The sequence below is a fragment of the Electrophorus electricus genome, chromosome 7 (assembly GCF_041902795.1).
Source record: "Electrophorus electricus isolate QZ-2024a chromosome 7, ASM4190279v1, whole genome shotgun sequence".
Classification (NCBI taxonomy): Eukaryota; Metazoa; Chordata; class Actinopteri; order Gymnotiformes; family Gymnotidae; genus Electrophorus; species Electrophorus electricus.
In genome coordinates, this window is record NC_137503.1 from 4,966,239 (window position 1) to 5,110,417 (window position 144,179).

Sequence of the window (144,179 nt, forward strand, 5' to 3'; positions counted from 1 at the left end):
CTAACCGGGAAATGTGCTTTCGCAGGTCATCTGAAAGATACTGGATACTGACACCGGGACCGTTCGGGCGCAGAAGCCGACAGTGAAGGAGCAGGCGGGAGAATGGTATGGCTCCGGCCCCAAGTCCTTGGCAGCGGGGCCAGATTCACCAGGCATAGCTCACACAGCCATGTCAATAACAAACTTCAGATGGAAAATGAGAAACAGACTCTGTAGCTTGAATCCGCACAAACTTCTGCACAACGCTTCAGCACCTCATGGCTTAGGGTGCTGTCACAAACAGCCATGATTCATTGTTATCATCTTATAATAATTTCTGAACTCCAGAACCCGGCGACTCCAATAATCCTCATCCAAACCCTACTCAGAATGAGCAGAATGAAATTAAGAAACCCAGACAAATGGGGGCACCAACAGATCAGGTGCCATATGAGACTTGCATCATCAGACTCTACAGACTCAAAAGTTAAAGTCAGACGATATTTGCTATCCCCAGTCGTGGTTCTATCTGCAGTCCTTAACTGAGTGAATAGCCATAAAAACCATATCAGGTTTAGTTTCACCTGCACCCAGAGTGATGTTGCTCACTGAGCTTCCTGTTAGTCTGTCCTTGCCGAAACATTTTTTGAACTTTCCAAAACTGTCAAAATGAGAACGGCAGCTGTTCACAAAGTGAGTTAAGAATGTGGGGAGCAATTTAGGGGAGAACTTTGAAGTTTCGCTAGCAATGTGCTATCAGACAGCTCACAAGATCTGTGCCACCATCACCCACTTCTCACACACACACACACACACACACACACACACACACACACACACACTCTTTAATCTTACAGAATCCTTTGTGAAGCTCCTGCCTACATTCTTTTCCTCTAACAGTGCTGTGGAATACAAATACAAAAGGTCTTCTAAACATGTAAGGGTCAGAGCAGATCTGACTCGAATGCCAGTCAGGTTTGAGCTCCGGATGTGCCAAGACGTGTGTGTGTGTGTGTGTGTGTGTGTGTGTGTGTGTGTGTGTGTGTGTGTGTGTGTGTGTGTAAAACAGAGAAACACTAACAGACACCTGCCCCAAAAAGACTGATACATGGCTGTAATACAGGTCTGAAATATGCGAATGAGCGTGCTTGTGTTTCGCATGTATCTGTAGCCTAAAGAGCACACTCACAGTGCCTAAAGACCATCTCCGCTCTGAGCGCGAGACCTTTAGCTGGACAGAGTGCTCACACTGAAACAGGGGGAGATCTGAGCCTCACTCCGGCTGAACTCTGGACTCCACCTGGGTACGTGGGGCAGGGCACAGAGAAACAGGATACATACCCCCAAACTTCCTGCGATTCTTCCAGCAAAAAAAAAGGGCCTTCCAAATGTCATTAGAGATGAAGGTGAGAGAGGAGAGGGGATCAGCGAGAAACGAGATGACTGACGGAGAGATGAAAGCGAACGCCGGGCGACGGGATGGACGGAGGAAGGGCAAAACAGAGGGGAGGTAAAGAGAGAGAGGGACCGGGGGGGGGGGGAAATCACGGCCAGAGAGAAGGAATGAAAGCGATGAGGAGAGGTGAAGGCAATGGCAAAAAAAAAAACAAAAAAAACAACTATGATAAACAAACAAACAAAAACCAAAAAAAAACACTGAAAAAAAAAAATATTACCGCCTGCAAGCTCAGACGAAACGTGACACGTATTTTGTATGTGTGTGTGGCTTTAGAACAGAATTGCTATACACAAATTTTCCGTTGTTTGTGCCGCCACCAGAGCGCGAGTGTGCATGGCCCAGCAGGCGACAGCATGTGACCAGTGGCTGAAAGGGCGCTACTCACTCCATCATGGAGGGTGGGATGGAGCAGCAGTCCTGGATGTCTGTGAGCGGGGAGGTCAGGTGGGCCGTGTATGAGGCCTCCACCACCTGCTTGTTGCGGTTCACCACGTCCAGGTAACGATTGAACTTCTCCCGGATCTTCTTTGCTAGCTGAAAGGCAGAACGCAAGGGAGCAGAGGGTTATTCAAACAGCACGACGGCTGGTGAACACACACACACACACACACACCCCAGAATATTATGGTCACCTGGGTTTGGAATGAACTCGGTGCGGGACGTCACGGATGCCACGTGACGGTGTTTACTGCGTGTATACACAAGCGGGCGCACCAGTCAGTTGTAACAGAGTGCAAAGCCAATGTCTTGGGCAAAGGATGTGATTTCACTGACGTCCAAAAGAGCATGACAGGGTAATTTGGCAACGGGTGCTAAGTGCTAACTTTGTGGGATGTTCTAGAGCTGCTGTAGTGAAGGTGTAGCGAGGAAGGGCTTCTGGCACACAGATCATCTCCCAGCGGCATAACATTGGTACGGAGCATTGGAGGCACCGCAGTGGAACAGTTAACCTCTGGAATAACAACATAGGAGCGACGAGGGAGGTGTCAGGGATCACAGTTGAGGGAACACTTACGTCTGGCCCGGTGAAGCAGATTTGTGGTTAAGGCGCTAATGTTAATCAAGGTTCATCGTCTTCGTATGCAGTTTGCACAGGAGTACCACTAGAGGATTGGAAATACGTTGCCTTCTCGCACGAATCCAGGTGTGTGTGCTACATAAAGGGGACAGGCGGTGGCATGTACACGGGCAAATCCACGTGAAGCATCTCCAAGAGACAACTGAGAGCCCAACGCAGGGTGGAGGTGGTGTACATGTCTGGGGGAGGTTTTCCTGGCATGATCTTGGACCACTAATACCACTGCACAAGTCTCTGAATGCTAGCAGGTACTTGGCAACCCTAGCAGATCACGTGCACCCCTACATGTTCACCTTCTTCCCCGACGGTAATGGTACCCATCAAAAGCACAACGCCTGACCTAATGTGAGGGTTGTGCATGAGGGGTTTCACGAGAACGACAGTGGCTTTGGTGTCCTTCCCTGGTCCGGTCTCACCTGCTGACTCACCACGCGGACCCACAACCACACAACGTGAGGGGCATCAGTGCTCTGCTGCAGTTGGAACGGGCACAACTGCATCCGGATACCTTCCGTCACCGTGGCTAGTGTCAACCGAGAGCACGCACACACGCGCGCACGTACACGTACGTACGTACGTACACACACACACACACTTATGTGGATAACTCACAGGCACAAGTTTCTTTGCAAGCTATTATGGATTCAAAGAAACCCTTCTCGCTTACCAACTTGAGATTTCTGTGCATTTATATTTAAAACCTTTTGCAAATAATAAAAGCTTGTTAAAAACTGTCCTGCGAGGCCCAGACATGGAGCATGAGCATTTCAAGCCGGTTTCGAGACGAACGCTAATTACGCACAGACCGTGAATATTCAAAAGGATGTTGAAATTCATTTATGAAGCGTAACTAATCCAGAGCAGCACGCTGGCAGGTTGTTCTGTATGCCCCTATTTCATTAAAGCTGTAGGTGAAGGGTGTGATTAATGCTCTTTCCCAGACCTCTTCCTTCCTACACATCAAAGAGAGCTTGAGCCCACCTCAGGGACTGACGTTCGATCAACATTAGACGCGCCCTGCCTCTTTCAGCCACGCTCCACGCAACAGCCTGAGCCAGACAGAGAGACCTGGGGCCAAGGGGTCGCTTTAGGCTGGCGCGGCCTCTGCTGGGGCCCCTGCGTGCATCGTATCTACGGGGGTAACGGCGGAGTAACTGCGCTTCCATACTCTCTGGTTTATTTATTAAGTAAGGAGTTCCCTGAGGGAAATTAACAACTGGAGAAGCACAAGCTCAGCAGTGCTCAGCGCCCCCCCCCCCCGCAGTTTCATTTAGTGGAGCAGCAAATCGCAATAACGCTGTCAGGAGTCCAACTCGCACATCATTGACATTACAAACTCGCACGCGACACTGCAAACTTGCAGAGAGTCGAAATGAATACTTTCGGCTGCAGCACAATCACCCGCAGCCGAGCTCGACGCAGCCTCGCGGCGCACACACAAAAGCACGCGCTTAGCAGCGCGAGACGAAGATTAAAGCAGCACATTTGTACAAGGAGGAAGGGAAGAGAAGCAGACAGAAAACAGACTGCCACAATTGAGAGGGGGCGCCAAACCCACGCGGCCTGTTGGGGACCGACGAAATTGGCCATGACCCATCGGCTGCATGCGTCTAATCACCCACACGGTACGGGCGTTACAGCCAAACCCGTCTCGCCGCAAGCCAGTGTGAGGGATAAATCCGTCTTGCGTAGCGAGATCTAAACGGATCAAAGTGCGACGAAGCAGGGTGGTGTCAGGTATCTTAGGAGTGAAAGGAAGTACTGCTGAAAATCTCCACCCTGCAATGGAGGTCTGCAGGAAACAACGCTCCCACGCAAATGAACAGGCAACACCCGGGTAATGGCGTGCACACACATGCCCTCTCAGAGTTCCCTCCAAATAATCCAGGCGGGGGCTGGGAAGACCGCGGAAGCATGGTGGATTGCAGGCTCGCTGGGCAGTCAGAAGGAAAGGCAATAAAGCAATAAAAAATGACATTAAAATATTGGACTATTGCAACTGTATAACCAAATTCAGATGCATTCTAGCAGCTGGTGATTTGTGTCCGTAAGTGTTAGTGGTGGTTTCAGGTTTAATGAGCTCTTAGCGCCTGCTGTGATCTAATCGCAATGCTCTAATCTAATAATCTAATCTAATCGTAGCTAATATAATCTCAATGCCCAGTGGGCAGCGCCCAGGTGCCAGTGATGTGGCACAATTGGCACACTGTTTTCCAAACAGTGATTGGTTGTGTGGACAGGAAGGAACAGTCTTTGCTGCATGTTTTTAGGCACTTCTCATCCTTTCTATGTCATTGACGTTATCGTCCCAAGCTGCTTGCTTTTCTACTGGCGGTCAAATGCCATGACCTACTTGCTTTGGCAAATGTTTGACTTCATATGCGCGGATAATGACTCAAAACATGAATAGGCTTTGTTATCACCACGACACTTTTAAAAACAGCAGGGATTGGTTTTTATTTCTAAATTAACAAGAGGCAAGAGATGTCTAGCACCACAGCCTGTGCTGGAAACCTACCCAATTACGATGGCACTTTAAGAGGTTTATCCAACAATAAGAAAGAGACAAATGTGTATCCAGTTCAGCTCCATTTAACAGAATCAGAATAAAATGTACATTGATATGACATTGGCTATAGCGAGGGAAAGGGCTAACTATTGCAAATGTTACGTGGAAAGCCATTTTCAGGGTTCCTCAGATCAGGAGCGTGGCATCCTGCTCGTTCACAGCAGCGAACGTCACGCTTCAGCTCACGTTAAAGGCAAGGAGAACCACCGAAGAGCTCGGCTGTTTGGGAACGTTTTAAATTCAACTCTGACAGCACAGAGCAGCATACGCAAGTGTTTATTTGCAAGGACTGAAAAGAAATTGGTCATTTGTTGTAATGTGTGCTGCTGTTATTAGAATTGTGCCTTCTTGTTGGATTTTTTTAAAGATTGTTCAGTTACTTTACATTTTTTATTTAAAATATCCTTCATTGTGTCAGCATTTGTTAAAAATTTTTTTTTTTATTTCTGAATAATTTCTGACTTCTTTGACAAACATACATTTCATTGTTATGACTACTAAAGGTATTGCTGAAGTAAGAAATATTTGTGTTTTGTGTCTGAGTCTTGTTAGGTTGAGATTGTAAAATGGTACAGATGTAGATGCACGGGAGCTAGTGCACGGGGGCTAGTGCACGGGGGCTAGTGCACAAGGTGTCAAATACGCAGGGCAAATTGTGTTTCAGTTTATGCAACTTAAATTTGTTGGAACTTGTATGCTATATTTGACCTTCTGTGCTTCTGTTTCACAGCACCTTGGATTTTGGGAAAACACATTAAAAAAAATATTGAAAAATGTAACTAATGTTTAACAACACACAGCAGCAGTGTAGAGTAACAGAAATCTCACATTAGTGCCTTAATTGTTATTCATTGTTAATTGTTGATATATCAATAAGTTAAAATTAACACTCACTTTTTGAATATTTTGAACATTTATTCCTCCATAACACCACATCTTGTAAAATATACGTACAAAACCTATATAATAAACCATACAAATGATCAAGAATTGTAGAATTTCCATCCAAGTTCATTTGCTAAAAAAAAAAAAATCACATGTAATTCTCAATTATATCCAGGCAAATAATCTCCAGGCCAGACTGGAAGAAGTGGCGGAGCACAGAGCCAGCTGGTTTCCTTCTCACTGCCCCATGACCCGGAAATGGACCAGGCACAGATGATGGGTGGATGAATGGATGAATGAATGAGGGTTTTTAGTGTGCATTAAGCATTCTGGTGTTCATGGTGAAATTAAACTGACCGCCTACAGCAGAAAGAAGGCTATCATTTTAATGCACAGCCTGAATGCAAGACAGACTGCAAGACATCGACGCACAAGGTTTGAAAATCTCGACTGCCGCGGAATACGCCATTTAGTTCCCTCGCAGGTTCCACGCAGACGGTGCTTTGCATTCCAGTAGGAGGTCCTGAACACTACACAACGAGAAGGTGAGTGTTGATAAACACAGTTCCAAACCACCGGAACTGACCTGAAGCGTGCTACAGACCTGATTTCACGGAGGGGGAAAAACACGTTCATGTTGGATGTCCCGTTTCACGAGTAGATTTGATCCAGGCTTGTACAGTGCATAAGAGCACAGCTGAATATGAAAATCAACACCGTCGTGCAATAACTTAACCTTTCAGATCTGTGTTGCCTCGGCAGGCAAAATTATTTATCAGGATCTGCTCGCAAAACCCAGCGCTGCAATTAGCAGTCGAGGTGTCACCAGACTTGCTGCCAACAAGCCGCTTAATCTCTCATTTGCAGCCGGTAAATAGCTGCAGGTGAGGTGGGACCGCGTAGAGGAACAAGTCACTCGTGGGCTTCTTTTGGCAGGGGAACCTGAGCACAAACCAACAACCTGTCTGTTCTTGCTCTGGGCTTTTGTGACATCTGACTGGGAGAGAACGCACGCTCGCGTGCGCAAGCACAGACACATGCGCGCGAGCACAGACACACGTGCGCGTGCATGCATGCGATCACACATGCAGTTGCCAAGTCGCTTGCGGTGTACTTGAAGTTGAAAGACGCAAAGACACCGCAGAAACACAGTGAGTGGAAACTGGCTTAAGAGAGACTCAGGCAGGATAAGTGAAGGCCCATCTTATTAACACAAGCTCTTAAGCCCTCGAGTGGCCATTCAAACTGCCTATGTGAAATGTCACAGGGGAGAAGGAACACACAGCCCTTGCGCGTCTCCATCCTTGGTCTCTTTTCTGCAGAGAGGTTGGTGCAGCGCAGCGGTTCGTATGCCGCATTCTTCGGGCAGAGTCGAGGCTTTCATTGCAAGAAGATACGCTATGACTAAAGAGCGTGCACCTATTTCCACCCACTGTCCTCGTTACAGAGAGGAGTTCGATATCCAATCGGCTGAGCCCTGGAATTAGTGGTTCAGTAGTGGAGAACATGGCGAAAGCTTCAAAGGCAACCTGACAGCAAGTGCAGAATTTTAATTGGCATCCTTTTTCCCCTGTAGACTAAATACACACACACACACACACACACACACACACACACGAGAAAAAGAGAGAAAGCGTGACAGAGAAAAAAAGAAAGAAAGATAAGATTTACTCACCTGCTGTACCTCTGTCTCCCCATTTGAAGTCTTCTCCGTATACAGAAAGGACTTGAAAATTCTCTGTGAGGGGGGAGAGAGAGAGAGAGAGGGAGAGAGAGAGAGAGTGTGTGTGTGAAAAGGGCTTGCTGAAAATGTGCTGGTAAAACAAACAAGAAAACTTCAAATTAAGTCGAATGAAATGGCAAAATAAAATCCAAACTGATCTCCTTGTACAGCAAACTGCAAAACCGCATGTCATCTGCTATTGGGAACAAAGGCCAACAACACTTTTTTGCATCCTGTATAACATAATATTGGGAGCAGGAGTGTCACTGGCAATTTTTCACTTTTAAAGTGCCCATTTTAGAATGAAAGCACTATTCCTTAAAGTGTTTATCTTTGGATAAGGGGTAAAATAGCTATTATCATTATTAGACTGAATTCATTAAATTGCAGAATTTGAAAACATTTGATATCCATCTATCTTTTTTAATATTTCAGACCAAATAACCTTCTCTAAGAGTAACTTACCTGAGGCCCTGAGTGAAATGTGACGCGAGTAAAAATGAGAAATCAGGTGCTCCTCAGTAGAAACATTTCAAAGCAAATGGTCAATTTTCCCTATTTATGTCTGTTTAAGTCATTTTCCCTAATTATGGTTTTCTTTTAAAAGTAAAATCTGATGTAATTACGAACAGACAGCAAAGGTGCACAGGAGTTCTGCGCAAACACACCTCATACTCTGCTATGGTCTGGAAGCCTTCAGTCAATGCACAAACCTTTTTTTTTTTTTTTTTTTTTTTACAGCAAGTCAAATCCGACATCAACCTCTACTCTTTAAACACCTTTAAAAAAAAAAAGAAGCATCTCCTTTAAGTCTAAACTTACTCCAGAAGGTTACATCACAAAAACTGACCTACAAAAAAAACCCACATTAAATAAGCAAACTAAAAAAACCTCTCTTTTCCACTTCTAATCTTCCGCATGACTCTCAGACGTGAAATGGGTCTCGCGGGCACAGCCGTCAGCCTTAAACCACGGCTCGCCATGCCAGTTGGGATTACAGAGAGTCAACATTTCCTTAGAGCAGTCAGCAGGTGTTTCACGCCGAGCTCACGCACTCTGTCACTCTGTCACTGCGCTCTACTGCTCTGGGCCCCACGCCCATCTGAAAGGGGTGAGTGTTACCCAACATGCTTAGCAGCTAAATGCAAACAAGAACATTCAGTCAGCACTCGTATTATTACCATGGCAACGCGAACAACACACGGTGTCACAACAAACGCTAGAACCGCAGCACGGGGCGGGGGCGGGGGGTTACGGCACAGCAGAGGAAAGTTGTCATCAGCGAGAACAGGCTCCGACCAGCCAGTGTGCGACGCAAACGAGCTCCCGCGCGGCTCTTCTGTGTTTAGGAAGGGGCTGGCTTGACGCTGTAAACTTTCTGAGCCCTCTTGTAAAAGTCACACAAACAAGCACAGAGAGCGGCTGGCGCTCAGTCTCCCCTCGAGCGGCTCTGATGGCTTTCACAGTTATGGCTACGTCAGGGAGGAATTTCACAGCTTGAAACCAGAGAGCCCTGAGCAGAGCTGGGGAAAGGGCTGTGAAGAAGGTCCTTGAACTTCCAGGAGGACGTTCAGGCGGCGGGAAATGCCAGACTGGAGACCGTGCCCTATAATCCATGAATCTGGATCTGTGCAATAGATCACATGCTAAATGTTATCATAATATCAGCTGCAATCCAGCAGTAGCTTACATGGAACGCTCGCGAAGTGTTTACCCATGTAATGCCTACCAGGCACCAGAAGTACATCGTTCATATAGTTCGTATCGTCTAGTGAAACGTCACTGATATTAAGAAGCAGTTATACATGCCAAAGCCAGAATTTTTTGAAATTTGAAATTGGACCAAATCCACCTAGTTTTCCTTACATTCTAAAAACAACCACCACCACCACCACCACCACCCAACCAGCCACAAACACTAAACAAAAACAAAAATCTGTGGACTGGCGAGAGACCCACGGAGGGCTGTAGTGTCTGCAGCTGCTCTGGCTCGGTGTATGATGTCCAGGGTGCTTATTAAACTCCTCGACCCCGGGGTTAATCTGAACCGCGCCTGAGTAGATGTCTGAAATGGCTGCACCTCGCTCTGCCCTTGATCCGGGCTCGCCGAGCCTCTGCCTTCCTTTCAACGGGGGCGTGGCGGGGGAGACCCACTCAAACTAAGCCCTCTGTGGGGAGCCTTATTATGGCAAGACTGCCATCAACGTCGCCTCCAACTGCTCCCGCTTTACACCACCACCACCACCAACCCCCCCCAACCCGTCACGGAGGAACAGACGTGGCCCACCAAGGCGCAGACTTTGGGGTTCAGCAGGCGTTCAGTGGGCAGGGCTCCAATAAGGCGCAGCAAATCATCACCCATCATCACTGCAGCTCCTCTTTAGGCACGTAAAGAGAGGGCCTTGGTGTGTGTGTGTGTGTGTGTGTGTGTGTGTGTGTGTGTGTGTGTGTGTGTGTGTGTGTGAAGGGGAATTGCTTCGTGCAGCTCACAGCCCAATGCTGGGGTTCTACCTCGCCACTGCTGAACCACCCCCAAGGACGGGGATAAACCCATTAGCAATTCATCCATCTTCAAAGGCAAGAGCCCGTGCAGATAATCCTCATTAAATTGGGATTGTACGAGCAAGCGAAAGGGTTTGCACGCACAATGCAGCAGGAAAGGAAGGTGCACTAATCCTCTCTTTAGTCCACAGTGGTGGACACAGGGCTGAGCCGCTCGATGACTCCTCCCCCAGCGCTCCACGGCCCCGCCCTCCCGGTACCAGGGCTCGGGTCGTAGTGCGCACTCGCACGGCGAGTTTAAACGTGGGCCGCTGGTGTGCTCAACTTTGGAAATGCTGTCTTACTAAGAATCAACGGGGTCACAGAAGACAATATCCGACATGAAACATTTATTCCTTCAGACATAGGCAGACAGTGTTGCCTGAGAAATGGCAATGGTCGTTTTAAAAAACGGGCCACTAAGAAACGCACATACACGTGTGGTCACTTGGCCGTATATATATTTATATCTGATCGATACAATGGCATTTTTCTGTTTCTGCTGTGTCCCCGGTAAACACACGGTCTCCTAAACGGGCGTATATGCACCAACGGTATCGGTCTGCGCGGCAGGCGGCCGCCCCGTCTGGAGCCGCCTGTGTCGTCGGTGGAGAGTCACACGGCAGCGCCTTGCTGCTGGGGCAGGATTGGGCTGGCTGAGCTCACGCCGAGAACAGATGAAAGCCCAGAGAACGCAAGGCAGGAGTCCGGGCTGATGTGAAGCTGCAGGTACCCCGCCCACCAGCCATGCCCTCGTTGCACTATAAAGCCCGGAGGCCTAGAATGAAGCACCCTTTGCTTTGCCTCTGATGTGATTTTTCTATTTCTTGCCATTTCATATTCTGTCTCGCTCCCTCCCACGCACACACACACACACACACACACACGCACGCACACACACACACACACACACACACATGCACACGCTCTGTCTCTGAGCAGTAAAAAAAATTGAATTTGGCACTGCACCTGGATATGAATCCAAGTAAAGCACTGTTCGGTGTCTTTTCAATGATATCTGGACTAAACATAATGACAATATACTTTTATAACATCATAAAAGTATTTTATTTCTTTTCCATGCGGGCAGTAAATAGTTTCTCAGTCACAAAATCTCCGGCAGGAATGGTGTTGCACGTTATACAGAGACAGGGAACAGAGGAAAAAACCCCTACGTCCCCCCGCAAACCCCCCCATCCCCGACACTCACACACAGATATCAAAAACATAATCCTAAATGACATACCGTCCTTCATTTGTTGCCTGCTGAGCTTTGAGCAGTCTGTTAATTAAATGAATGCTTGATGCTGCTTGCCAAAACTTGATCTAGTTTAAAGGCAGAGAGCAGAAAATGAGTTTGCTAATCCTGCATCGTACCAAGTCATTTACTGTGCCCCCAGCAAACACAGGCAGGAGCCAAAGTCCTCTGAAGCGCGGAGCTGCAGGTCCAAGCTTACCAGCGTGTCAGCGTGGCGGGTGTGTGCTCGAGAGAGAGGGGGAGAAACCTGCACGGCACGCAGAAAGAAGAAAAACGTTTCTGCTTAAAAAGTGGAAAAAAGCGAAGCCACTATAACGTTAACGGTGCACGAGCTGTTTCAATATTTATGGTAAAAACTCCTAGTTTATCATTACCCTGGAAAAAAGAGAGGGAAAAAAAGACAAGCCTGGTACAATGAAGACTGTTTCCAAGGAAACGAGCAAGTACCACAAACAAAACAGTGTTTGAGTACATTGTGCAAAGCATTGTAAAATTTCAAGGCCCTGAACTCCGGTGCTCCTTGGCCCAGCGGCTGGCTAGGACATCTGAGAGGAAGGAGAATGCGAACGTGTAAGGCCCCGCACTAAGTGAGCCGGTCCAACTCACTGCAGCCCGAAGAAACCCGCCGGGACGGCCCGAGTGGGAGGGGAGTCCCCGCCAAGACGGGGGCCCTGCAATAACAAAACCTCTTTGTGAAAATACGGCGGGGCCCGCTGAGAGACTAGGTCACAGAGGCGGGATCTGGAGGAGATCTCCAGCTCGCGACGGCCCTGTTTTCTTTCAGTCCGGCGGACAGGATATAATGGTTTCCACATGTGAAGGGGGCCCAAATAACAATGGGCCCAGTTGAGAGGGCTGGGTGTTTTATTACCGTCACCCCCCCACACACACACACGCTCTGGCTGTGGGACTTTCGGCGCGTCTGATCCACGGCTTGGCCCGGGGAAGAAAGAAGAGAACTTGTCAGAGAGGCAAAACTATGGCTTGAATACGAGTTTGCTGGTCAGTTTCTTTGCACAGCAGGATTGTGCGTGCGATGGATGTTCGAGGGAAGAGAAATGGCACGATCGCACCTCAAACCTTCGGGTTTGTCCGCTCCTGATTTTCGGCTCGTGTAAATGGGAAAATACTCCTTTAGCAAGACCAGGTCAGCGTGTGTCCAGTGGACCCAAGTACCTCCGTGTGGAAGCCTTATCTGCAGTATGGGTATGCAGTACTGAGGCCCAGAGACGGAAGCCCTGCCAGTCTTTCATCTAAAATTAGAGCGCCGTGCACAACGGCCTCCCAGGGAAAGCCGGGGTGAATGTGGGCCCAGCTCCGTGAGGTCTACTCTGGGGGCACATGGAGATTATGGAGGTACACAGAACCTGTCTGCTGTGAGGGGGAGAGAGGAGGAGGGGGAGAGAGAGAGAGAGAGAGAGAGAGAGAGAGAGAGAGAGAGAGAGAGAGAGAGGGAGAGAGAGAGAGAGAGAGAGAGGGAGAGGGAGATGCTAGTTCACAATGCTCCCAGAGATCGTCTGTGGATCCAGGGAAATGGAGCCACTGACATTTTCACTGCTGTCTGCTCCAGCCTGGGACTAACTGGCCACTGGAGCTGCACGATACACAAGTTGTTGATCACAATACTGAGATCGGCGAGGCTGAAATATTTAAATTACCTTCCTAACAATGAAACCCCCCCCACGCTCTGAACATTCTGACCAATCTCAGACAAACCGGATAAGTGATGACAGGCAACATTTTGACAAAATTTAATTTGGGTCCAAGCGAGTGTATCTTTTGTGGTCTTTAATTATCAAACCCAAGGGTTCACCATGAGATTTAATATACTGCAGGCCAGCAATCACAGGGGTGATGGTGAAATACAGGATCATAGACCTGGCCATATACTGAACATTTTATGGATTTACTGACCGAAACCTTCCAAAGAAATTAAAACAAAACGCCCAAACTGGGACCAATGCAGCACCTCTCCGGCCCTCTCAAACAGGATCCAGTTGCCCGCAGATGGCAGGATTTGTGCCATGGAGCACCACCCACTGCGCCCGGTCACAAGCCACGGATGCGGAGCCGAACGCATCCGGAGTGGCACTTCGAGTGCGGCGCTTCTAAGCCATGTGGCGGGAACGCGGGAGATCACAGTGTGGGGGATGAAAAGGTGGGACGGGCAGGGCTCCCCCACGCCCCCAGCGCAGAGCCGGCGATGAATAGCGGCATGGATATTTCCACCAGCACCCAATGTGGATGAAGCAAAGAGCCTATATATCAAGGGAGCGCGGGGTTTACTTCAGCACACGAAGTGTGTGACTTGACTCGAACAGCTCAGGAAACGAATGTTTGAGTTTACTGGAACAAGGCGTTTGGGCTGTGTCCGAAGGCTTGTTAAGGGGCCCGTTTCAGGGCTGGCCTGCCAAGGAACACACGGGGCACTGGCGAAGGGTGGCCTTTCAATTCAGGACGAACGATTTCGCCACGTTAAGCGGCTTCTGCGCTAATCCAGTCACAACACCTGGAACATGTGGGCTCCCATAAAATCAGCCGGCGGGGCCTGAGTGGGGCCCCTTTTACCGTAAACGGAGAGTGAGGTCATTTCTAGAGTGACGTGTGTGAAGAATTTTCAAAGATCTTCATCCTGTTGTCTCTGAACAGCTAGGAGAGCAAGACTGTAGGGCAGACGAAGCCTGCAGCTTTAGATGGAAGCCTGCAAGTCCCTCAGCCGTAATGCAGATCTCTTCTCCACACCACCAAAGACAACTCTGCTCTGGATAGGTGAGGTTCTTTGTGGATCACATCTATTTACAATCACACACACACACACACACACCCTCCTTCACTGGGCTATGCCAAGCAAGGGAAGACCGGGGTCATTGAAGTTACATTGGATAAACGAGAAAAAAAGAAACGCCCGAGACTTGCCAAATGGGCTGAGCTCATTCGGCAGTGAATAAACTCTCGATGATAAGCCCCCATCATCTGCGCGAAGAAGACAGGAGCAAGGTTTGCTTGAAAGGAAGAAGGCCCGGCTTTTAGCTGGTGCCCTTGTGGTGACTAGGAAAGCATCTGGGAGAAAGTGTCCTGGCTTGGGTAGCCGAGAGCATCCGCTGTGATGGCGGTGAAGGACCAAGGCATGACTAAGTATTCTCAAGGCCTTTAAGCCCTAGAATTGTTGGCCATAAAAAATGTAATGATAAATAAAACAACAGATAAAACAAGAAAGCCTTGTTAGAAGCAGTAACAGGCGGTTCTGTGCCTGGCCCGTGAACCTGCGGGCCTGCGTAGGCGGTCTCTACGGCTCGGTCTTGCACAACCATGGCATTGATGTTCAGCGCTGGCAGAACAATGCTCCTGTTGGCAGGATGGCGTAAACCAGAATGCACGACAACTGTGTTAACATGCTCGATTCTTAGGCAAGCAAGGCACGGAGACTGATGAGGTCTTTCTCAAATCTTATTAGTCCCCGACATTTCTAGTAGGCGAAGCCCTGCTTTGATGTAAATGGGCGTGTTTTTATTAACCCAGCTCAGCGTGCTCTGTTCATTCATGTGCCCTGCACACTGCGCATCCTCCGAAGAGCCCCTCCAACGAGCCCGCTGTTAGCCGCACTGCGGGGGGGACAGAGCCCCATCGGTCCGGGGCTCGAGCGCTGGGGCGCGGCCAGGGTCCCTGCCTGCAGGCAGGAGCAGAGGGTGAGTGCAGGGGCCCACGGTGCCCTGGCACGGTTCATTCAGCACAGGCAGACCGGAAACATCAGAGGCTCTCATGCCAGAGCACTGCTTAGGCCCCCCAGGCCAAAGGACTGCAGTGATGAGGGGAAGAGGAGATCAAGAGAAATGGACCTTCCATGGAGCCTCAAGCAATCATGACGGTAAGGGTGCCTGCACACACACACACACAATCACACACACGCATGCACACACCCGCACGGTATATATATGCAGCAGTATGTAATCAATATGGGTGAGTGATGAAACAGTATATTTTCAGTTGTGAAGTAAATAATTTCACTGTATACTTTTCTGAGCATACCTCTGAACAGCACCCAAATCTTGAGGAGTTGTAGAGAGTATATAAACATTTATTTATTCATTACTTATTTTCTTTGGCATCTCCTTTTCCATCTTCGTCATCCTCGGTTTATTTTTTGTAGATTTCGAATAAAGCCATTGTACACGGTGTTACACATAGCTGTTTTTATGAGGCACTACTGCCAACCTGAGAAAACCAAAATGGTTTGCACTGTGAAAATGCGTTCAAGAATCATACCACATTTTTGCTAAATCCAACCCAAGGAGTGAAAAAAAAACAACAAAAAAAAAAAACTTCCTCCTGTTGGTGAAAAGAAAAGACTGACTGAAAAAACAAAAACAAAAACGCAAAAGGTTCTACGCAATAGCCGTGCAATATCAGGGCGTCATTACCACCCCTGCACTTTAGCCTCCGTGGCTAATTACACTTATTTGCAAACTCTGAAAAGAGAGTCAACACTTTTATTAACAGTGCCGACCCATACGGAAGCTCTGAATGAAAACTGGGCACATTAAAACTCATTTTTGTTTGTAGGCTTCTGACTGCATTTAATGCGCTTCGTGACTGTGTTAAATGCTCGGGGAGTTCTGGGGAATACTACGCGCCTCCCACTGACATGCGAGTCAAGTCTGAGGCATATTTGGTGTCAGATTTTAGCCCGTTTTCCTCTGCGGCTGCTGACGGACTGCTGACGCTTCCACACAGAAATGTGCTCGGATTCATCTCAAACTCTTTGAGACGGGAAAAAAAAAAAAAAACCTCCTCGTCTCGCATTTCAGGAATTTGACGGTTAGTTTTGGCACAGTCTTCCTGCCCCTCTGAAGGGCAGACATTCCAAACAAACAAGCAGCATCACCTGACAGAATGCGGGGAGGGCCACGGACAGAGGTTACGGGCGCGATGAGAGCAGCCGGGAAATTCTCAGTCATGCAGCGTGATAAACTAACTAGCCTAATAAAAGCACACTTGCAGACAGATCCAAACAAAAACTAATGACCTGAAACTGAAGGAGGAAAAACCCCTCTGAAGAGCGCAGTAGTACATTCCAATAAAAGTTTGGTGTGTGTGTGTGTGTGTGTACACACAATATATATAAATATATATATATATATATATATATAATCCTTGCACTATTATATACATATTTACTTGAGGAGAGGGCTGCAAGGATGCTAGGAGGGGTTTCAGTCAAGGAAATAGGGACTTATGGACCTCACCAACGTCCTGACCACTCTCATCTGGTACAGAAGTCATTTTTTGAAATGTTATGTTTTTAATTGATAATCCGATGACATATAACACTTTAATATAAGACAAAATGGTGAATACTTTACATGTTCACACACACACACACACATACATATATATATATATATATATAAAAAACACAACACACACATATACATACATACGTGTGTGTGTGTGTATATATATATATATATATATATATATATATTTTATATAAGTATTATTATTATTATTATTATTATTATTATTATTAATATAGTGAGTTGAGCCAAGCAAATATTTTCTGTGCAATAAACTAATTACACTGTTATCACATAGCAGCTTCTCAAATATATCCCCACATATCTATAGCATATTGAAGAACATGAGCGTTCTGCCACACTAAATGTCAGCTGGTCGGCAAAATTAAAATGCATGGACTATCAAGGCTGGTACAAACCCATTAATAATGCATAGCTGTAGCAGTGATGTTCCAAAGACAGCACATCACACAGGCCCGAGTTAAACCTCTCAACAGCACGCTCCGTGCTTCTCTTAGCAAGTGAAGACAGGAGCTCGAGAAAGCAATTCTGATCTTGATGTATATGTAGGAAAAATGAGCAAAGACCGTCACTCATTTAGCAGTGTGTTTTCATTAAAAGTGTAACATTTACTTTTGTGTGTCGATGAAAAATGTAGATTTTGAAGAAGAGAGAATTATAAAAGGGCTTTTATATTCTATTGCCCAAATGACCCAGTGAAATTCCCTTGACATTACACAAACTCCAAATGCCATTAAATGTCAGAATTGAAGCACGTGTGCGTCCACGGCACCACGTTGGAAAGCCCTAAATATATTCGTGTTAGGACATCCATTCAGGCAGGATGCGTGTGCTCTCGAGGCTACCTGCATTCCCACAGTGCTCTGGGGCACCATCTCTCAATCGTTCATTACACGGCTTTCCTTTGAGCGGTCGCCAGAGACCCGGCAAGCTGTCCCCAAAGCTCCTGTAAGAGACACGCTGGCACTGGACCAGTTCTCTCCTTCACACACACACACACAAACAAACACACACACACACAACACTGCAAGTGCCAAACAAGCTGCAGAAGCACGTAGTGCTATCAAAAGAATGGAGCATGTCTCTGACTTTCTTACATGTGCACAACCCTCCCCATGCACACTCATATCCCTCCACGATCACCCAACACACACAACCACACACACCAACACAACCCAAGTAAATGAGGCATTAAATCAGTGTTACTGCTCCTGTGATCCCAACCCAAGGCCAGCGAGTTTCTATAAAACCACACTCCAGCATCTCCACCATGCCTCAGGGGGATGTAAATAAACAAACATGGACATCTTTGGCAATGCTCTTCACTTTACGCGCACACGCACACACACACGGCACGGTCCAGCTACTGTCAAACAACCTTCGAGGCCACTTTCATGTTTCCACGTCAACAAGGTGAAGTGCAGCATCTGGTGGCGCCAGCCCACAGCTGCCACACCAGCGCAGGTGTTGCGTTAACGGCGAGGCGGGGCGGGGAAAAGGTCTCGCCACGGCGGGCGGCGCCCAGCGTCAACGCGGCCAGACTCAAACCCAGCTGGGGCCTGCTCCTCCTGCGCCGTCGCCGCATTCAGCCGTCGGGTTCAAAGCCTCCCGGACGCGCAATTACGCCGCCCCTTTCATCTTCCCAGCAGACAGACGGGGTCGAAGTTCGGACATCTGAGGCCATTTCCTGTTTCATGCGGGGTGGCGACTGAGCGCGCAGACTCATTAGCAAAGGGAGGGAGAAGTGGAAAAGGCGAGAGAGGAAGAACCGGGAGAAAAAGAGACGGAAAGATGGGGTTCCCGCAGGCGCGTGAGAGTAAAAAAACTGATCCCATCATACTCTTCGGAGGGGATGTGAGACTAGCAAGCAGCGGACACTCACGGCTGTGGCGTGGGGCATTCAGGAGAACACTGGGGAGCTAATGAGACAGATCCTCAGGTTGGATAGCGTCTCTTTGTGTGGCCGCCTCTTCCCAGGCAGAAAACAAAGCTCCACATCGGGAGGGAGGAATTCTCACGCTGCTATTCCCTCCCATGGTATCAGATGTACTGCTGCCAAAGGGCAAACCGGAGATCTGCTCACCGCTGCACTTCAGAGCTGAATCGCGGGGTGAGAACCATTCAATGATTCAGCCCCAATATATGCAGGAGCGTACGAGAGCACGGCGTTTGTTTTTTTTAGCAGGAGTGTTCGACAACTCAGTCCTCTGTGCGATGGGAGCCTCTCCCTTCTGCATCATCTGCCACGTCCCACTTCAGCGCTAGGACTGCCCGCGTCCCCGATCGAATCAGTCCCAAGGAAAACATGGGCTATTCAAAGAGAGGGTGTACTGAGTGGATGTTTGGGAACCCAGGTTTGGGAAGCCCGTTGTGTTTCAGTGAACGGCTGCGGGTTGCCGAGTCACAATGACAGAAATGCCCTGGTGTCTGCTGCACAGAGCTAGCTTTCCGAGAGAATTCTGGATTAATGAAGTGGGTTTATTTATTTATTCACGACAAAGAAACGGGCCTGGCTGCAAAGACCGGGGGGGGGGGCTTCGCTCGGCCGGCCGGCAGCGCGGGAGCTTTTCAAAACACAACTTTCCCAGCCCCCACAGCCTGGCTTTCAAAGGCTCCGCCCCCCAGCTGGGCCCACCGCCAGGCACATTGGGCTTCCATGGCCCTGCACTGAAGACACTCCTGCTCACACGCTCATGTGAACCAGGTCACGCCCGATCGGAACTACCAAATTATGCTGATATTACTCTTACTGGTCTGCACCATGCAGAAAACCCATGGGTGCGGCAGACGATGACCTGACCGTGGGCTTAGGGAGGTGTGGGAGAGTGGCACTGAGCCATGGAGGGGGGCTGTGGTGTTGGCCTGCCGTCCTGCAGCAGCAGGGGGAGGGGAACTCAACAAGGGAAAGACTGAAACAGAGGTATGGGCTGAACCGGCCCTCAAAACCTGCAACACACACTCGGGGACACACCCACACACTTTTTTAGCCCACCCCTGCACCGCCATACAGGCCCAGGTCAGCTCCGTACAAAGGGCTGTCAGAACACAACACAAAAGCTAGGGGCCACACATCCTGCATTCACCAGTGCGCGCGTGCGCGTGTAAGAGAAAGAGAACCTAAACGGACAAAAATCAGCCAGTTAATTACAGCTAACATTTTGGTAAAAATGCATTTTCAAAACAGGCTCATCTCCATGGGAAAGTGGTTTGCCTTTGGGAGAGTCTAGCTGCAATTCTTGCTCATAACAGCTCCTTCAGAAGTGACACAATATGGTTAATCAATAGCCTTTAAAATACTGTAAAACTTTTTTTTTTTTTTTTTTTTAAAGGTTTAAAAAATGTTTTGCCCTGTGCGTGAGAGGGCTACTGGCATCCTGACCAATCTCAAGCTCTCTGGACGAACATCAGCCGGAATAGCGGGTCAGTCTTCAACCACGTCCTCGTTGTGTGTGCCATCCCAGTCACTAGTGTCGTATGCAAGTGGCGCACTGCAACCGCTATAAAAAGCGGTATAATTGCAACATAGTGTTTTTTAACCTCGCGGAGCCCTACGCTGCACTAAGCTATCCAACTATAATATCCACACCCATAAGGGTCCCACTGTAGCAGTGGCACAGCCAACGTGCGAACATGTAGCTGCTGTCCTCCGCTGCCTTGGTCTGCTGTGAAGACCCGCCCGCGCGGCCTTCGTCACAAGCCCAGCGTTTTCGCCGGCGGATGGCGCGAAGCACTCTGTGCTATTCCGGCACGGGGGTGGGGCTGCCTGACCCAGGGTGAAGAGTGGGCACGACTGCGCCCACCGGCGTAGCAGGACACACCAGACGCTGTGAAGCTGCACCTCCTCCTCCTCCATACGTAGAGATTTGTCTACTTTAAGACTCGGAAATGCATTCATTTTAAAACATTTGTTCTTATATATATATATAATAATAATAATAATAATAAAAAGAGATCTCTGTACACTGCAATGCTGGCCAGGATGTACAGGGCACATACCAAACATCCAACAATAATTATCATGCTCGTGAACGATGAATTCAAGATCATGAGTCATTTTTCAGCTGTGACATTTAGTATAAAAATAAATCAATGTGTCAATATCTTATACCCTTTTGATATTCTGAAATGTTTTCTTGCAATACATAAAATATAAAACTTATAATTTTTAGAAAGTAGACCACACTTTGCTAAAAGATTACAATAAAAGGCCAAAGATGTTTAAACTCATAAATTAATTTGGACTTATTCACCATTAAAAATATCCCCCCCAAAAATCTAATACAAATTATTTTGCTTGCTAAAAATCGGGCCAATTTAAACCGAAATTACATCTACATTACATATCAATTGTATCACACTAATTCATACATTGTACTATACTGAATCGATCTTTAATTGAAACTGCAATCCAGAAGAGAAGTGCCTCTTCTGTATCGCAGTCTGTACGGCTACATATCGACTCAGTCAGCATGGGAGAGGTTCCCCTCATTGACACTCATTCCTTGATTCTCGTTAGGCTCCACCCTGCAAGGTCATGGAAAGGGCCATGTGACATGAAGCCAACATATTTCAAACTTTTTTTTTTTTTTTTTTTAAATCCTCCCCATCAGGAAGGTACCATGAGGAACAAAGAGAGAACAGATCAGAAGGTCCCAGCGGCCAAGTTAATGAGCAGTCACCGCACAAATACTCCACAGGTATTTAATCAAAGCGTAATGAGCATCCGCCACCAAACACAGGCCCCAGAGAAACCAGCGCTCGCTCACTGGAACCGAGTTAATCTTAAACCCGGCAGATATTAAGCCGCGTGACTGCTGGAACAGAGAGGAGGCGGAAGCCATGGAAACCCTGCCACCCAGGAAGAGCAGTGTTGGAGGAGCTGTTGATGGATGGTGCCGCCATTAGCTGCAAGGCTTTTTTTGCACTGGGATAGTCTCAATTGGCCACTTCACCCAGGATAAACTCCCCAAACCGGGACTAATTTCCACCAGTGAGTGGTGGGGGGGGGGGGGGGTCCACCCTGGCTAACCCAAAGGCTGACGCATCAGCTATGCTTGTACATATCTTTTCATCTATGAATTTTTAGGTTCTCAGTTTCTTTCATCTTTAGATAATAGATTTTCTCCGAGTCAAAAAAGGTGAAAGATGCCAAAAGATGTTTCTGTTCAATCTTGGAAGAGCGCTAGTTTGTTCTAGCATGTTGTTCCCGTGTGATGAAGTGGGTTAGCGAGCGATGTGTGCGGATGAGACCGAGAGGTGGGGAGAAATGGGGAATCCGGCTAAACGGACCGACGCCGCCGAGAGGTTCTGCACCGGTCCTGCCACTGACCAGGCGGGGGTGAAGAAATAAAAAAACAAAACAAAAACAGAGAAAATGACCGCATTATTGCGTGCTGCGGCACGGATCCGAAGCCTGAGGGCGAGTGATGAGTGGATGAACTTAACCTGATAGAGTTACTCGTACAGAATCCTGTTAAGCATCATTTTAAAGACATAAACGTGGTTATTGCAGGACATTTCACATTGTGATGTCGCAAAAGGGTTCAAAATCCAGTTTACACTAATCGTCTTTAATCAGTTTCAAATAAAGACTCAAACACATTATTTTAAGACTTGTAGGGTATTAGAAGCACTTAACCAAATATGTATATGTATACACTAAAGTCTACTATAGATATTAATAAATAGTCAGACCTACAATATTCCCCCCATTCAGATTTCGCAGAGTATACTACATTTACGGACAGGGGAAAAAAAAGTGTGGAAAAGTCAGCTTATATCTCATGTGACTTCGGAAGATCAGTAGCATTGATACAACACCCCACGGGAGAGATCAGCCTCGTTATGCGAGACTAATTCAGGTGGACCAGATGCTGGCAAAGCAACCTCACCATAACTGTTTTCCTGGGCACGGCAATATTTAACCTGGAAGCAGACAGTCCGGGTTCATGGGGAACTGGTCTGTCTAAATACACAGCTCGATTTAACACAACTGTTTGAAATTAACTTTTTTCCAGGAAAAAAAATCCAGCGGCTTTTTACAACAGTTGCAAATTCGACATTGAAACATACAAAAACAGCTGCCCAAGCATTTAAAAAAAATTGTCTAAATGATCAAACCATTTATTCGATTTATTGTAAATTATCTAAGGGGAAAACGGGAGCGTGTGCGTGCGTATGGAGACTCTGCGTACGCCTGAGCGAGAGAGAGAAATTATTAACATCTACGTGTGAAAAGGAAGCGTGAAGGCAGGGGAGTTGGCCCTTCTCACATGCTGATGTCTTCTACAGCTTTTCACAGAGATGAAAGGCCATTTGGACTGATCCCCCCCCCCACCCCGCACCTCTTTGGCCATTCACTATAAGTGCACAACCCTCCGCCGCCCATCACATTACACTCGCATAAAGTCTGCCATTTGTTTCAAAAACACACTCTGAAAACAAGCATTACCTACGATTCCTTGAGCAAGATCCAAGACTGGTGTTTTTAAGCATTGTTTACACATTAACGAGTTTTCTTCCAAAAAATGAAAAATAAATCAACCAATAACTATGAAGGTGATGACTCTTTTTGGTTGTAACGTTGCCCCTACACAACAGTCCTGATTGAGTGTAAAAATGATCCATGGTGCCCATTTTAAAAGTGCAGTCTATAAAGCCAAAGCAATTCCCCCCATTTCACTTTTGCAGAATTCAGAGGGTTTGCTTATCTACAGACCCGCTATACACCACCGAACAGACTAGATTTTTGTTTTAGAATCATCACGTATAGATTTTTTCTACTCCTTCATGCCACTATCTTTTATTTATTTATGTTCAGTACACGTTAATGAATAAATCTACAAGTACGGATATCAATGCATTGTACAGTGTCTGCATGCAGTACAAACTGAAACCCTTACATAAAAAGATTCATTGCTAGGCATAATTGTGCAAGTACTGTTTGCTTGTGTATCTAAGGTGTACGCTTATACATACGGGAAAAAGGATCGTCTGACTAGGACATGGGGCAAAATCTAAGAAGCTGTTTTCTTATCTACCAAATTACTCGATTTTTTTTTAATCAAAAGACTTCCAAAAACCCAATGAAATTTAGTATATTGCAAAAGATCTGGATTATAACATACTGCCTAAATGTAGCCCAAGAAGTGCGCATTAAACTTCAAAGCACGCGTCCTTCCCATTGCAACTAGTGTACACAGAAAGAACGCGCGAGTAAAGGAAAGCAAACACACACAACCCAGAAAAAACACACAAAAATATCCGAAGCCTTCAAAACGCGACCGCACACCACTTTTTTATACTGCAGGCAGGCGTTTGAGCCCCACGGCCACTGGGCTCCAAGCTCCATTTCAGATAGGTCGCCTATTAAACAACTCTAAGTGCTATCTGACGACCTGCGGCACGGTCCGCTGCACTGTCCGGACACTTCCCGGCTTGTGCACGCTGCAAGAACATCACCTAGAAACAAAGATCTACGAGACGGGAGCAACAACGTAAACCAAAAGTGTTTAGTTACCTGCATAGTGAAAACTCCTAATTCCTGAGCCGACAGTTTTTTCATTTGCACGGCCAAAACTTGTGCTTCTTCCATGATCGAAAACTCACTTTCAGCGCCACAGAGTCCACTGAAGAGTCCCACGAAGGCTACAAAACAGCAGCTAAAAACCTTCACATTATTAAGGTAAAGGGGAGAACGACCACTCCATGCCCAGAAGGAACTCCGAGGTAGAAGCGCGGATCCAGCCCTTGAACGTCTCGCCATGATGGCTTGATTCTCCGAGCAGTACTAGGAGCCGCTCCTGGGCCAAACTTCAGTGATCACTCCTCAACTAAGTCCGTGGAGGAAGCGCCACTCTTCTGACTTAAACGGCGCCGCTAAAATGCAGCGATGCATTGTATCATTTGCTACTTTTTTTAACAATCCGGATCCAAAAACGGCGACAGCGTTCGTTTCTTTTTCAGACACCTTCGGTACGCTCGCTCCAAGTCACCGTAAAGCGCGAGCCGGAGCATCACAATAGGGAGCGTGAAGTACGAGGCGCGCGCGAGCTAAACACCGTCATGGAGTTTTGTGCGCGGGAGGAGGGTGTGGATCTGGATCAGAGAGCAAAGGCATGCACAAATCGGACCAGAGGGTCGCCGGCAACATTTTGAAAGAGTTTGTTTTAACTTCGCGGACAGAATCACTAAACACTGTCGCAAGCATTCGCATTCGGTTTTTTTTTTGCTGAAAAAAAGTTTGTAAGCATTAAAAATAAAATAATTGTATGTGGTTTGCTTTGAATAATTTAGAATGCTATAAATTAGTCAAATTACAGGAATTAACATGCTATCGATGTAACCTAGTGGGACGATTGGCTGGAAAATGCACCGTCTCCTAAACCTGTAACGTTCCTCGTTATTATTAACATATTAACATATTATGGAGGTATTGTAGAGAGCGTACCTTGAGGCCGTGCACAGCGCTAGCCGCCGCGAGGAGCTCCAAGCCCAGCACGCATGTGTCCTGTATAGGCGCGTGCCAGAACGCAGCACTCAGCCACGGCGACCGGGAGCCGACTCGGATGCACCTGATGGAAGATAGTATAGCCTTCAGGTTATAGCCTCCGTTTTTGGTACGGGGGACACGTCTGGTTGTAACAGTGACGAGCCGGTGTGAAGGAGGGCAGTGAGCTGTTTCCCGCCTACGCCGCACATGACCCAAAGTCTGATGGCAGCCGGTCTTCATGGCTGACGGTGGTCTTTTTCCCATCTCCACCTGCGGAAGTTTGCAGCATGGACTGGCACCGTGTCCCTTTTTCCTGCGCCACCGGAACACCAGTCACTACCCGCCACTTGCTCAGGGTGAAGGAGATGATATCTTTTTGTTTTATGTTGCGATTGTATCTGACAGTTGTTTCTGTGATGCTGTTTTCTATCATGTTTACACTTCTATCATTTTTTCCCCGAATGTCTCTGTAACTCTTCCGTGCCGTGCTGACTGCCTGGGATTCGGGCATCAAGGTAAGGAGGTGATCACATGCTCTGATCTGAGGCCTCCCTGAGCTCCTCCACCCTCTCCATCTCTATCCCCCTCCCTCATCTACTCCTCCTGTCTCTCTTTGTCTGCTTAAGTTTGATCACACTTCGGTGTTGTTGAACTGCCTCCCTGATGTTAAGACTTCTTTCTGGCTAAGAAAAAAAAAAAAAAAAGGTTCCAAAGTTTCTCTGCACGAGCAACTGAACTCCTGACTCTTCACTGCCGGATTTCTTTTCGCTAAGAAATCACTGCCTTGGCTGTTGCTGCTGGGAGGTTGGTGCGGAGCCGTCTCAGCTCCTCCGGCGTGTTCGGGAGGTGTTCCAGCACTAACTCTTCCTACGTGTGCCGGGTAAGCCTGTCAAACCCACCTTCACCGCCAGCACGCTCGTCCACTCTCTCCCGGGGGCGGCTGCCTGACCGACAACGTTGCCCGCGCCTGCCCAAAACATTGCTGGAGTGCCGTGGTCAATGCTGCTAGGTCGCCACGTTGTAACGGCAGCATATCCACAAGCAGCGCGTTGCAGTGATGGCAACCATCAGGCTGCAGGGCTGGCTGGCCACCTGCAGCTGTACGGATGCTTGCTGTCACTGTCGCCAGATGCCAGCCGGACTCTGCTGCTTTCCTTCCCATCTTCCCCAGCCAGATGACTCACTTTTGGCTGGCTGGACCCTTCCAGCAGGGAGCAGAGATGACCCCTTTCCTCTGTGCTGTCTTCTTCTCTACCCACCCTCAAGTCTGTCGATGTAGACTGGTGGCCGCCTCTCACTTCTGACGCCAATGTAGCATCGGCGTGGCAAAAAAAACCCACAGAATGCCATTTCCGGTCAGGGAACAGCTCTTTATTGCAAAGTGAAGTCTTAAAAAAGATGCACACAACAAAACGAGAAAGAGCTTAATGATGGGAGAAATGGAGTAGCATAACTAAAATGCATACATAACATGAAATCCACTAATTACACATTGGTTAAACGAATAAGAACACAAACGAACCAAAACATTTAATATGGCTATTGACATTAAAATTTAAATTGCAAAACTAAAGTAAAGAAAAAGTGGTGATACATAACGTAGACCTTTTTGAATCTTTGTCATTGCCCAGCAAAACGAAACTGAGTGTTAGCCGAAAACGTCTGTGCAACATGAAATCTGACTTGTGAACCTTTAAGCAAAGAATCTTGCACCACAGAACAGAGATCAGCATTGTAAGGATGTGGCTTGCACAGTCCTTACTGAGAGGTGTATAGATGTGAAACCAGTCTGACAACCACTCATCTACCCATATATAGATGGCACTTACCAACACAAATGTGGTGAACAAATTTATACCAATACATTTGGTGATATTTTGGTATCAAATAATTTATGCCAAAATATCATAAAGTTGATATTTTGGCTTTTTAAAAACAAAGTGGAGCTCGAAAGGAGCCTTTGGTGAAGTCACTCCACAAGCAGGCAACAGGTTCCTCTGACCACCGAATAAATGAGCTGGTCGTCTCTGCCATGACAGGATTGGATAATAACACAGCAGGCTGAGAATCTGGCCAAAGTGCAGCCTTGCTCTTCAGTCTGTCATCACTCCTGCAGAAAGCTCCTGATTGTTTCACCCGCAGTGGTGCCTGAATTGAATTTTGCTCCATATTCCTTGAGTAGAAGCAATGAATAATAGGCCTGCTCTCTTTTTTGAGGGGTCGAGTTTCACTCAGACACTGTACAAGGATCCCTAGGCTTAAAAGAAGTCAGAGCTGGAAAGTTTTCAGCTTTTTTCCCTCAACATGACATGGTCTGCAGCATCTTAGGGACATGGAACATTTTACAGAATCAGCAGATTGCTGGTAATTCTGGGTTGTTCCCTATATGCTGCATTGTCTGTCTGTTCTTAAATCAAAATACTTGCAGTGGAAAACCAGTAGGCATTTTGTTCGTGATCTCTAGAGATCCCATCTGTGTACTTGCTGTGCCCTACCAGACAGACAAATGAAACATAACCAGAAACACGGCAATTTGTGCAGAGTGCTCTGATTGGGACTGGGTAATAATATTCGTCCTAATTAGACTTTACACATATGTGACTCACATATGTAAATGAGGGAATTAGGTGAATCAAACGGTTAATGTAATACTATAGTTGAGTGTCTCAGGTTTTTACAGTGAGTCAGTGTGGGGTGATCACAGAATGGTGGATGACAGCAAACCAGAGTTATCTTTATGGTAATGACACTTCCATCCAGTACCAAGTGGTTGTGCTATACATTTAGGGCCTAATCAAGGCTAAAGTCACTATTAAAAGGCTAATGGCCTCTCATTATTGTCGAACATTGTTATCATCATCACAACCAAGAGCATATTGTTTTTATTTCTGAACTCTAGTGCATATGAAAAGAATGTTAATCCCTCATTGATTAGTTCATTCAACTTAATACACAGTATTTAAAAAAAAAATCAAATTTTTAATACCAGCAATGTTATAAGCCTATCCAATCAAACGCAGCAGTATATATGTTAGTAACACTCTTCTAGTAAGAGCCAGTGCAGCTGTTTTTGTAGTTTCATATAACTAAAGATCCTTCTGTAGCCATAACCAACTGGTAAAATTAAGACCTATGTTTTACACTTGGGACTGTGTGTACAAATGTAAGATTTAACACTAAATACCCATAAAGAAGTAATAAGCTATTACTGGGTTTAAGCTAAATGCAAGTGGGTCATTCAACTCCTCATTTTCAGGCGCACAAGCCTCACTGATTGGCCAGATGGGCAAACTCTGCATGCTCTTACCATTAAAAACCCAGGAAAGGCTTCATGCCAGAGTTTGATAACATCAGGCTTTTCCCCCGCAACAAATCTGGGTAATTTCAGGCCTGCCTCCTCGTGTTCAGTCTCATCGTCAACTTGTAAATTGGCCGGCAGCAGTGCAACTGTGTGAAGAAAAGCATGGAAGGTATTCACTGCTACAAGGCAGCGTTGGCCTAGGCTACATCAGTGCCATCCACCAGTCAGCGGCTCAGAGGAAGATGAAGGGAGAGGGGTGGAGGCGTGGGGGGGTTTGTTGGTGGTGAGGAGCTCCCGCCGCACGCGCTGCTTGATCTGCAGCCAGAGGAGATGAAAGGAGCATCAGCAGATCTCGCAGCTTGCCTTCCCTTTGCTGCCGATACCCGCAGAGTCCTGCATCCCCAGACGCCTTCCCCCTGTCCTGCCGCAGCTGCGCGGCGTCGCGCGAACCTCACAGCGCCGTAGCCAGCGTGGCCGGCGAATTTGAATAATTTACAGTCCTGCGAGTGGCGTTTGCATTACCCAGGATCCAGGAGCGCAGCAGTCGAGACAATCAAGGTTGCGTGTTGTCTGATTAGAGTCAGACCAACCTTACTCCAGAGCTTCTAGTTAGAGGCTAACTGGGACACGATGTGAAAAGGCAAAGAGGAAACAAACCAAATCAACATGCATAAATCTGTATTTCGCACAGAATCCTTCAACGCTGGTTGGAATGTGCTGGTGCATCTGGCTTGTCTATTGTCTGTACCCATCCTTACACAAGACAGCTTGAATTTAGAGTGTAACCAGTGACAAGTGCTCCGTGCATGCCAGTCTTACTTTCTCTCTGCCTCATTAAACAGCCAGAGCACTGGAGGAGAGACAATCTTATTAGCACACTAATCTTACAGCATACTAGCGTCGATATAGTGAAGATAAAAGTATGTACTAGCCTGATTTAGATATTTTGACTCTTCCCAATGTTTGTGGAAGTGAATTATTTACTCAAACTCAGATCCCAAACCTTTTCAGAATGAGCACACATATACTTCTATATAATCCTTCCACAGTCTTGTGAAACATCTCCAAGTTCAGCACGGCAAAGACAAGCAATCTCTCTCTCCCTCTCTCTGTCTCTATTCTCTCTTTCTTTCTCTAAACAGTCTACTGCTTATTTCTTCTCTGCTGGATATCTAGTAAAAGAAGACCTAAATTATTGTATTAAAATGTGCTTCATCCCTGCCAGTTACGTGACATTTATTTGTGCAAATGCATAATTATACTGTGACTAGTTAGCACCTCAGGATTGGTTTGACTGGATTATTAATTTGCATAATTCTAATTAGACTGCAGTTCCACAAAGCCACCTGGTTGGGAAAGATATAAGGAGAGAGGAAAGGTGTGCTGTATGCATGCGCAGTGAAGCAACTACCTAGTCACGTTCTGAGATGCAGGCCAGGGCAAGAGCGGCTGAAATGACCAGGCATCCATTCTTTACCTGAGCGCAGTACGCACCAGGGACTTATTCCAAACGAAACATAACTGCTGCCAATTTACTCAACGCACTCGCCGAAGCCACAAATAAAAACTAAATGCAGATGCCACTTAAAACATTTTAAGCATTGAAATATTGTAAGGGTATGACAAATTTTAATAAGATGTAATAAGGTTTGGCCAGTGGCTGGAGGTCGTGCTGCCTCAGCTGGCCTTACCTGGCACGTTGGGCTTCTCTCGTGGAATGTGGGACATTTGTGAGCAGCACAGAACTGGGACAGGCTGCAAGGCTGGAGATGACTTCATTCATTACAGGCTCATTTTTCTCCATCTCTTAAAGGAAATGACATTAAAGAGAACACGCCAGGTGATGCTTTCAGATCGGTACGTCTGAACGGTTTAACGGTGATTCAAGCCGACTGGGCCTTGGCTTTTCAACAACGACCCCTGTAAAGGTTTGCATGGTTCTGCTACCTTGCCTTGAAACGGATCCTCCTTACTTATAACTCGTCCCACAACTCTGCTGTAAGCACTCCTACTAGGACAAGACCACTAGAACATCAAAGTCATCTGAAGGATGCATGGCCTCCAGATGCAGACTCGTGATTGGGGAGATGGGGGGACATTGGGAAGAAGATGGAGTGCATTTGGGGCAAGTTTTGCGGAGACAGACAGAGTTCTGAAACACAAGCGGTTCGGTAGAGTTGTGCGGCAGTGATGGCACTTGGGCCTTCTGCAGTCACTGTCCCTCAGTGTGACTCACATCCATATTTTCATTTCTTCAATTCCCGAAAGGCACCCCTGCATTGCATATCTGGTATTATAATTTGTGGCTTTGGCAAGCAGCTCCAGTGTCTGATCCCAGGCAGGCCCGGGGGGGGGGGGGGGGGGGGGGGGGGGCGTGGGGGGTGATGATAAAAAAAAAAAAAAGCTCTATATATGACACCAAGTCCTCTGGTACCTAATCGCGAAGCCACAACACTTACCTCAAAGAGGAAACTCTGGGAGGAGTCACTTTATCAGGATTTTGTTTGAGCTGTCTGCTAGGCCAGGCCTAAATAATGAGCAGATGGATCTGATTCCAACAGACATCATTAAAACCCTCCCAGCACTGGCAGACGCTACGGCGAAAGGCACAGGAAAGGGTCTGCACTAGCTGGGCCAGATTCGCACCCACAAATAAATGGTTCCATATCTCCTCGTTCTTTTTATATTCCTTTTAATGTCCTTTTTTTTTTCGAGGGGGTATTTCTTTGTGGGGTTTGGGGGCGGTTAAATGAACCCAGTTGCCATGACAACGCTGTTCCCAGCTTTTTTACAGAGCAGTGTAAGTGAATCTAGTTCTCTCCCCCTTTTATCTCCTCCCCATTTCAACATCAGTGCAGCGAGGCCGGCTTTGAGGGCTAAGCCGATTCCCAGCTGAAGCCATTTTCTATTTCTGTCTGCACCGAGGACTGACTTTCCAGCTTGTTTTGACACCACTGGAAGTGTGTAAAGCTGCACGAGCACCAACTGCTGAGAAGTGACTTAGAGTGCGATTGAGCCTCTCTAAATGTGTTACTAAATTCCCAAATGTGTCACACTAAATGCAAACAGGTAAAAAAAAAAAGTTTAACAATTCCGAAGTTTAACAATTCCATAGCACGTCTAACAAATGTATTTAACCAGGATAGTATTTTGTTTTTATATATCTATCAATAGGGATATGTTTATGTGTGTAATATTAAAATAATGTATATGGTGTAGATTATAAGTAATGGGACAGTGATGCAATTGTTATGGCAGCTGCAGTACATTAGACTTGAAATGAAACAATAACAAATAGGTCAAAGTGCAGAGCGTGTAATTCAGCAGTAGGTATGGGGATATTAAGTGAAATGTGTCTGAACTCTTTTGGCCAGGATGGTGATGGACTTTATCCAGGACAACTAAAGAAAACGAAACGAAACGAACTAAACCAAATGACCAGAAATCATGAATATTAAATACTTGTGTGCTTAGTTTCACGCGCCTGTATGCTTAATTACCTGTGTGCTTAGTTACAAGCACTTAGACATGCTCTTTGCATTTGTTATTGCAAAATGAGTTTAATTTTGACCAAAGTTGCCATATATTCATGTTTGCAAGGATCTCCTTCAGAAAAAAAAAACTTTGAAAATATGAGGCTATGTATTCCTGTTCACTCCGGTCCTAAATCAGACTTCACCAGACAAGCACAATCCTGCTCTGGAATCCTTAGTAACAAGTCCCTCCACAACAGTCATTTAAGGCTAACATATATCGCAGACATATATAAAGTGCTTTACTAGTAGCTGACTTTTTAGTCTTTTTTCCCCTCTGGGCACACTGCCATGACCATAAGAAGAATAGATTATACAGAGTGCGGCTGGACAAAAGACCTTGTGTGTCACTGGATTTAATGTTATATTGTGTGTGGTCAGTGAGTCCTGTTTTGTTCCATACATATGTGGCTTGGCAAAGTGACATCATGCTTTGAATCATGATTCTAATGGGTGTTGGATTCTGTCTACATATAAAGGAAACGGGACATTTAGGACAGATATAGATAAATGTAGATGTAGATGTAGATGTAGATATAGATATAGCTATATAATAGTGTAATGTTAGTACATGACTTGCTTATTGGGATCTGAAGTACCTTAGCAGGCAGGTTGAAAGTAACCAGAAACACTGCATTCCCAGGCTTGTGAATTTCTTTGTGAGACCCATTGCAGGATATACATAAAAGTACTGGAGTGAAGAGCCAAAATACTTCTGCAAGGAATAGGCACCACTCAGTTGTTCATGGTCCTCTGTTGTAATATGAGGATAAATCAGTCTGCAAATAAAACTATAACTATAATTGCAGCAGGGTTCAGTTATAGTATATATTATTGAGCGGGAGAAATTAAACAACGGAGCCTTGATTCTTATGCACATGGACATACTGCAACAAACAACCGTCCTTCCCACTTTAGTGCAGGGACAGTGTGGTTCACATAGCAATCATTCACTTGTAGTGAGAATTCCCTAATCCAGTTAAATGCTATTCTGGTTTGTATGCTGTGTCTTATCAAATTTGCTTAATTCAGTTTCTCAGTGAGTTTGTAGCAGAGCCAGACATCATTCTAGACTCACAACAGCCGGAATCAATTCTATACTGATTGGATTTCAATAACAAAGGAGAGATTCTGGTTATGTTGCCCCTCTTCTCAAATATGTTAATGATCCAGAAGCAATTTTGGGGAATGGTGTTGTGGACAGCGACATTGTATGGAGAATGGACTAAAGAGAATTGAGCGATTCAGTTGGGAAAAAAATGGCCCCTGATCAGGCCCCTGGCTTCTCTGTTAAATCCCAGACAGGAACCTGAGAGAGGGAGAGAGAGAGAGAGAGAGAGAGAGAGAGAGAGAGAGAGAGAGAGAGAGAGAGAGAGAGAGAGAGAGAGAGAGAGAAATAGAGAGAGAGAGAGAGAGAGAGAGAAATAGAGAGAGAGAGAGAGAGAGAGAGAGAGAGACAGAGAGAGAGAGAGAGAGAGAGAGAAATAGAGAGAGAGAGAGTGAGAGAGAGAGATAAATAGAGAGAGAGAGAGAGAGATAAATAGAGAGAGAGAGAGAGAGAGAGAGAAATAGAGAGAGAGAGATAAATAGAGAGAGAGAGCGAGAGAGAGAGAGAGAGAGAGAGAGAAATAGAGAGAGAGAGATAAATAGAGAGAGAGCGAGAGAGAGAGAGAGAGAGAGAGAAATAGAGAGAGAGAGAGAGAGAAATAGAGAGAGAGAGATAAATAGAGAGAGAGAGAGAAATAGAGAGAGAGAGAGAGAAATAGAGAGAGAGAGAGAGATAAATAGAGAGAGAGAGAGAGAGAGAGATAAATAGGGAGAGAGAGAGAGAGAGAGAGATAAATAGAGAGAGAGAGAGAGATAAATAGAGAGAGACAGAAATAGAGAGAGAGAGAGATAAATAGGGAGAGAGAGAGATAGATAGAGAGAGAGAGAGAGAGAGAGAGAGAGAGAGAGAGAGAGAGAGAGCAACAACAATGGGGTGAAGATAAGGAGAGAGGGAGGAAAGGAAGACAGGAAGGAGTGATGAGGGGGGGGGGGGGACAGAGAATGAGTGTATACATAACTGCGTACCCCTGAACCCCTAAAAACATATGGAATGCATCAGACCCTACGATGCCATTCTTCCTCTCTCTGGGGGTTGCGGGAACCGGATGGGCTGGTTGCCCTCGTCTCCAGAAGTGTGGGGCGCAGAAGAAGTTCACATACCTCTGCATCCCTCCGTCTCCAGTGGCTCCGAGTGACAGACACCTCCTCAGAACACAAGGTTACTTTTGTTTTTGTTTTTTAATGTCATCCGGCGTGTCTTTGAGTGAAAAGCCTTAATGACTGTGATGGCTTCTTCCATCTCCCTTCTTCACATCAGCCACAGCAGTAGATCGATGAAGCAGCCACGAAAGTGGGGCATGATGCCTGACTGATGATGCCAAACTGTCGTCTTTAAACCTGTGGCTCAATGGTACCAGTAATATAAAACAGAGAATGTAGATTACAATGGGCACACATTAAAAAAAGAGAAAAATCATCTTGATGCCCATTTCCTTTGGCTTCAGGGTGGCTCTCAAACATGGGATATCTCTGGACTGCTTTGTGTGAGACCCCAGAAAAGTAGAGCAGAGAACTTTATTCCATCTGGACTCCTGAGTTGCTCTTGGGCACAGCAGAAAGGGATTGTTCCCTTCCCCCTTTCTAACGCTTGTTTTGCCTTTGCATGTTCTCACGTCCTGGTGCAATTTTGAAAGAATGGCTAAATGACCAGAACACTGTGCTATGAACTCCATGTTATGTTGTGGATGTTCTGCAGTGACATTCATACACACATATGCCACCATGTTTGCTGAATCTTTAATGGTACTACTGCTACTGTTGATGCATTTTTCTAGATTACAAAAAATTATAATAATAATAATAATAATAAAAATAAATAAAGAAATATATATTTTTTAAAAATCGTTCCTACTTCGAACAAAATGCAGAGGGTCAGAGGCTGGAGCGATAAGGGCAAAGGTCGTCACCCGGACAGTGCCCTCTGTTATCCAGAGGTCAAACGCCTGTCGCCTGCACTCTAACAGCTCTTCACATAGTCACGCAGTCAGGGGTCTTTGTTGCTCTGGGGGGAAGGGTGCTATATATGGAGGGGGCTGTTTACCATGTGGGTGTACCTGGTACCTTCATCCTGTTCTTCAACTCAGCCTCTTATTCTGAACAAGAGAAATACTGTCATAAATGCTTTGACAGTGCACGTGTCTGGTAGGAGCCCTGCAGTGCTGTCTTACAAAGAATGATGTCCAGTGGTCAATGGGAATATATAACACAGTTCGCTTAAGCGTGACTGCTGAATTACTGATGAAATATAAGGGGGAAGATAAAATTGACATTTAAAGTCAATAAAAACTGAATATAGAATCTCTATATTAAATTTCTACATATATTATACAAGACATACTGTATTTGTTCACTTCGGATATTTTGTGGCAGTATTCTGTTCATTCCCCTTTCATATCAAAATTACTGTCATAGTTATGCAAAGTCACTTTCAAAATAAGTACTTTTCTGGTCTTGGAGTACATTTCAGAATGCACTTTCACTTTAAAGAAAATGTCGCACAATCCACACGCACACTTTTAGACGCAGAAACTGACTGCTTCTGCACCGACACCTTGGGTTGGCAAAATTTTCCAAGGACCACACACAACACTTGCAGTTTATTTGATTTATTTTTTTATTTTTTTAATGCTGTGTGGACATTGGAAGCCTGTATCCCGTAGATAGAGGCGATAGACATCCGGAGCCACCGCCACGGAAGGGCACAGGAACTGGGAGATGAAAGGCGGAAATCATGTCAGTCAGCGTGCTACATCTGCTTCCCCTTACGCCAATTACTCTGAGCTGTGGCCTTTCGCGAGGCGCGGAGTGTCCCCCCCAGGTCTTGCGCTCACATTGTGTCCTTGTCAGTCATAGATATCAGACACTTAAACTTAAGCTTGTTAAGACCCTGCACTCAGGTGGGCCCGGGCCGAATAAGAATTGTAAAGCTTCATCTATATTTCATCTGGGAAGGGACGCGCGGCGTGCCAAAGCTATTTGGATCTCCGCGTGATCGCCTGGAAGCGCTCAAGGAAGGCTTCACGCTCGTGCCATTCCAGACGTATGTGCAACGCAATAAGCTGCACCAGCACAAAAAAAAAGAAAAAAATAATGCAATCGGGATATTTTTGGCTTAACTTAATGCAAGTCCTTTATCTCGTGTGCTTTGAGTGAAAACTAAAATGAGGGCTTCTGTTATGCGAAGAAATAATAGATGTGCTAAAATGCTCATCTTTACATGAAGGCTTGCCTACACGTTTAAAATAAGGGTGAGGTGAGGCTCTCGACTGACTGCAGGGTTTCAACAGCTGCATGACACACTACTGGAAACAGCACTACTGACCAAACTGACTGCTCCCAATCATCTACGACAGGGCCTTGAGCGATAAGCTGCTACAGAATGTGTCGTCGTCCCCCCCCCTCTCTGGAGCCTGGCTGGCCACTTCTGGGGCTGGCCCAGATAAGAGAACGTGAAACCAGAGTGCAGAACCGATCAAAAACATTCCCAACATCAAACCCTTCTCCTCGCACAGGGCGCCCCGTACTAGCCATTCGAGGTCGTTTGTTTTTCTTCTTCTCTGAGCCCAGGCGTGTGTCCATATGTGTGTATTTAATCACCTCTGCATATGTACACCATTACTCTTCCATTCCCTTGGCAAACAGACACAACTTATGCTCATTTTTTTAAAGGCAGGCATGTGTATAAAATTGGGCTTTTGTTTATTGAAAGACAAGGAGAAACCGTTCCAGGTACCTTTGAAGTGTGAGTGAGTGAACAGCTGTATAATCTAAACCATGCACGGCGGCACACGCATTTTCTCCCTTGTCAAGGATTATAGCCTCAAGTGATTCTATATTGCCCCCCGCTGGCCAAATGAGTTAAAACAGTTGCGAAAGTCAACGAGATCAGCAGACCATTTCTCCTGTTCCTTTTCCAACCTTTCATAGTGAATATAGCACGCTATCAACAACCAACAGCCAATTTACTCCCCAAAGGACAGAAATGATACCCATAAACATCTTCACCATGACCAAACAATGTCATTTAATAATGATTTTGCCATACAAACGATTTGTGCAAAATTGTTTTTTTGTTTTTGTTTTTGTTTTTTAAGAACTGTAAAAACTCAAGGCCACATGGTTGATACGTTGAGTGTAAACTGTTTGCCATGCATTCTTAATGAAGCCTCCCCTACAGGGGGAAGAACAAAAAAACAAAACACGATTCACAGTCTTTAGAATTAAGTGGTTTTTGACGGTGTACAAACGGGTATGTTTACAAAACAAATACGTGCGTGAAACCTCAGATATTCTTGGCGCATAAGTTTAAAAGCACTCATAAATATTCAGGAGGAAGTTGAAAAATTAGTATATGATTCATCCAGATGTTAAAAACATGAGCATGTACCATAAATCTGGCCACATCACGTGGGGTTTCGGGTGCTTCACGAGCTCCTTACGTCTCCAGATGGTTGCAAGCGCAAGAATGTTGCATTGTTGCTATAAAAATCTTGATTCAAAATTATACAAAAATAAACCACTGATTCAAATATCTGATATTTCATGCATAACAAGGTTATCATCTCTGATATGCCGTAACACTTTATGACGCTGATGTTAAAAGGCTTTTTAAAGGAAACGTATAACCTTGTATCCTTAGCTGTACCCTGAATGACAGCCTGAACCTTGATTGTCTACAACATAGGAAAAGGGTGCATCTGCATTTGGTAGTTGCATAGCAACTGACTACACTAAACAGAAGGAATAGCGACTGACTAGACAAGACGTCTACTTCATGTGAACTGTATGCTAAGCTCCCATTAGCTACCAGGCTGAACAAACTGGCACATTAGGTGGAAATAAGAATATATTAATACTAGTTGGCAGATACAGTATTTATCATGAACACTATAAGGGAAAAATTAGTGAAAAAAGCTCAGTAACTTCATTTCTACAGTAACACAGGAAAACTCTGACCCCTGCTGGAACGGCTTGTACTTTACAGCCTACTGGACAGCTAGATCTGATTATTTAGACTTTCTAGCATGTGTTTTATATAAATTGTGGTTAATGAAATACAAACTCAATTACATAAATGTAATCTCGGTACTGTGATTCTGAATGGCAGTTTTTATCTATCTGACCTGGTAACAGGCACGCACATTAAATTACTACAATGACCGTAGAGACATCTGTACAGACACGTATCAGAAACAGTTCAGTTTGCATTGTAGATTGTACAAGGTTGCACTTTAGCGTGTACAATCTAGTTTGCATTGTAGAGTGTACAAACTGGTTTGGATTTACATGTAACATTCTATTAGTACATCTAGGCTAATAGTGGTACGGTCATTCGCACTTCTTACTGGGACTAAATCCTTACCACATCAACGGGACACTGAAGTCCTTTTTAATCAGTGAACTAAGCACATAATCTTGCACATGTTGACTATTAAGGCCATATGAAGAGGCAGTGTCACAGAGATGTCTTTCCTTTGGCTCCTTTTCTGACATGGTGTGTAAGACAGGATGCGTGCCATTATCCTCTATTAGAGGGCAAATGTTGTCTTGCACATAGGCAAGAAAAACTGTCTGAATCAGGTGAGCTTTAGGGTTACCTGGATCCTCTAGGGTTAGTGGAATCTTGGTCGAAAACCAACATGAAACTATAAGCCAGTAAATCAGCGTTCGACCTACCAGCTATGCGAGACAATTACAGTTGCTGAACCAAACTAAGAAACTTGATGGCAAGCTTTAGGGACAGGCTGGTCCTCGCACTGACAAGAAGTGAACACAGAAGAACGCGGACTTTCCATTCGGTCGTCCATTGATGCTGACTGACAGTCCATTCGAAAGGTCCTCGAGGCAGATGCTGAGGAAATGGTACGACTAGACGTTAATTTCACGGCTGTGATGCACCTGATGACGTGCAAAAAAAACCCAAAAGTCATTTCATTCAAACCCGCAGATAGGAAACAGGACTGCAGAAAACCAAAGATTCCCAGAGATCATCAGGTATCATACAGACATCGTCTAAAAAGAAGGTTTCCTTTGATCTTTTCTTACACTTTTCATATAAAAACACATCAGATAAATCTTTACATTCCCATTCAGGCTAATTTGTATTTACAGAGTGGAAGGACGATGCTTTAAAATATCAATAATTATAGTCATTTACAAAAAGAAAACGATGTATTTACAAGTCGGCAGTGATGACGGATTCGCTGTACATGAGTCTGTTGGTGTCAGCGAGCAGGGCTGTCTGAGAAGGGTCCAGCTGCAGGCTTTTCTGGGCCATGTGTCCGAACACGGGCACGGCACCGCCTGGCACAGCAGGCATGGCTGTGATGGCAACGCAGTGCGACAGCAGCGGCGTGTTGGCGTCGTGGTTAGAGCCTGTGGAGGGCACGCTGGTCACGTGGCCCGTGCTGGTGGAACCGCTGGCGCTACTGGGGGAGCGGCTCTTGGGCGGAGGGCAGTGCTGCACCACCCGTGCGGGCGCCTGGGCCGGGGCGAAGTGGGCAGCGGGGAAGGCGGCGTAGCCCGGCGGGATGGCGTAGCCGTTGACGGGGATGAAGCGCTGGTTCTGCGGCATGGGCGCCGCCACGAAGCCTGCGAGCTGGCCCGGCGGCAGCCCCTGGGGGGCGCCGTAGATGTAGCCCGCGTAGCGGGGGCTGCTGAGGTTGCTGACGGGGCTGGCGCTGAGCGAGGTTGTCTGGGTGGTGGCGTTGCCGCCAGACGGCGTGCTGGAGCTGGCATGGGAGGACAGGCCCTCCCAGGCCCGGAGGCGGCCGTGGAGGTCCTTGAAGCGGGGCCTCCGGGCAGGACCCTCCAGCCAGCACTCAGTCATGAGCGCGTACATGCGTGGCGGGCAGTCCTCCGGACAGGGCAGCAGCTGTCGCTTCCGTACCATCTCCATCACCTCCTGGTTGCTGAAGCCATAGAAGGGCTGCAGGCCGAAGCTGAAGATCTCCCACAGCACCACCCCGAACGCCCAGATGTCCGAGTCTGTGGTGAACTTCCCATAGGTGATGGCTTCCGGTGGCATCCAGCGAATAGGGAGCAGCATTTTGGGCTGCACGCGGTAGTAGTCGGACGCGTAGATCTCCCTCGACAGCCCCAGATCGGAAATCTTAACGTGCAGCTGCTCTCCTACCAGTATGTTCCTTGCTGCCAGGTCCTTGTGGACAAAGAAGTGGCTGGCCAGGTACTCCATCCCGGCCGCCACCTGCGTGGCCAGGTGCAGGAAGTCTCCGTGGTCCAGGCTGGATTTGACCGTGCCATCCTCGTCGCTGCTGCAGCCCACATCCGAGTGCGGGGAGCGCATGATGAGGAACTCGTGGAGGTCCCCCAGGGCCAGGAACTCGAAGAGCATGCACACGGGCTGCTCCTGGGTCACCACGCCCAGAAGGCACACCACGTTAGGGTGGTGTAGTTCAGCCAGCACCGACACCTCCTGCTGGAATTCGCCCCACTGCTGGGGGCTGGAGAAGTCCTTCAGAGTCTTGATGGCCACCAGTTGGGCATGCTCCATGCCCGGCAGGTACAGGTGGCCCTTGTAGATCTTTCCGAAGGCACACTCGCCCAGCTCCTCCATGAAGCGCACCGCTGACAGAGGCAGCTCTTTGGCCTTGCTCTGAAGGAGAGAAATGTTCAGGGTGAAATGTAGTTCACTGCCGTTCCATCATGGCTGCTTATTTTCCTGTTCTATTTTCAGCACACCTGCTTTTTTAAAATAAAACCAAAAGAAAGAAAAAAAGTATCAAGCGCCACTCGGTCGTTATGACAAAGAGCAAAAATATTATCACAGAATAAAGTTACATATTATAAAAGCATTTAGAATTATAGCTATATTGTTTGTTTTACTCATAAATCCAGAAAGGTTCGAGCGCCTTTTTTAGTTGCTTTGATGGGTTTCTCCCTGAGGTCTGGAGGACTTTAACCTCTCGCTCTGGCCATGAACTCTGTCCTCCTGTGTTCCCTGCAGTTTAACAGAGACTTGCTGTGCTAAAGATCTGAACAGGCAGTCACACATCAAAGTGTTACATCTGCAAGAATTTAACACATCATAGCTAAACAATTTGGTGAAGATTAACATTCATTTATGAGTATTTATTTTAATTTATGAGGAGGATTTGTACAAGCTAGCTCTGTTTCTGGAGGATTTGCGGCTGTAAAATCACACTTCCCGCCTGAGTGTTGCATTTTCAGAGGTGATATTTACTCCTGTCTTCTTGTACACTCAAGCAAACAGGCTTTCCTTAATTCTGCAGAGAGATTCTCCTGAATCGCTGCTTAACTCATGATGACTGGGATCCGTCGAAACGAACTAGCCTAGCAAATCTTCACATGAAATATATTCCCGAGATCCATCTTTACACAGAGCTCCCTGATATTTAATGAGGCATTCCTGTGCATACCCAGTAACCCAGAGTTGTGTTCCAAACACAGCCATACACAATAAACAAACTAAGGCTTGAGTTTTTCGCATTTCGCGTCATATACTGACATAACCCATAATGCAAAGCAAAGCAAAAGGAAGCACTCAGGAGAGGGGATAGAGAGATGCTGGGAGAAAAGAATGAAAGCCTTCATTAGCCCTTAGAGAGAAAATGAAATTCCATCCCGGGAGCGGGAGGGTGCCGAAAGGAGTGCTCTGTTGACACGGACAGCTGTTTTGGGTTAGAATCCATTCTCCCTGGATTCATCCCGCTCATCTCCAACTGAACACTGCCAATGTGAAGGCTGACCTCGCGCTGACCTCTGAGCTTTGATTCGCAGCTGGATTTTCCTAAGAGGGTTTTAAGTACAGTGTGAGAAGCTGAGCAAGCATGGGTGCCTGCTAGCCTCTCACGTAGCCACGTATGAAGCAACTTATTGCACTGCCGGCCGAGTAAAGTCTAGTGTGTGACGGTCGACACATTGTCCTGTGTTGTACCAAGAGCAGAGCGGGGAAAAAACGCTCCGCTTCTGAACCTCTCTACTGCGGTACAGCAGCACTGCGGAGGTAAGTGATAAAAAAAATCAGTAGTGACAAGATCAACGACACTTTTTGAGGTCGAATAGATTTCGATGAGATGGTAAGCCATGGGGTCACGATTACTCTGAGTGTTCATCTTCAGGCAATGTAAACAGTTTTTTTTTTAAAAAAAAGGTTGGTCAGCAAAAACCTATTCAAAACGCTCGACACACATAACTAATGAAGCAGGATTTATAACTGTGTAACTTGTTGTTTTTTTAAAAAAAATAAACACATACAGGAAAGCCAGCTTTAGCAATAAGAGCGTGGCAGTGAATTTTAAATAATGAATGGCACACTTTGTTCTGGAACTGTGTGTGAACTAAAATCATTTCATTTCTTTGCTCCTTATTTGCCTATAAATACGATCCTATTGCTTCGTAAGCAATGTTTTGCTTAAAAATGGACTCCGCCCACCTCAACCCTCCAAAGCCTGCTGCTAGCCAAGCCATTTTGATGGGACTTTTTTGTTCAGGTGCCACTTTATGTTAAGGCGAAAGAGCAAACAGATGCTCCGATCCGAATAATTTATGCAACTCCGGTACAGATCACTTATGATCACTGAATGCTTTCTCTATGCATGTTTGACAAACGTGTCTGCCACAGGGCCCCAGCTGCGCGGAGTCAAAACATTGGCTTAGTGCTGTGTGTGTGTCTGTGTGTGCGCGCACAAAGCAAACAAGGCCTCGTTTGAAGTTGCCTTGAATGTACGGAATGCGGAGAGCGCAATGAAGACGATGTGATGGCGCTCAGGTTCCGCTGGCCCTGCTTAGATCACATCCATATGCCCTCTCTCCCCACCCCTCCTGCCTGTGTTTTAATGGCAGAAAACCATTAAATTAACCATTAACCATGGTTACCAGTCCTTTGTTCTTCTCATCCTCTGTATTTTGTGTTAGAGGAAACCGCTCGAGTGCCCGGTTTTCGCCGGGCCCGCTCCTCACCTTCGGCTTGTAGGCGGGGAGCATGGACATCTCCACATTCTGTCCACGCACGGGCTTGGGCTGGCGTTGGGCGGGCGGCCGTTGCGCCTTCTGGTTGTTGCGGCAGACGCAGATGAAGAAGAAGAGCAAAGCAATGGCCAGGGGGATGGCCACGCTCGGGACCAGGATGTAGAGGATCTCCATACTGCTGCCTCCGTGGTTCTCCTTCAAGTCTGACCAGCAGAAAGAAGAGCAGCTCAAAACTTTCGAACAACGACCGAGCAAGGCCCATGTGGGTATCTACGCAAAGCTAGTCCTGAAGCCCAGCTAACCTGGACGTCTCTCACCGCATGGAGGGATGTCGCAGAGCTCCATGCGCACGCGCTCGTCCAGGGTGAAGCACCAGGGCGCCTCCTGCTTGTTGCCGGGGTTACGGCAGTAGGAGTGGCCGCCGTTGAGCTCGGGGTAGCGGACGGCGAGGTAGCTGTGGCTGTGCGGGTACTGCGAGTTCCAGGGCTGGCACTGGCGACCCGACTTAGTCACGCTGGCCGTTCCGCGGTAGTCGGCGCCACTGCCGTTGAAGCACTTGTGATCTGGGCCGGGCAGGAAACACAGGCGGCAAGACTTCAGAAAATGAGATATCTGTGCTCATCACCATCAAGGGCAGCTAACTTATCCTGGCGTAACAGTAAACACAGCAATTAGCGTAAATGACGGTAACGCGAGCTTTAATTGGCCATGCAAAAGGGAACGCAGAACGGGGGCACTCACTCTTGTTGATGGGCTCAGCCATGGGGATGCCTATCCTCATGCAGTTGACAGCCTCGGGGCTGTCTGAGGCAGCCAGGTCCTCGCAGTTGGGGAGCTTGAGCCGCTTGAGGATGAGGGGGTTGGAGCGGGCGATGATGTACTCGGTCTTGCACAGGTCGTTCTCCAGGATCTCGCATTCGTCCTTGCACAGGTCCCGCGGCTTATCGATCCCGGAGCTCCTGTCGCACGTAGGGAAGGCGAAGTGACAGAGGGAGGGGATGGCGAACTGAGAGCAGCGATCTGATAGGTGGTTGGAGGTGCCAATCATGGTAAATGCAGCTGGAGAGGAAGGGAGAAGCACGAACATGAAGCACTTCAGATGCACAGCTTCCGAAAGAGCGCGCGCGCACACACGCACACACACGCTGAAACAATACAATGTGTGTAACACAGTCAGTATATCACACTGACTAGATACTGACTTCACCTTGAATAATGAATAAACAGAAAAGCTGGAGTTTGAAGAACACACAGAACACAGCTGAAAATGTGCTGTACAGACCACGCATCTACCATACTGTGAATTAGGACCCTGACTTCCCAATGATTGTCATGTTCTGACAGGGGCTGGTCTCAGGTCAGTTCGGCTCTGTAATCCCCACGAGAGTAATAAATTAGCAGCATCGAGATGGGTTTGGCTTGTAGGCCAATATGTTTTCTAGCAGAGAGGAATGCAAATACCCTTGAGATACACGCACTGCTGAGACAGGGCTGGCAGTGGTTCTAGCATCTTTCACGTTTCTGACATTCTCCATCTGTGCAAAGGATAATGGGAAGTTACAGAAGGGCTGTGGAGTTCCTGCATCTGTGGTAACCAAGAAATATCTTTAGAGTTCTCACAGCATTACAGAGCAGGATCCACAGTCATGTTCAGTACAGAGCAATCTCCATGGTGATGGTCATAATAGGGAGGTCGCCATGGTGATGGTCATTATAGAGCAGTCTCCATGGTGATGGTCATTATAGAACAGGCTCCGTTGCGATGTTAAATATAGTGATGTTTATTACACCGTATACTCTATGGTGATGTCCCCTATATAGCAGTCTCCATGGCGACGCTCATTACAGAGCAGGCTCTCTGGCGATGCTCTCAGATGCTGTGAAACCTGCACATATTGGCTGGCGCAAGCAGAGAAGGTTATGAGGTTTGCTGTAAGTGCAACAGCAGAGGCAGGTTCTGTGTGTCCTTCGCCATGAAAGCCCAGTGGTGAAGCTCGGGACTCAGGAGGGGAAGTATGAGCTCTACCGGTTATCTGAGTTTCGATCTCCCCCTGCATCTGCAGCGAGTCTACAAAGATGCTCCGGTTGCCGATAAAGCGAGCGCATGCTATTCCTCTGTAGGGCTGGCAGAAGCCTTCCTCATCAAAGTCCTCCCTGAAAAGGGAAATACGACACAGAAATGAGAAGTCACAAGTAGGAATGCAGGACAGAGAGAATATAAAAACAACGTATGCTGGGACACTCGGATGCCAGGGACTTTGGAAACTGCAATTAATATTACATTGTTGGTAAGTTTATAAGGACTAACATGCTGGGAAAATGTGTATTTGAATACCTGCAGCTGCAACTTACAATACGTCTAAAATGACATACATGCTTTTAAGATTAGTAATGTGATGCTGTCCAAGAGAATATGTTGCGATTATTTCCTATAGCTGGAAAGCTCCTGTACCAAACAAGCACCCTGCAGTTCATAGGATAAACACTAGGGGGCAGCAAGCGCTGCAATATTCTAAAATGGTGTGGGAACTCATCCCAACCTGGTCCTGAGTACTCAGTCCTGGCACAGTGACGTCCTCTAACACATGTGGAAAACATGTTCCGACTGAATACAACATAGAGTTCAGGACATAAATATAAATGAAGAAAAGTTATTGAGCTCTGTACACATAAAAAGCATGACAGGTGGTACTTTGAACCATGTGAATGGCTGGACAGGGTCTGAGGAATCGTGAACTTATACAGAGTGATATGTATAGACACCCCCCACACACATACACACACACAGACACACACACACAAACGTGAAGTCAGTGAGGGAGCTAACAGGTTGCATTACCAATGCAGAACTCTGAAACAATCAGACATCCTAAATCCTATATGTGACAAATATATAGGCATGGGACTCAGCAGACAGACAGCAGCTAGTATGGAGCCTACACCCCACAGCACTGCAGTGTGTGTACGTCAGAGTGCACTGCTCGACGTGACTGCAGACTGGAAGCGAAATGACAAGGGATAACATATACACACACACACACACACACACACACACACACACACTCACACACATACACACACGTGTACGTGTGTCTTTAGGTGGACTTATGCTGTCTGTTCGGCTGGTTACAACTACCACTACTTAACACATCATTGCCTGCTGGAATGACAGCAAGACGTCAGCGAGTTTCATCGCTGCCACTTATGAAAGGGATCACAGGTCATAAAAAGGTCAAAGGATCATAGCACTGGATAATTAACACACGACCGACATTCGGGCAAAATGTCCACCTGTAGACACACGTGTAAATGCAAGCATTGGCACACGAATATGCGCGCGCGCGCACACACACACACACACACACACACACACATACACAGCACATATGAAGAAGTGGACTACATGAATAAGCTTTTTAGACTGCAATAGAGCAGAAAGAGCATGTCTAACGATAAGACGTTGAGCATATGGAGATGTCAGCATGCATGCCTGCTCAGCAGAGAGAATGGATTTGGCTCGTCCGTGTTAGTGCACAAGCCCCCGAGTCTAATAAAAGTCTCCCGGTTTTCCCTGCGCAAGAACGCCCTCCGCTGCACATGGAGGAATCCTCGTCTAGCTGTCTTCTAGCTTCTCTCCTTAATCACCATCCAGCATCTTAACACAGCTCTAAAATGGTTTTCAAATGTTTGTCCAGTGTTGGTCACGCAGCGGGGTGCATAGTGAAGCCCAGAGACTCACTGGAATCTGTTAAAGAATCCCAAAAGCTATCCTGTGCAGAAGTATGTTTCTGACAGTAAATCAGGTGTGATGGAACATCTGAGCTTTCTATACCGAACTGCTTGCTTCGATGAGCTAACGTTTCCGTTCTGTTGTACAAAGGTTTTGAAAGCAGCTCGCACACCCAAACACATCTTTCCATGGATACTGCTGCAGCTCTGTGAAGTGAATATGTGAGCCGTTGCTGTCAAGTGGGCTTACATGAGGACACTACCTGTATCATACCAAACAGCACAACACAGCACAGCACAGCACCACACAGCACAGCACAAAGACGCGGTGCACAGCACAGCATAGCACAAACACGCACTGCACAGCACAGAACTGCACAGCACAGCATAGCACAGCACCACACAGCACAGCACAAAGACGCGGTGCACAGCACAGCACAGCACAGCACAAAGATGCACTGCACAGCGCAGCACAGCACAAACACGCACTGCACAGCACAGAACTGCACAGCACAGCACCGCACAAAGATGCGGTGCACAGCACAGCACAGCACAGCACAAAGACGCACTGCACAGCGCAGCACAGCACAAACACGCACTGCACAGCACAGAACTGCACAGCACAGCACAGCACCACACAGCACAGCACAAAGACGCGGTGCACAGCACAGCACAGCACAGCACAGCAAAAAGACGCACTGCACAGCACAGCACAGCACAGCACAGCACAGCACCACACAGCACAGCACAAAGATGCGGTGCACAGCACAGCACAGCACAAACATGCACTGCACAACACAGAACTGCACAGCACAGCACAGCACCACACAGCACAGCACAAAGACGCGGTGCACAGCACAGCACAAAGACGCACTGCACAGCACAGAACTGCACAGCACAGCACAGCACAGCACCGCAGTGATCACGCACATCCACATGGGCATCATTCCACACCTTTAACCTTTAAGTGCCATCGATTTCTGGTACATGCGAGTTTCACAATAAAAGTATATAATGCATATATAAATCAAATAAAGCATTATTTTATACAGCATGCGTATGCATGTATAGTTTAAAGATTTACAACTAGCTATACAGCTGAATAGGTGGCAACGTATTTCTTTATGTTTCCATGGTCTCACACTGAAAATGATCCTGTAAAAACAGCCTTTCTATAAAACACTAGTGACAAACTGACAAGCAGGCTTTCATCAAGCAGTCTCGGCTTTTTGTCAGCAGAGAGATCCATACTTTGTGGGTTTCAGCTCCTCTAGACACAAACTTTATGTGCCCATATACAATTACCCAGTGGACCTTCAGCGTTTACAACATGTTTCTGAGCCCAACATTCCAGAATTTTATGTGCATACTAAAAAGAGTTGCGCGGTCGTGTTTAACGCGATCTAGATATCGGTGCGTATTTCCTTGCAGGTACATTCCTAATAAGACCATGTGACCTTTGCTGTCACTGTGAGCAGAACTCCTGTAGTTCGTAGAGACGGTCAGAGGAGCTACAGCTATAAAGCAGAGCGCCGGAGTACCAGCGGTGGGCTGGGGTGGTTTCTGCATTGACGGGCAGCTTACGCCGAAGGCACAACGCTGAGCCCGCCTAGTTTGGATAATACGCTACCACATGCAATCCTCAGTGAAGCTGAAAGCAGACAAGAATCTATTCATGAGATCTCATTCACGAGAATATTTGACTGGGGTCTGTGTGGCATCTTGGCGCTCAGGAGGCTTGTGGAAGACTATGGGCTGACTTATCCCTGGTTTTGGGGGCCTGTGGTCTGTGACCGAGGCTAGAGAGGAAGGCACAGCCGGCCACTCAGGGACTCTCATTAGTAGCGATGAAGAAAGAGAGGAAAGAGTGCTTGTGTTACACTGACACAATAGCAGCCTCTATTAGGAGAGTGGAGAACATAACCCCATAACCCTGTTATCCCAGAAAGAGAGAGAGAGAGAGAGAGAGAGAGAGAGAGAGAGAGAGAGAGAGAGAGAGAGAGAGCGAGAGAGACGGGGGGGGGGGGGGGGGTCTGGAAAGAAAAACAAAACTTTTATATCAAAAAGAAACTCCAGACACCATTTCCTATACATCAACATGGCTTTGCTTTCTATAAAAGTCATGCCACACCCCATGTGATGTGAAGAGCCAAAGAAAGCCAGCCTCTTCTTCCTCCTCCTCCTCCTCCTCTTCCTCTTCTCCAGACCATCCTCAGCTCTTTTCTCAGCCTGCAGGAGCTCGGGACATTCCTGTCCAGGGAGCTCCGTGTGTCTCTGTCCCACGCTTCCTCTCCACCAGGGGCAAACATCATGTCCCTGGTGCACAACGGCAGAGAGCGCACTAACTTCGGCGGTCAACGTCAGTCGTCTTCCTCTCGTGTTGAAGGCAGACAGCGGGTCCGAGGGGCCGTCGGGGCCTCCGCAGACTGATCAGATCGTTTGCTTGCGTCCTGCTGGACAGGGTGATTTACTAAACAAAGGGAGGGTCATGCTCAGTCTGTTCAGAGGCCATTAGCACTGAGGGGAGGCTGAGATGTACATCAGCCAGTAACAGCGCCACTTTGTTTTTCTATTCGCTGACCCGCAGCACGAACGGCTTTCTCAACAACAAACAGTACTGGCAGATTGAGGGGTGTGTGTGTGTGTGTGTTTGTCCATGTGTGTAAGTCCGTGTGTGTGCATCTGTGTGTTTCTGTTTGCGTAGCCCAAAGAACACAGTACAAAAAATTCTTCAGCGCATGAGTGTGGGTGTTGGTTTGTGTGAAAGTTGTTGATGTTATCTGGTTATCTCTTCTTGCAAAATCTATTCTCACTTGCCAACAAAGGGTTGTGGGGTTTGTACGGTGATTCTCACTGACCCAGCAGATCTGGTAAACCACAGTGAAACTGCCTACACAGCTCAGGTAATTACAAGGCAACGTGTACTACAAATTCTCTCTGCAGGAGAACTTCCTGTGACATTTTAATATGCTCAGTGTAGGTGTGTGATGTATTCCCTAGTGATTTATAAAGTCAAGGTGTATAGATCAGAATCAAGCCACAGGCACTTAGGGACAAGACTGTGCCTGTTTGACATTTCCTGAGAGGGGAGGGGATCCTCGAGTAATTCTGGCCTTTTTTCAGGTTAACATCAAGGAGAAGAAAAACACCATCACACCCTGTAACAGTGGAACATCCTTATAAATCACCTTCCTCTCTCGCTATCGCACTGTCTCTCCTCCCATTTGGTCCCTGAAACATAGGTTATGATGTCATCGCTGAGAAAAGTTGAGTCACACAGAAAACAAGCTTGCGTTTTGAGATCAAGGGAGATCAAGGGAGCAAAGCTTCTAATGTTCCAACGAAAGCCAATTTACAGGCCCCCTTGGACAGGACAGACAGCGTGGGCAGGGAGCGTGGCCGGAGAAAGGCCGCAGTCCAAGGAGCAGGACGGAATAGCAGCAGGGAAGGAGAGGTTTGGGGGTTGTTTGCAGGCTGACACATGTTGAAGGACAGTCCAGATTTTCGCACTCGCGTGTGAATTGGATCCAGTTGCTCTCTTTTTGCTAACAAAATCGCTCCCACGATGCTGCTGAGAGTCCCTGCTTTCATACACTTGACACTGAGCGAGACTAGTGTTGAAGCTCCGGCAGCGGATCCTGACCTAATCACGAATGAAACAGAAAGCTCCGAGGCTGAGTTCACGCGAAAGGAAAATAGCCCATAAGAGCAGAGGATTCTTTGGTTCTGTTTCTCACAGGAAAAGCACGCGGAGAAACAGTGGGGTCATTCATTACTCAGCTGACAAGGTTACTACTATTTAAACCTTCTCTGCCTCACTCCCAAAGCTCTAGGATATGCCTGAACAAGGTTAAATCCCCCACGAAGGGCTCAGTTATAAACATCGAAGTAGCAGGGCTTGGAAAACATGACCTGGGCTTCTGGCTGAGGGCAAGACCCAAAAGTGAAACATCAGGAGAAATGAACTTAGACCCTGAACTTGACAGGCCTATCAGTGAAATGAACCTAGACCCTAAAATTCACAGGCCTATCAATGAAATGAATCTAGACCCCAAATATGACATCAAAGAAATGAACCCAGACCCTAAACCTGACATGTCTATTAGTGAAATTAACCAAGACCTTAAACCTGACATCAGTGAAATGAACCTAGACCCTAAACTTGACATGCCTCTCAGTGAAATGAAGATATGACCCTATCAATGAAATGAACCGAGATGCTAAAAGTTGACATCAATGATATGAACAAAAACCCTAAACCTGACAGGCCTATTAATGTTATGCCTGTAATAAGTGTCTCTGAAATGTCAAATATAAAATGAGCATGTAGCAACCTCTTTTTTTGTGTGTGTGTGTGTGTGTGTATTATGTAAAATAAAGGCGGTTGTGGCACTGAGAACAAGTATTCATTTTTCTGTGTGTAAACATCATATGCAGGCTGCTAAAATAAACAATTATTTGACAGAGCAGTTATGCTGTATTGGGTAAACAGCAGTAAATAGCCTTTTATCACATATATATATATATATATATATATATATATATATACAGGCTAATGAAATAAACAAAACGACACTGTTACCCAACCGATCTGCTAAAGTAATGGCACTGTAGTGGCAGATGAATAGTTACGGGTCCACTGCGAACCACCCCAGTCTCACTGAGGGGGGCTTGAGTTTCAGACCGCATCTCCGCCGGAGACCCGAACAGGTCAAAGGGGATGTCCCCCGTGGCTCCGATCTTCAGTCAATCAACACTTAGTTATACTGGATTCACAACAAGGCAGAGACTGAACTTTTGTCTGTATTTGAATTTCGTGTGCGTGTGCATGTGTGTGTGTCTGAAAGCGAAGACATTTCAGCATTTCCAGTGAGTGCCGAGATATACATGTGCAGGCCCAATGAACATGAACTCATCAGTCATGAACAGTAAGTGACTCTAATGCTACTTTCACCCATTAGACAAAATTAATCTGAAATATTAATCTGAAAAAAAACCCTATATCCTGAACCCACAGTAAACATGACTGAGTTTCATAAATCAATTTAACACCAACCTAACATTCAAACAACTAGCATATTTGAATGACTGCATGATTAAATTAATGGCAGTTAATGGGAATGAATGTCAATGTTTTCTGAAATACCTGACATGCTATCGAAAACATGAGTCGATAACCATAAATACAGGAAAAGCTCTGCTAACCTGATGCTGAAACAGTGACCGTAACAAGTCCATCTCTCACTTGAATACCTTTCAGAAGTGTAATGGAAGTTGTTACTTAAAAGCAGGGCAGAGGGCCTCATTAAGATGTGTTCTGTCGGACTGTACCGAAGCTTCTGGGACGTTTCCAGTACCCGTGCCTTCCCGGCCAGCCCTGAAAGAACGAGGTGGTCTGGTCTTCGTTAGGAACTCCGTTCGCGCTGCTATTCAGCCAGAGATGAGGAGAGTGAGAAAAAAACAGGGTCTCCTTTTCCTCCTGTTCACTGCTTTTTTTCAGTGCAGAGAGAAAAGGTCCTCTCTCGAGCCAGGCTGGGGTAAGTTAAACAGTCCTGACAGGGCAGCGACAGTAATATTAATCTTTTCAAGCGGGCAGAAAATGGGATGCTATAAACAGTGTGGTGGAGACGTGGGGCTGTGTGATTTTTCAGGGGCATGGTATAAAGATGTCCCCGCAGATACGCTTCACTAGGAGCCAGCAGAATGGTTGCACTGTGTACACTGAGCTGTCTCTTCACAGTAAAGTCTCAGCACAGAAATCATGTCTGTTTACCCTGAACTAAGGATATTTTGATAAGGAAAACTTATGGTTTTCCTTCCCAGGTCTTCTCTCCTGTTATAAATGTCTGTCACTTTCACGTGAATGAAGCTTGAACTCCGAGCGTGACAGCAGGCCGAGGTAGAGCTGAGATATCTAACATGGCTCTGACAATTAACAATGCAGAGGATGTGTGAGAATTACCAAGGAACCAATAAAAAGAGGCAATGAGGGAATTCACTAGTGGACTTCATGGAATACCTGTGCAGACTATACCACAAGGAAAAATCTCAATTCCTCAACCACTGACCACAAAACACTCATCAGTTCATGCTGATCATCACATTCTATGAACCCCCCCCCCCCCCCCCCACCAATGGCCACCCTACGCTACACTATCCTTTGGAGAAAAAGATGCACACCTCAACCAAGTAGTCGGCTTTGGTGAATAAAAGTTTGGCATTGTCTATAAAACACTTCTGCAAGAATGCTGAACAAGGAGCTACAAGGCAGAAGTCCTTTACATTCATCTATCATTTCATCCTATCGGTGACGTTTGGACCAGAACAAAGATGTCCATTGTTCCAGTTCTGGATGCCCGGTGCCTTCCTCATGCACGGTGTTCAGTTACCTCCTCACCAGGTGGTCCCCGTAAAGTCAGCAAAAGCAAAAGCTAAAGACAAGCATGAGAAAAAAAATCCATGTTGCGTTTATTACGAGACCACGAAGGTGTGTTGTCATAAGGCTCGGTGGAGAGCAGTTGAGATGTAAAGGTTCACCAGGAGGCCAGACAGACCGGGACGTGTGCAGGTATCCTCTGCTGAGGACCGGCAGAGGAAAAGCCAAGCTGATCCCAGGGACTGACCTCTTTTTTCCACGACCTTCGGGGCTTCGGGCTAAGGAACGTAGCTAGGAAAGGATCATCTGTTCATAGCCTGCAGCGTTCATGTACACAACGTTTTTTTCAAGCTGCGACGTCATCAAACGACTGTGTTATGGAAGTTTGAGAGGGCAACAAAATTAGGAACTTGCATATTCAAAGATATTTGTCAGTGTCTGGGTACGATGAGAGTATGAAAGGACAGCCTGTTCTGGAGGAGGCGTGAGCGGGAAGCCAGGGGTGCAGGTCCTGCACACAGACTCGGCTCTCCCGACTAACACGCTCTTTAAACTATTTCACAATCTGTATTGGCGGATTCGCGGACAACTCCCCAGCCTAACTGCACTTCATTATCCTTTGTGTTTCTCCTTCTCTCCCATCATCCTCCCCCCAAGAAAGCACAGCCTGCTCACTGTCCCTCACCCAGCAGCAGGAGTGGAGTGCCGACCCAACCGCCGTCCTGTCCAGCCCTCTGCTGGATAAACAGGGCTTGGGCCGGCCCCTGGGCAGGAGGCTACGCGGGGAAGGGATTCATTAGCGTCCCCGCCACAAAACCTCCGCCGGGGATGCTCCCTCCTCTCTCGGCCCACGCCAGGTGCCTCTCTCGCTCTGCCGAGATTGACGTTTTGACACGTTCCCTGGAAAGAGACGGTAGGGGAGGAGAAAAAAAAAAAAAGCAAACGGAACGGGCGAGTCCGCCGAGGCCTCTCGCTCCTGATGAGGACTGACGGGACTCAGTCTCGGCGCTCTTTGATCGTGACACTAATGATAACCAACAGGTCACGAGGAGCCTCAAAGAGAGCCCTGTGCGCCCCTTAATGAGTACATCGTAATGACGGCAGTTAGTCCAGACTGACCGTGCCGCCCTCCAGTTGAAGCTGAGGGGCACAGAAGCGGGTTTTGTTGGCTTTAATCAATATTAATGTGAGCTGGAAGTTGGCCAGGCATGTCACAGTGTCATGGGACTGGACCTAAATGCTCATTGGCGCAGATATCTACAGTGGTGAGGGGCAAACCCCTCCCCCTGGCCCTGCTGAGAGCTACTGATGCTCCAGTCGATGATTCACAAAAACGCATTCAGAAAATTGTTCACATTACGCTCCATTTTAACCAGATGGAAAAGGTCCACAATGTACCTTATGAAACAGCTTACTGCTACCACTGCCAAAGGATCATATCAGCTATTATTGATTTTGGCATGGAAAACACTGGGAAAAACAGAAATGACTGAAGTGTGTTTAGATTTACAGTGTGTGTAATCGCTGTCGCACTCTCGCTCCCTTACTCACGCACACTCCCTTCTCTTCATCCCGGCATTTCACCCTAACACATCTGCTTCTCCACTAACAGCTAGCATTGTGGTACTGTTTAATACGGCCAGCGCCATATTAAACAGTACCACAACAGCTGCCTTTGACAGTGACGAAGGAACGGATTTAGCAGGAGAAAACACATGTTTGCTAACTGAACGAGGGCTAAAGTCACTGATTTATTGTAATAAATGTGGGTACACACACACAGTAATACTGGCTAATACTAACAGACTGATCCTTGGCTAAAAGCCAAGTGATCCTGACTGGAAAGCTATGACCATGAACAGGTGCTAGCCATGGATGACGAAGACGTCCACATGTTGCGCTACATTACGCTTTCACTGCAAACAGCATGCCTGTGCTATTGCCAAATATTTTGAGGTTTTCTCTCAAGAAAGCACTGACTTTAATTTCACACACTTCATTAAAAAGTCAATCAGAACAGTACAGGACATCTCTGAGCTGCCAATTATCTAAACGGCCTTGGACAAATGTTTTGCAGCTCTACGTTGAATTGAGAACAGCACTGTTTGCCTGATACTCACACTTCACTACAGACCGGTCGAGCAACCAAACACACGGGGAGAAAAGGTAGCAAGGACACTAGACTGAAAACACACCCACACAGGGTTTACTCAAATTCTTCTTGCTACTCTACCTCAGGGGCACACTCAGATACAAGAGAAGGGCTTCAGCCTCTGCTCAGCAGCTACTGATGTGGCGATCGACCGGTCTCTCTCTTAAGCACAGCTTTCTTTTCCTGCCTGCACCGCTGTGGTTATTGGCCAGTAATGAACCCTGGACAGGGTACATGGTAAAGAGTTTAACAAGGAACTCACGGCGAAGGCCTTCCGGGCTGGCGTGTTGGCAGCGGATCTGGGGAGGAAAGAGGAGGAATCGTTTTAGACCAGGTCAGGAAGAAGTCGCTCACAGAGGCCCAGAGCACACACAGTCGAGGTGGAAGGCTGGCACAGTGGCGCGGTTAAGAACCGTGCTGACCTCATTTCACACCGATCCAGAATGCTGCTCTCCGCCAGCGTTCGGTGCTGACATTCCAGAAGGCTTTTCTGAAAAGGGTGTCGGATTGGTGCTACTTATTTACTGACGGCACGAATGATGGCTCATTATGCAACACGTCATGCATGCGGAATGGGACCGAATCCACACCAGACGAAAATATTTGCAAATCGGCTATGAAAGATTTATGCAGCCATATTATATTTATCAGAATTTTCTGCCTTTGAACTGTGGATATTTATGTTTTGGAAATATGCAATGGGACCAAATTTTTATAAATTAGAATGTTTATAAATTATTTTACTCTGGTAAAACAAACAAACAAAAAGGCTATTTCTATTGTACCCTTTAACTCATTAATCATGTTATTGCTATCATTGTACTTATATAATGTTTGTTTTTTTTAATATACATAACATTATAAAACAAAGGAGAAAGTTGTAGGTTTTTGAGACAAATGACCATTATGAGCAAGCAAATATCCACACAGGAAAACAATCCACACTTAGGTTTACTGTTAATCACATCTGAGTGAATATATATATTTTTTCTGAAATCAAAAACGAGTTAGCACAGCATTCGCACTGCACTGGCACGGCATTCACACGGCCGACTTACCAAACTTCACAAAGAGGATTCCAGTGGTGGAGACGGTTCCGTAGCTGTTGGAGGCCACACACTGGAAGTAGCCGGTGTCGGTGGTGTCCAAGTTGCGGATGCGGAGCCGTGAGCCATAGGGCGTCTGCCTGTAGGAGATACGGCGGGCCTCGGGTGCTACAGGGGCGTCGTTCTTCAGCCAGCGCACGGCTGGCGGGGGGTTCCCCGAAACGTGACAGTGCAGCTCGGCCGTCTGGCCAAGGGAGGTGGTGATGTTGTTCATGGGAGCGTCTAGCCTAAGGAAGTGGTCTGAGGAGATTTTGGGAATTGTGGAAAACAAATGGGAGACAGTTCAGAGGTATGGACAGCATAACGTTGACGCGCAGTCATTTTAGAGGATCTCTGGTGTTAACACAAAAGGAATATCCCATACCACGGCCAAGGTTTTAAAAATTGCACGACACTGCAATTATTTGACACTTTCTAATTATCTGACACATTCTAATTCTCACGAAAATATTTTTCCTCCGGGGAATATCCTCGGTCATAAATTTTGTGCGTGTGTGTGTGTGTGTGTGTGGGGGGAAGTGTGTTTCTGTCTGTTTGTAGAACATACATTTGCTTCCATGTGTAAGAAACCTGTCTAACTGCCAGTTAGGAATCCTTTACAAGACATTTTGTGGCTGCTTCTGTGTGGTAAATCATTACTTTGTCTCATTTGGGTTGGGCCTTGCCAAAGGGGACGGCGGAAACTCTAATGTAATACAAAAGCTTCTGGAAACTTCAAGCCCCAGAAAACCCATCTTTCCAGGGCCTGGGTTGGCTTTGAGAGCAGCCCAGCATAAACATAACAACCCCCGAAACCCCGATGGTAGGAAAAGCAAAATCGGCTTGTGGTGGACTCATCAAATCTGTCTTAACAAAGACAGCAGGGGACTGATGTGGTAACACACCCTGTGGGGTTCTCCCTCATGCCGCACAGAACACTGTTAAGGAGGCCCTCAAATCTGCATCTAAATGAAAGGTATAGTGAGTGAAAACAAACAACTCTGAACTCTTTGGGGTTTCCTCGCACTGATCCGTGGGTAGGCATGCCCATGCAGACTTTTACTGCTGGGGTTCCCTGTCCTCGGCACGATGCTTGCGTGACGACCTCGGCCTTCAGGGAACGTTTCCATCTCTCAGCACGAGACTCGAGGGCTACACCTCTGCTGTAATGTAATATTTCATCTTCAAATCATCTGTCTTGCGCCATCCCGTGTTAACGCGGCCAGTTAACGTCAGCCTGGTTGGTGCACGGCGATGTCTTTGAACCTTTTCCTTCTCGTTTTTGCAGACCTTCGCCCTCGCTGAGTGGGTTCTGGCGCCATGCCAGGAATGTGACTTTGACGAGGAAATTAATAAAAACATATTGAGTGGGAGAACTTCTGGGCTGCAGACAAGGTAAGGAGTCTGGGATCTACAGCTGTGCAGAGGAAGACGCAGTACTGATCTCCCCGTGGAGGGGGCCAGATTCTTCTCACTTGTGTTCTCTTTCTAAAAACCAAACACGGGTTCAACTACATCTGACAGGAGTATTCGCCAAAATATTTCTACTATTACCAGGGATCCGTTGGTCTGTTTAAGAGGACTTTAATCATTTCCTTTTAAAAAACATGGTGTGTGAGGACAACAAATTCCTTTTTAGTACCGAGGCAGATTTGCTGGTCTAATTCTATGCTGAATTGGTTACTACTTTACACAAATATCCTAGAAGTGAAAATAACTAATAAATAACTTAGAACAAGTTTCTTTCACTAATGCTACAGAATCACAGAATATTTCTGTTTTGGTTTGCTCAGTTTCACCATATAAACGCAGCCAACCTTTAAGCATTACTTTAAAAACGGCCTGTTGTTACTTAATGTGGCATCACAGAGGCGGTCTGGTGTAGGTGACCGTCTCTCACACATGTCCATCATTATAAGGCGTCTTTCTGTCTCTCTTCCTTGGCCCTCCCTTTGCGGTCCTCCATCCTGTTCTGGCCTTTCTAGCCGAGCCCTGCTGGGAATCTCTTCAGCCCTGATCCAGACAGATTTTTGCTGAGGTTCGTGTCTTCCTAGACAGATCTCTCCTCTATCTCGCTATCTTAATCTCCTCTGTCCAAACATACGCTCTCTTAAAACAATACACAAACGCTGCCGTCCGGCGTAACGGATATTAGCCCCGAAGTCCGGCTCCGGCCCACGGCCCTGAGTCACTCGCTCAGCAGAGACACCCTCCCAGTGCCCACTAATGAAGTAAGAATGTCATGACTCCTTTTGAATTCTGGGTGAAAGGAATCACGTACTCACTCGCGCATGTGTAAATGAATACACACATAGGCACACACACACTTATATATCCACATGCACATACACACATATGCAACAATACACACACACACACGCATACACACACACACACACACACACACACACACACACACACACACACACACACACACACACAGAGGCATCATCTGAAGATGATTAGATGTTAAGCTGCATTTCAAAGAGTCAAAAGCAATTGCATTTTTTGAGTTTCTGGTCTGTGTGGATAGTGGCTCTTTGTAAGCCTGCTTATGGTCTAGATTTGGAATGATATAAAGCATGAATGACAATCAGACCTTGGTAGGACAGTCAGACCTCTGAAGGAAATCGCACCTCTGCAGGAAACTGACATTAACAAGAACACCACACGCATCAAGCGAAGGAGTGAAGCCACATGTAGCAACATGCTCACGCCTACCGTTACTGTTCACTATTACATTTCTATAGGTCCCGTTACATGAAATGCTCTTTGCAGTGAGACAACACTTCGGATTATACTGAACCAGCTCTCTCCAAATTCTCGTCTCTGCACAGAGCGTTCTGGGTCTAGACGCAGTAGCTCTTCGGAACTGATCTGTTATACACAGCAGAGGCACGGTGAACAGGGACCTCTCTCAGTTTTATGGACATCTTCTCCAATCGCAGGCGCACGCAGCGCTGAACGTGTCAATCAAGCTCCCGCATGGACGTCGCGTGCGCATCTGCAGTCTGCAGGTGCGGTGCGTGAGATGTTTGGGCAGCTGGGCGCGTGCCTTTGAACGTTAGGAAGAGCAGCGAACACACACTGGAGCAGCAGGGCTAGCCGAGCTAGCGTTCGGCTCCGAGCTTCATTGACCCGGCAATTATACAGTTGCTGGAAAACGTCTGGAAAACTTGGCGGCTGGCCTCCAGCGTCGTTCCGCAGCACAAAGGCCCAGCTTTCCAGAGTGCCGAGTGCGGGCGCTGGGCGAGTGGTAGAGAGCAGCAGAGCCCAGGAGAACGTATTAACGGGAAATGTCCGCGGAGCAGAGGGCATACAAAAGGGGAAGGAGAAAGGAGCCTGTGACACGTAAGCGCTTAATTATTTTGCGATGGCCAGTCTATGATGTCAACCATGTGAAATTTCAATGCGCAGCTTCAGAGCAATTACGCCAATAAGATTATGACTTAAAGACCCCGTTTCCTTCACGTAGTTCACACCAGCTTCATCTGCATCTCCATCTATGAAAAAATGTAACAATGCAAACATAGAGGAGGCAGTGGGCTATACGAGACCACACGACAGAGTGCAGCAATCCAGCCACCTCTGTCCGAGAGCAGAGAGACAACTACATTCATCTCACCCTTTGAATTTAATACAATGATTTTACTATGTAATTTTGACTGTAGGAGCATGGAAAACCCCATGAAAACTCCCACACAAAGCCCCATGTGCAAACACACACACACACACACACACACACACACACACACACACACACACACACACACACACACACACACACACACACTCACACACACACACACTCACACACACACACACTCACACACACACACACTCACACACACACACACACACACACACACTCACACACACACACACACACACACACACACACACACACACACACACACACACACACACACACACACACACACACTCACACACACACACACTCACACACACACACACTCACACACACACACACACACACACACACTCACACACACACACACACACACTCACACACACACACACACTCACACACACACACACACACACACACACACACACACACACACACACACACACACACACACACACACACTCACACACACACACACTCACACACACACACACTCACACACTCACACACACACACACTCACACACACACACACTCACACACACACTCACACACACACACACACACACACACACACACACACACACACACACACACTCACACACACACACACTCACACACACACACACTCACACACTCACACACACACACACTCACACACACACACACTCACACACACACACACTCACACACACACACACTCACACACACACACACACACACACACACACACACTCACACACACACACACTCACACACACACACACTCACACACACACACACTCACACACACACACACTCACACACACACACACTCACACACACACTCACACACACACACACACACACACACACACACACACACACACACACACACTCACACACACACAAACACTCACACACACACACACACACACACACACTCACACACACACACACACACACACACACACACAGCTATTGACACATACTGATATGCACCAGCTATGAATGCTGTCTCCTTTGGCAATCAAAACCAAGCATAAGCTACAGACAAAACATGCTGCAATCACTGTCTACCTGCCTCTGCCACCTTGGGTTCGCTGCCCTCTCCCCACACAGACGGGCCGAGGCAATCCAAACAAACATGTCTGCGACAGACACACTCACCTTTCTGTGCATCACTGGAAACGTTCCAGCTGGAGACAGTCACCACGTTCGGGCCGGACGGAGCTTCTGCCCCTACAGAACGAAAGAGAGGCACTTTCATTCCGGCACAGCAGTCGGAAGTGTGGATCTGACCTGGTCTAAACACCCTCACCCACTATCCAAACACGCTCTTTCATGCAGACGTGGGAGTGTCTTTCCACCGCCCTGTGTGTCCTATGAGGAGCAGGTGAAAGAGTCACTAATACATGAAGATTATAGACTTGTTACTGTACCAAGGAGATTTCATTACAGTGCAGCAACACGATATCAGCAAGTGTTGACAGGTTTGGAGTTACTGATGCTCTCCTTACAATGGGTCCTTTTGAGTCAGGGCAGGGAATATCTCATCGCTTTAGTTGTACAAGACAATAAACAATGAGTGAGTCCCTGCAGCCCGTAGGGACTCGAGCTGGAGGGCTCTCTGTTCATGACAGAGGTGCGTGGTGTTTAAGGAGTGCACAGCATTAGTTCAGTTCTCTTCGCTGTCAATCATCTTAATGTAAGCATGCTCACAGAAATCCTAAAACATTCCGAAGCAGACACACTGCACACTCAGTAAAAACAGACATGATTCCTTTTATATACCTATAGTAGGTGTGTGTGTGTGTGTGTGTGTGTGTGTGTATGTGTGTGTGTGTTTGCATATGTGTGTGCACATATGCATCCTTATGCAAAAACTGGAATGTTGCTAATGGATCATGCAGACACCCCACTGCCTGGACTCAGTCTGCAGCATAAACTGCCTGGGTGCTAACAGACCTGGAACAGCTCTGGAATGGATGATGGGGGCACAGATTCCTTCTCCTTCCTGTTACCCCAAGCTGGCAAAAACCCGGCAAAATCTGAAGGACGCAGACAGCCAGGATTTTCTACCCTTGTCCTTTAAGGTGGCCAGGGCTATTATGTATACATATGTCCAATGGCAGCTAAAACAGGACACACAGCAAGGAGACTGTGCATATGCTTACATATGAAGACCTTGTCTGGGGAAGCATAAAAATGTGTTGTGTATATAAGGTTAAGACTTTAAGGATAACGCAATATTCAGCAATGAAGGGACATCCCTGCCAAAGGCAACTATCGAAACATATATACAGAGGTTTTTAGTGTTCGTACAACAACAATGTAAGAAAAGCATGTCACTTCTTCTTTGCACATAATTTGAAAGCCTTACTTCATATTCAAATCTAAACCCTGTTAAACGGCTCCGTCCTGTAGCGTTCTGGCCGATACGCCCTGTTCTTTTCATACGCCCTGTGCAGTGTGGGGCAACGGCATACGCACACACAGCACAGACCGCCGCGCAGACAAAACACCGAGGTGTGGCTTTGTTAATTGGGTGCTAATTTACCGTTAAATACGTCAGCTTTTACACGCTTGTAATGAGCTGTTAATATATATCCCCAACTGTTACTGCCAGTTGTGGCTCTGAAGCTTGACACACACACACACACACACACACACACACACACCCTGACCAGCCTCTGCTGTAAAAGAAACTTGCAGCTGTGCGAGGGAACAGGTGATGCAATATGGTCTACAGCTACTGAGGTACACGCAAACTATGCAAAAAATGAATGTGTCCCTCTCCTCTTACTCTTAATCATTCAGTACCAAGCAATTACATCGTATGCTCTATTTATAAAGGGACTACAGTATAAAGCAATAATCTCCAAATCTACCCCTGTATCTCTGCAATGTGTGTTCTCACTTCACCTAGGAAAACAGTCTGTTTTCTTTGAAACAGTGAGCAGATGCCAGATATCAAACAACACTGCCCCAAAGCGAGCAGCGCCAGTGGACAAGGTGAAACGCCGCAGTGAGGCAAGGAGAGAGAGAGAGAGAGAGAGAGAGAGAGAGAGAGAGAGAGAGAGAGAGAGAGAGAGACAGTGAGAGAGAGAGAGAAAGAGAGAGAGACAGAGAGAAAGAAAGAGAGACAGAGAGAGAGAGAGAAAGAGAAAGAGTGAAGGAGAGAAAGTGGGAGAGAGAGAGACAGAGAGAGGGAGAGAGAGGGAGAGAGAGAGAGACAGAGAGAAAGAGAGAGACAGAGAGAGAGAAAGAGAAAGAGCGAAGGAGAGAAAGGGGGAGAGAGAGAGAGACAGTGAGAGAGAGAGAGAAAGAGAGAGAGAGAGACAGAGAAAGAAAGAGAGACAGAGAGAGAGAAAGAGAAAGAGTGAAGGAGAGAAAGTAGGAGAGAGAGAGACAGAGAGAGAGGGAGAGAGAGAGAGACAGAGAGAGACAGAGAGAAAGAGAGAGACAGAGAGACAGAGAGAGAGAGAGAGAAAGAGAAAGAGCGAAGGAGAAAAAGTGAGGGAGAGAGAGAGAGAGAGAGAGAGAGAGAGAGAGAGAGAGGGTCTGGTTTTATATCAAAATTGATGAAAGGCATTTTTACCCAAATTAGACCACATCTGCAGTATAGCCATCATTAGATAATCAAGGAATATGTGGAAAACTGCAGGGCAATTTTCAGATTAGCATACTAAGGTTTCCCAACAACAAAGGCAAGTTTGCATTAAAAATCCCTTAGTCACAGACACTATCCTGGACCCAAAAAGATGACGCCCAGATCAGAGGTTATGCTGTGGGCTGAATACCCAATTTACAGTGGTGCTACACACCTACAATATTACACCAGCTAAAGAGGTCATTTGTACACACACACACACACACACACACACATGCACAGTGTATATTTAAAACCACTGCAAACTTCTCGTGGCTGGGTGGTTCTTAGTCCAATCTTTTTAGAAACCTGGTTATGATTAAAATTACATCATCAAAAATATCTGCAAGAACTCAAGAGTAGAAATGATTTATTGATCCTTTCAACTTTGATCTAAGAATCACATGGACTTACATTAAATCACATCACTCTTCAGATTTAGGAAGCAAACTGAAAATTCCACTATTAAAGCCTTGGGATGTGTGCCATGGTTCTGGTTTCATGTGCGAATGGTAAAAACAAATATCCATGTAGTTTAATATTATTGTATGGTTTCTTTCATAACCTTGAAATTACAGCTTTTCATGTGGCATGTATTATTGATATGCGTTCTATTAAATTGTAATGCCATGGTTCTTTCATGTGCCACAGCATTTGTTGGAAAACACAATAAACTGCAGTGTATGCTAACTTAAAACTGCACTGTTACTCGAGAGGTTCCCATGAAAAACACAATAAACTGCAGTGTATGCTAACTTAAAACTGCACTGATACTTCAGAGATTCCCATTAAAAACACCATAAACTGCAGTCTATGATAAACATAAAATTGCAGTGTTCCTAGAGATTCCCGTTAAAAACGCTATAAACTGCAGCGTATGGTAAACTTAAAAAGACACTGTTCCTAGAGAGAGCTCTAATAAAAACACAATAAACTGCAGTGTATACTAAATTTAAACCTGCACTGTTACTCGAGAGATTCCCGTTGAAATCACAATAAACTGCATATATGATAAACTTGAAACTGCATTATTACTCCAGAGATTTCCATTAAAATGGGCATTGGTTATAGGACTGAAGCAAATAAGCCTCCAAATCCCAGATCTCTCTCCTCACTGGTAAGTGAAAGTCTGACAGAGTCTGTATATGAAATTTAAAAAAACTGCCATATTGACTGAAACATTTATTTTTGTTTAGAAAACAACCTGTAATTACCAGGAAATATATACACTGAAAGTTGATATAAAGAATGTTCGTCTGTTTTCCCATAAAAGTAGCTAACCATATTTTAAGTACAGAATAGAAAACATGGTGTAATATTAATGGCCTCACACTTTAAAGAATTCTGTATTCACCTTAACACCAGTGAAGATTTTTTCCAGTGAAAATAAGATCAACAGAGGCTGCAAATACGAAGTACACGTTCTCTTCTTGGACCCAGCACAGAACAGCTGCCTTAATGAGTTATTAGTGCAATTAATGCTGGGCTCCGGAATATAAACGGAAAAAGTGAAACTCGCCGGGCCCAGTGTGCCGGACAATAAAGCCGTTTGTTTACGGACGGAGAGCGAAAGAGGGAGGTGATGATGAAGGTGCTCGTAAATTCTGATGTTTGGGGATGGGCGCTGGTCCCAGCTCCAGCGCTGACGTTTGGTTTGGCTGTTTCACCTCGTCCACTGTCAGTGCCCTGTAGCAAACAGCTCTTAACCAATGGCCCTGGACCTGTGCGCAGGAGGAGTGGGAAAGGAAGAGGAGGAAAGAGGGAAAAACGGAGGGAAAAGAAGCACGGAGGAGAATCCCGACCTCGTGAGAAAGTTGGGAGTTCCGGGAGTTTGTGGTGGACAGAAGGGGGTTTCTTCACTGCCGCGTGAGCCAAGCTGGGCCGTACAAAAGGAAAACCAATAATGAACGAGGACGGAGGGAGAAGGCTCCACCTGCGTGCACCATGGGTGACAGGAACCCACCCCTCCCCAGCACCTCCTGCACGTACCTCGTAACGCGATAGGTCCGTCCGGGCTCCGGGAGGTCCCGCCTTACCCGGAACAGGCCAGCGGGGAGACGGGCCCGAGGCTGGGCAGGGAACCCGAGCGAGTGGCTGGGGCACGGTGGGTGTAACACAGGGACCTCTCCCATTCGCGTGACAGACAGCAGGCCAGGGGAAAGGGACGGCCCTTCCGGTCAGCCCGCTTCAGATGGACGGCGGCCCGGCCCAGCTGGGCGCTCCACTCCTGGGGGTTCATGGTAACGAGCGGGTTGCCGAGCCGCTCAGGAGGCTTACACGTGCGGCTGATTTGCATAGCTCTGGAGAGAGCTGATCGTGCTAGATCCTCTTAGCGAAAACGGCAGCTCGACGTCCTCTCGACCAGGTGACACACAAATGACTTTTAGCTTCTGTGCGAGGCTACTTTTCAGACCAAAGTTGTTTCATGAACTGGCATTTTTGACCCTTTTTACAGTCACCTCTGTTCAGTCAGCCTAAAGACGAATTCCGTGACTGCCATTCCCAAAATAAAGTAACTCACAGTTAAAGACAGGACTAGCACCTCAGTGATATGGGCTAGCATGGCAGACCTGATAGTGGAACCAAAAGAGAAACAAAAAGTGAACAGTCATGAGACTTAAAATTGTCATTTTAATGGCTGAGCCTTTAGCCAGTCCTCATACATGTGCTGGGAGCGAGAGCACTATCTACTGGTCCTCAGCTTGCTTCTGTATCAGGAGCTCACACACACACACACACACACACACACATATATGAAAGTGGAATTAACAGCCATGCGCCTGTTACACAGCTGCTAAACTGGCTTTAGCGGAGCCAAATCATTCGCAGTAGAGAGGAGCAGTGGGACAGATTAGCTTTTTCTTAAAAGTCTCCGAGCTATTTCAAAGGAGAGGCATCGCTCACGTTTCGGGTTAATTCCAGAAACTGAGCGCGCTGTTGGTTCAGATGCGCGACACGTCACAAATGCGATATTGATTTACCCTTTAATGAAGCGAGCACTCGCGTGCCACTGCGTCCGAATGGATCTGGTTGCAGTGGGATCACATGGGAATGCAGAGAGACGGACACAGCGTTTAGATCTGCAGCAGCGCTGCTGGAGTCCGCATGCTGCATGTGGACACTCACCATAGAATGACAGCTGGCCCGAGCAGGAGATCTGGAACAGATGGGTTTGAAGAAGCTCAGGTTAACCCGGCGGCATTTCGACATTGATACAGATCGGACGACGCGATGCGGCGGGGATTTGGCCTAAATCCACCCACTCGTCTGATCGGGATTACCCAAATGCTTCGGCGGGTCATTTCTGAGGCTCCGTGAAAGTAACGGAATATGATGCAGAACGCAGGAGAGTCAGGCATCAGTCATGAGGCATCTTGCAACATTTACCGTTGGCTACTGTCTCTGCTCGTGCGATGACTGTGGAAACTGAAAAGTCCGAGAAATGGATTGTGTGTTAATAACACTTCCTTAGGACTATCAATCATCTGAGGCCTGTGGCCTGAACAAACCTACTCATACACCATCTGGCCAACACCTGTCAGGTGCCCAGAGATGCTCCACCCTAAATATGTGATGGAAAAAAGTCTTATATAGGTTAATACCCACAAATTCTTCGAATGTAATAAATGAATCACGAATGATACACAAGAGTGTGCATAAAAAAATGCCTGCCGATTTGGTTAGCATTCCATCCAGCTGAATAACAAACAAGGCAGATTAACTGAGTTTCCACACGTTCATAACTTTTTCCTTAAGAGGTTATTTCCCTGCAAGCAAAGGTTGCTCTCCTTGAGTTATGGCTGGCTTTGCAGCTGGAAAAGGAGCTATGAAACAGGCGATGCATATTATCAACACCGTTCTAATCTGCGCCAAAGGGAAGAAGTTGCTAGGGAGTTGCTGCAATGATGCATTCCCCTAAAAACACCGCTGGGAATGAATCACTAGATGAATCCGGACACTGATCAATACATACACGTTGTCTTAAAATGGGATGCATTCCTAGCTACCTAACAGCGCGGCCCATGAGGAATGGAAACCATCTGTGAGCTTACAAGTGTCTCCCTTTCTATGCCTTTGTTACTTGACCTGATGGTGTGACAGTCACGGCACATTGCAAAGGCTTAAGAGCCAGAATAGTCCATGTGTCCGGTCAAAGACGGCCCTATTATTCCTCCTTTCGTGGTCCTCTTGTGATGTAGCCAACTAAGGAGAGGGCCAATGGGATGTCTAACGCTTGAGTAGCCTCCAACTCTCTCTGCTGCAAATCAGGAGGACACCCTGTTAATGGGGCCGGGGAAATGAGCAGCCATGTTCTGTTGGCTCAGATTAATGAGAAAAGAGAGCCACAGTGAGAGAGAGAGAGAGAGAGAGAGAGAGAGAGAGAGAGAGAGAGAGAGAGAGAGATGGAGAGTATAAGAGAAGATTATCTATAATCTATAGAGAGTATATGAGTCTATGGAACAAAAATGCAACACGGTCTAACAATGTCCCATCAAAGCTAGTGTAAAATTAGTAAAAATAGGCCAACATATATGCAAAAATCTTTCCTTGGTAGTTTGACTTTGAATGATTCACTATATTAAAGAAAGTCAGAATGCATGCTATGATATATGCGAGAGCCTGCTGAGGATTTTTCCTCCTGCAAACCACGAAGACTTCCACACGCAGACAACACAGAGAGAAGCAAGGACCAGCTGTCAGCTACAGGAACGTCTGTCGGCCCACAACATAAGCCATGCAGGGGCCCAGCAGCAGATCAGTCCAAGAAGAAAGTTTCATTAGAACAGTTCCTCTATGTACAGCTAACATCTGTGCTAGGGGGCTACGGTGATTTGTCTCCGTTTTAACACAAAATACCCCAAAGAAAGAAAGATAAAAGCTGGCCAAATTCAGGCCGACCGCTGAAGGCCACTGTTCAGTACATGGAATAGGTGTGCGTTTGCTACGTAGCGCACGCAGTCTTTATGAAGTATCGGCGCAAGACACAGAGTTTGACGCTGGTAAAAGATCTCTCTCCTGAGGTGTTCCTGGTCTGAGGATCTGCCAGTAAATTTCGAGCCCTTAATGAACTGCGCTTCTCATGTGATTTGAAAGAAAGCGGAGCAGCAGAGGAAAATACCACACTGAAAAGGGGAAGGCTAATCACTTTTTGGTGGTTATATGATAAAAAAAAATCATATAATATTGACAATTATTGAGATGAATAATGTTTACTGAATTGTACAGACTTTTACTCACTACTGAATACCTGTTAATGGCTTAAGTGAAGATTTCAATCCAACATTCAAATGCATCTCCAGGCTCTTCTATATTTGTATATTCAGGTGTTGTCACACAGATGTTGACCAAAGCAGTTTGTGCAACAGGCCATATGCTTGCGTTTCCACGGAGTGAACGCAAGTGACTAAAATCAAAACAAAGCAAGATGACGTAAAGCCAGTCTGGGTCTGCTTAGGGGCTGGGCTACAAACTGCTAGAGGGAACGCTCACGGACATGTACACAAATTAGCGCACGTTAGAGTGTGTGTGTGTGTGTGTGTGTGTGTGTGTGTGTGTGTGTGTGAGTGTGTGTGTGTGTGTGTGTGTGTGTGTGTGTGTGTGTGCGCGCACACGTGCAGGTTTGTGAGAATGTGCTTGATTCTGTGTCAGTATTTGTATATCTAGTTTAAAATTGTTTACGCTGGCAACATTTGGAAATGACACAGAAGATAGAAATGTCTTAGCATTTAACTGAACTGTACAGAGAATATTTTGATTAAAATATGAGAGAGAGAGAGAGAGAGAGAGAGAGAGACAGAGAGAGAAAGGGTGCTAGTGAGTTGGCTCTCTGCAGAGTGATGTCAGTAAAGCCTTGTAGAGCACAGGAGGATAAGGTGCTGCTAATACTGAGCAATGTGAGAGTGGTAGATTTCAGCTTGCGCTGTTCAGGGTTCAGTGTGAGGTCAAGGCTCCACCAAGGCACGCCAGTGGGTCCCAAGCTCCAGAGCGGCAGAAATCCGTGAGGGGTTTTTTCCCGAAGCACGTCATGGCTGTAGGTAGCCTTCGGTGTGCATGGCTCCCTTCGTCCTGTTGAAGTACAGTGGCGTGGTCTGCTTCCATCACCATCAAACACTCTGACGGCTTGCCTAAGCAACGCTAAAACAGCCCATCTCTCCAGCACAGGCCTGATCTCCGAGCACAGTCACACCCGAACAACTGGATGAAGCACTGGGGCAGGAGGGAGTGGCTTAGCGAAGGGTCCAGATGGCCTAGGAGGGGACGGAGGTAGAGAGAGAGAGAACTGAAGGACTGTCCTGCGTCCCAGAAATCAGTCCTGAAAGCGTGCGGGTGTAAAAAAAAAAAAAAAAAAAAAAAAAAAAAAAAAAAAAAAAAAAAAGAAGAGGAAGAAGATTCCTTTTGTATTACTTTATTTCCTGTCGCGACCGAGTTGAAAGACACCCCAGACCAAAGAGATAAAATGCATTCCTAATGCAGCACTGCTCTGGCACATCCTACTAACCCATTAAATCTTGTGCCCATTCCTGGCTTGCCAAGGAATGCGTCATGCCTGGAGAAATCTATGTGGAGATGTTTTAAATTGTTAATAATGTACAGGTAACAGGGAGAGGCCCCTAGAAAGGGGGCAGGCTTCTCCCAAACACATCCAAATCGTGGTGAAGGGGATCTGGGCCTGATTAGCAATTTTATTCCTTCTCACCCACCACCACCTCTCTCAAAGTCTGGAACCATCCATTTACATCTGGGTAATTGGGGACATACGCGGGCCTGGATTTCCCAATCACCTCATCCCACAGCTGGCTCCACCCTGCCTTGGGGTGTCCTGTCTGGCCCCGGATAAGATCCAGTACTACTCTGCAATGGAAGCCACCAGAAGCACATAGGGTTCTGTGCCTCGGGAACGCACTGGCGCCGGAGCGTGGGGCAAGCCAGCATCTGGCAGCATATGGAAGATGTTTACCGTAATGCTCAGCCCCTGAGATGTTATCACATAGCTTCATTTAGTGGATTAGCTGTTCCCTGAGCAGTGCCCCATAGCGACAAACGACCCTTTACGAACTCACTGTACACACATTCTGTGATGCTTTTACTTTAAAGAGAAATAATGTCGGCAATTTGGTAATACACACAAAAGCTTTGAACTCATTTTAAAGTAGGTTTAAAGAAGTCAGCATAAACAGTGCAAGCAGCAATGAAGTGGGATAACATTCTGAAAAGTCAAATGTGCCAGTAGCACAATGACAGAAACTAAGAAAGTGCTGCCAAACAGCAGTCGGCAACATTTGGTTTCTCCTGTGTGCTGAGGCAGCACTCATCTGGTGGAGCAGAGCATCAATTTAGACACTATTAACCATGTAATGATGACCGCCAGCCAGGCCTAGTTGGCTCGGGTTATTTCCATCAGAGAGTGCTTTGGAGTGTTTTGGAGAACGGGGAGACCTCCAACCTGAAGCAATGAGCCTCACAGACAGCATCTCGATCACACGAACATGCCCAGGACCGTGTCGCCCTAACCCATATCTTCTGCGTGTCTTCTTCCATGTCTTTGACAAATCATATGGCGTATACACTGTGGGGTTTGTTCTTAAGGGAAAAATGAACCAAGATGCATTCCCAGTGGCGTGCCGAGCTGGGGTCTGACCCGGGCCAGACGCCTTACGACTGTGGAGAGAGTGCGGAGTGTCTCTCCGGCACGCCGCAGGCCCCCAGGGCAGTCTGATTCGCCACATGTGCAGAAGCTGCCCACTGAGCGAAGGCTGTCCACATGTGCTTCCTCTGGTATGAAACGCACCGCCCAGAAGGCGGCACTCTCTGTTCCCCTGCCCCCCTGTCTTCTTTTCCCGCAAACCCGGCGGTACTGACTGGTTTATCGCCTCTCAAGAGGCTACTAACGGCGTTTAAACGGGGGTGGGGAATGGTTTGCGCATGTACAGGCTGGAAGGGGGGGGGTGGTGTGCAAAAGAGTGATGAGTCATAAAAAATGTGATAGATGATGAATAGGAAGAGAAGAGAAAAGGGTTGACAGGGAGCAGACAGGAAGAGAAGCAGCACACGGAAGCGCGCAGGGAGACCCGGGAGAAGAAAACACGAGGAGGATCCCGGGCGGAGCCCCGCGCAGCATGGCAGCGCGGTGTGCAATCAAGCTGGGCTTTGGGTGATGAATCTGCGGATTAGAGAGCTCCAGAGCTCGTCTGCACGCCGGCGATCATAAATCAGGCACGTGGAATGTCTCGCTGTCGGCCAGTCTTCTGCCTCCAGAAACAGCGTCAGCACTTCCGCCGTCGCTGCCCTGAGGATTCCTTGATTCATCTCCCACTTTCTTTCATGCTGATCTTCTTCTCTCCTTCCCTTTGAAATGAAATAGGATCCAAAAGAACATTTTGGGACGTGGAATGTGTTTTGCTGGAATGGTAAAAAAACAAACAAACAACCTTTCCTGGATTAAACAGTCAAAAGGACGACTTGTCTAACTAATGATCTTATTTTGTAAGTTAAAAAGGTCAACCCAAATTTTGCTTGTGCGACATCCATACAACATATAAAAAATGATAAAGATTCTGAAAAAAATTCCTTTAGGGGACTAAATATAAATTTTGAGGAGCTAAGTGATCGAGCAGAACAACCTTTGCAAGTTATCATAAATTATAGGAGTAATCATTTTTTTCACCAGCAGCTCTGGCTTACAACCTCATTTTGGGACACACGCAAAACTCAAACAAAACCATGTTTGCAAGCAACAGCCCAAAGCAAATGCACCTTTGTGATACAGCAGGGCCGTCAGTCATCCATCACTGCTCGACGCACTGAAATGGTGCCTTGACCCTATTTCCCCAGCGAGAGAGCCAGGTCAAGGCAGGCAAAGACGTCTGGTGACTCCCCCCGTGACTCGCAGGGCGGGGAAGGCATGGTACAGTCCGGGCGCACTAATGACTTTTGCAGCTAGGCCGCGCCGCTAGCTGCTGTCGCCCTCGAGCAGGCCTGTGATCACTTACACGAAAGGGCAGAACAAAGAGGTGCCTGGTCTACAGATTAGCGTCGGGCCGGTGTCCATGACAGGACGCTTTCCCGATCCAGTGGAAGAAAAAGGCAATCTCACACTTCATGGGTGAATTTTGCAGAGCCGATCCCAGAATATGATACCATGTCATGTATGGGACCTCGGCCGACTTACGGGAACAGGAATACCACTGATCTGCCTGGTTTTTTTTTTAACCCTCTTCTTGTAAAATTGTCTTGAAAAACAAATCAGGGCTAAAACAAAACCCATTCTGCAGCGGCAGGCTGTTTTCAGTTTCAGTTAGTATCAGGGTGGATATAGAGCTTAGTAAGTCAAGAGCGACGTCTCCAGACTGAAGGACTTATTCGGCCCAGCCTGCAGACAGCTTAAGCAGTGGCAAAAAAAAACCAAAAAAAACTGCATATGATGGATTCAGTATATGATGGTTTCCTCGTTAAGCTTTCACTGAACACACGTCAGTGAGGTTCTCCGACAGAGGTCTGCCAGTATCCTGTCCTCAGGGGCCTGCGGTCGTTTACTCTTAACAAGGTGGGAGGATACAGAGTGGAACAGTGCCAAGCAACTGTCAGCGCTTGGTGAATCTCACTGAATGCACATCCACTGATCTCACCATAAAACCCTTGTGCCTGGCCGGATCCGCTGGTATCGCGCGGGTCCATCTGTGCATGGCTGACGGCGGGCAGGAGAAGGTGTACGCTCAAACTACAAAAGCCCCTATTAAAGTCCTTGGGTCCGAGTCTCCCAGTCCCTACTGCACAAGTAATAAAGCACTACATAGTTTAGTACTATGGCAATGCACCTTACTGAGCTTGTGAGAAGTGCTTTCACTGAACTTTCTGATGAGTTGAATCAAATGTGGTAGCAAACTGTAAAATGTACTATATAATGTCTATATAAAAGTAGAATGACCTCTTCTTACTGCACAATCTCACCACCTTTGTAGAAAAGGGCTGTAGCCAGACTAGAAGTAGTCAGACTGTAGCCAGACTAGATATTCCCACCTAAACGAGAGCGTAGCATCTCTCTTTCACCCCATGTCTTTCTCTTCTCCATCACGGTTACCCTCACCTCACACACAAGCACACACACACCCCCACACATGCACGTGCGTGCACACACACACACACACACACACACACACACACACACACACACACACACACACAGATCATTTCCACCAATTCACAGCAGGTAAAGAGAAAAGCTCAGGGGTCTGCCAAAGGCAGCAAATGATGGGTCACTCCCCAGCTGAATGGACACTTGTATCTCTGCAGACACCAACATGGGAACTGCGGTGTAAGAGGGGCGCAGGCTGGAGGGAAGGGGAGGGCCCGTCCTATCTCCAGGGCCTCATTCATCAGTGGGATCTGAGGGCCGAACTTGTCGTAAAAGTCCTCGGAATGCCAAGCAGGCGGAGAGAGAGAAAACAAGGCCTTTGTTCCCTTCTCTGGGACTCATCCTCTAATTGGTCACATATGACCAGAGAGAGTGAAAAAGAAAGAAGATAGAAAAACAAACTCATCACTGAACACTCATCACTGCACCCTTTGATGTTTGCCTTTCATAATCTAAGACAAAGGGCCCGAACCGAAGAACTACAAAACAACCAAATATGATCATGCTGCCGATTTGGGATGTCTTAGTGTGCCAAGAGAAAAGGAAAAGGGGAACCGAAATGAGCATTGTGTGGGGGTCGCTCTGTAGTGTCTACGGGGCTATTTCAGTGCGGGGAGTTATTTCAGCGTTAGATGCTCCTGACTGATTTTAACCAGCGAAAACATGACAACAAAGAAAAAATGTTAAATGGCCAAGCAGAAGATTTAAGCAACTACATCATAAAAAAGAAAACTTAAGCAACACTTAGTGCAAAAAAAGCATCAGCTGCAATTCCATTGAGACTTTTAAAATAGTACTAAAGAAATTTATGTTCAGCTTGGGGTCTGGGAATATGTAATACTGGAGTTCCCTACTCATATCTCTTCACAAGGCATGTGGCAAGTCTAATGACCCGCAACCTTCTAGTAATGAGCAACTTATGAGAAAAACTTAAAGAAGTAAACAGTATTTCTTAGTACATGTTTCATTTGTGTTATCATTTCCCGGATTAAGCTTCTCTCTAAAGTCCCTCAGGTCCGACATTTTCTATTATCATACATAAAGTGGAGGCAGTTAGGAAGAGGCATCCGTTTCCTCTTTAATGTTTGGAATTGGTTAAAATGATTAAAATGAATATTTGCTCTCGGTTAAATGTTATTTCCCATTCATTTAGGAAGATAAATGCCTTGGGCATGTGGGTATGGAGTATGTGGTGTAAAACTGTGGGCCACCCGATTAAGACAAACAAAGCAAGTTGTGTGTGTGTGTGCGCGTGTGTGTGTGTGTCTGTGTGTGTGCGTGGGCGCGCGCGCGCGTTTCCGCGCACATTCCTGTGTTCCTGGAGGACACAGAACAGCCCAGTGGAGCAGCGCTGGCTCATCAGCAGATTGCCTCTGAGAACTGAGTGCAATTCCGCACAGGCACAACCACAGCACGCCGCTGTAGCCGTGCCAACCACATCTGAACGCCACGCTCCCACAGCATAGCTAACCTGACGCACGAACGGGAGGCCAAATGAATTGCTAAAACTCAATTTAACATGGCTCACTGAGAGAGTTTATTTTATCTCTTGGGCTGCGTGGAGGATATGGCTCCAAATTTGGCAAGTGCAAGGAATATGACAGTCAAAATGGCTGCCAGCATTCTGAAACAGTCCGTGGTACATTTAGATGGAATGTGATTGGTTAATGAATGGATCGTTTGCAGTGAATTGCTGAAGGAAAGCAGAGTGCACAAAGCCTAAGTACCGAAATGACAAAAACAAAAAGCAAATTCCTGAGTTCCGTTTAATATTTCTGTCCAGTTATATTAAGTGCAGCACATATTCCCACTCCTGTGCTGGTTTCAGTGCCAAACCACGTAAAATAGAGAGAGAGAATGACAGAGAGAGAGAGATGTCCTGGCCAGGAACATCGGATATGGTTAAAAGATCCCTTTAAAAACAGAAAAGAAACTTGCCATTCAGCACATTCATAAGTGAATAAAGTTTAAAAACATAACAATGAAGGCAAAGCTCCTACCACATGAAAAGAGCACGCTATATGCAGCGCCGGTACGCGGCTACACGTGCCCGCCCTGCACGCAGGCAGTCGGAGCAGTGGCAGCTGCAGCTCGCGGGAAGTTCCCGCCACACAGCGCCATCCCTGAGCCGTCCGCACCAGAGAAAGTCTGGCTGAGGTTAGGAGCTCTTAAAGTTTTACAAGCTGACATTATCCCCTGGTGCTTACAGGGTACTGCCGCGTGGAAAGGCACATGGCAGCGGGATTACACTCTTCGTCGCGCTTGGTCTAACACTGCCCAATCTCGCGAGCGGAGGTCTGCTTCGAGGGCGTGGAGCCCACGGGCTTTTCCTGCAGCTCGGTGACGAAGTCAAGAAGTTAAATGTGCAGTTTATTTTTATCTAGAACGTACTGCGCCGCAGTAAATATGTCTGGAATAGTAACAGCATGATGTAATGGCTTCTGAGAAACAGTGCACATGAGCGCCTGGATATATTTGCTGGGTATCATGTTTGTGATACTGCAGCACGTGTTCACTGGAATACGGGTGCATTGTACTGATTTCATACCAGCATGGTATTTTGAGTTGTGCTCATTGTGCGGGGTGCTTGCATTACCGTCTCTCGTTGAAGCCTGGGTGCCGATATAAGCTGTTTGGTCAATAATGCGAATGTGCTCTATCTCAGCCACACCGCATGGAAGCTACCCCGTCATGTGAATGGCCTGGGGCCAGTGGAGCTGTTTCTGAGATTTTTACTTCTCATTTCATTCTCGGTAACGTTATAGTATGACTGCATGTGTGGGTCTTAAACAGCTTCCCACTCAAATGAGGATGCCCACTTCTCCAGACCAGATTTTTTTTATCTAAATAATTTTACCCAATCACAGGCTTTTGTGAACCCACGATTTCCTCTGCATGCAGTTCTGAGCACAGCTTGCACATGCTAATGTATGGCTGGCTCTTACTCACTTTGCTTAATGATGCGTGCATCATATTCAAAATGACAACAGACAGTTACAGCACATGGACGTTCAGAGTGCTGAGAACGTAGCGTGACAAATCAGGAGCTTCTGCCACAAGGTGAACTGCTTGAATAGAGCCATGTGAACCAAAATGAAGTGAACTTGTGGTGCAGGGAGGCCAACTCTGCTCACACTGTGAAGCAGATCAACACGAAAGCCCCAATCACCTCTTTAGTTTCACACTTGCCCTGACTTTAACAAGACAAGCCTCGAATGTGTGTATCTGTGTGTGAATCTAAATCGAATCAATTTCTTCATAAGCTTATCATAAAAAAATCTTCATAAGCTTAACATAATCACAAAGCCCATCACCCCGCCACAACATTCAATTGGTACATTCACAGGTACCCTACCACGCTTCTCTGGAAGTTTACAAAAAAACATTAAAAAGCTGTTTTAAACTGCTCATATTTAGACTCCATTAATCTTACAAACTGACCATATGCTATTCCCTACATTACAGTAAATCTGATGAATGATTCCAGTATCGAATCATCTTTCAACGAAACGATATGAACCTTCTCAATGTGCTTGCAGAACCCACATAAGTCTGGGTCTGCAGATGCCGTTCCTGCTGGCTGTATGAACGCAGGAGACCCCCATCTGCTGCCACTGGTGCACTACCTGTCCCCACTGAGCCGTTCTGCACCTCTGACCGATGACTGCAGACAGAGAAAGGTGTTGGGTAAAGAGAAGTGACACCGGCCTCGGTGTGCAATGCAAAGACTGAAGAAAATCTGAAGGTGAACTCTGTGCGAGTGTGCACGTGCGTGCGTGCGAGTGTGTTGATTCTAACCAGGCCTGTTCTCAGCGAATGGCTTAATGAGGCAGGAAGTGGCCTAGAGCAAGCGGAGCGGGTCCAGTGGTGTGGTGGGCGGAGCCTCGTCCCAGTAGCCCACACAGCGAGCTGTGGAGGGCAGCAGCAGCCAGAGCTGAGGTAAGCAACAGCCACACGTCCTTACGCATAATGACTGCAGAGTGATCGAGGCTCATGCACAATGAACAGCCGTAAGTATATCGTCCTGATGCCTTCGTGGGCATCTACGGTAAGATCGACTTTAAAAAACAAAACAAAACAAAACATCACGCTAGTACTTAATATGCTATAAACAGTACGGTCAGTGAAGGAAATTAGTTCAGTTTTCTGCTCTTGACATTTTTCATGTGCATTTTTATTAGCTGCCATCTATGAGAAGGGAGGTGTGTGCAAAACTAGAGATTTTGCAGAGGATCTGAGTTCTGTGTGTGTGTGTGTGTGTGTGTGTGTGTGTCACTTCATGTGTGGCTTTGCATGTTTATGTGCTGAAGCAATTTTTGTGCTTTAGAATTTGTGATGTAGACTCGACTCTATCTATGTTCATCAAGGTCTTTGCATTTTTGTAATGAAGCAGCATACCTGTGTGTGTGTGTGTGTGTGTGTGTGGTGGGTGTGTGCACATTCTACGTCAGTTGCTGTACTGACGACTGACTCAAAGATTACCAGTTCCAGCTTGGCCCATAATCACAGTAATCGAATAATGATGGCGGGATAAGGGAAGAACTGCTCTACAGAAAACGCCCGCTGGCCTCCGGCTCCCATAAATCTCGGCATGCTCACTGGGTGTGGTGTCCAGGAGTGTGCGGGGTAGGGAATGAATGTCAAACATGATATGCTAACAGCTGTAAAGCTGCCTACGCTCTGAGACGGCTGCGCCGATCTGCATCTGACTAATGATCCCCGGCTAGCTTCCCGCAGTCGCAATGTGGAATTTATTTTGAAGAGCCGCTGCAACGTCGTGGGTTTTTGCGGAAATGTCAATAAACAGCAGATAGAAAAAGAAGAGCTCAAACGCGCAACAATTTGCTAGACTGACTCCTCAGCAACAACCCGGAGCTAGCATGTACCTGGCAAGCCCATCACGGATGTCAACAGTACGCAGAGAAGAGAGGAACACTAACCAAACCAATAATGAACAGCCTGACCCACAGGTAAACTCTGGTTTGCAAAATAAAAGGATGCTAATCTCATGTGGAGGACACCCAAGCTGTGTTCAATTAGGGCCAATCAAACTGCGGTAAACGGAGGAGCCTGGCTGGACAGCACCTGGCGTAACTGTGATCAGCTGAAATGACCACAGAGCTGGCAAAAAAAAAAGGGCGTGCAGGTTGCCGTGGCAACCGGGACCTCACAGCGCTCCATCAATCAGAGAGGTATTTATGAGGGCCCTTACTGAGACTTACTGCTCACTCTGGACTCATCAGCGGGATTTGTGGAATACCTACACTATCTCTTCCATATTCCACCTTATTATTAACAGTTTTCTCTCTTTATCCTACGTACTCTCCCTTTACATGTTACTTTCTCCCTTTTATATCTCCCTTCACTGCATATATTACAAAAAAACACTTTAAAACAGAAGTCTCGGCTGCTCCTGCTGTCTCTGATTATCTTCGTTTTGTTTAGCTAGGTAACATACACCAATGCTCTTCACCTCGCACCACCACTCCTGAACCTCACACCATTACTCCTGAACCTCACACCATTACTCCTCACCGTTGCACCATTGCTCTGGAAGCCCCCCTAAATCCAGTTCTTTTCTCCTGCTCGTTAAATGAATCCCCCAGAAGCCAATTTCCCAAGGCTCAACAAATTCTTACTTGTCTTACATCGACTTATTTAACCCCCATAGGTAATTACGTAACTGTGCTACAATGCAAATAAATCTTCACAACTGTTTAGAAATACACCAAAGCACAAAAGGTTTACAACCATGTCACACATTCTCTGGCACTCTTACTTTTTATTAATTACATTAGACCATGTTCACAGATTGTGCACATTAAACATGTCAAAGGTATAATTAATAACCCTTAAACATTCAGCTACAACACATTTTTTTTAATCACAGATGAATGCTGTAAGCCCCAACAGGTTTCCCAAAGGCAAAACCGTAATCCCCAACCAAAGTGGATGGATAACACATCTGAATCCAATCCAGTAACAACAGTACCTTAGATCCATCCGCAACACTTAAAATCAACGTTTAATAAACACACTGGTTTGTAACAGGGACCATTATAGTTGATAAATTTGGCTCCGTTAAGTGTGATGGTTGAAGTATAAGGTTAAAAATATTTGATTTTATAAAATGGAAAGACTCACGGTCTGTTCAAACAGACCTGCAAATCTGAATGCGATAATGTTCAACTTTTTTATTTATTTATTTATTTTTTTTTAATAGATGTAACCAATGCGTTAGCAGTAAACTCACAAGTCACTCTGTATGTAGGGGTATGTTGGCAGGTGCAATAACTCTGTCAGCTCAGGTGATGGGATAAGGGCTTTGGTAACATGAGTAGTGAGAATAATTAGTCAAACATTAGCTGACATGACAGGAGATTGACCAAACAACACCATTTTGACATTATACCCGTCATCTGATACAAGGTGTGACTGTGTAGGTATGGAAAGCCAGAAAGAGACAGAAAGATACAATGTTCTGAAAACTGGAATGTTCTGATAACTGCATTAACAAGCACACACACTCACACACTACCACACACACACACACACACACACACACACACACTCACACACTACCACACACACACACACACACACACACACTCACAACCACACACACACACACACACACACACACACACGCTCACACACACACACACACACACACTCACACTCACACACACACACACACACACACACACACACACACACACATATATATATATATAGAATGTACTGGTAATACAACTTCATTTTAGAGTGGTAATTGGTATTCTTGCTATCAGTCAACATGAACAAGTGGGAACGAGCAAAAGTTTCTACTGTTATATCAATCATCTGAAGTACCCGTATATTGTACCATTGAAAGCTGAGCTGCATGAGAATATCTGGTATTAATGAATGCTAAGCTTTAAAAACCGAGACATTCTTCATAGAGGATCTTCTGGACATCAGCCCAGCTCCAAGGCTGGAACAAAGGACTTAAGGGATTGCATAGATTTTGTTACGTTTTGAGTGAAGGATCACCTACTTGAGTGAAGGAGCCAATCTCCCTCAGACCCATCCAGTTATTTATGATTAGAAGTACACACAATACATATACATATGACTTGTGGATATGAAATGTGGAGCTGGTCTTCAGCTGGTTTTTTCAAACATGAAAAGCAGCTAAACATGCAGAGGCACCGCTGGGAAACCCAACGTAATATGCGCTTACCTTTAAGATGGACCCAGTGGACCACCCACACAGGTACATGCAAAATAAAGAAAGAAACACTCAAAAGTTAACACTACTGACTTTCAGGTATTCCTAGATTAGACACAGATCCACCCTAAAAACATGACCAAACCTGCTCTGACCCTGTTTTATTAAATAAGACATATTTTATGCACCGTTTCCCTCTTGATCATACATAGCCCTACCCACCCAACCTGATCTATCTCCAACGAAGCTAACTATCTTTACCAGCTAATCGCAGCCTACAGACTGTCATTAACTGGATCAGATGCGTTCGATTTGGCTTTGACTCTGCAGAAAGGCACATGCTAGGCAGAAGGGAAGGAGACCACTGGTGAAGGACCATTACAGGGAAGACAAGCAGCTGTAATTGTGGAAACTATCTATGAGAAAACCCGGAAAATCGTGGAAACTATCTATGAGAAAACCAACAGCAGTATTGTCGGAGGCAGAATTGGCAACTGAGAGGCTTATGGTAGCACAGCAGAGATCTTATGGGCTATAACGGAAATGGCACAGCCCAAAGGGTCTTTCGGTGTAAGGCTTTGCATAGCTTGATAAATGGTTAGAAGAATCCGAAAGAGAGCAACCCAATGCCTCATAAAACTGGACATATGAAATTAGCTAATACAAGTCCAGCGCACAGCTGTCAGTAGAAACGATTCTTCAATGGCCTGTCAGACTTGAAGACTGCAAGGATGACAAGCACTATGGGCTCCACTTCCACACACACATACACACTCCCACCAGTAAGCACCAGTGAGAAATGTCATGCCAACCCCAGTATCAATATCTGACTGTCTATATTTTTGTCCTTGTGAGGTCTTTACCAAAGTATTTTGGCTTTATTACACTTAAGCAAAGGAAATCTGATACTCTGTCTTTCCTATGAAAATAAACCTTATAGATCCAACTTTCTAAACACATATTAACTTAATACAAGGTGTAAAGAAACACATAAGCTTGTTAGATTGTTAGATGTTGGTTTGTTGTTCTTCTTCCTTAAAAAAAGATCTTTATTTGTTGTTTATGTTGGCTTTGTATTAAGTATACTTATGCAATGCATTATATAAATAGTGGTGGCCAAACTGTATTTACAGTAAAAAAAAAAGAAAATCCTCCCCCTTCTACTCCCCCTTCTAGTTTAAGTGCTGTTCTAAATTGCTTACAGACTGGCTAAAATGCTCCATGCCAAGTTGGGATGGCGTAGCTCTGGCTGTGTGCTTGCCGTGGGAAGGCGAGAGGCCTTGTACCACTGTCTCCCCGCATGCCAAGACCTGACGAAAGAAAAACAAGTAAAGCGCTTCACTTAATCTAATAAGAAGACAGACCTATGAGGTCATCAGCCGGGGACGAGGGATGGGCGCGCACAGTCACCCACTGTCACGCACGGTCTCGTCTTTCTGCAAGGACGCTCCAGGCGTGGTGCCCCTGCTGCTTCCAAAGTTTTTCTTTAGTCTCGATCCAGGTCTGCTTACTCCGACAGCTCAGCCTTCTGAACGGTGGAGTTCTTAGCAGCGGACGAAGAAGTCCTCAAATCATACGCTAGTTTAAAAAATTGCTTTTGAATAAATTGCGAGTGACATCAATTTATTCAGGTGAAGCAAGTCTGTAGATGTAACAAGAATTACGCAGGTTTGGTGGGTGAATGAATGCGTATATGTGTTATCTAAAACCATCTTCTTCGAGAGACAGGCCCAGACAAGGGTAAAAGGCCTGGCTGGTCTGTGCTTGGAGCTTTGCCCTCAGTAACATGTTTGCTTATTGCCTGGAGCCTGACAGTCACCCCCCACCACTCACGTGCATCTCAGCCCTGCACTGCTGGTGCGTGATCTGTCTGAAATGTGTAAAACAGGATTTTGGCCTTCAGTAATTTAACACGAGCAAAACCGCACAAAACAATCTCAGCAGCGAACATAAATAAATAAAAGCAAATCTTGGTCAAACAAGCCAAAGCAGCCACTGTTAGTCCATGTAATTTCCATACAAAAGCTCTCAAGCCTCTTGGGTCTGAGTCAGACCGACAAGCAGAAGTGGAGCTCACAGAGCACAGCTATTAAAGCTACTGAACATTTAAACCCGTCTGCTTCGTTGGGCAATCATTTTTTATTTACTGACATGAGTCCCTTGTTACCAGGAGGAACTTTTGTGCTTCATTTACCCAAACAAGATGTTCCCATTTACCTCTGTTTTCCATTGGACTACTTGTACATGCTCCACTTCTGTTTGATCAGAATAGCGCCACAACTGAAAGCGGCCTTCAAAGTGATGAAAAGTAGAGCCGCTAGTGACCGGGTTCATTGCTACCAATCTCTCTCGAAAAAGAACCATTTCCTGGCATTATTCGCATAGCTTGTCACACCCATATAGAAGCAATAAAAACACATGTGGAATGTACTTGTTTCCAATGTGCAATGTACCTTTCGTGACCAAATCTACAGACATTTAAAAGCTTTATTTTCCTATAGCATATGCTATGTAGGGCAATGACAGATATAATCAGGAACTTATCTGAACTCTTTACCTGAAGCAGGCACAGTAAGGCATGTGTGGAAAGAGAGGTGATAGTGGTTAAGCATGAAAGAATCAGCTAGCGGAGATTGAAGAAAAACAGTGAGGAGGTTGGCCGTGACAGCTATTAAGATAGGATTTTTCAGATAGGTACACTGCTGTCAATATCATGACATGTTCTTCCAGAAAGCATAAAGATGGAACCTTAAAGATAACTTCACCTTTAGTGCATGCAAAGCAGGAAGAAAAGCAAACTATGGTATTCACTACCACAAGGTTTTCACTGTTAGCTTCAACAGCACCACATGAAAGCAACCCTCACAAGAATGGCCTGAACTTCCAATTAAATGAATCCGAAAGAGGAATCAAGCAGACGTAGCTGAACCGCACACCAAGAGAGTGGCAGTAGCATACCTCTCATGTCTCACATTGACAGTGAGACTCACCCATTTGGGACAGGCCTCACGGACTCACAGCCAACCAGTCAAATCACACATCACAAAAAGCTCTGCTGTGGTAGCTGATATAGTCCTGTTTCTTTCTTTGACTGTATTTGATCTGCTGCTGTGCATAGCAAATTATATAGCAAATAAAAGCTGAAACCTGTATGACTGAACCTTCCCTCTGCATTACTGTGATAAGCAAATGAGAAACGCTAATGGTTAGATTACCACCCTGTCCTGAGTGGTATGCCATAGCATTTTTACATCAGTTGCAAAGGTTATCAACTAAATCAATAGTTATCAGGAAAGCTACTCTTCAGTTCTGCAAACAGTTAATGCTACTGTTCAGCTTGTTTGCTATGGATCAGGCTATATGTTCATACTGATGGCAGATGAGGGACAGATGAGGGACAGATGACAGACAGATGAGATAATGATCAAAATCCATCTCTTATTGGCTTTTATTTATGCTGCGGCAGGCTTGCCTTGAGACAAATCTGAGACAAACCAGAGGCGCTTTTTCCTAGCAGACACTGTCAACTAGCAGCTAATTCAAACGACTCACAGCGCGCTGATCTGTGAACCTTGGTGCAGATTAATACTATGAAGAACTGCAGGCCTTTCCGAGGGGAGACTATTGTTTGACAAAAAGGTTGTGAGGTCTGACAATCAAAGAACAGAGGGTGTCAGACAGGAATCCGGCACACATGCCGGACTGTGCGCGCACGTGTGCACTTCTGAATGCAGCACTATGGAAGTTGGTGACTAGAGGCTTGTCTTTCTGCCTCTTGCTACTCCAAAACATCTGCTGCACTCATCCCTCCTCTGAAACAGAGGCACATTATATATCTAGCGCTTATCAGTCTATCAGAGAGGAGAGGGAGAGTGTAACAGTCCGGGCATAAAAGGATGCCTTCTCCTTCCGCTGCACACAAACATGCCTGGGATTCTTGCACGCTGGCTCTTTTATCAGGCTTGAACGGGGTTTATAGTGTGGGCTCTGTAAACCTACACGCTCATAAAGAATTACTCATAAACACCCAGCAGCACCTGAAGGTACCCTTCTGCCTGTTGGGACAGAAGAACACACACACGCACACACACGCACACCAACAGAGTATTAATGCAGGCAGGTATGAGTGCACGTGCACACTTTAATATACTAATGGAAAATCTGTGAATATTATGTTGCACTTTTATATTATGCATCTAAACGTTATGCTTTATCTTGTGGAGTCCCTCAAGGTTCAATCCTGGTATCGGCATTGATCTGCATGCTTCCATTGCTATGCAGATGGTAAACAGCTGGATATGTCCCTAGCAACCAACCCTCAAAGGTCTATCTGCTCCTTGTTTGCTTGTCTACAGGACATCAAATCCTCGATGTGCCACAAATGTCTACAGCTAAACAAAGACAACACCGAATTCCTTGTTATCTGAAATGGCAAACTGAGAAATGTTGCACTGACACGCTTAAGAGTCCCTGTCTATAAAGGCTAAAAACTGTCAAAAACCTGATTGTTACCTTTCCCAGCAACCTTAGATTTAAGATTCATTTATCACAAGTAATCTTTGCAAAAAATATTCTGTCACATGATAAATAGATCCAAGGTCCATGACATTCACTCAACAGATAACAGTGAAAATCATATCCATGCTTTTTTGTCATCTTTCTTCACACTCTTTCTATGAAACAACTTCATTCCTAGCCTGCAGAGAGTGAAAGATGGTGTAGTAAGAATTTTGCCATGCAGAATAAGGGAGTATTTCACATGCTCTCAGACATTTGCACTGGCCACACACAGCATTAAGAATTGTTGTTAAGATATTCTTAGTCTTCAAATGCTTTCATGTTCTCATTCTTGACAATATAGTCACTTTTCCTAGAAGGGATAAGACCTATCTGTTCATCTTTTAATTAACCATGGGCGTCTGCACTTTCTGCTGCTTGATTATATTCTTTTATTTCGTATTATTATATGTTTTATTTTTAGCTTAATTTACTTAATTTCGTTGTATCTCTTCTCTTTAAAGCACTTTGTAAACCTTGTTTAGAAAAGTGCAATATAATAAACCTTACTGATGTATTACTATTGCACTGTAAGCCCCACCAAACCGCCCAAATACACATTATAGCTTAAATGACCAGTTTTCTAGAGAGAGATAAGGTCCGTCAGCGACTGAGATGAAAATTGGAGTTTGGGGGGGGGGGGCACCATGTTAATATTAACAGAAGCACAATAAAGAAAATGAAATAAAACAAAGACAACGTCCTACGTATGTGGCTAATACGCTGTGCGGGTGCTTAGGTCTCTTACAAAGGTCAGTAGTGAGAAGCATTGCTAGGCATGTCATCACGATGTGTTGATTTAATTGAGATTCAGTAGTAGTGGAATGGATTGGAGTACCGATGAAGGGCGAGTGCAGTGGTTTCCGGTCTCATCCCTGGAGAACGCCTGTCCCGCTTACAGCATTCAACAAATCCAGGGTGTGAGCTGGATCAGGCTGATTAGAGACAGGAGAACACGGCCCCGTAGGAAGCGTGTGGGCCTTCTGAAGAAGAGCACTCTAAACTGCAATAGTTTAAGCAGTAGGACTATGATGAGTAGGGAGAGATAGAGCCAGTTCTCTGCAAGTAAGTCCCCGGGACACTTATGTAGTTCTTTGAAGCCTCCTCTATCACTCTCATTACCTGTCAGTGTTGCCTTTTTCTTTAAGTGTGTGTGTGTGTGTGTGTGTGTGTGTGTGTGTGTGTGTGTGTGTGTGTGTGTGTGCTAGAGTCTCTCCATCATCAAGCCATCGCAAATCACCCACGAGGCCATATGGGGCGGACGGCTTGGGGGAGGCTCAGGGGCAGGTTTCCGTGACTCTGTCCAGGGGTCACTCACTCCTGGCCCTATGAAGTTGGCCTCTGGGGTCAGTGAGGTCAGAAGGTCAGAAGGGTGACCGAGCTGCAGTGGCTGATCAGTGGCCTCCCTGTTCCCATAGTCGGGACATCCGTTTCCTCTCCTCCTATCCCTGCATCTGTTTTCGGCTTCAGGGTGCATTGCTGTTCATATGCTACTATTCATCAGACCTCATCACTAAAATGAGAAAAGAATAATGGCAAAAAAAACAGGCGTTCAGTATAGCCACAGAAACGCGCTGCTCGACAGGACTGGGATGATGTTTTTGAAATGATGGGAATAGGTAGGACAAGCATTATCCCAAGTCACATTACACATTGCTTCATATTACAATACAAGTAAAGTGATTGCCATTTTGGACACACGATACTAATGCTGGGTTTCATACGAATGAGAGGGTCAGTATTGCTGAATATAACCAGAGCTGCTGCTTTGAAATGGAAATGAAATGTAAAGCAAATTAATGCTTTCAAACAACATTTTAATTGATTGGCTCCGAAGTTGGAATCAGAGCCCACACACACAGAAACATAAAACAGGAATGGACATCTCTCTCTCTCACCCTGACACACACCACACAAAGAGCTTTGGATACTGTTGCTCCCATTAGCAGTTCAGGAACATCTGCTATTGTGTATGCGTTCTGTCTGCTTCTGATCCTACCTTTGAAGTTCCAGTAAGAGTATGTGAGCATGTATTTGTATTTGTGTGTGTGTGTGTGTGTGTGTGTGTGTGTGTGTGTGTGTGTGTGTGTTTGTGTGTGTGTGTGTATGTGTGTGTGTGTGTATGTGTGTGTGTGTGTGTTTGTGTGTGTGTGTGTATGTGTGTGTGTGTGTGTGTGTGTGTGTGTGTGTGTGTGTGTGTGTGTGTGTATAGAGTGGGCTTGCTGGGTTTTGATTATACTGTTTCATCTACCCTAAAAACCAACAGATACATGCATGGAACTTCAGTACGTGATCAGAATGGCAATAAATCAAATTGCCAAAACATTCCTGCACCGTTTGTGGCCTAGCTTGTTTATGGCCATCACTGGAGTGTACAGAAACAGTGTTCATCTCAGGTTTCAGTGTCTGGAGGTATAAAGGTGAAACACTCCTCTGTAATTTACATATATTGCAGGCAGCAGGTAACCTGCACTGGACAAATGGACTAAGTGTGATTGATAAAATTTGTGAACTTTTTTAAATAGTGGATCCTAGCTATGCAACAGGGTACTATGCCTATAGGTTAGAAGATCAGGTCACATTATCCAAATCTGAGCTTTAAACACTGCCAGGCTACCTGATCTACTGACGACTATGAGACAGCAGTGCAAACTCTTCCTTCATCCATGCAGAAGGTTGTCTGCAGCGGGGCAGGTCAAGCTTGGGGGAAACACAGTTTAGTGTGTTCTCGACTGTAACACCTCATTAAACTCTTTATGGTTCGCCTGATTATGGACCCATGTGTAAGCTGAATTGGGCATGTTTAGGTAGATGAACAGTGCAGTACCATGCTCCTGGAAATCCCAGGCTGAAATGAGGCAACCCTGTCCAAACGGGCCTTTAAGAAAATCAGACACAGCCACTTACTCTCTTCCCCCCACCGTTACTCCTTAAAATGAAACAGCAACAATCCGCTGCTTGACTGAATAGCTGGTCCTTTCGTTCCCCCCTCTGTAGTATGTTTTGGGTTCTTTTGCAGGGGGGTTGAAACACAGAGTTAGGGACATTAATCACGCACCCACAGGAGGTCACAAGCAGTTCACGGATCAGTGCTAAGCAAGTGAGCGGAGGAACAAGACCCAGTGAGCCAGCACAGATAGGCTGCACCACTAAACCCCAAGCCCCCCTGAGTGGGGTTTACCAAGGAATCCTGCCCTGGTCCGGCCCTAAAACATGGCCCAGGTGGGACACATAGCAAGGGAACAGTTCCACAGGAAACCAGTTAGTCTCTGGTGGCAGTCTGCAGGAAGCAAGCATGAGAAAGTCTAAGTTACATGTCTGGCAACCATCTTGGCCTTTCACACTCTCCATTTTTAAGCTGGTAATAATACTGAGACATATGATTTGGTGTTTAAGCACAATATGCCTGTAAATCAGTTTCAAAGGGTGTGTCAGGGTGTCTGCGTAAGTGTATGCCAGTGCATGAACATGTGAGTGAGTTATCGTGAAGCCCACTAAACAAAAAAAAAAACATGATTTATGTCTGGATTTCCAGAGAAGCGGAAATTGATTGTTTATATCACGAATATAGAATCAAATGAAACAGTTTACTTCAAATAAAAGGAAGGCATTCCGGGACATGGTACACACATGCATATCACTACACTATAAAAAATGTTGCTACTGTGATCTACTCTAAACAGCATGGAAACCTTTAATACCAGTGAATGTTTATACATGACATGCACACACAAACAAACACAGAAACACATAGGATCAAGCTTAGTGACTTTAAGTGACGGTCATAGTAAAAAAAAAAGGTCTGGGGGATTTCTAAACAGGCTCTGATAAATGGTCATGATAAATGAGCAGCACCCTCTACACTCACACACTCATACACACTCACTCACTCCCTCACACACCCACACACACACACACACACACACACACACACTCACTCTCTCTCTCGCTCTCTCTCTCTCTCACACACACACACACAAACACACACATGCACACACTCAGCCATATGGCCTCAGCTCTGGATTATATTAAATTCAACACTCAGCTCTGTGCAACTAAAATAAGAATGCTTGAAAGGGAGTCTGGAAGATTATCTAAAACCATTCTGGCCATACAGGTCAGTTGTAGCAGTCTGAAAATACTTTTTGCAATGATAAATTGGTAGTGTTTCTGCATATTCATAAACTGTTTTTGTTCTTCACTTAGACAAAAGTGAGAAGTCCACTTACTTAACAGAACAAGGACAGAAAGAGACAGGATATGGAGCATAGAAAAACAAAAATAAGACAAAATAAGCAGCCAAAGTGCAGGAGGAGACACTGGAGCATTTTCACTAATACAGGTGTGTGTAGGAGGGTTAGGGGTTTCCAGACTACAAGGTAAGTACCTTAACCACTGAGCTACCACAGCCCCACCCAGATGGACATGGCCATGTTTAGAACAGATTTAGTACAGAATCCTTGGAAATATCCAGATTGTTTCGGAATGTGAAGAAGAATCACGGGAAAATGACTTATTGCTCCTTTAATGAGCTTGAAGCTTGAACTACAGATTGAACATAAAAGAAATAGTAAATGTATAAATATTAGCAATTTAATTCGCATATTTTTTGTGTAATATTAATGCAAACAAGATAAAAGTAAACTGCAAGAAGAATGTGTTCATGCAACATGTTTTTGAGGGAAGATATTTCATTTCACCTCATCACTGTTTCAGTGACTAGCGTTCTTTTATTTTCCTAATTTAAAACCCATCCGATCTCTCTTCATAACAAAGGTGGTTGGACAATTTTAGAGTTTTCCTCAGATAATATGCCCTACTTGTGTTAATAGCGTAGCAATGGAAGTTTGACATTTGGGAGTCCTTTCATAACTGAGATGTTATGATAACAGGGTGCGTGTCATGCTGTTACAGTGGCATTCATGAGGCAGCACATTTCCATACAAAACACTACAATCTTTGCATTTTTTTCTCCCACCAAGCCATGTGGGTGATTATCGTGTCAGACATCTGCATTATGTCATTCACGATCTACATCTGATTATATCGCCATAGCACCCAGGTCTAATAGATCCTTTAGTATTTGAGTCATCCACACGATCTTAATTTGCATTTAGTTTTTCTGCTAACTAAGCACAAGCACTGCAGTCTGTATATGTGTCCAACGACAGTAAAAATATTATAATTCTAATTAGAATTCTCTGGGACTTCATTATGGCAACTGTTACCAAAAGAAATGGTTTTACAATATCAAATGATAGATGTAGAATAATGAGTTAAACTTAAGTTAAAAGTCTCATTAAGAAATCAATAAACATCCATATCAGAGGTACAAGAAAACAATATGTAAAACTGTTTAATTCAGCAGCTAAGAGGTATTCATTTCATCACCAATGCCACCACTCATGAGAGAGTGAGCAGAAGCACATGCACACTGGTTAGATACTCCCAGTATTACCTTACGTTCACATTCACACCTCTTAAATAGACCCTGCAGTGTTAAGACATTTCTCTCATCTTCAAAGTGGACTTGTCATTGTGCTGGCATTAGCAAAATTCTAGATGTCTCTAATGGACTGTGTGCAGTGCGCATACTTATACACACACACACACACACACACACACACACACACACACACATGCTAGACTGTGTTTTAATCATTTCTATTAACTATTTTTCAAATCTTCACTCTGCTAACAGGCTGTGTGTTAAAGGAGTTAGGCTGGTTAATGTCCTGGCCAGGACCCTGGTGCACATTAGCCCACACTTGCAATAGCCTGTGACAGAGACAGAGGAGAGTGGGTCAGTATCCAGGTACAAGGTTCTGACCTGACCACAAAGACCCAGAAACTGTGCTCTGAAGATGTCTGTGATGACCACTTTTCTTTCAGGATTTGCTCAGGAATTTTGTCCCTCCTTTGTACTCACACACCCAAAACCAATTTTTTAAATCTGTCATGGCTTAATGAGTTTTTAATTCCTAAGCTGCATCGTCGGGGTGGAACCAATTGGCGCAAATAATGTTTCGTCATTCTCTTTCTGACTTCAAAGAGCAGCTCGCTAAACTGTTCTTGCTCTTTCCTTCCTCGTGCCTGTGAACTCAGGGACCTCTTCATACACAACCACAACTTAAGAAATCACCCTGACACTCTGTATGAGAACTGTATGAGAACTGTTCATACATTCAGAACTGTAATTACAAAGAAATTTTCATATATATTGCTGACTGGAGGTTGTATCTTCATTAAATCAGTAATTTGATCTAATTATGAGGCTATTAAATTGCTCTCGCTCTTTCTTGTGGCTAAACATGCAATGGTTTCTAAAGTACAGTATAAAACCTGACGTGTATGGCTGTGTGATCTCTCTTTTTCTCTCTCAACATCCTCATCATTCTTTCAGCAGATATAGTACTTCCACTCTTCAATCAGCACAGAAAGCCAATACTATGCTCCCTTCCTCTGGCCAATCCTGCTTGACTGCTGCAAAACAAAATACCCTTTTGGGGCTCTCAACACTAGTTAGTTTGATGGATGGAGTGATGGTATCGCAGAAGAGATGAGAAGAGAGCTGGGAAGAGAGACAATTCTTCAGGAAAACAGTGTGCTTCATTTGGGGAGGTTAAGAAGAAACATGGTATGTTTGACTAGACTGGCAAACTTGACAAACTCTCACTGTATGGCTGCCGGCTAGTTCCCTAGGGCAATAAAAGATGCACATCTGCAAGCGTAGATAAAGTAAAACTCTTCACATGCATATGCACATATTCATACACACATAAAAGGCACATATATGTTGACACTAACATGCACTAACTGCATGAGAACACGCTCTCTCACACACAGACACATACACAGACAGAACCCTCTGTGTCTTGGCTGTAGAGATTTGAGTTTCACCAGAGCACATATCAGACGAGACTCTCCTTTCACCACCTAGGCCCTCTAGCTAACAAGACTCTTTGCCCGTCATCTTCAAGCTGACGACTGCCGTTTCTAAAACTAAATCTGGCCAACATTCACAGCTGCCCCATGTATGTGTCTCCTACTTTGACCACAGCTAGAGCAGCACTATCGCACACAGGGGTTAAAGGTCCGAATATGTATTTTGTGGCCTAGCACAAGTTGGTAATGACATGCAAAAAGAAAGTTAAACCCACAACTGGCCACACAAACATATCAAACTCTTATTTGTTTGCTCATGCCATCACTCACCAGAGATCCGCCTCCCCAGTAACTGTCCTTAGACGTTTTGAGTGAATTTTGAGAGCGACACCCTTTTTATTTTTTGCATTTCACACTAGGTGAAGTCGAAGAAAATTTGTCAAGAAAATGCAACTTCACAGCAAGTGTACCATCTAATAGGAACTGAAATGCAGGACTGGAAACTAGCAATGGCTGCTTTTCACTGACATATCATGTCAGCTAACACAACAAGCTACACGAAAACATTACAAAGAATTAAATGCTCGTGGGGACTTCAAAAGGACTGTGAGCTGTCTGGAAAAACTGGTGATGGCAGAGATTCTACAAACAGGCGTAAATCGGGCAGCAGCGTACATTTAGACTCTGCTGGAATTCTGGCGCAGAGTTCCAAAACTGAGCGTAGAAGGGTGGAGCCCCAGACGACAGTCCTTGTCAACACCAGAGGTCACCAAGGCAACCACCACTGAACAACCTTGCCGTTGTTTTTAGTGAACACAAGTGACTTTCAGAGCGGTAATATGGAACCAATTAGGCTCCCTGCCATTGTTTTATTTTCCAATACCGAGCACAAATATTCTAATGATGAAGCTTCTCTTTTATGATTGTAATGAGTGTAATTAAATCAGAGAAATCTGATGCAGGAACCAGTGCCACATGCTATCTTACTTAACCCGTGGTAGTGAAGAAACCATGGAGTGGACGGTGCGGGGGGGGGTTGTTCTGGAGAATTTTAGTCGGTGGAAAGCGTCTAGTCCTCAAAGAAATCCATTTGCTGCGTTGCTGGCAATAATATACCTTTTCTTCTCTGTCCCAGATCATGTTTAAGACAGGAATCTGCTTCTTCTCAACACTACAGTGCCGATGCGCTTGGCACCACACAGCTCTCTGCATAGCTGGACTACACTTCAATTCCTTCTGATAAATACCACAACCAAGCAAAAGCCTTGAAATTAAGTGATAATTGTTAGAGGCCTGTAAAGTCACTGCAGATATTCCATGTGCTCTTATTTGGCTTAGCTCAGAGGAGAGACAAACGTCCAGACACCTACTAAATGTAGTCTGAAATCCAATGCAAAATAAAAAGCCCCTCGCTTTCGACTGGTCGATACAAACTTTGCACAAATTACTGCACTAGAGAAAGTCAGGAGAGACATATAAACAATATAGTTAGATTAGCTTGCTTAGACAATTGTATAATTACATTTTTCAATAATAACGTGATCTTGAGAAAGACTAAACTAACAGGTAATAGTGGTCATTTATGCCCTATTAGCATATCCCTAGAATGCAGAACTTCAAAGCAGATGAAAGGCTTTATTAAACTTGGAATAAAATAAGAATAAAGTCCTTATATAACTGAATAAATGAATATAATTGAATATTTATTTAAAAACGAATATACATAAATATTTATTAATGTAAATGTAAATGTATTTTTATAGATATAGTAGCCTGTAAATAGTTAACTCTCAATAAGAGCTCAGTGTTCAGTGTCCAATGTCCACCAAATACCCAAAGGTAAGATAGATTCCTCTCATTAGAATGCTATCAATCCATCCACTTTATAATCACTTCTGCACTGAGCCTGTTATTTGCATTTTCCTGCATTTTTCTACTCATACATTATTAAGTACAAACAACAAGGCTAAACACTGTGTTCAGAAAGCTCAACTCGGGGGAAACAAGTTAATTCCACGTTCAATATAAATATATATTGTATCTACTTCAGATCATTCCATTAATCATCATTCATTTAGCACCTATTTTCACAAAATGCTATTGTGAATTCTTTTGGGCAAATATCATGAGACTTGATCTCTTGACTAAGCAGAGACTGTTGGTTGACTGGAACTGGTTGCCTGGAGTTTGCCTGTTAGCTCCTACAAAATGGAGGTTCATAAACAATCATAGGAGAACATGCTGGACAGTCAGATCAATGGCTCTTTCTTGGTCCTGAAATTTGCACCAATAAATGAAGCAATAACATACTAAATGGTTCCATTGATCTGTTTAGCTCCTTAGATAGATAAGTGGTGTCCGGTAATTGAAGACTGAACTCTGGTGAACAGTGATGCCTTTAGATGTAAATCCAGCCCCTACTAAAGGAAGGAACTCAGGGAAGACTGTCAAACTCAGCTCTCTGAGTCCTGCGCACACAAACGAGGGCAAACAATGGGCACATTGCTGGAGTTTAAGGGTCTGTTTTAGTCTGCATTTAATTAGACTGAGATGGCAATTGTGCTTGACAAACAAAACAATAGGAGACATAAAAGATTCATGAAAGACTGGAGCCGCACAATCACTTATTAGACTACGTCTCAATTTCACAGAATCATCGCCTCACTTACTCATGTGCTACCCACATGTGTTCTGCAGCAGAGGAGAAAACCTCTGGAACTGTGATTTGGGAGAAGAAAAGAGGCCCCCAAAATCACTCAGGGGCAAGGGAGTTGAACAACTTTGCTTATATTACATGACGTTGCTTACATTACAAAGCTCACATTAAACAAAAGCATACCCTTCTAAATCACATATTTGCAAAATAATTTTGAATCTCTAAGCTCTAGAAATACAGTAAAATATGATCAATTGACCCCGTTAGTCAATGTGTTTATCATTTTAGGTAACTATGGATGTGGCATAGACCTGTATATTGAACTTTGATAATAGTAAAATCAAATTAGTTATAAATTTGGTTAGGTTATAATAAATGCCATCCAGTGTTCTGGACTGTGCCATCGCAAAACCACTGCATTGGAAACAGTGCCACTTCAGGAAAACTGTGGAAGGGGTTTGAGGAGGACAGTAGGATGGTAATCGATGTTTTCCTTTTGGCCCCAGTTTCAACAGTCCCAAAACTAGCGGATACTGGAGCCAGAGGCGGCTCAGTCTGTTCTGAGATGCTGTTTTCGCTTCATTGCTCCTGCTGCATCATGTTACTGTGCCTGAAAGGCAGTAGAGCATGTGAGGCCTTCCTGGTTGCCCCCGGCAGCGTGTGCTTAGCTGGAAAATCTGGGACCATGTCACGAAAGTCATGAGTCTCACATCGACATGGGAAAGACGCACCAGATGCACCAGATAAGAGGGTCTATAGCACAGCACCCCACAAGCTGGGTATGAGGTTTGGCAAAACTGTTGTGTATGATAATGCGGACATGAAAAAGAAAGGTCTGCATTACAGAAGGTGGGTGGAAGAAGCAGTAGTGAGATAGGCGGTTAAAGAACTATCCATTTAGTTACGGACGAGTTAACAGTCTGAGTAATGCTATGGCTGATTAAGAAAAAATGACCACTGGAAAATCTGAAAGAGTCCTCTGAGCTTTCTTAGACACTGGAGTTTCTCAAACGTAAACCTGCAGAGAACAAAAATGTGAAGAGATTTTACATGAAGAAACCAACCCTTTGGAAAAGTATGAGTGTCAGCAGGGAACAGATAGAGATCTACAGAAGAATGGAGACGTGACGGCTCCTCTTCTTAGTGAGCATCACTGCTCACAGATCCAGATGTTTGCAGCTGTAACTGGTCGGCTCATATAAACATCTGGACTGACTTTCACATGGAGCAGACACAGAACATATCTTTGCGGTCTTGTATGTAACCTTTCAATTCATGATTTTAAGGTATTTTTTAATTTCCAAATGAGTTTAAGCAGCCTACAGTGTCCCAGAAGGATCCAAACATTTTCCATGAGTTTATTGCTATTGCTAAGATAATTGTAGTTATTTGTACAGATTAAGCACTCACACCCTTTTAAGAAAAACAACAAATAAGAAGTCCAGAAGGAATTCTCCATTCATTATTGTGAAGACAAACTGATGGACTAAGGTACATGCTAACACATTAGCAAATAACATTGGTCTACACTAATGATGCCAAACCCCTGTGCTTTCCCTGGCCAACACACTCAGGAGGTACCTCAGAAGAGAAATGGTGAAGTGATGTAGCAGATACAGCAAATAAAACATATAGCTCAGGATTAGGAAATCCTGCCACTGGAAACACATTTAGAATTCTTGCCAACTCTGCCTGCTGGCTTCTCATAAAAAAAATTTTTTTAAAAAGCTTACAATGATTAAATCATCGGAAAATGTCAAAAGAAAAATTAGAACAGAGAGCCGAAGGGGAGAAAAAAGTAAGAAATACTTGTACACAGAGATGCATAAAAGAAGAGCACATGGAACAAAAAGATTGCTTCCACGCAAACAGAGATAAGAGAGACAAAGAGCAGGAGACAGGGCTGAGAAAAAGGGAGCACACCAGGGAGGGAGCGAGGAAGAAAGCTGCTCAAAACTAAGGAATGTTCCCTGCCTCGGAGCCATATCATCGCTACGACCTCTATAGCGGAGCCCCGTCTGCTGCCGCGGACCTTTGTAAATACAGCCATTCTTGTGAAGATCATACGCGCGGTCCAGATGAGGGCCGGTGATAAAGAAACTGTGTACCAGGGCCCTCTGCTTCACCCTCTCAGTCTCTTATCTGCAAACCATCACCCACCACCTGCATTCAGCATGCCTGCCTTTGACAGACAGCTGGCACCGCCCCCAACCTGCCTACCAGTCAGCCAACCGAGGGCCTCTTTTGTCTCTTTTGAGCTCCAGGACTGACATCCATAGATGGGGGCTGGCTGACAAGGCCAGCCCAGAGGAGGTGTTATAGAGCGGGGCAGAATGTCAACAATAAAAGCCCTCCTGCGGAGTGGAGCAGGAGTGGGAGCCACAGATGAATAACCTCGGGCTGCTGCGCTATGTAAAAAGGGCTGAAAGTTCACATATGCACATACATACGTATACAGATCTTATTTTCAAATCCAATCCATACTTATTCTTTTTTTTCCACACAGATGTCCTTCCTGGCAAAACTATCGCTCGCTAGTTTGTTCCATTTGTTTTCAATCATGGCAACCCAGAGGCAATACAAGACAAAAGTGGGTTTTTTGCCTTTTGGGAGTTTTGGTGAGGGGTATGCAGACAACCCAGACAACACAAACAGTCTCTCTCCCTAAATATGGCCCTCTCTTGACACGTCTAACCACTGCACGAGATGGAGGCTTGGCAGGCTTCTAAGGCTGACTGCTTTTTAAGAGCTATTTAAGAGTTAAAACTTGAAAGTAGGTAAGACTGATGCTGATTTTTTTTTTCTCTGTTATAAGATTACAACAGTAATGTCTATAAGAGAAGGTAGAAGATTGAACCAGCCCAAAGAAAACAGGACATATAGTGCTAGATTCAGTGCTCTGGATTTACTACTTCAAATTTTATGTGGGCAAGTTACTAATTAGAAGGCTTATGTAAATACATAAGCATTACAAGCACAGTTCAATGACTTACTCCAGAAAAACACACACACACACACACACACACACACACACACACACTCACACATACACACACACACACACACACACTCACACACACACTCACACATACACACACACACACACACACACACACACATACACACACACACACACACACACACACACACACACACTCACACACACATACACACACACACACACACACACACACACAGACATACACACACACACACACACACACACACACACACACACAGACACACACACACAGACACACACACACACACACACACACACACACACACATTACTTAAAAAGTACAAAAAAAAAGCTATTCAGTTTAAGGTCTTTGTCTTTCAGGGCTTTGCAAAGGCAGATAGTTAGGTTTGTTCATTTTTCATGTTGACTTTGTCTATCATGTCTAGCTGTCTGCTGTCTGATGGTGGAGTTACTCATGTGGCCTAAACTCAGTGCATATGCAGGACACCTCCAAAAGGCCTTTATTATAGACTGTGCTGTGGGAAATGTGAACTCGAATGTGAGTTGCTAACCGGTTCCATCCAAGTCCCAAGAAACAACTCTTTCTTTCATTTTTTACTTTTGAATACTATAGAGTTGTCACACCATGTTATTTTCAAATCCATCCTTAATCTATTCAGGATAAACCATTTACTGTTAAAAGTTCACACTAGAACAAAAGCATCATTTCGAAGGTGTTTGAAAGAGAAAAAACAGATCTAACAAAATCTCAAGAGGCTCAACCTCAAGCGCAATGCTGAGTGCACTTGGACTGCATAACCCTTCTGAAACAGCCAATCATGGCAGACTATGTGTTTGCGTCTTCATAAGGTGCGTCCTGTAAATCACAAACGTGCAATGCATCATCCTAAGCAATACAAGAAAAACTGAGATACAGTACATTGTTCAACTGTACATGTTCTCTCACCCCGCTCTCGAGAGGGTGGGCCTCGGAATGACTGCAGCTGCACTGCTGCAACTTCTCCAAAAGCATCTCGCTCCATTCAACACAAGCCCCTTTGTCAACCCTTCATAGCCAACCTAAATGTTCCAAACCCTAACAGTAGTGTATTCTAGAAGCAGCGGAGCAGGGTGTACAGTCGGAGCAGACGGCGGACCTCGGGGCTGGGTAGGCACAAGACCTGGCTGAGGGCTACGGTAGCACGAGAACCCAGTGACACGTGTCAGAGGTGAGTCACTGAGGGGGCTTGCGAACGGTGATAGTGGAAGATATGTTTTACACCAAACAGGAGTGGCAAAGACATCAATTTTAGTGCTAATTTAATAGCAAGGAAAGGATAACATATCAATATTACTGCATGTGGCAGGAAAAATGATTTACTGAGAGTTCAAAGAGGAGAAAATTAACACACACACACACACACACATATATATGGTGTATATTGGTGAGTGTAGTGAGGGAAATGAACATTTTAAATACCAAATATTTAAATACCTAAATTAACACATATACATATGTGTGTCATGACCTAAGCATGGATTGTCTATTATCAAAAGTTTCCAACATGTTTTCTTTTATGAGCTCATGGTTTACACAAGGTGGACACTTTCATTAGGCAAATGCTAGCCACCTTAATCCTTAAGCCCCCTGTGAAGATAAACAGAGAATATTCCTAGCTAACGTATATGTAGTCATGGAAAAGTCATTTATGCAGAACAATACCCAAGCCAAGTCCCCACTAAGCCACTCCAAATCTTCTTAATCCTAATTCACACATAATGCCATTAGAATTCTAGAATTTATCCTGGCATTCCAAAGTAAAATCTCACACTGAAAAAAAGATTTCAACATAATGCTGTGGATGAAAATTAAAAGTATTTTTCTGTAATTCTGTTCCCAAATTAACAAAGATGGACATTTATATAGGTGGCATGAAGTAACCTTTAAATGTAACACACCCGCTGTATGTGCGCACTCTAATCACCACTTGAGGGACTAACTGAAGAAAATCCCTTAATGCACTGGTGTAACGGGGGGGTATTTCCAGTTTAAAACAGAACACCAGCTGACAGGTCCAAATATTTAATAATAGGGGACTTACAAAACACACATATGGTGCAGCTAATGCTGTATGTGTAAAGTAAAATTTGGTTGCACAGCAAATGTACTGCAATGACGTTCATAAAAGGTCAAGGTCACGGACGTCAAAAGTTTGTTCAATTTGTTTAATTCTATTTTTTTTGTTGTTGGTGTTGTTGACTAACACCTGATATGGTGAAAAACAGGACTAACCACCAATCAGGACCCTGCGTTTTTTTCTGCCTGAAAGCTTCAACCAGCTAGCTGCACTAGCGCTGTAAGATTACTCACATAAATGTAAATAAATCAGTGAGCTCTTCAGTTCTTTTCAACAAAGAAGAACTTTCCTGTGCCTACTGTTGTTTTTAATGTGGCGAGATTGGTGATGATGATGCCTTAAATAATCAAACGGCAAATTCTGGTTCGCTACAGCTGCTTCTAGTAGTGTCTCATGCTGTATTGCACTTGTCAGTTGTCATTTTAGATGTGGATTTCATGTATTATTTTGCTTCATCCCCCCACTGAAATGAATGCCTGGCTACACTACTGCCTTAATGATAATGGTAATGTTAATCTTAATACGGACTTAAGTCCTAAGGTTAATACAAGCATACACATACACTCAAATCCACAGCCACAGAATGTCCACAACAGGACAGCATTGGTGTTTGTGTTACGCTTGCTGGGCTCTTATTCGGTCTTTCCGTTATGTTTTCCTAGTCCAGTATATTCACGAGCCATATGGTCCAACTCCATGGTAAACCTTATAGAATCATCTCTCTCACTCTACCTCCGTTTGGTTTACACACTGATAATGGAATATAGATAATATATGCCTAAATATGATGCTTACATTCTGGTAAGGAAGTAATTCAGTTACTTGAAGAAAGTCAAAATCTGCTTCTGCTCTAATGGACTCCTTGGAATACTACTGTATGCTTGAAAATATTTGTTGAACAATTTACATACCAGTACAGGTAATTTATGATAGCTGAGTACACCCAACACCTCCCTCACACCTAATCTCTTTTCAGTTCACACACACACACACACACACACACAGTTCAGTGTAAAGTTCAGTGGACCATATGCATTATTTTGATTGACTGTCTCTTATGGTAATCAATTTACCTTATCACAGAAATGAAAAACACGAGGTTTTAGCTCTCAAGTTAACAGCGTAATCTCTTTGGTATAATTTACTGGCTGTGTGGTATAGCCCTCCCCCCATTACACTAAGTCCATATTTCTACACCCTGAACCATAACCCTTTAAAGACTTAAATAATGACACTAGAATCTCTTTCTTTTGGTTCAAGCTAAGTTTTAAGCCTTTTCTCTGGAACTGCAGAAACTCTTGTCAGTTCTATTTTCAGCTAGTTTTTATCATCGGGGGTATGGACTCCTGGGGCAGTGCTAGGCCTACTTTGGGAGCATGCGTGTCAAGTGTCTTAAATGTGTATGAAGTCTTTGTTATCTATCGCACCTCCAGAGATGCAGGGATTCTTCAGTGAATCAAGCCAAGACACGGGCTTGTAAGTGGACCAAGTGCAGACACATGCATTCCTGAAGGACACATTCATCCTGACTAAGCTCCTGAAAGCGGCGTAGAGAGGGGAATCCACAGCCTTGGAGTGCAATTTAAACTAGAAATCTGAAAGCCATGAGTGTGGTGGAGGAAATGCTCCATGATCTGTATACGAAACATGCTGTGACTGGTCAAAGCCGCACTGTCAAAGTGTTGGAAATAAATCCCAATTTAAAGATTGAACCAAACTAATTCAGGATTCAGGAAGAATTCAAATAAATGTGGTAGTGATTAGGCTTCCAGTAGTCAAACTTTATGCACTTTATCCAATTATTGAATTTTGTAACACGTAAAATGTCTACAAATTTGATATTTGTAATAGTCAGTACAAGAATTTGATGAAATACTACTAAAGGGAGCAGTGCAACAAGAGAGCTTTTGTCTCATGCATGACTCACTATCTCAAGTATAAAAAGATATGAACCAGAGCAAAGCTTCCTTTGTGACGCCTTAGTCCAAAAGCTGTTAGAGATCAGAATAACATTATTCTAACTCTTAATAGCAGAAGCTGGATGGCTGACAGAAAGGCTGTAAAACACATCTCCAAAGGTCTGCCAGTGTCTTCTTTTATCGTTAACTAAAAAAGACATCTATTTACTGGTTATTGGCTGTAAAAACAGCGGGTGAAATAAGTATTGAACACGTCACCAATTTTCTTAGTAAATATATTTCTAAAGGTGCTATTGACATGAAATTCTCACCAGATGTCGGTAACAACCCATCCAATCCACACATGCAAAGAAATCAAACAATAGATGTCCACAAATTATGTGTAATAATGAGAAATGACACAGGGAAAAAGTATTGAATACATGAAGGGAGGGGTACAAAAAGCCATGGAAGTCATGACACCACCTGACATCTATCAGTCATTAGAAAGCAATCCTGCCACTTAGTGCAAATTAATATCAGATGGTTCAACTGATGGCCTATAAAAAGGTGCCACACAAGAAACATCTCATAATGTGTAAAACCTGTGAGCTTTCTCAAGACCTTTGCAACCTTATTGTTGCAAAACATACTGATGGCATTGGTTACAGAAGAACTTTTAAACTACTGAAAGTTCCAGTGAGCACTGTTGGGGCCATAATCCGGAAGTAGAAAGAACATCATTTCACTATAAACCGACCACGATCAGGTGCTTCTCGCAAGATTTCAGACAGAGGAGTGAAAAGAATTATCAGAAGAGTTGTCCGAGAGCCAAGGACCACCTGTGGAGAGCTACAGTAAGACCTGGAATCAACAGGTACGTGCACTCAACCTCCATGCACTCAACCTCCATGGCCTGTATGCACGCTCACCGTGCCAGACTCCATTGCTGACGAAAAAGCATGTTGAAGCGCGTTTCAAGTTTGCTCGAAAACATTCAGACAAGCCTGTGAAATACTGGGAGAATACAGTCTGGTCAGATGAGACCAAAATTGAACTCTTTAGATGCCATAATACACACCATTTTTATCACCCCAAAAACACCATACCAACAGTGAAGTTTGGAAGTGGGAACATCATGGTGTGGGGCTGTTTTTCAGCATACAGCACTGGCACGTTTCATATAATTGAAGGAAGGATGAATGGACAAATGTACCGAGACATTCCTTATAAAAATCTGCTGCCACCTACAAAGATGGAGATGAAAAGGGGCTGGACATTTAAGCAAGACAATGATCCCAAACACACAGCCAAGGAAACTGTCAATTGGTATCAGAGAAAGAAAATAAAGCTGCTAGAATGGCCCAGCCAATCACCTGACCTGAACCCAACTGAACATCTATGGAACGAACTAAAGCTCAGAGTTCATAGAAGGAGCCCAAGGAACCTTCAGGATTTGAAGAGTGTTTGTGTGGAAGAATGGGCCAAAATCACACCTGAGCAATGCATGCGACTAGTTTCTCCATACAGGAGGCGTCTTGAAGCTGCCATCACCAACAAAGGCTTTTGTATGAAGTATTAAATACATTTATTTAATATTTTGTTCAATATTTGTGTTCAACATTTTTCTGTGTCATTTCTCATTATTACACATAATTTATGGACATCTATAGTTTCATTTCTTTACGTGTGGATTGGATGGGTTGTTACCGACATCTGGTGACAATTTCATGTCAATAGCACCTTTAGAAATATATTTACTAAGAAAATTGGTGACGTGTTCAATACTTATTGCACCCGCTGTATATACTGAATCCTCAGTGACCAAACTAGAATGGAATACTATCTCAGCTGCCCGAGTCTAAATACTTGAACCAGTGTCAAGTCCTTCCCAGTCTGCTGTCTGTTGGTATGTAAGCCTGTCCATTCCTTGATCTGAAGCGTGGGTTAATAACTGTGAGCTTCCATGGGACGTCAATTAATTTCACAGGTGGGAAACAGGGACAGCAAAGGAAGCAAATTCCTTCCCTCTGCTCAAAGTAACACTAAACGCCTGGTTAAATCAGAAACACAGATGGAGGCCCCTCGGTGTGGAAAAGCCTGCTGGCAGACTATAGTACGTTGATGAATCAAGCAAATCAACTATTTTAAACAGTTTGGGAAGGCAGAAGTGACTGATGGGTGTCTTTTAAAGACAGTGGTAACAGACAGAGTGTGTCTGTGTCTGTGTCTGTGTGTGTGTGTGTGTGTGTGTGTGTGTGTGTGTGTGTGTGTGTGTGTGTGTGTGTGTGTGTGTGTGTGTGTGTGTGTGTGTGTGTGTGTGTGTGTGTGTGTGTGTGTGTGTGCATGTGTTTTCTGCTCTCCCAGCACCTGCCTCCTCTCAACCCTGCATGCCTCTGGCATGAGCTTCCTCTTTTCCTGGTGGTTTCAGACGCCCCATGGACCCCTGAGGTCTTTGGCCTCTGGGCCCCACCTACACCATGAAAGCAGAGGATTTGGCCCTTTGACAAACAATCCTTCATCAAAACCTCTGCTTCCTCCGCCCATCCGTCTGTAGCTCGCTCCCAGCCACCGGCCTCTTTTATTTTGAAGCAGCCCCCCTCGGCCCCGGCCCCCGTCTGCCGTCATGCCAATCAAGCGCTTCTCTGAGGTCGGGGGGGATTCTCATGGCTACGAATGGAAACATGGGGCGCCTCTTTTCAAGACCCACCACAGGATGGACCAGGCTGGTCAGGACAACTCCTCATTCCCTGAACCTTGTGAAGCGGGAGAACCCCGCCTTCTCTCATTTCCACCGCTCCATCCGTGGAAGGCTGGGCCGCTCTTCACGCGCCGCCTTTACTTGCTTGTTTGTGTGTCGTAGGTGATCAATCCGTTCGCTCTGCCGTTGGTTTGTTTTAGGCTATGGGCTATGTAATCTGTACAATGGTGGATAACTACTCCTGCATAATCTGGAATCTTTTGTCAGTATTTCCTCTCACCTTCCGTTTCAGTCCATCCGTCCCGCGGCCCTCTACAGGTTTCTCAGTGTTCCTGCACTCCGTTCCTTTGTCCATTTTTTTTTTTCCTTCCTCTTTGAAGGGTACACTGGAGAACTCCTGCTGCTTTCAGTGTTCTGTGCGTTCCCCATACCAACTGGATTATTAGATCACAGAGTTTTATAGAGCAACGCGTTTGGCAACATTTACTCACTTCGCCCAGCCACTTGAACAGCCAATCAAATGTGTGCTTGTAAGATCATTTCTGTGATATTTGATCTCTCACTGAAAGCTTATTGATTGTTTATAAATTACAATTACACAATTTCAGTCTGAATACTAACAAAGGAATCTGTCAGTGTTATTACTGAAAGAAAAAAAAAAAACTAAAATCAAGGGGGATGTCAAATAAGGTTTGTCCACCTGGGCTACGTTTCCCAAAAGCATCATAAAACAAAGATCATCTTTACACAGTAAAGTACACCGAGCACTCTCTTTCATTTAAGATTATCTTAACACTACGATTTGAGGAAACGGTGCCAAGGTCTTTCCTGGTGTAAACTGAACCATATTCGCTATAACAACACAGCAAGCCACATGCTGATAATACGTGCAAATCTGATCTGGTATGAGGGAAAACCCTCTTTTCAGATTCTAAATTTTGTTTGGGAATTGCACCCTGTAGTTTAAAATTTATATTTCTTCCATCTGTTCTGAGATATTCTGTAACTGATGTCAGTATCAGTTTCCCACTGTGTATATAAGCTCTGGTATTTTTCATCCTTAGTGAAACAAGGGAAGAAAAATGTACAAATTTATAAGTAACAAAATCACATTTAAAAGTAAGAAGAAGGAAATAAGGGGCCATTTCTGCTTGTTCTGTTAGATTAGTTCAATGTTTCCAAGCTTTGAACTTTCCAAACTACCTGTGATACAGTGATATGATTCATTTCGTTCTTAAATTGTATATTCAGTTTTGGATGCATTACTACAAGTTCTATCACAGTAATAAAAGAAACTCAAAATTAAAAATAACACTGAACTGTGCTTCAGATGAATTGTTTTTGGCCACGCTTCCCCAAGGAGGGGCGAATATAGCTGTACCTTCCGAGAAATACATCTTCACAGGCTGCAGTCTCCAGAACATTCAACCTTATTATTGTAGTCCTTTCTCCTTTCCTCGCCCTCATTGTTTTTGGACTGTTTTTCAGAATGGGAGCAGACCTACACCGAGCAATAACATTAACCATGGAGGCAAAGCCATTATAGCCACATACCTACAGTCACAGCAATTTGGTTGGATGCATAATATTTGTTCCAGAGAAGCGTCGGTCCATTGTTTCACTGTGCTGAGTGATGTCTACTGGCTGGCCACAATTCCATGGGCATATGTTAAAGCGAGGTCGAGAGATGTCTGGCCGCCTGCCCTACTCGCTCGCGCACCTCGGTGTGCCATGCACACCAAACTCCCTTGGCTGATCCTCTGGAAAGAAAAGTGGATAATGAATTAAAGGGAAGCTGAAAGACTGCGGTAGTCAGTCTACGTTCCTGGTGACACTGGCAGCCGGGAAGATTTTCCATTCTGTCTCCTGCAGCCGTTGGAGGAGCCAGGAGTCAGCCGCCTCCCACAGGCTGAGGGGAGCTGGTCCCGGCAGCTCCGGCAGCAGCGGGAGCAAAGATGGGAGAAGCCTGTACCCAGCCTCTCCAAAAATGCATGGAGATGTTATCTGGGATATTTTACAAGGTGAATCAAGAAAATACAACTGGTTCCAGAAAAAAAAAAACTTACCACAAAAATATTAAGTATCAATTACGGAATGCCTTGTCTGCGTGCCCTATTCTTTCAGTTTCTCTTTTTACTCCTATTCCCTGTCATGGTCTTGGAAATCAAACGACGCTACTGTTTTCTTAAGTCTTGGACTAGTAAGGCCAGCTCCAACATGGACTCCAATGACTCACATTCTGTTTTATTATTGCACATATCCCAGCACTCCATGAAACCACTGCTAATTGCTTTCATGTTACAAAGCACCCAGGCAATCTTGAGTTCTGTCCAAGACCACCTTGAAGATGTGAAACTTTCTAAGTCATGCACCTGATTTCCACTTTGAGGAAACCGAAAAATGCAAAAATATTGCTTAGTGTTTTGTCTTTCTTTTTCAGGGGAAATCAAATGCTCAGCACACATACTGAGTATTGACAGAAGTAAAATGAAGAGGGTGGTTCACTTCCTGTTGAGAATGGATTAGTGCCATATTTTTGAAGGAAGGAACCAATGAGTTACTTCAAGGCTAGTACACTGGATAAAAGAAAGGAATGTTTTAATCATTTTGCATGAAGTATCATCAGAAAACAATACCTAAAGGATTTCCAGAATTAGCTTTGTTCCTGCATTGCAATATGTAAATACAAATTTAATGACAAATGACTTAACTGTGCGCCCATAGAAACCCGGGGGAACCATCGGGCCCACATCAAAGCTGTCTGCATCAAAGTGCAGTTTGACCTGCCTCAAAGCAATTACCTACCAACATTTGAGAACCACCCAGTCAAATAAATGGTTAAAGCAGTACTGCACTGGTCATACCTTGCCTTGGTCCTGCCCTGCAGAGTTTCTGCCATGTTTGTTCTTTTTCCGAGTCCACTGGGGAATCCCTAAAGTCTAAAATGCTGTGAGCCCTTCAGAACAGACCATGCCCTTGACCATTAGCATAGCCTGCACATACTGCAATGCAATGTTGATAGCATTGGTTCTTTGAAATGTAGCATTTCATTATCCTGTGTGCTTCCATTTCAGTTACTATATTGCCCTAAAACTATACAGCAGACCTTGAAGATAATGGAGTAGCTGTTTCTTATTTCAGTCACTGCTCAATAGGACCTTACTTGCTTCCTTTCCATGGGTGAACAAGCACAAACCACAGAAGACAGATATAATAGCTTGGTAATGCATTCCTAAATATAATCACATAAATGCTCCATTATACATCAGAGGGAAACCTGGCGGCCACTCCAGGTAAGGGACATGTACAACAAAGTGAAGCAATGTGCATTATCACTTAAAATAAAAGAGAAAGGTTTTAGTATGTTAAGGCACAGAATAAATTGAATTTAATGGAAAAATACGCTGGTTGCTATTATCAGTAAACTCAGACTGATTACACAATCAAGGAGCCATGGTATGCATAAGCGCTCCATTCCACCACAAAAGACACAATTTCATTAAATGTATAATTGCAGCCAAACTTCCTCCAAAAAAAACAACAACTGAAAATCCAGATAATCAGACAGACTTTCATCTTGTTCTTTTCCATGGGGCTGGTGAGGACAAACAGTAAGAGAGGCCTTGTCTTGGCCTCCGAGGTGGGATGTGCTGTAATACAGCAATGAATCGGGGTGAATGTGCCTCCCATTAGAAATCATTAGACCCCCAGTGCATGTCAGAAATCAAAAACTGCTCCTAGTCCTTTCAAAGTGAAAAAGCTCAATCTGAATCTTACAGCAGGACACATATTTCACTGGAGTGTTACAAACACCCTTCTGCTACAGATGACATGTTAAAACAGAATCTCCCTGAACTAATTAAATAAACTAGCATGGCCCAATAAGACCAAAACCATAATAAAAAAGTCTGGGAGGAGGTGTGTGAAGAACAATTGAGACTTGATAGAACATTTCCAGTTTCTAAACATGGTATACTCAGGAAAGACATGGTTTTGGTCAAACGTGCTACTGAGTTTTCGGTAGGATATTAAGACCAGGGAGATAAATGGAACAAAAACAAAGCAGAATGATAATCTGTCCATGATGTTCCTGCCACGCAAGACTGGAGCGAAATAAAAAAGGCTTTTGGTAATACCACTACAAGCAGGAGCCCTGTGACATCAGCTCGTAAGTAACAGTGGTACATTCGTGTCCTCTGTATGGCTTTATCTCAGTCTGCAAATCTCTACATGAGCAACAGAAGATAGGAAGACAAGGACAATTAAAATCAAACAGCTTTTGAAATTTATAGTCTTTAAAATACACGCACTGAATTCTCCTCATGAATTATTTTAAACTGCCTGTCTGGTAAGATAACAAAAGTACAGTGCTTTAAACGTTGCGTCCAGTGTGTACACTTTCGCCTGACTCTGCTCTCCTTGGGTGTTTCCTCTGTGTGTGTAGTTAACTGCTCTCTTCTACTCCTTTTCTTTTCACTTGTCATGTGAGGGAATCACTTTCCTCTGTAAAGGGAACCAGGTCCAAGTCACTAATTCATGACAACCTCATTACCGATTGCCTTCAGTCTTCTGCCCTTGTTCTCTACTTTCTTAGCCTCTGAAACAGCGAATGTTTGGGTGAAATCGATGCTCGCAGAGAGAACAACACTGGGGCTAAAGATGCCAATAAATTAAGTTAAACTTGGGCTTTGTCCAAGGTCCATCAGGAAAAAAAAAGTATTAAAAAGCATGCCAAGCTCGACAAACATCCAAAAAGTGGAAATTAGGCTGGAAATCTGAAAGGCCTGATTCAAACAGGTAAACTGAGTTTTTCCTTCAACACTCTGAGATTTTGAGCTTCCTCTAAAAGATTCCACTAGGACTAAGAAGGCATTCCACATTCTGCCAAAGATAATTTCCATCTCAAGATGGAAGATGAGATTTCTTGTTGCTGTGAGCAAACACGCAACCTAGAAGTGCTCCATTTCATCAAGGTGAAAAAAGAATTTGGCAAGTGAACTCTGGAGTAATGGAATTCATGGCTGTTGCTTGTTGGTGGTGAGAAAACGACTGAGATAATAGAAAGAGAAGAATATCTGAAACTCTACTAACATTTCTTGCAGGCACTTAGAATGGAGACCATCTACTCTACAGAGAACACTTCCTGTAGGCAGGCTGGCAGTTAAGAGGATCAGGGTTAGTGAAAGCTTCCTCCCCTTCACTTTAAGTCTGTGTCTATAGGAAAAGGACCCAACATTGCAGGCTTTGCAGCATTGCCTTCACTTTGCACCTAGCCGGGTTCGGACCCGTTCTGTATCTGTGGCCTGCGTGGCCTCCGATCACAAAGCATTAGGAAAATTATGCTTTTCTTTTTTCAGCATTCCATGGTCAGTGCGGTTGGGTAAGCCATCGTTGCCCTGTTAGATGCGAGGGAGGCAAAAAGTCCAAGGAATGGAATGAGACATGGAGAGATGGAATGAGAACGGAAGAGTGACAAGACAAGGAAAGAGAAAAACGGAAGGTAATAAAATCCTAGAAGGAAAACAAGGAGAATTCAAGCATGCCTGCATATTCCAAATGGACTGGAAGCCTGGGAGGGTCGGGATGCTCCTTTCCCCTCGCCCTCCTTCCTCCCTGCACAGCCAGGTTCAAGCACCCCGGCAGCACACTGACATAAGCTCTCTTCCTTTCGCTCCCTGGGGAAAGGGCAGAGCAAACGGTGGCTTGTGCGCAATTGTAAGCCACTGACAGTGATAACTGCACAAAGGCCAGACCTAAACAAACAGTAGTGTGAAAGCGCCATGTTTGCATGTAGTGTGCAGAGTTAAAGCGTGTGAAGTGGCAGAGATCTCGCCCTCAGCATTGTTACTGTGACCCTTCTGCAGAAGCTGGAGCAGAGAAGATCACTGACAGGTAAACAGGTAAAACTATGAACACAACAGTCAGTTTGGTCTGCTTTGCATAAGCTGTTCTCACACAACTGAAAACATTTCAGGAAAAATAAATGAATCAATAATTATGGAACATCTATGATCTAGCCAGCAATGTGCCATGTTGTAAATCCACTACGGCTTGATACTGCATTTTGAATCATTCGAATCATGTTTTATGGTATTCTTGCATCGTTTGAAAAATGATATACACAATATATCAAAAGGCCCTGAATGCAATTTAGAAAGATTGCAACTCCTCTTTCAACTCATATTCTGATCGTTACACAAGTTCTAGTTTGTGAAAATTTGAGCATTATCTTGACAATCCATTCATTTGTGACGTTTGTCTTCTGTGACGCAAACAAGCGTTGCATAGCTTAACTGTGTTTTGCATCATATCCATGGAATTATTCTGGTATGTAATTTAATCAATGTCAATGTTCCTTCTGGAATTACGTGGCTCTTTAAAAAGCCGCTGGAGTTGCATTGTAAATCCAGTCTCTGATTCGAGATGCGTGCCAAAAGCAAAGGAAAAGAAACACAAAACAGTAGGACAAGAGGAAGATCTTTCCTAATCCCCTTACGTTAACACCACAGTGCCTGTTGCTGGCTTGTTAAACAAGAGCCTGTCCTAAATCGGTTTAACTGAGCTAATCTTCAAAGTAAGCGTATTAGGCTTTCTGTTCCTTCAGTCTACAACCAGATTTAGGTTTCCTATAGATACTCATAGTAATTACTTGACAATAAATCAAAAGCAATTGAAGCATACTTGATACAGACATACAGAGATCTGCTTGCACACACTTTTTGACAGTCAGAGACGCAGACTGGGTGAAAGACACAGTGGTTGAGTTAGGCAAACTCACTCGCTCTCTCTCGTTCTCTCTCTCTCTCTCTCTCTCACACACACACCCACACACAGGTTTATTAGCCAGAGACATTTCCAATTTGGTTTACTTACAAAGTGTGGTATAATCATTCAAATCAACAACAGAGCACAAAACGATGGCAGCAAGTCCCCAAAAAACAAGTCAGTGGTGACACAGCACACGGTGGAGCCAGCCACATACAGAGGGGTACAAGAAAAAAAGGACCAATTCTCCAAACACTACAGTGAGACATTCAATCAAGAACAAGTGCCTTTAGAAACCTGGAATTTAAAAAAAGGAAAGGTACATCTATATCGTATTATAACATAGGAATTCCACACCACGATATCACATAAAAAAGCAAGTATTATCAAAGGGCGGTAAAGCCATCTTTACAGGGCTTAGCTGGGGTCGCACTGGGGTGGCTCTGTGCCACCTTCGCTGTGTAATGATGCCATCTGACATTCAGTTGTGAACCTGAGGGCAAAGCTATAACATTTCATAAAGCAGCATGGGGGACACAATTCCAGCACAGCACAACATTTTTCTCGGAGTCTGGTCAGGGAAGGCCCCTTACTGCACTCACTTTGACTGGTTCCTGTCTTAATTAATAGTGCCTTAAATACTAAACATGATAAGAGATGTATTGCTGTGTCTAGTATACCTAGTATATTTTGTGTTAGATACCTGGTAATACAGAATGTATTTTAAAATGTCAGCATTTTAAAAGTGAAGCAAGCTGGAAAGCCCAGGCTGTCAAAAACCTCTCAAATCCCTTAAGGCCTCTCTCCTGTTGCTGAGAACATGCCAGGCCTTCAGTGTCCATCACACCTGTGTATTAATGGAGTCTAGCCCTGGGCGGTATGCAGCCAGACCAGCTCACAGACGTCCACCAATCACACACACTGATCATTTACCGGGTCACTTACCGGGTACCTGTTTATTAGCTCATTCCTTTCACCTGCCAATTGTTTGCCGCTCCCTATTTCAGTTCACAGGTCCCCATTCCTCATGCACTGCATTAGCCTGCCAACTAGAATGACACTGCCTCGGCTTCAGAGGTTTGCTCTGAAGGAGACTTTGAGGTTTTCTCAGTCTTTGGCTGTTTGCCTTTTGTTTTGTAAACTGTTTAATAAACCGCGTTCCTTGTTAGCACTTACGCCTCGCTCACTAACTTGCTCGTCTCCACCCATGGCTCCTGAGTGTGTTAAAACAAAGAAGAACCTTGATTGCACCAGGGAGAATTGCTGACACTGTCTCCCTGTCAAAATGCCGTAATATTATCTTTTCATTATGTGTGCATATCATAATACAAACCTTTGATTCCTAAAATGCATATGTATGTATATTTGTGTGTGTGTGTGTGTGTGTGTGTGTGTGTGTGTGTGTGTGTGCACGAGAGAGAGTGGGACGTTAGCTTATTCAATTTAGACATGTTTCTTAGACAAGACAGGCCTGCGGCAGCACCCATGTATATCACTCATTGTACCAGTACAGTTCCTGAGTCAGATGTCCCCTCCAGGGACCAATTTATTTGTCTCCCATATTCCCAGACCAACACAAGGCCAAATTATGAATGTACAAAGCCCACCTCAGTGATAGGAAACCAAGGCCATCAAGACCTGCAGTGTGTGGAGGAAAGAAGAGAAGGTTCCCCGATGACTGAAACTTTGCACATTTTCATATTTTCATTTTTTTCAAACAAATCTTAGTCTTAACCTGAACAGACCACAAAGGTACGGTATTTACGAGCTCACGCTGTGGTGCGCACAAAGCCCTGACTGTGGGCTGCAAATGATTTGCCAGTCTTCATGCATCGAGGGGTTACTTAAGTACTTAATACAAGGTAAACAGGCTTCAGAGCTTCACTCTCCGACACATTTACCGCTGAATTTAAAAAGCCATGTTTCATTGCACCTCCTGGAAAATTAAATGCAGCACAGGTCCTCATGCATTAGCATGTTCAGACCAGAGATTATTTTTTGGCAAGTGCTGGTAACGCATTTCTTTCTCTACTTGTGGAATACTTCATGGCACAGTAGTGAATCTCAGTGTCATCATTCCGTGTGCAGAGACTAAGATGTTCAAATAAAACTGCAACCTTTTATTTACTTGCTTCCACCACTATCATTCACAAGATATAACAGGAGATGAATTGTCAGTATTATAACATTGCCTACATAAAGTCCAATTTATGTTGTGTTTGGAAAAGATCGCTTTTGCACATTTTTATAATAAGGTATGTAACAGTGCACCAGCACCATGTCCAAGGGACACGCTCACTGCCACACACACACATACACACACACATACACACACACACACACACACACACACACACATACACACACACACACACACACACACACACACACACACATACACACACATACACACACACACACATACACACACATACACACACACACACACAGACACACAGACACACACACACACACACACACACACACACACACACAGACACACACACACACACACACACACACACACACACATACATACACACACACACACACACACACACACACATACACACACATACACACAGACACACAGACACACACACACACACACATACACACACACACACACATACACACAGACATACACACAGACATACACACACACACACACACACACACACACACCACTTCTTCCCACTGTCAATCTCCTCACACTGAACCATGGGCACCTGTGCTTTATCTTCTTTTGTTTTCTCCCTGTTTTAGCCCACAGGTACTCTCCTCTGTCGCTGGTCACTGCGAGCCCGTGCCTCCCTACGGAATACGTCCTGAGTCTGTTTCTCTCTCCTGCATCGCCGCACCTTTGTTTTGTTTTCTTTTAAGTGCTTAACAGCCAGCTCCATGTTCTGGCCCTTTCATTTATTAACACGGGGAATAAAGAAACTCGTTATGTGCACTCGTGTCTCGATTCCCCCCTGTCAGCATCACAAAGTGTTCTATGAACTGTAAAATAAACATATTCTGCATGTTTCAGGTAAGTAAGCATACCACATAAAGACACAAAAGTTTTGACATATTTAGATTACTCTAATCAGTAAGGAGGATGTTTTTGAAATTAGTTTTTTTTTTTTTTTTCGACAATGAAAATAGCACATTTTAAACAAAGTTTATTTCCAACATGCAAAGATATTCAGATATCCAAAAGAAAAGGATTTTATCCTTTTTTATCCAGCTGGCAAAGTGAGACATACCACCAAGTGCACCATGGTGTTCTAATACGGTGTAATACTTTTGAAGCTGGACAATGATAGTCATCAGTTGAAGCCTCTGCCAGTTGCTACATCACAATTCCAAACACACACACACTAGGAAAGAGTTTGATGAAGACAGGTTACACTAAGCAGACACCAAGAAGCAGGCTAACGGCCAAGACCAGAAGACCCAGCTTTCTATTTAAAAAAAAACCATATCCTCATAGGGAGAGGGCTGCCCACCACAATTAATCAAACGATTAAAAGCTGTTGATAGAATCTATCAATTTCCTCTTATTCTGTGCATAGCGGAAGTACAGTTGAATCTCACTCTGGCTTGCATTCAAGCAGACCAGAAACAAATACAGGGCAATTTTTTATTCCTGACACAAATAATATACAGATTTTAAACTAGGGATAAATAACATGTACCGAAACTGATTTTTAACTTCATGATTAATACATGGTGTTATTGTCCTAGTTGGAGCCAAGAACATGATAAAGAGAGAACATAAGGGAAAAGGATGGATTAATAAGGCTTACAAGGGTTTAGCATATATTGTATACATGGTTGAGGAAGCATTCCTGCTGTATCTACAAAGGCTTTTTAAGATGGACGTCTGGATGCTTGAGCAACTCTACCATGCATCTGAAGACCAGATTAAACCATCGAATGCGACCTCGTCTCGGAGCAGAATCCCGTCTCGTGGGACTTTTTTTTTCTGAGGTAAAGTGCCTTTAGTGTCAACATTCTGCCCTGCTGAACTCTGCAATGAAAGTTCCGCCCCCATGATTTATAGGCTCCCAACTATTATTAAACCTAAAGACTGGATTACTGAAGAGGTCTGTTTCCATTTCGTCCGCTGTTCTCGTCAGAAGATGTGGACTTGTCACATGAGTATGGGATGAACTTTCACTCTGCCGTCATAAAAAAATTCATCTGAAAATGTTCAGCATTTCAGGAACATCTCATGCGATATCCTCCATAACTGGTGGGAAAAAATTCCTTATATTAACAAAGCTCAGTAGTCTGCCTACCCATGAGGACCCATCCATCAAACAGGAGATCATAATTTATGCCCTAACATAAAATGCATCCCATATCTGCAGTGAAGTGGAAATCACCTGCCCTACACACAGTGAAGAGACTGATATATAGGAGACTATCGTGAGATCTCAGTCTAACTTCTGGACCAAACTTACCAAGGCCCTTCTCTGTGTGCCACTTCCCATATGAGGTGGTAAAGAGGAAAACAGAACTATTTAAATTACCCTCTGACAGCCAAAAAGTGGAGGAACCTTCCTCACATACTGCTGATATGTGATATGGATAAAAAAGTCAAAAGGATTTGCTTTATTTACAATGGATCACTGATGTGTAGGTGATTTCTTAGACGTCTTTCTTAAACTGAGTTCTCAGTTTCAGTTCTAGAAAGCACATGTGTATTGCACTCAAGCTCTTCAGGTAAGCTGTGTCAGGTGTGGTTTAGTGCCTTGGATCTGCACAATGGACTGTAAGAACCAAAAACTCTGATTATTTTCATATAGAAAAAAAAATTTTGAAATAGGTGCTAATTAAATCTGTATTTACAAAACAAGGGTGATGATTTTTACTCAGACTTCAGACAAGACTCCTTAAATCCAGTTATGTACATTACAACACTCCTTTTTGCAAAATGTCAGATTCAAATCAATATATAAAGTGCACATATAATAGGCATTACCTGATTAATTTGATTAATCTTCATTTTCTTTGCTAAATAGGCAGTCACATAAAAACCGCAATTAAGCTCTTGGTTAAAGTTTAATTTCTAATTGGTTTTGTAAACGATTAAAGCAAACGTTTAGTCTAGCTAGTAGAATATCTATATTTGGTTTAATGAGGTGTTTTAGACGTTAAGAAAAAACTGCTAACAACTTGCGTTTGAAGTAAAAAAAAAAAAAAAAAAAAAGGCTTATAATATTTAATACAATATTCTACTATATGCATTTTGCGCCAATACTTTATGCTTAAACATTTCATTTTTAGTTAACCTTTAATTTAACTTTTTAGCTGACCTTTTAGTCAACGTACTTAACAGGGGATTTTGCTCTGCATAATTACGTGATATCTTATACCAAGTTCTCTTTCTAACGCAAATGAAGCAATCCTACCCTTACAAAGGACCTCAAGCTGAGAGGCTAAGAGGGTGACACACTCGAGCCATTGCACTTTAAGGGTCCTATTGTCATTCTATGAAGAGGTCAAATCAATATGTACTCAAATTTAAATGATCCATCGGTCAACAACACCTATCTAAACGCCTACAAGCCACGATGAACCTGTACGCGGTCGTACGCGGGTTTAAAAAAGAGAGAGAGAGGGAGGAAGACCAATAGTCAAATCTTCAACACGTATAAAGAAGCATGATTTTAGTGGCGGCGTTTTATCAGTAATTCAGCTTTAGTATGAATAGTTACACTCCGAGAGTTCAAGAGAGAAAAGGTAGATGATGCCTAGAAAAGTTGCATCGCCTACCTCCAGCTTCGTGCATCATGCAGCAGGCTATCAGCAACACGACGGACCGAACAAGCTTGCGCTGGCATCGCTGTGGTCCCCGTTTAACCGCGACCCGCGTTTGACACATTCCGCCTTCTAATGACATGTCTTACATCCACTGGAAATATATATATATATATATATATATATATATATAATTTTTTTCTTTTCAGGCTAAAACGGACTCGAGAAAAGGCAGCGGGCTTCGGAAAGTCTTTTCGCCGTCCCCGTGGGTCGCGCACGTTCTCCGCGCGCGCGCGAGACTTTTGTACGCCGTTCTAAACCGGAGGATCCCCTGCGCGCGATCTCGCCCCCTTTTCACTCTCTCCTGCTCGTTTGACTGCCCCCCCCCCCCCCCCCGCCTTCTCCACTCTCACAAAACCCAAGTCTCACACACTTCTGCCGCTCAGCCCCCCATGCACAGGCCATGCGTTCTTGACAAGTGTTTGTGTCGCCACCTGCTGCTGGAGCTCGACGTGTTCGATTTTGTTTTTTTGTTTCGTCGTTAATATCATTTGGACTTCATAATTTAATGGGTGAAATATAAGTGCGCAATTACAGCCGGTAACCGTATACCTCCTGCCGTGCACACTGTGTCAGTCTGCCTTTTTCCTCGCTGGGTGGTTTCGGATCAGAATGAGAACGCTGCTGATTGAGTATTATTTGGGTGGTGAGCTGTTCTCAGTACAGGAGGCACTGACTGCAGCAGTCCGAGTATATCATGCCCAGCAGTACGAAGGAATTTTTGCACGTCACTGGCTCTGCTGTGCTTAGAAAATATCCAGCAACTAAAATACATCTATTTATAAATTTAAAGCACTTTAGGCAGAACACATTTCAAATAGGGCATATATGGTTATTACGGATTCTAAGGTCAGGTAGCTACAAGCAGTATATTCTAATGTGGTGTATTGGAATAATACTACAGTATCATTTTACATACATTATATACAATATCATATTATATACATTTTGTATATGGTACAAACTCAATAACTAAACAATTACAAACAGGAAGAACATAAATATATTGTAAAGGTAATTTTCCACAAATGTATCATCTCCATTTTTAATGTCATTTTTAATCTAACAAAAACATGGATAATATGTTCTAATTGCAATAGAAATATAATTACAGCTTTTAAATTAGACTGCAAATATTAAAAGTAGAAAAAAACAGGACCATTCTTTAAATTGAATTTGAATTATTCTTATTTGAGGCAGATGTTCTGTATGAAATTATCCAGTTCAAGATTTATGTGATAGAAAATAAACACATGTTATTATCTGACAAGTGAGGAAAATCACTCTCTCATCATTCAAGGATGTAATTGCAAGTTTCATTGTAGTATTAGGTTTATTTCTCTTTAGGTTTGATCAGTTGATTGCTAGTAGGTGAAGAGGAGTGTCATTATCTTTCATTTGTTAGCATATGGACAGAAGTAAAACTTTAAAAATGTTTGCTTTGTCATTTAGGTTAACGTATTGCTGGCAACACCTTAGTTTAATTTTGGACTGATTATTAGCTTCAAATTAAATTTGAAAATAACAGCAGAAAGGTTCAACTAAAACTGTTATCTTTTGCAGAATCTGTAGTGAGTGGAGAATACATACAAACAATGGATGAGTGACCTTTCTAAGGCAAAACACACACAAGAAAGGAAAGAGCACTAACCCTAAAGAACTTTCATTTATTCACTTATTCCTTTCCTTAGAAAAGAATACATGATCAACACTTGTGAATTGATGGGAAAAAATGCTGAAGTATATGACCATAGAAAATGTCAGGTGGTCTGAGCTACCACACCTGCATATCTTTACATTCCACCAGTTTGAGTACCTTGCTAAAATAAACGAAACCTTGGAAACTTCCCCACAGCAGATTTATGTGTATTTAAAGATAAAGACATCTTCATATTCGTGATAGCCAGCACACTCCCCTGCTTCCACTTTAAACAGTACAGGACCATGGGGACTGGCAGAGAATGGTAGCAATTTTACAAGCTTGGGGTCTTGCATCCTGCCCTGTTTCTGTTCATTTGTGTCATGTCGACAGCAGAGGAGAGGCGTCCAAGGCTTAGCCTTTTGAAGTGATGGGCTGCGCTGGCTCCGTGAACCCAAAGTTCATCTCTCATTTCCTCTACCCCGTCAGCTCTTGGACACATGCTAACGTTAGCCAGCGATCAAAGCCAGGCCTCATGATGTGCCCCAGCAGCTCCTAATGTGATATCACATGAAGGAAGGCATTACAGGAGCAGCTGGGTGTGTTGCTGGGCGAGAGGGAGCTCGGTGCACATGTGTGCTGTAGTGGCGGTTGGTGAGCTATAAGCAGAGGAAACCGAGCACACCCGGAAGTGTTAGCGAATTAATTAGTGGATAAATTAGTGCACGTCGAAGCTATAGTTATAGCGGGAAACTGGGTGCCACCAAGAATCTATAATAGAAGCTTTTGAGAATAGAAGGATGAGTTTTCATTTATTTTTTTATGAAGGAATGTTAAACAATAGGAGAGACAGAGACAGAGAAACAGAGAGGCAGATGTGTGTTGCTGTTATTTCAGTGATAATCGTTTTAAAATAACCAGACATTGTGAATAAAGTCACTTCAGATTTATATATGATTTAGAATTTATACTTTAGTTTTTCGAGCATTCAGGCCTGATTGAAACAGAAAAGAATCCACCTTTTTTTCAGGCTGATTGCATCTAATATTAAACATTTGGAAGCTATTATCTGCCAGGCAAGTATTCACAACATGAGGCTATTTTTTCTTTATTTTTCTTTCTGATGTCTATCTCTTTTACTTTCCCAGAGCCAAATACGATGATTGAAGTTCCAATCATGCACAGAACTCACATAATTGCAATGAGCAGGGAGGCTGAGTCCCATGCAGGCTTCTTTGAAGAGCCATCCCTCTTTGACCACACACCTCCACACTTCACCTAGCCCAGCTTGCTGCAGAAGAATGGAACCTTCTGTTCTGGACCACTGATGCTAGTTTCAAGATCTACCGGTTTTCCAGGGTTTATATTTAAAAGAACAGAGCTACTGAAGGAATTACAAACGAGGTACCGAGTCTTCTGCAAGTTAATGAAACAGAGTTGAATACTGCAGGAACCTCTGACTCAAAGTTGCTCACACATTTGTCGTTTGACTACAGTAGCATGGATTCTGACTACATTTTGCAATACGCTTGAAATTCAAGCATAAACGTTTTGCACATGTCATTTCTGTCACCAAATTCAAGAACAGGCTGGCGACCACTGATGGTGCATAGAAGGCGTTTATGTGTGCACAAGATATTGGTGTTATCCAGGGTTTTGTCCTTTTGCTATAAACTGGAATACTAAGACGCTAACCTTGAAAATGAGCAGTGACAGAGTTGTGCCATTTATTGTACATACATGTGAGAGAGTAGTTGAGCAGGAGAAGGAGAGCTGTTTTTAGTCTTGGGTGGTCCCTTTCGAAGGTTAGTCAGTCGGTAAGCCTCTAATAACAGTTGTGTTTAAAATGGACAGTGGACCACGTTTGATCATGCAAAAGAGCAGGTCAGAACTACCAATGAATGAGGCAATAGCCATTAAGAAAATGGGCTAAGCTGTCACGTCTGGTAAGTGTAAATGGGCTTGTGCACGGGACAGGGTCTCAGTGAAAAAAGAAGAAAAGTGCAGACCGGGGAGCTCACAGTAGGATCATGTTCGTGGATTTATTTTGCCTGGCTTAAATATGTGATAGCCCAGCTTGATCAGATTTGATCTTTGCTCACATGACCATTGCTTTTTTTTTGTCTTGGCACATTCGATACAAAGCTAAGTTACAGAAATTATACAATAATAGCAAAACATGCAGTGTTGTGATATACTCATGGTTTCTTTCTTCCGCCCTGGACTCTGAGCTACTTTATTAATATTTATAATGCCAAATGTATTTGTCTGCACAAAGTTTCTTTATAGATCACATTCATTAAAACTACTGTATCACCATTCTTTTATTTGTGTCTGAGTGTGAAGAGGGACTTCAGTTGAATATTTGAAATTAGGAAACTCAACTGAAATTTACATTAAATTTTATGTTAAAATCTCAAGTGTTCTGATCTTACATTATTTAAAAAATAGTGAGTGCTAAAATGGCAGATAGAAATCCTAAGCTTTCAGCTGTACTTCATATGTTCATGTGTTATATATGATCCTATATAGTATATAATCCTTTCTCTGGGATCACAGATTTAGAATGTATGTGCTTAGATTTATAGAGGACACAGTATGCAGGTTCATATTTGTCTATGTTTAAAGCCCCTGTCAGGAACTACTGAAATCCATTCCGCTGAAATCCATCCTAAACTCTGGTTTTTGTGGCTAGCAGCCAAAATGTTTTGCCTAGCAGCAAATCTTTGTGAAGAGAATCTTTATTAGCTTGGTTTGATTTATTATTAGAATGTTATTATTAGAATGACTTTAATTACAAAATCAAGTAAATGTCTGTGGCTCGGTGTGAAAATGTTACTCCAAAAAACTAGCCTTTTATTTTCATTCATGCTGAACTTCAAGAGATAAGCGCACAAACACGTCACAGCCAAAGAGGTCAAAGAGGCCCCAAAGTCTGGCTGTACTTTTGAGAATTAGATGATAACAGTGCCAGATGTTTTAAATTGGTAACTGGCAAGTCAGGTAATGCATCAAACCTAATGAAACATATGATTATATACTAGCCTGAGAATGACCTGAGTACAGAACAGCATGGTGCATTCTGTAGCTATTGCTATTTACAATGTACCGCTCACGTAATGCTATACACTTGTGGTTTGGTAAAGACGTATTTTGAATTGTACTAGTCATTCTTATTGTTTTTAGATGTTTTGACGACCATTGGAATGTCAAAAGCCTGTTACATGTCAAGATTTTGCTTTTGTTGGTCTTGTATATTATGAAATCTCCACATTCACCAGAAACAGTCTGTGCAGAGAATTTGCACTTCTAGAAACAAGAAATCATAGTGCAAATCTAACCCAAAAAATCTCCCCAATGTTCACATATCAATGTCCGACTAACATTGCCGTCTTCCTAGCAAAAGAAAAGGAATAAACTACAAAACACGAGTCCTATGACCAAAAGTACCACCGTTCTTCCCATTACCTGATGTAATAATGGGCAATCAAAATAAAGCCTGCAAACGATTAGCATCTGAGCGGTGGAACACTTTATGTGTCAAACTGTGTTGGGGTAGTGAGCCTGAACAATGCAGAGTCCTATGAAGAAGAAAATGTCCCACTCTTAGTCTACCCCAAATACAGCCAAAACCTGCTCCCTTTAATGGGCACCTCAATAGGTAACCATTTACAGGCATCAGACTCCAGGTATTTCTAAAGATGAGGTCATCATTTCCATGGAATAAATGTGTGATGGCATGATTGGGCAGGTACTGGCATGACCGCTGAAGACAAAAAGGTTAATTCTTTGTGGGGAAAAATGCATTTGTTTTCTTTAAGAGAAAAAAAGCAAGTCAGATTAATGGTTAGTCATCAGAACTAAATATTACCCTGGGCTTTAATTACATTTAATCTTATGACAATTTCAAGATGAAATTAATTTTGTAAGGAGCAGGAAGAGGAAGATTCCAGTGTTTTTGTTTAGTCTTTGACATTCTTCAAGGCTTCTTCCTGAAGCACATATCTGGTTCCCCTGGTTGTGGTTTCTGAAAAACCATCAAAGTTGGTCTGCAAAGAGGATTATGGTTAAAGTCTTTTAAAACTGACCCACTTTGAAAGGTACCCAAACTGTTTGTTGATTTGTGGATTCTTTTTTTAACAGTATGTTTTAGTATGCAAGCTTCCTAGTGGCATCTCATTCCACCACTATAATCACATCCACGAACTGACCTGAGATGGGATTCCGTGAAGTCAACATTCCTGTGGTGGCTAGTAGCATATTCACAGTCACTTTAACTAAGGATTTTTCCATAATCCAAGAATAATATAAATTGACAATTACATAGTGTATATTTCAGTATGAGAAAGCCATTTATTTATTTATTTATCTAATTTGTTTATTTTTTGATTAAAGGAAATTTTTACGTGGTGTAGATAAATTGCAGAATTCGATATACGTATATGTATGCATTTCTTTCATTAAGAGGACTGACATTAAAACATAAGGATTACAATGTACAGTGGCATGGCAATCATACTAGTCATGTTTTGCAGCAATTTCTAGGCCAGTCCTTTACTTAATGGCTTCCACTTGTTTTTTTTCACCAAATATTCATCAGACTTTCAACTAGTGGCTGGTGTCCTATAAGAATGCTATTTGCAAAGCTCAGCACTCTGTGCAAACACTCATGTGTAGCAAGTGAAGTTTACAGCTCTCTAATCTCCCTCATAGCTCATCCTAAGACTGGGGACATCTAGAGTCTTAAAATGTTTAAGATAGCGACAGTACTGTGTCAGCTTGTAATATGTTTCCCTGGTACAAATGAACCAGGTTGAAGAAAATATGAGAAAATGACTTGGGTAGGAAAATAATAAAGTATGAGTTAAAACACCTCCCTTAGTATTTCCCAGACATTCCTCAGAGATACTTAAAATATTCCAGTCCATGTTTTTGGAATTTGGAAAATGACAACTGCCAACTGCTATTACTGAAATATATTCCTCATACTATACCACTTTGAACATGAAGCTGAGTGTTGCAAAAAAGCCCAACACATTAATTATTAACTAGCCACCGTTAACAAACTCACTGGAGAAACAATTCAGAGAATAAAAAAAAAACAAGGTTTCTCCAAACATTTAACAGACAGTGTAGGCCTACATGTATAATAAACATCCATTTAGGAGGTGCTATTGTTATTCCTATGTACAATTATCCACTGAGAAAACAACACTGTTTCAGTGTATAGATATTTGATTGTTAAAAAAACAAAAAACAAACAAACAAACAAAAAAAACACACCCCAGAAGGAAAAAAGGTATAGCAGGTGGCTTTAATAGGGACCTTCCACTATTTTCAAACATCTATACACCAACACAAGCTGCATATTACTCTGGTCTAATGACTTCATGAATAGAGACATGAACAGACTTTCTATTGAATCTGTGGAGCACACCAAAGGTGAAATGAGATATACCGGGGACTCATGGAACAAACGTGCTGGCAGTGGCCACGGTGTATGGGGCCAGCATCTAAGAACAGAGCAAGACTCTGAGAGAACAGAAGGGAGAGCTAGACACGTGTGCTGAGTGAGGGCTCGGAGCTCATTATGTGATCACAGTAGGGCCATTGCGTCCTGTCTTCTCCTGAAGCTGCGAGATCCTCAGGGCAATGTCTACCAAAGGAGCCAACATGACCTAATGACAAGAGTCACATGTTATGAAATACAGTTTCAAGCACAACACTTGCAAACCAAATGTTCTGAATGAGCTGCAGTAATCATCTTTGTTAGTTTATGGCCCTTCTCTTTGCCTGCTCCATCTGGCACTGCTCTGCATTGGTCCCGACACTACAAACAGTAACTCAGGCTTACAAAGGAACTGAGCCATCTTCCGGGCCCAGCAAAACCCAAACAAAGCCAGAGCCTGTTGCGCTTGCTCTGTTTAAACTGACTGCTTCTGAAACTGATTTGTTCTGACAGCTTGATTGTCCTCCGTTCAGCTAAATCAGATTAAATTCTCATCAAAAGAATATTTCCACAGAGACTATACCCTTGCTTGCTGGGTGTGCTAGCAGAACATGGCATTAGCTAGCCCCTACAGCTGTGGGCTTGCCGACACTCAGAGGCCATGCCCATCTCTGTTCAAGACAAACATCAGTTTGCCCTTCCCACAGTGACGGATGAGTTTGAACTGATTCCCAGGGTATGTTTCCAAAGCTTAAACCTTGTTATAGTGGTAAACATATGATCAGAGGGTTGAAATTCAGTCTAACATGGTGGGTAGTTCTGCTTTAAAATCTTTCACAGTAACCCTACAGCTGTCGTGATGAAACATGGCATATATACATATCTATAGCAAGTAATTAACAATCCATCCATATGACGCCTGAAAACAATACCTGTTAAAGCTTCAGTTAGGAATCGCATTGACAACAGACAAAATACATTTTTGAATACACCCGTTAGCTCTGTTTTCACTGTTGTCTGCCACTGTCTCGTGTCAAATGTAGCATCATGTCCTCTAGAAACTTTATTTTAGTCCAACACGACTGGCGACAAGGAAGGAAAAGCTGACAATGAAAAGGTTTAAATATACACCCAATAAAGCATATAATAGGTATAGTATCGATAAGCCATTCTCTCTCAGTGTACTCAGAGTTAACCCAGGGATTACCACAGTGTTTTGCCACAACTGTAATGCCTGAGGGCTTACCTGTGGATCCTGATAGATCTTCTGAGGGTCATTCTCAAAGCTGTCTATGTATAGTCTGATGGTTGCACCAGCACTGCCTGTCCCACTAAGACGAAAGATGATACGGGAACCATCGCTAAAGATGATCCGCAGTCCCTGGAAAACAGGAAATGGGCGATGGCAATGACAGACCCACATGGCTTTGCGAAACATGACTCCTGGAGATACAGATAACGCAGATATTTTCAGGTAAAGACAGTTCTGCTACATTACCTTAAAGTTTTTGAAACACAAATACAGCAATGGGCATTTGTTTTAGAACACTACAATAACCTATATCAGCATGCAGCAGGAAAACTGATTGTTTTTCCATGTTCTCCAGCGTCACACAGTGCTGTGCGCAGGAACGCCAGCCTGAGAAGTCACATACTTTCAGAAAGTTCATTCTTCATAGCATGTCCATTCTTCTGTGCAGTATAAATTTCACAGGGCATGAATATCACTGCTAGTTTCAGAATAACACAGATGTTTTAACCCTGACAAGCTCACCTGTCCCTTTGAGACACTACCGTCCACTGGGTCTGTATACTCAAAGTTATCAGCCTTCTCCACCTTATACGTCTTGTCCCCAGAGGAGAACGTCTGCCCAATGAAGGCTTTATCAAACATGGTCTGTTGCAGGTCCGCAATCATCTTATTGGCCGCATCCGAGTCGACCTCCTCATAGTCATACCTGTAACGGAGTCAAAAACCAGCACTAAAAATCAAGGCTGTACTCAGTGCTGCTGGAAAATTATCAGTACAGTTAATTGCAAACAGTCATGAAAGTCATAAAAATAAGCATCAATAACATCAATAAATCTATTTAAAATAACAGTAAAAAAGTATATCTATGGCAGAATCTCCAAGGCCCTTACAACTCAACCACCAGAGGGCAGTGCAAATACAGGACTGAATTTCCCCCCTTAAAAAACAGACACAAACACAACTGATGATTCTAGACTTCTAGACTCAATCTAACTCATATCTATACCACTAAATTAACTTTAAGCCATCAGTCACCTCGTGAAGAAGTTCCTGCCAAACTTCTGCCAGTGTTCTTTCATGACGTCTTCCACACTCTGTTTACGGCTGGCCAGAATCGACAGCCAGGCAAGCACGGCCCATAGGCCGTCTTTCTCCCTGATATGATCAGAGCCTAGCAAACCAAAAGAACCTCACAATTAGTTTCCATCACTGTCCACTTAAGGGCAAAAACTCAACTTACCATTAACCCCTATCGACTCAAGGCACATATTTGCAATAGGCGTACATCACATTTTATATATCACTACATACATAATAGTCTATGCCATATAATAAAAATAACATCATGTATAAGGGATTAGCATATAGAGTTGCTGGCCCACTCACCAGTGCCAAAGCTCTCCTCTCCGCACAGAGACAGTTTGCCCGCATCCATAAGGTTACCAAAGAACTTCCAGCCTGTGGGCGTTTCATACAGCTGCATCTTCAAAGCTTTGGCCACACTGTCAAACATGCATGTACTGTACTTGATATATAGAAATCATGCAAGTCTCAATATAGGATAGCTAGGATAAAATTTTTTTTTTCCACAGACATGATATGTATATATATGCCCTGTTCCCGATTTCCCCCATTAGAGTCACAGCCACGCGCCCAGGAAGTGACTACAATGAATGACACAATGATGCAGACGGATCTTACTTGTCCAGGGCACCACTGGTAGGCATACTTCGTGCTAGCCCTTTAACACCAGTCTTCTGGAAGTAAGGGATGCAGGTGATGTTGGCACCAATTACAGCTACAGAGTCGGAAGGATTTACGAAGAATCCGTGCTTACCCAGGATCATATTCCGATCCTAGAACAAAAAAAGAAGAGCAATCATGAGGGCCCCAGCTACAAAGCTAGCAGCACTTTCTACTAAAAAAAAAAAAAAGCATTCTGAATGTGCAATAGTACCGCGTGCTGGATTGTCTGATAAATGTAGAGTGACGTGATAAATGTAGAGAGATTTTTGATACCGTCATACTCATAAAATAAAACAGCATTCTATAGTCATGAGAAATAACATATGCTTTTCTGAGTGTCTTCTACACACTGTCAATAGTCCCAGGACACTGACAAACTGCATGTGTAATTAAAAAAAGAAAAGAAAAAAGCTTTTGGGTGCATTCACATCATACAAGATGTCTGTTCTCTTTTTCAATGGGACAAAAGAGAAAACATTATTATACAGCATTGCATTTTAGTTATAGTTTACTTATTGTTTACATCCACATCGTTACCAAAGAACTAGTTATGGGCAAATGTTGTGGTCATGTGGCCAGAAGTTAGTAGGTCCCATATCAAATAACATGTGAATGATATCAGACAATACAGAACACTAATGATTAAATGTCATTCTTAATTTCTGTTTTCTTCAATGAATGCAGTAAAGGTTTATAAGGTAAATATGAATACATCTTTTTTTCACAGTTATGGCCCTTACGCACTTGAAACCTCTGCCATGTTAAAGCAGACCTCAGAGCCTTGAGAAAGTGAGTATAACTCAATAGTGGTTGGAATAAAGAACAATAGAAATATAAGAAAGCCGAATCAAACCAAACAGGCCGAGTGTGTATGCACCCTGAGACAAGTTAGAGAGCCTGTTAACATCAACTAGCAGTGATTTAAAATAATTTGATAATGAACTAATGTTTGTTTCATTAACTACTATGTCACAAATCTTAAACAGACTGATTTTTTAATTGTTTAGTTTAATGAGACTAAAAACTAAATATGATTTTTTAATTAGTTTTTTTTGTATCCCTTGAAAAAGTCTTCAAGTATTATATTATTATTTTTGGCAAAATGCAGACTTAATCATAATATGCCAATGGTATATAATGTGTATCCATTCAGTTATGGAGCAAATATGAAATGGGAAAATATAGGTTCACCAGTTATCTTTAACTGGATGTGAGGTCACATGCCTTTAGGAATTACTCATCCACTGAATAGTAAACATGGATGTTACAAGTAAGGGAAGCACTTTAAGATAAACTGTAGCCTAAATTACAGCCCATTTCACTCCCATTATACATCAAACATTTCGGTATATCAAAAATCTGCAGTTAAAGTGCAGTAATGACATCGGTCTCAGGGAATCATACTTAAGGACAAAGTTATTTTTATGAAATTCTGTAAAACTGCTGAAGCCTTCTTTCACCATGGACCTCTCCATATGTGTAGTTTCATTCAGGATTACAATTAAATAAGTTATAAAGATCTAAAATGGGACTGAGAATTTTGATTCCAGTCATGCCTGCTCTTTTTTTACAACAAGGTCATCTGAATTTGGATTAACAAAAACATCTTAAACAGAAATGAGAAATGCATGGATACGTACACCATCACCATCAAAAGCTGCTCCAAAGTCATATTCACCTCCCTTCATAGTGCTGACCAGGTCAGCAGCATAGGTCAGATTAGGGTCAGGGTGGTGACCCCCGAAGTCCTCAGAGGGGACACAGTTAACCGCAGAGTTGGCAGGGGAACCCAACTCGTCACACACAATCTTCTTCACATAAGGGCCTACCACTGTGAGAGAATTTGTTAAAGCAAGTTAAAACATTTTGTTATTGAGTTAAGACAATCATACCAGCAATCATCATTTCATTTCACCCATTACCCAGCATCCTACTCAGATCTTACCTACAATCATGACTGAGAGAAAGGCGCTACTGACTAAACTACGGGAAATTCTTAAACAGTGTTTTAAAGGAATATTACGATGTTTTTCTCAAAAAAAAAGTTGTGTGTTAATGTCTTCCATGGCCTTCTTGTGAAATGTGCGCTTCTAAGACATGACAGGGCAAGAACATGACCACCCATAAGGTTCTACCAGGCACAGAACGGGAGAGCAAAAATTGCTTTTACAAACACTAATACTGCTAATGTTGCAACACAATATTCTGCAAAAACTGAGCTATTATTTTAACCTCATGGTAGAACCTGATAAAGAAGAGAACACATGTAATCTCAAACCTCATCATGGACCATTTTGCGGTATTAAGGGATTTTTAAAATGTTGTGGGTATTGACGTTACCACTGTTCCAACAGACTTTCCAGTGCAGTTAAACACGTGAAATATTGTGCTCAGAATACTAGTTTTTCAAGCTAATAGGTGTAAACAGAATTTATAGATTTTATATATCATCAGGGAATATGTTAAAATACTTGAAGATGCAGTTCCCCAGATCAGTCTGGATAGCACGTCTTGTACAAACACGCCTTTTAATGACATTTCATCTGCAGGTTATTGTGTGAATTATGAACAATTTTATAATGCTTTTAGGCTTTCATTTATGTTGAAATAATAATGTGTAATGTTGAACCTGAAATTGGACAGCACTCTATACCCTGTGCATGCCTGTGGGAGATACATTTTGTGCCATTTTGTTTATTTCACTCACTTTAGAAGCATACATTTCAGATGCATAAAAAATACTTTAATACAAGGTGAATCTGTCAATCTACCAAGGATAGCATATGGACCCATGTAATATTCAAATGGAATTTCAGAGCTGTATTTTAAAACTCCTTCTTAACGGAAAGCTGTGGAAATCTTCTAAAGAACGATGTTTTCATTTAGTCAGCAGGCTCCAGACAGAGAGCATGGGGGAGGGACCTAAGGTACACTGACTGCATTCATACCTGGAGCTATTGGGCAATATGAGAGGTCAACAGCTAGTTTTGATTTCCAGAAGGTTCTGCACTGGGCTACATGATTTGGATATGACATGATGCTGGAAAGAGGAAGGACCACTGCAGACGAGTCATTTCTGATGTAACATTCTAGAGTTAATGGTGCATGCTGGCACATTATCAGTGTCATTACGTATCACACAGTAGAAAGGCGCTGCTAGGTAATAGAATAGCTTACTTCAGACTTGAGTGCTCACCTCCGTGCATTGCATCCAACCGTACACTAATGTGATTAGGTCCAGAGAGCAACTCCTTCAGAGCAGCAAAGTCAAAGATGTCTCTGAGCATCTCTGCATATGACTCCACTGAGTCCACAATCTCAACTACAGTAAATCAAAGGGACAGTAATAAAGCAATAATATGCAAAGGATATAATAACCACTGTCCTGACAAACAGCATGTGAGTGGAGAAATAGTATCTGAGACTGCACCTGTAAAAGGCTTGAAAGTGTCCACCTCAAAGGTCTGTTTACCAATGGCGCACAAATCCACTTTGAGCTCTGGGCAGATGTGGTATTCTTGGATGCTTTTGCTGATCTGGAAGATTTTATCAGTGATGCCTTCTGGTGCAGGTCCTGGAGATAACAAATATTAGAATTTGCCATCACATACTTGCTTACACACTCACAGTTGTGTCATAAGGTAAGAATCTTAGACTCTGGAGTGCACTGTGGATGTTAGAGGGAGAAACACAATGGCATTCGGTCCCTCAAGGACATGTTAACTGCCCTTAAACATGAGAACTGCCTTGTCCTAACCAGATTTATAGACCATCCAGGCATGTGCTACTTCCACAGTGCAACAGTCTGCCACTGGAACTTGACTTCAGGAGACCTAGTGATGCCATGTGCTATGGTAGCAGAGTTCCATCAGACTCTGACTTCATTCTAAATGCATGGGAAGGATTGCAAAGCCATTGTTATAAACACTGCTAACCTTGCTCAAACATTCTACCATTGCTCTCTGCTTTTAAGGAAGTGGAATGCAATAATGGATAGAACAGGGCCATCAGTGCTAGTAAAGCACTGCCCTGCTTAGTGATGCTGTGCAACTGCAAGCTACAGCCAAAACTGGGAGGAAACTGAATAAAATGAAATAAAACAAATAAATGTTTCTAAAATACTAAGGGCACATATGCAACTAAAAAGTGTCAATACATTATATTATTTTATGCTTTAAGAAGGATGGATGTTAAAAATCAGAACATTAAAAAAAAAAAAATCATTCCCACTCTTTTACCTCCATTGGAGATGTTATACTTGATGCCAAAGTCTCCACTGGGACCACCAGGGTTGTGGCTGGCTGTCAGAATGATCCCACCGATGGCTTTGATTTTGCGTATTACACAGGACACTGCGGGCGTAGACATGATCCCATTCTGACCAATGACTAGCCTGCCAATCTGAGACCAGAGTTCAGAAATCGACACTTTCATACATGACCCCCAACACAAGTCATCCCAGTACATTATATGTCATTGAGCATCTTTTCAATCTCCCTTCAGTCCAATATATCCAGTATGCATTGCCACGGAGTCAGATGCATGATTTGTATTCCCCTGAGCTCAGCTAGGGGTTGTAGGCCTCTTGGGCTTTTGTGTTGAAAGTAGCCAAATCCAAAGATGTGCGTGTTTAAAATTACAATGAGCGAATTCAAGATTAATCCTATCCTTAACACCCAGGCTTACCACTCTTGCGTTTTAAGGGTATTTCTGTTTTGCGAGCTCTTTCCCAGCTACATTTGGTGCACCCCAGCCGATTTTGGTTTTGACACATGCTATAAATGGATTACATAAAATCAATAAAACATGAGACGTAATGAACTGAAATGCATCCATCGTCGGCAGAAGACACAGCAGCAGAGCCCGTCCGTGCAAGAGACTCTTCTAACCCGAACCGATGTCTGCATGTGTACCTATAGCTGACATCGACGCAATCAAGCAGATATCTAGAAACATGAGAGAGTGGCAATTTTCTCATATATCAAGGCACCAAATGTCAAAGGTGTCTCTTGCTGTAGCAACCGCTCCGTAAGGCTCACTAAAAGAGCAGAGGTCATTTGGTGCAACGGTGCCCAGTAAGTTAGCGAGCCCTGTGTCGCCATCGCACCCAGAAAAAAAAAAAATACACAACCTGTCTCAGACTGGGAAGAACACCGTACGCAAGAAGGGCAGAAGCCGCGACATACTGCATTTAATAACCGTTACTACAACGTAGACAACCTATAATGTTAGCTAGCTAACCGAGCTTCCGTAGCAATGCAGTTAGCATTCACGCTACATGCAAACGCTGAGGCGAATGATTTCTCAGCAAATAGCCCACCACAAAATCAACGATATCGCTCTGCAGTCACTAACCCCGTTGGCCGCAGCGATCTGGACGATCAGCTGAATGGCATCTTTCATGAAAAAGCGGCCGTCTCCCCCCACTACGAGCGTGCCCTCTTGCCTCTGAGAGGGGTCGACAGCAGAAATGATACTTTGGATGAAATTCTCCGCGTAATGTTGATTTCGCTGGAACACGGTCACCCTTTTCCGCAGGCCACTGGTTCCAGGCTTTTGGTCGGTATAGGCGCTGGTCTTGACAACAGTAATTTTCACCATTTTGCCGCTGGAGTTGGCCTGTGCAGTCTGGGTGCCTATCGGGATGAAGGGCACGTAGCCTTCCTGCATACATACACTCATTCCCACCCATGCAGCCACACCCCCTAGGACATTTAAAGGCAATGTACACCACTTGCGGGGTTGCACAGGATACAGCGGTTCTTATTATTGTATGATTTTGTTGGAATTGTGTTTTATGTTTAAATTAGACTGCTCATTTGCCAATCGAGAATGGCTACTGTAATTTGACATGCAAATTAGGTGAAACGCAATTTATGACCAACACTTGTGGGTGAAATTACAAATATGTATTAAAAAAAATAGCTTATTCAGAAACTGCTAATTAAAAGAGTTAACCAATTGTTTGAAGTGTTGACTGTTGTGCTTTAAAATAGTTTCAAGTCAGTCTGATGAAGGTTAGTGTTGGGAAAGACGGGGTTCAAGTGAGAGTGCAGTGGGACTGTTGCATTTAGTTTAACCTGAACTTCCCTCAAAGGAAACAGTTCATCATGATGCAATATTTGCCTATTCTCATGATGCTGCAGTTTTCTTTCACAAATATAGGTGAAAAGCCAAGCAACTGCAGCCAGCGTTGATCAAATACTGATGCTAAGGAATGTTTCAAGGATCCGTGTGATAGCGAGCACAAAGTCGTGACAACAGAGCGAAGTTTGTGCTTGACTTGTGTTGTAGGGAACTGGAAGGCTGGGACATTAATAAATTGCTATGTGGCATTTAACTGGTCTACAGTTACAGTAGAGAAAGTCAAAGTGCAGGGCTCGGCCAGGGGGTATAAATAGAAAGTCAACCCTGCATATAGCATAAAGACCAAGGACGAATAGGCTTTAGACCTGTGTGTGTAGCACACTGGAATGTGTGTGACAACCAGGCTGCTTGTAGATGACTAACAGGACTTTGTTAAAGCGATACCAAAATCTTTTGTCTTTCACTTAAAAAAGGAAGAAAATAATAAGTGACACTATATTCCATTCTGCATAAGACTCTGTGTTTAAAGCTCTTGTTACTTACCATTAACTGTTACTTCTACAGAAAACATTCTTCAGTTGCTCATGTAGATATTGCTCAGTTCTCTGATGTGCACAGTGGTGTGTGGTTTATTTAAAATTGTATAGAATGCTCTTAATTGTTCATAAAAATGGTTTCTTGAATAGTACAGCTAATTACACTTATACCAAATAATAACCTGATGTAAATACTCTTAATTTGAAATTATTATTATCTGTGTGCTCTTTATACAAAGCAAACCAAAAGCCACGAACACTATGGTTCCTTAATTCTGAAAGATGCCAAGTGGGAATATGTGCATTTAAAAGTTTGGTTCCTTAATTCTGAAAGATGCCAAGTGGGAATATGTGCATTTAAAAGTTTGAACTGGCATTGAAATAAGAGTGAAAAGTTGCTGTTTTTGAACATATTTTGGGATAAAAAATAATAAAAAAAAAGAAATTAGACAAAATATAAATAATTTAAATCTGGAATGTGTAATCCCAATCATTGTATATCTTACACAATACACGAGAAAGAACAGTATTAACTCCTTCAAATGCACAGTCTGATTTGAGTAAATAATTACGGAGTCTTAGATCCTTTGCAAATATCATAGGAAACTTTACAACACTTCTCTCATCCAATTCATTTCCGTTGAAAGCCATCACCTCAAAGGTGTCTCCCAGCGCCACCCTATGGCACATGAGAGTGCAGCAGATCACATTTCAACACTAATCAAAACTTTCCTAATAGACATTCTTTTTTATTGTTGTCATTTCAACAGTGTAAATTTGTTACTAACTATCCTGGTTGAACAGAGCTTTCGTAAAATTAACACTAATAAATATATCAATAAATGAATTTGGAAGTTCTCACATAAATGATACTTGCGACCTAATGCAACATTTTCAAAGACCTGAAATGAATTGTAGAAAGAACAATGAAAATTAAATGAAGATTGTTGTCTAAACCCATCCTGGCTAGTTTGCAAGCTGTTATTAACCTAAACGTTTCTGCACCTTAAGCCTTCAGTTAACCTTCAGTTTCTCAGGTACTGATTAAATCTTTTCGTGGACAACAGTGAACTCAAAAGTTATTCGCTACTGAAAATCTGTTTATTCTAAAAACCGACCCAATAACATCCAGTTGCTCTGGTAAGAATTTCTACACCTGAGACGAACATGATAGATTGATTCAAGAGATAGACAACTTGAAGACAACCGCAAGATGGTGCTGTTGTCACATATTGGCTCAAACAAAAGCAATTCAGGCATTGCTAGGTCCTTGTTTTCTAAACGCACCAGAGGGGAGAGTATTATAATTTAAAGGTTTCTAAAATGTAATTAAAAATCGGTTTCATGATATGGAGCCTGAACAAAGTCAGGCATTCTAGATACACAATTCCATAAATGTCTCTTTAAATTATAGAGTATTTTTCTTTTAATAGCTGTTGTTTAAAAGTCCACCAGAATTGGAACTGCAAATAAACTGTAAATCACAAAGAAGTAATCAAAAACTCAGAACAACAGCCTGTTTTCTGACCCATCTGAGAGTCATTTTAGGAAATAAATAGCCCTGAGGTGTTGAAGAAAGATTTTAATGTATTAAAATGGTTTAACACATATTTTAGAGAGAGCTAAACATGTGTGCCTGGAATGACACTTTTTTAACAAAAGCAATTTTCTCACAATATTTATGTTGAGCTGTGAAGTGTGTAAAGTCTCAAACCATAACACTTGGGTGGTTTGTCCACCCCGAATCAAAATGAAGAAAAGTGCCCGAGGCGTGTGTCCACTTGAAAAGACCCCTGATGTAATGCCTCATGGAGATGGGTCACTCTGCTGAACTAATACACTGCCCTGTCACCAGGGTTGAAACCCTTTAATTTACCGGCCTGCACATGCCTGCTCACACACGCGCGCTTGCACACACAAACACAAAAAACCCATAAAAACACCCAACACACCCCTGCTAACTCTCCGATCCCTTTTCCCAATTATCAGGCCTAAGGCAGAGGTAATATTGCTAGCTGGAAGCAAAGGTCCTAGAAGTCTCAGCAGCAATCACAAGGCTCTCATTCCTCATCCCTGTGCATCTAGCGTTTTCCAGCCTCTGTGCTTTGACCAGTCTGGCTGTTATTTTTCTACCTGAGGTCAAAGTCATAAAAGAGTGCAAACAAAGGGAAGGAGATCAGTCGCACAAGTGCAACGTAGGAAGTTTGTTATCTCTAGTGCACCAACACTGTTTGGAGCCTCAGTCCTATTCGTAACCTTACACGGAAACACCTTGGAGTGATGATCCTTCATCTCTCAAAGATAATAAAGGGTGTCTGTCTAACTCCTTCTTCCTCTTTTGTAACTAACTTATGGGGAAAACTGTTGTCAATTTACATTTTTCATTCATCTCCTGCGGGTAGTTATATTCACCTTTGTACAAAATACTGCAATGTAATGCACTTGCATCAGAAAGCAAAATAAATACCTTTGGGTAAAGAGACTATGTGTTTAATAAAAAGGTAACAAACTGAGATCTATCTAGTGAGTTAGCAAAGGCATTTGGGATGTAGGCCCACAGCAAGACACATGGATCAGTCTTGGACACATGATGGAGTCTGAGCCATATGCAGTATATACTACCTGCAAACCTTGTGAAACTATTGTATATTGTACTGAACAGAGTTTAACACTCTAAATTGCTGCCAAACACACTAGTTATAATTTTTCTTGGCAAAAGGAAATGGCTTGAAATGGCTAGAATCAAGGACAAGCCAATACACATATAATTATCACATCATGTTTGATAGGATATATTGTTGTGATTATCAAACATACATATTCTTAGTTTCTTTCTGTCTAAGGACAATACATCCTTTAAGTAAGCGGCTGATTTCTACTGCCATGCTGGACAACTGCCAGAGCTGACATTAAGAGTAATTAGTATAGCGATTCGGTTAATTACATTTAAGTAATATGACAGCACAAATGCAGTTGAAAAAACTAATCAGTGATCGTTATTGATAGGAGAGCGTACAGAAACATTTAGTAGAAATGTGTGTCTTATAGTGATTCCGGGTACGCTTTGGCATATTTTGATATTTTGTGCAGCTAAAACCTTTGCTGTACTCCGTTAGCTGCAGGATTGTCCAGGAGCGAGGTAGAATACCCTAACATTTCGTAACGTTATCTTATGGTACACAATCAAACAGTTGTGCGTGTAAACTTGTAGTTAGTGTTACTGAAAATCACAAAGCCAAAAGGAACTTCAGCCGTCCACGACCAGCACCCAGACTGGTGTCCAGTTAAAATTAAGTCGGGGGAAACAACGACATCGATCGTTCCCCAAACGTTTATTTGTATATTTTATGCTCACATTAAATATGTATTTATAATATGTGATTATTTTTAAAATTAAATCACTCATAGGATAGTATAGAAAAGCAGCCAGCTACGGATCAGAACCCCAGCAGTGTCTAAAAGTTTTAATATTTTGCGTTTCCGCAGGAGGTAAATTTCCGCCGCACGGCGCCAAAATCTAAAGAGAATCTTAGCTAACATTAGCTTGCCAATCTCAAATGTCCATATTTAAGAGTTATTTGTCTGTCTAAACCAACGAAATCCGAAATAATCAGTTTACCATTCTCCGTTGCCTAATCTATACCAAAGCCTGAAACTGCATTATAATGCCGTGAGTGTTTGCTGACCTAACCTAGAGTTCTTTGTTTTATAATTATTGCTCTTTAATTCTAACTAGCTAGGTTAAGTTAGCTGGGCTGTCACTTAGCTAGGTAGATGTTTGCATTAGTTAAGTAACTTTACAATAGCTGGCTAGCTTTCCATAGACTTCTGCAGCTAACTAATGTTTCTGTGTAAGATTAATGTAATAGTTACTGTAGTCCAGACCTAGTATTATCAGTTAATCGCTAGCTACATTTTCTTTAACAGCGCCAAAAGAAACCTTCGTCTAGAAGACAAGGAAAATGTAAGCCAAGTGACAACACTGTTCCCCCCCCCCCCCCCCCTTAATTTATTTTCCTTTTCCTCGCATTTTTTTGTGATTTGAACGTGTAGGCAATGTATCTATTCATTCGACCTATAAGATATGTGCACCTCACAAACCTGCCAGGACGTGTAGCCTGTATGACCTATGAACTCTTGGTTAACTTGGTTTGGTTGACTATTTCTCTCCAAAGATCACGATTTTCTTCGTGAATGTTTTATTTAGACTCCATTCAAGAGACATGCTCCAGCCAGAAACTATTCACCTGTGACTGGTACTATGCCCATAACCCCAACGGCCAAAACACATGGTACTGCAATCCACAATCTATTCATAACAATGATTATCCAGCGTGTTGTAGCATGTAAAATAAGAGGGGATCTGCATAATCTGCAATCTGTTTGACACTGTAAACTTATTTTTAGTTCCCAGAAAATGAAAATATAACCTGAACAGTTAAGCTCTTTACAAAAGATAAAAGGGAACTGGTAGTTGATGATTTAAAGCTTCTATGAGACTGTTCTAATGTCATATTTATTTAGTTTATTGTTGATAGCTTTAGCACTGGGAGTGATCTGGAATTCTGCTATTGTGCTAACTATTACTAATATCTTTGTTTAAACTGACTTGATAGATTTGTCGACATTTAATCCTTCATCGGGTAATCGGAAAACCATCGGAAGGACTGTTATTTCCCCAGAAACAAAAGAGCCGCTCTCAGAAACGGAGAGGTGAGCGTATCTGTGTGAGACTAGGCTTACCAGAACACGCACCTAGCATTTTGGCTCTGTTGCCGTGTATGGTTTGAATATGAATGTACAGTATAATGTTTGTCTAATTGCTTTTAAGGCTCTCGGTGGCCTTGCTTCATTTTACCTGGCAGAGGTCCTGCATCCGTATATTCTCATTCCCACCCTTAGGTCCCCTGAGAATTGAAATTCCCACATTTTGGCTAGCCTCTATGAGTAGCACGATCCCCAAGCTATAGAATTCCCTCCTCCAGACCCTCCATGATGCTCACTTCATTCCAATTATTCAAAGCTTTACTTAAATCCATCTTTTCTCACTGCATTACTCTTTCAGAAGTATTTGGATGTTGTGGTCTGACACTAGTGTTAATTATCTCACTAGTGTTAATTGTATAAATTATGATTGAAAAAGAGCTATATCATGTTTGTTGTTTCATGTTCTTTATGTATTTGGAGGTGTCCTTTGAAGTGGAAAGGTTGTTATCCAAGTTAAACTATGATGATTTCAGTATAAATCTCACTGTATAGTATTAAGAGAAAATAGAACTGGTACGTAGAGATAATGTTAAAAGTTTTATTAGTATGAAGTAACTCAATATGGTGTATATTTTATTATGTAAATATACTTACAGTTAATCTTATAAGTATAAGCCTTCAATGGATAATGAAATGTAAAAATGCAGTAGTTGTGCAATAGCAAATCATAGAATTACTTGTTTTTTTTGTTGTTGTTTTTTTCCATTTTGAATTTCGTGTAATTTTTATGTGGTTACTCGGAGTGACATTGTCAGACCACTGGCACCAAAAGATATCTCTCATCATTAGGGGGTCTTTCCATTGCCCCGCTTGGATGATGGTCATTATGAGTGATCAGAATTTAATGACAGGACACGGAGGGAATTTCATCACTAGCCAAAAGCCTCCGTGATTTACACACCACTAAAAATAGTTAGATAAGGAGTGTTTAAGAAAAGACCTATTTCCTCTCCAAAGCATACTAACATGGGGCCCCTCTCGATCCATCAAGACAAGCATTAGTTTTGAATTTTATAGTGAAGTCATTTAAGAGGAAGCTAGTTAAATATATATAAAAACATCAATAAAGAGAATGAGCTTATGATTCATTTAAGAAAGGATTCATTTGGAAAGTGATACTGGAGAGCTGTTCCAGTGCCAAATGCCAAATGCTTGGTGATCCTAACTGGAATTGGCTCACAGATATCCTTGTGAAAAAGTATCATAATATAATAACAGGAAACTTTTAACATGTCATAACCAGAGGTTTATTTTCTGGTATCATCAGCATGCAAAACATATTTCGCTGCTTTTTCTGAACTGTTGGACAATTTTTCAGGACTAGGGAATATGAGGAAATTGCAGTAATTCCTTTGTCCTAATTCAGTGTTTGTCAGCTAAATAAGTTCATTTTCTTTTTTCTTTCTTTTTTTGTCAGAATGTTTTTTTTCAGGTCTAAAACAGAGGAATGTGTGGAAATCCTAATGAGAACAAGGCAACAGCTTGAGACATTTTTGGTATGTGTATTTAGTTATCCAGCCACCTTACCTTACCATAGATAACCTACTTTATTACAAACATCTATCATGCACCTGGTCTTGCTGACCAGTACATTAGCTTCACCTATGTTAAAGGTGCATTTTATACATGTACAATTACAGACTCAAGGCTATGCCATGCAAAATTTGTGTGCCACCTTCTAGCCCATTATTGGTTTGCTGTGTGACCACAGTAACACTACCTGCCGGATATTATTTTGTAGCTGATCAACGTGGCGTTTACACAAATATGGTGGTGTCTAAACATTATTAACCTATTTGTGCTAGCTAGGGATACGTTTCTGAACAGACAAGTAAAGCACTTTTTAAAGTTTCTCTGGATAAGACTGCTAAATGCCAAAAACGTAAATAGTTTCAGTTTGTATATGTATTTATAAGCATGTTGTAGTGAACTAAATGCTTGTATTTAATGTATGGGGTTATATTTATGGCATTGTCTTTATGGGATGTCTGTTTTGGTTCTAGCCAGTAGAGGGCAACAGTGAGCTGAGGAGTTTCTTGTTGATGGGTCCTTCTGACTTGGTAACTGAACTGAAGCGACACAAAGAGCTGAGTGAGTCCTCATAAGAGCACGTGATTCCACCATTTACTTACCTGAATGACTGTCTGCTTGGCTATTCGCACACACCTGTGCTCCTCCGCCATGAATATTCATAGTTCGGAAAACTGTTGTATTGCAAGTTTTGCTGTATTTTATAGTGTTATTCAGAGTTCACATTAGAATGTGTTTTGCTTAATAAAAATAATTAAGGTATTAAATAAAAATAATAAGTACATATTTTCTTTTCAGCTGCTAAGGTTGAATGTTGTGTAAATGCAGCACAAATTCACAAGTCTTGCCTCCAAGGTGAGTGGATTAAAGTGTAATTAATGTAAATTAACTGTTAGAACTCCAGTAACCTCAGTAATATACCCTTTCTGCTAGATAACAATGATAGCAATTTCATATTTGCGCTTAGAGCTCAAGACCAGACTAAGACCAGGTTAGTAAGAGTGACAACAGTTCAAATGAACACAGACCAATCACTGCTTGACTCTCACAGGGGAATAAGTAGTGCTGTGTACATAACTGATTCAATGTACAGTATTATGATTGTGACCTTTTTTGCTTTGTTTTATAGCAGCAGAAAAAGAAAACATTTATAGTTCCACTCATTTATGGCCTATGATTCATTTGAAGCTCTACAGATTTGGCATCATGTGATGTGAGAAGGGTTTGCCATTTACTAGACTTGATTTCATCAGTGTTGAATAGCCATATGCTCTCTCCACACACTGCCAGAATAAAAGGCTCTCTCTTTTTTCTCAATAGAAAAAACATTTAGTTTTACACAAACAACGGTGCACTTCTCTTCATGGTGCTGAATTAATTTGATTATTTCAGGCACATATTCTGCCTTCAGCAAAGCTGCACTTGTGATTCAGTCACATAATGGTGATTTGTACCAAATGAATAAGGGGACTGTACAGAAGTTATGCCTGTTTTTTAAGATAAGGTTGTTGGAAATTGTTTTAATTAGTCACACTCAAGGACTTCAGCACATCTAGCTCAATACTGAAGGAATGTCTCATTTTTATCACATGGTGGAGCATGAAATGTAACATTGCGCAGAGCCTTTCTTACAGCGACAAACAGGGTGTTTTCCCATTCTTCAGTTTGCATGGAAAATTGAGCCTTCGCTGCTATCGACTGCACATCCAGTAAACAATTTGTTATTCAAGGCTGCACAAGTGTAGGGGCACAGCTGTGGAAATGTCTGTCTGTGAGTTCAGGCCAGATGATCATGATGCTTTAGCTTGGAGAACACATGGGGTTAAATGTCTGCTTTGTGGTGCATATATGAGGGAGAGAGAAGACTGCAGTTTTATTGCCATCGCATTCCACATTTGACATTAATTTGTGTATTTGGATTGCTTAATTACTTTATTTCTTGCTTCCAACTTGCATTTCACATCTTTGTTGTGCATAAGGATAATTAGGCCAACATAGTGGCCCAGTAGCTCTAGCACCTTTTACCCCTGAAACACACTCTGTAAAGGAAGAAAAAAAAATGGCACTATCATGTAGCATGTCAGTACTGTTCATAAATGAACTGGATCTAGACCCTGAGGAAACTGAATCAGAAATGCCAGTTTGGGTAACTCTTAATATTTAACACATGATATTTATTCTGTTTTACTGCCAAAATGTCATGTCAGTTGGAGCTGGACTGAGCAGTGAAGTTGTTGAGATGAAGAAGAATGCAAAATGACCAGTAAAACTCTTAACAAAATGTATGATCATTAGTGATAGTTTTCATTTATATCTCTGTAATGGAAACCTATTCAAGCATGCAAAGGTAGGTTTATCAGGAGGTTGTGAGACCATCAGATTGCTTCAAATTGTCAGTGCACTCCAAGGGGAAAAGGAGTACTGCTTTGAAAAACTTGAAATATTCTTGGAAATGTAATTAATCACAAGATATTTTGGTTAAAAAAAAAAAATTACTTTTTAAAAAACTTGTAAAGCTTTTGCGTGACCAAAGATAAAATGTAGATAGTTATTCCATTTTTTAGGTGAACTAAGCATATGGATGACAGTTAAAAGTACTGTATAACTGTTAACTGGTACTGTACTGTTTGATGTCGCTACAGGGAGAGCTATGATTTTAAAGGTTACTGTGTCCTTAGCTTTAAAGATTCTCACGTGTCAGTAACATATGAATGTCTGTAATACTAATGACACAGTTACATTGTTACACACACATTCACCGGAGTTGACATGATGGTATATTATTCTAGCTTGTGTAACAGCTAAAACAAGAGCCAGGCCTTGTGCTACCACCAAGACAGCTGAGAAAATCCACTGGGATATTTGAACCTTGGTAGATAAGCTCCCCCCCCCCCCCGACTTTCCTAGTGGCTTCTGCAAACATCCATGGACGCTGTACAGCCGGCGTTCTACTCCAAGCATAAATGAGAACGGAGGGTGTAGGGAAGAACTTTAACCTGAATCAAGCTACTAGAGAATAATTTGGTGTGTGTAGAAACGCTTAGAGCTAAGCTTTTCAACCCGAGCAAAAGTTTTTAGTAAGCATTCTCGAGGAGTCGCCTCTCCCAAACAGTTGGACTAGTTGTAAATTTCCCAACTTGCTCAGGCATTACAAAGTCACCAGGCCCACACATGTGCTGATGAGCACAAAATGGAAAAAGAGAGCCCAGTAATTGTGAGGCGCATTTGCCGCTCCAACTGGGTCGGGAGGGAGGGTGGTATTGATTATTTGTGTGTTGCGAGAGATTTGGAAAATTCAATTAAAGGAGTTGCGCAAAGGATTCATAAATCGGGCCCTGCCTGCGTCCAGCACGCACCCCTACACAGACATTGTTATGTTCTAAATCAATGTTCCACTTCACAATATATTTTCCTTGGAGCATGAAAATAAATAACATTTAAACAGTTCTGCTTACCGCCGAAACAAGTTTTATCTTCACCAAAGCTTTCTGTCATTGTGAAGCAGCTCCCTGCGCACCTCGGAGAGGTAGTAACAGATTTTTATGGCAAATGTTCCATAAGAAAATCCTATATAATGTGAATTTTGGGATGAAAAAATGAGAAGGACGGGGACGGATCAGCAGTATAAAAATTGATCAGGCCGT

General features: G+C 43.9%; 4 protein-coding genes and 1 long non-coding RNA gene across 10 annotated transcripts in view; 1 reads left to right on the top strand and 4 right to left on the bottom strand.

Annotated features, from left to right (window-relative positions):
- The window catches only part of cachd1 (cache domain containing 1), a 52,383-nt gene extending 27,457 nt beyond the window's left edge, over positions 1-24,926 (bottom strand). The window contains exons 1-3 of one of the 4 annotated variants that reach the window (XM_035524640.2): positions 24,327-24,926; positions 7,646-7,708; positions 1,824-1,972 (exon numbers count right to left, since the gene is read on the bottom strand). In XM_035524640.2, coding sequence (XP_035380533.1) covers positions 1,824-1,972; positions 7,646-7,708; positions 24,327-24,572 — 458 coding nt within the window. In that variant the 5' untranslated portion in view covers positions 24,573-24,926. Of the gene's footprint in view, positions 1-1,823; positions 1,973-7,645; positions 7,709-8,361; positions 8,831-24,326 lie in introns of those variants that run through there. The other 3 variants (XM_081717155.1, XM_027032022.3, XM_081717154.1) reach the window with 3 other exon arrangements.
- A 12,317-nt stretch (positions 24,927-37,243) lies between these two features.
- ror1 (receptor tyrosine kinase-like orphan receptor 1) lies at positions 37,244-117,728 on the bottom strand. Of its 2 annotated transcripts, none has more exons than XM_081718330.1 (9): positions 117,485-117,728; positions 61,330-61,401; positions 56,506-56,793; positions 55,710-55,746; positions 45,217-45,344; positions 43,932-44,249; positions 43,508-43,753; positions 43,182-43,393; positions 37,244-40,854 (listed from the first exon to the last, which is right to left on the bottom strand). In XM_081718330.1, exons 1-9 carry the CDS (start codon positions 117,609-117,611, stop codon positions 39,415-39,417), a joined length of 2,868 nt encoding a protein of 955 aa, XP_081574456.1. In that variant the 5' UTR covers positions 117,612-117,728; the 3' UTR covers positions 37,244-39,414. The 2 variants fall into 2 exon arrangements, with proteins under 2 accessions (XP_081574456.1, XP_081574457.1); XM_081718331.1 differs by having other exon boundaries at positions 40,807-40,940.
- Positions 75,692-76,266, bottom strand: LOC118241076 (uncharacterized). Its single transcript, XR_004775844.2, has 2 exons — positions 75,944-76,266; positions 75,692-75,856 (listed from the first exon to the last, which is right to left on the bottom strand). It is a non-coding gene; the product is annotated as an uncharacterized LOC118241076 (long non-coding RNA).
- A 6,735-nt stretch (positions 117,729-124,463) lies between the features above and the next one.
- Positions 124,464-133,282, bottom strand: pgm1 (phosphoglucomutase 1). Its single transcript, XM_027030439.3, has 11 exons — positions 132,971-133,282; positions 131,854-132,016; positions 131,046-131,189; positions 130,812-130,937; positions 129,256-129,446; positions 127,571-127,725; positions 127,256-127,371; positions 126,905-127,040; positions 126,392-126,575; positions 125,864-125,998; positions 124,464-124,846 (listed from the first exon to the last, which is right to left on the bottom strand). Exons 1-11 carry the CDS (start codon positions 133,214-133,216, stop codon positions 124,757-124,759), a joined length of 1,686 nt encoding a protein of 561 aa, XP_026886240.3. The 5' UTR covers positions 133,217-133,282; the 3' UTR covers positions 124,464-124,756.
- A 4,462-nt stretch (positions 133,283-137,744) lies between these two features.
- The window catches only part of itgb3bp (integrin subunit beta 3 binding protein), an 8,518-nt gene continuing 2,083 nt past the window's right edge, over positions 137,745-144,179 (top strand). Inside the window, exons 1-7 of one of the 2 annotated variants that reach the window (XM_035524799.2) lie at positions 137,745-137,908; positions 138,166-138,202; positions 138,446-138,530; positions 138,855-138,951; positions 140,423-140,501; positions 141,009-141,096; positions 141,334-141,390. In XM_035524799.2, coding sequence (XP_035380692.1) covers positions 137,904-137,908; positions 138,166-138,202; positions 138,446-138,530; positions 138,855-138,951; positions 140,423-140,501; positions 141,009-141,096; positions 141,334-141,390 — 448 coding nt within the window. In that variant the 5' untranslated portion in view covers positions 137,745-137,903. The remainder of the gene's footprint in view (positions 137,909-138,165; positions 138,203-138,445; positions 138,531-138,854; positions 138,952-140,422; positions 140,502-141,008; positions 141,097-141,333; positions 141,391-144,179) is intronic. The other variant, XM_081718289.1, reaches the window with a different exon arrangement.

Coding starts and splice junctions, on each gene's coding strand:
- ror1 (XM_081718330.1), bottom strand. CDS start 117,611: ATGTCATTAGAAGGCGGAATGTGTCAAACGCGGGTCGCGGTTAAACGG. Junction 45,345..55,709: donor CAGCCCGGAAGGCCTTCGCC/GTGAGTTCCTTG, acceptor TTCCCTTTTCAG/GGAGGACTTTGATGAGGAAG. Junction 43,394..43,507: donor CTGCGACATCCCTCCATGCG/GTGAGAGACGTC, acceptor TCTGCTGGTCAG/ACTTGAAGGAGAACCACGGA.
- pgm1 (XM_027030439.3), bottom strand. CDS start 133,216: ATGGTGAAAATTACTGTTGTCAAGACCAGCGCCTATACCGACCAAAAG. Junction 127,041..127,255: donor AGAGGAGAGCTTTGGCACTG/GTGAGTGGGCCA, acceptor TTGGTTTGCTAG/GCTCTGATCATATCAGGGAG. Junction 124,847..125,863: donor AGATCTATCAGGATCCACAG/GTAAGCCCTCAG, acceptor TCTTGTCATTAG/GTCATGTTGGCTCCTTTGGT.